General features: G+C 35.0%; 1 long non-coding RNA gene across 3 annotated transcripts; it reads left to right on the top strand.

The window, feature by feature from the left end:
* Positions 1–24794: 24794 nt before the first annotated feature.
* Positions 24795–135580, top strand: LOC131383410 (uncharacterized). Of its 3 annotated transcripts, none has more exons than XR_009213410.1 (5): positions 24795–24887; positions 25666–25839; positions 107864–107975; positions 128322–128378; positions 135498–135580. It is a non-coding gene; the product is annotated as an uncharacterized LOC131383410 (long non-coding RNA). The 3 variants fall into 3 exon arrangements; XR_009213412.1 differs by lacking the exons at positions 107864–107975; positions 128322–128378; positions 135498–135580 and adding exons at positions 45048–45151; positions 48685–48805; positions 52828–52953; XR_009213411.1 differs by lacking the exons at positions 128322–128378; positions 135498–135580 and adding an exon at positions 108518–108658.
* Positions 135581–144179: the final 8599 nt, after the last annotated feature.

The raw sequence follows: 144179 nt of genomic DNA, 5'->3' as shown, positions 1-144179 counted from the left end.
AAGAGACTAGGTGAAGGAAACTGCTTCAATGAAGCCAGAGGGGACAATGAGAGGCATTGCAAAGAACGAAGTATGCACCAGTGTCTTAGAAACAGAATAATAATGGAATGCATTCACAAGAACTCAGATAAGATGCTGCTCAAAAGCAAATTGAGTGGAAAAGAGTGGAGGCTGATCACTTTCAGACCAGAAACATTTGATACAAAATAAAAAGAAAATTCCCAAGTAGAAACAAAAGTAAGCATATTGAAACATTGTAAATACATCTAAACCGGTTATAATGGGCTGAGACAGGAAAGGTTAATGAGAAAATTATAGGCAAACCAAGCACGGATAATTATACATTTTATGGGTTCTTTAGCAGTATTTGGAAATCCATGTGGTTTACTTGTATTAAAAATGAATTTTTTCTTTTTTTTAAAAAAAATATAAATCCAGACTTTTACTAATTTTTTTTCCTGGATTAAATAAATATAACTATTAAAATTATACTTAATCATACTGAGTCTGATGAATTAGTTCTATTAGTCAACAAACAAAAATGAAAACAATTGCCTGATTTAAAATCCTGTCTGCTTTGCTACTCAAGAGAGAAGAACTACAGTTAATAACCATGAGGCTATGAGTATAGTTAAGTCATGTTTTAGAGGAAAAAATAAATAACCATCTCAAGGTGGATTGTAAATATTCATTTCCCTTAATAGTGATAGAAACAGAATTGCGTCAATCAACTAAGTAGCATTTCAACTGAGGAATGAGTGGAAAAAAATGTATTTAAAAACAATGGGTAATGTCAGAGCCAGAAGTTGTTTTGAAGCGCTCCATTGGTAGGATGAATGTCAGATGTAAGATACTCTTGGACACTCAGTCCTCTTACTTTACAAATAAAGTGATTCTATAGATTATGCCTAAAATTTCTAATTGTTCCAAAATTCTGAGGCATGACATATTTCTTTCTTTCTGGCAAGTCATTAAACTTTTTACTTTGGTCCTAAGAAAAAAAAACAAACAAAAAAGAAACACAAAACAATAAAAATAGAAACTATTTTTTAAGAGTTTTTGTATTTTCACTTCCCATAATCACAATTTGGGTAACACTGAATATGTTTCAGAGCAGAGCCATCTTGTTTCTCTGTTAAAGTTCCCCTCAGTTTCTAACACCAATCAAATCATCAGAGAGTGCCCAAAATATTTCCCAGTCAGTTGTAAGTATGTTGTTGCTTTAGGAATTCAGTGGGGCCGGGCACGTTGGCTTAAGCCTGTAATCCCAGCAATTTGGGAGGCCAAGGCAGGCGGATCACAAGATCAGGAGATCGAGACTATCCTGGCTAACACGGTGAAAACCCATCTCTACTAAAAATACAAAAAATTAGCAGGGTATGGTGGTGGGCTCCTGTAGTCCCAGCTACTTGGGAGGCTGAGGCAGGAGAATGGTGTGAACGCAGGAGGCAGAGCTTGCAGTGAGCTGAGATAGCGCCACTGAACTCCAGGCTGGGTGACAGAGGGAGACTCAGTCTCAAAAAGGGGGAAAAAAAAAAAAAGGAATTCAATGGAATTGACTCACTGTCCCTAAAATATAAGTTAAAAATCGCTTGTCTTTCCAAATAATTACTAATCAACTAATTAAATTATTTTAAGTAAAAAACCATACTTTCAGTTTAATTCAAAAAAGGAAAAAAAAAGTGAAGCAAGAAATCAAATTAGGTCCCATCAGGCCCTGATAACTAGAACACAGACACACAGAATCAATAAAGAGAGGAGTCATGGAAGAATGCTAGTTTGATCTCTGTCAACTAGCCTCCTATAAAATATCATTATTATAATGATGAGAGGGGAATGCCTTTTCTACATATCAATGAATTACTACAGTATAATAAAACGACAAAAAGAAACAGCATGCAAAAAGAGAATGAAGAAAAAGAAATTAATAAAAATAAAATTGTATTCCCTTTAATAGTGAATGTGACACTAAAAGCTTGTAGTTATTTTGTTTGCAATGCGATTGAAACAGAATAAAAATCATCAAGAAAATACAGACCATTATACACAAATTCCAAAGAAACTTGCTTATACAGACAGTTATTGCTTTTTCAAAACATTTAAATTTTGTGTCAGTTCACTGTTGTAAAGACACTATAATAACTTGAAAATTGATTATATTGTAAAGATTTAAGTAATGTAGTTTTTATCTTTGTATAGAATAATTGCATCTGTACCCATATATTGAATATATACAAACTCATCAAGGTATGTATGTCAATTAAAAATATGCTTATACATAATAGAAAGAAGACAAATGATGCAAATGAGAAATGATCTACAGTTTACTGTCAAGTTACAGTAGTCATAAAGTGATTATTTACATTCTGCATATTTTACATAGATGGCAAATTGTATCTGTTTTACCTTTTCTGAATTTGTATTCTCAAATAGATCTATAGATCTACTTGTTTTTATACTTTTATGCAGCTTTGAAATAGTTTGTAATTACAAAAATTGTGAAAATAAATAGAATCACAATGATGATGCTTCATTTCTGGAGATATGAAAATTCTCATGTTTGTTATGTTACACACACACACACACACACAAACATACATAAGCGTATTAATGCATATATAAGTAAATAAACATATAAATGACTGTTTAAATAAATGGCTCATTTCCTTCTTGAAGACATGTATACTATGATCTGACAATTGTGTTTCAATTATACATCAGAATAATATGAGTAGCAAGGGGTCATTTATACCCAAATATTTTTAGCATCCTCCAGATATCTGCTATGTGATATCAGAGGCTTCCTTCCTGGCCTTGCAACCTAAGACTCAAGAGTATGCAGGGATACAAGAGGAATGATGGTAGACTCCATATAGTCTTAATTAGCTCAAACATTTCATATGATTTGTTTTATTTATTGAGCTTAAAATACATGGAATGCTATAAAATGAAAATGTAAAGCTCAAACTAACTTAGGTTAATGTTACTAATATGGATAGATTTTAGGGATAGTAAATGTAACAGTAGTTTTCTGAGTTTTATTCAGGATTGTGGAAACACATTCATGTTCAATTACAAAAGAGATACTGTATTATCTAAGACGATTTCATTACCAAATTTAAAATACCTTTGGGCAACGTGAACAGCCTTAGAATCTCAATGTTTTCTTCCATTTCCATAACATGCTTTCTTCTCCTTAATGAGAGGGGCTATACCAGGTAATTGTGGTGCCTACGGATACTACAGTTTAACAACTCATGTGTACATGTTTTTCAGTATAAACTGACATGATCAAACATTTGACAGGTGGTAACAAGAGATTATAATTTCTGATATGTACGCAGATGACTCTGTGAAAGCTGACCAGGAATCCAAAATCAGCTAATTATTTTAGAGCCTTTACTTTACATTTCTTTCATGTGAGATGAGACAGCTCCTTATTTTCTTAAGCAAGATAATTGTGTGTGTGTGTGTGTGTGTGTGTGTGTGTGTGTTTTCCCAAGGCAAACTTAAGGATATGCCTTCCAAAATTTGCTTCTTAGATAGAAAATGATCATTTTTAGCATCCATAAGTGTGAGTGTTCTTGCACTTTATTTAGGTCTAAATAATAAAATGTTAATTTTAACATTTTGAAATAATGTTATAATGATATGAATAAAGTGTTAGCATTGACTAGACATGAATTTCTATGTCCTTTCAGAAATTCTGGACTTTGTAGTAAAATGTTGAAATCCAAATCCAGTGTGTTTGACAGTGCAGGCAAAGCTATTAACCACTATGTCATCTACTTCCAATTGTATAATTCACAAGACCTTTCCCAGCCAATGCAGTTATCTCATCATTATTTGTCTTTTAATGGGTCATCTTATTTCTGTGAAAATATTTCCTGTGACAAAGTAAATACTGGTTCACAAGAAAGATTTTTCTGCTGTTCGGTAGTTTTAATTCTGAAAAGAAACAGGAGAAAGGAGAATAGGCAGTTCTTTCTTATGTTGAACTCAAATTTAATTCTTGATTTTTTTTTATTATTTACAAGAGACAAAACACAAGTGCACCTTTAATTCATACAACCTTCAAATATTTGAAACCATTTGTCAGGCCCTCCTGAAACTTCTCTTTTGTTTGTCGATACAATCAAATGCTGAATTTTTATACAATTTTTTCACATTCTAGCTTATTTCAAGAGATTATGTATTCCAGTTTGTCTGGTATAAACCTAGCTTATCCTACTTCTTAAAAGTGACCTGATTTGAACTGTAAATTACATGAACATTCCTCTTTTTGAATCAGTTTTAAAAATAACCAAATACTGATCATAACTGTAAGAGAAAGGGGGCACGCATTAAAAAGGCTTTAAAGATTTTTAATTTGTATTAATATATAGAATAATTAAAGGGATATTCAAAGTTTTGGAGTGCAAAACATTGTAATTTCAGGAACTTCTTTAAGAATAAGAATAATGTATAATCATAAAATTAGGTATAAAAATGATTGTTAGGCTGAGCGTGGTGGCCCACGCCTGTAATCCCAGCGCTCTGGGAGGCCAAGGTGGGCAGATTACTTGAGTTCAGGAGTTCAAGACCAGCTTAGCTAAGATGGTGAAATTCCGTCTCTAATAAGAATACAAAAATTAGCTTGGCATGGTAGCTCATGCCTGTAATCTCAGCTACTCAGGAGGCTGAGGCAGCAGAGTCCCTTGAACCCGGAGGTGGAGGTTGCAGTGAGTCAAGATCAGGCCACTATACTCCAGCCTGACGACAGAGCGAGACTTCATCTCAAAAAAAAAAAAAAAAATTGTTAATTTAGAAGCAGTCTTAATAAGTGAGGGACCCTGTAGCTTAAGACCCACTAACTTCATGGTAAATCTACCTTTGAACATCAGTGTTGTTATCTGAAACAGCAATCAGAAGCTACCAATGCAAAACCACCAATGGTGGTTGATATTTGCTATTTACTTAGGTTTCTGATTGTAACATTGCTAACATTGTTAGAGAGAGCCTAAAATCCAAATGTGATTGTCCCTGAACATATAAAGTATACAAAAATATTAATCCTCCTGAATATATTAGCTAAAATGAAGCCTTAAAAATGAGATATTTATTTTTAATTTAATATATACGCCTTATCTAAATAAAGTATGTTCAAATTTTTCTTAAATTGGTAAAAATAGAGATAAATTTAAATCAAAATAAATTTCTATGTGTCTATTTTATACTTCATGATGATAGGTACACTTTTATTTGCTAGCATTTTGTTTTGTTTGTTTTGTTTTTTGAGATGGAGTCTCACTCTGTTGCCAGGCTGGAATTCAGTGGTGCAATCTCAGCTCACTCCAACCTCCACCTCCTGGGTACAAGTGATTCTTCTGCCTCAGCCTCCTGAGTAGCTGGGATTAACAGGCATGTGCCACGATGCCTGGCTAATTTTTGTATTTGTGGTAGAGATGGGTTTTCTCCATGTTGGTCTCAAGCTCCTGACCTCAAGTGATCTTCTGGCCTCAGCCTCCCAAAGTGCTGGGATTAGAGGTATGAGCCACCTCGCCTAGCCTGCTAGTGTTTAAAGATTAAATTATAAGAAAAAAATAGACATTCCTTTAGAAAGAAATAGAAAAAGAGACAAATGGAAGAATGAAAGGAAGACAGGCAGGCAGACAAGACATTGTAATAAATTGACATTAGAAATTCTCACTTTACACATTTTCAGTTATTTTAACCATATAGGTTATTTTATTTCCCAAGACCTCAGTTTTATTACATTTGAAATGAATAAGTTGAGGAGTATATACTATAATATGAAATAGAGTATGCAAAATAACTAAATCTTGAAAAAAACCTATGTATCATGTACAAAAGGAAAGTGTTCACTGTAACCTTCTTGAGGTAATACAGATGGAAAACACAAAATAGAACAAAGAACTCAAGCTGACTTGCAATCATTTGAGCTAACATGTGGACAACTCAAATCAATATTTCAGCCTCATCAGCTTGGCAGAGTAGCTTTAAAGGTGACTTGTAAAGGGAATTGTCAAAATTCCCTCAACTGGAGCAATAAATGATGAATGTTCATAATAGCTGTCTAAAGGGAGCATAATCAGTACTCTTTAATATAAAACTCACCTTTTTTCTTTGTACTTTAAACTAACAAGGTTTAAAACATCCCTTTTAGCTCCTGTAATAGGAGCATTCAGGACACACTTTGCTACAGTTGAGGCATCTCTGACAATTCTCTTAGTCAGTTACCTTAAAAGATTACCAGGCAGTTGAATTAAAAACTCAAGATTTTAAAGGTTTCTATAATTTCTATTATTTATCTAATAAAAGGATCATTTATTTAAGGAAATTAAGTCACATGACTGCTTATTCCTGCACTGTGGTTAGTACTTTTGGTATCTTAAGACATTTTTTTGAACAGATGGGATATTTTGCTTAGGGAACACTTGCATTTGCTAGCTCTTTTAAAAACATATTTTCAAGATTGTCAAAACATTACAAAATCATTAGGAGACTCCCATGTTAAAGTCCTGTCAGACATTTCACTATAAGCTTATGTTAAGATCCTAGCTATTTTAGATCACAAACAGCCTCAGTCAAGCACAATCTGTTAGTGAAGTTGAAATTTGTTTGGAGAATGTTATAAATGAATTGCTACGGTTGTAGCTCAAAATTGTCAAACTGAGTGTGCTGATAGACTAGCTCTGTGAAATTAGATTGGAATGATAAATCAAGGAGTGCTACTAATGCTCTAGGATTTAGGGATATACTGGGAATAATGTAGTTTGTGGTCACTTCTTTCTTATCACAATGTATCCAAAGTTAAATAGAGCAAAATCACGTATAACTAAATGTGCCATCAAATCAGCAAGGGCATTTTAGCTTTTAATTAGTTGTATTATCTAAAGTAAATGTGTAAATCTCATCTTGCTTTCCAATTGAAGACATTGGAATTTTATTTTATATCAGTAAACTTAGTCAAAAGAATGCAAATATATGCTGTCAAATAAAATAAATTGAATATTTTATAAATCAGCTTGAGTTAAGTCATTATAAAAAATACCAAATTTTAGTGTTTTTTTTTCAACAAAGTTTTAATTTTTGTTGTTCCATGTGTTTTTGTTGTTTGGCAGAAATGGCATGAACTCTTGACTCCAGAACCTAAAGTAAGAAAGAAATTAGTATCTGAAAATTGGATATTTCAAACTATATGATGGCTGTTAAAGTTTATAACCCAGTAGTCAAAGTCACATAGGCAAGCCTGAAGTCAATGCATGGGAAAGACAGCTTTCCCTAATGAAAGGGTTGCACAGAAAGATGTTTTGTAGGGGGTATCAATACATATGTTAAACAAACAATACAAACTACTCCAAAATACAGGGAGGCAGGAAGTCCCTTATCTTCTACTGGATTTTATTTTTTAATTTTTGTTGTTGATTTGAGTTGGCTGAAGAGATTCTAGGATAAAAAACAATTCATATACTCTAAGATGTGTCTAGCTCACTTAACAATTCTTGAAAAACTCTTCAGACAAATGACTTAATCTGAACTGAAGAAAACAACTTGACAATAATTTTTTATAAAAGACATTGTGATCACTAGAACAATATATGGAAAGCTCTCTAGTTTCTAGCTTGATCTGTGTCCTTATTCTAATCTCAAATTTTTAAGATGGGACTTAAAGTATATACAGTTAGATTAATACATAACATTTGCATTTAAAATATAGCAATGTCAATCAGTAACTTAAGTCATTTCTATGTTATAAAAATGATCCTGATTCTGAATTATAAGTTTGAGCTAATTTACAGATATTTAGTTTATGAAGGCTATCTGCCTTTGTTAAAATAAAAGCATAAAGGTCAGGAGAAATATGACAGAAAGTTGATTTGACAGAAAGTTGATTTAACATAAATGTGTTTGAATTAATTTTAATCTTTAAGAAGCTTATAATATGTTTTAAATTCTCTTTCAAGCATTATTTGCAAAATGGAAATAAAAAGGCTTAAGATTGCTTTGCTAGATACATGAAATAACTTCTAGTAGACAATCAATACAAATTTTACCCCCTTTCCCCTCCTTTGAATGTGCCTGAATCACTAAAAGTTACTTTTTTAAAAAATGAGAGTAATCTAGTGGGGATTACTATATGGAAATCTATATGAAGTCTACAGAGTTGCATATCCCAAGGGTGGTAATTTAATTCATGAGTGAGCTCATATATCATACCTTCCAAGGGAAATGCAAAGTAAGGAGCTTATTTTGTCTTTCTCTCATGAGGTAATAACGTTCAACACAAGCGTGAAATGAAGAGCTGGTAATAAATTCTGAACAGGTGTGATAACCAGATTAATGCACACCTCTATTTTTTGCAATTTAAATTAAGTTAAATTAAATTTATTATTTCCATGTAATATGTGTTTTTCAAAATCACAAAATAAAACTAATGTTCAAATTTGCAATTCAAAGTCAAATGACATTGCATTATTCACAAACTTACCTACTTAGCTCAGCACCTGGACTGTACAATACATTAATAGATCTGTATTTTAAGATTTTGTTTACCTTAGATTATAATACAAATTTACAAAGATGGTATATTTCAGCTCTCTATAGTACATGCATCATTGTTATAGTCAAGTCTTAGTCCTTTGAGGATTTTTAAATTGGACCTTTTAATAAATTATTAATACTTCCACAATGGTATGACATTTCTGGAAGAAAGCACAATGAGAAAATACGCAAATGACAGAATGTTATGAATTATCAACAGGGGTGAGTCATTGATAGCAAAGATGCATAAAATTATAATATTCAGTTCATCTCTTCATTTAACTTTTCCAAGTATAATTATCCAGTTATTTAATTTTTTACCTCTAAGACTGAATGTATTGTCTAGGGTCTTCAAAACCTTTCAACATGTATAGAGAATTGAGAAAAAAAATCAACTGAAGCAATAGAAATCCATTAATGTTTCTTCCTCAGAGCTAATTTAAAGAGGACACTTATACTGTTAGTTCCCCACAGCGACTAATTTCACATTATTAATCATTTGCAGTAAAAGTACAGGCATAACAATAGCTGTACAATTGGAGATAGAATTCATATCTCTTAAATCTCTGCAACTTCTCTCCAAGGATCAGGAAATGATTTAATGTTATTTGAAGTATAGGCATATATCTAATATATACTTCACTGGCTTTTCTTCCTTAAATGCCTTTACTCTTAACTAGGTTATCAAAGGTAAACAAAGTCCTGTAACTGTATTTTCTCTAAATCATGAGAATTAAATAGTAAATATTTTAAAACTGAAAAGCTTAATAAATATAGAAAAGCAGCAATACCTGTGCTCTTATGTTCTTATTAATGTGCATTTAGTGTAAGTGTGTTTTAGATATTACTATACTAATTTTTCTGTTTACTGAACAGTATCACGTTAAATTCTGGGTAAAGAAACAAAGGGATATAAAGTCTTTCAACTCCCTCACTGAAATTCAACCTGGAAAAGATTTCTTTTGAAAATGATTCTACATATTATGATATATAAACAGGAAGTATTTGTTCTTTTCTGATTTTCTTCAAAATGATAATAACAAAAATTGGTATTTAATTTTCCAATAAAAATACAGAATAAAGCAAGGGGAAATTGAGAGAGCATTTTCTGAGAAAGAAATTAAATTGGAATTTATCCTTAATCATCTAAGAGTAAAAACATTTTGAAGATATTCTAGAATATTTTATATAACATTTCATGAAAAGAAAGGACAAACAGATGAGACAGAATAGCAAGAATAGAAGACATTAGTTAAGTGAAATAAGCCAGACAAAGACAAATACGGCATCATCTTGGGCTTCTGGGTCGGGTGGGGACTTGGGGAACTTTTATGTCCAGCTAAAGGATTGTAAACACACCAATCAGTGCTCTGTGTCTAGCTGAAGATTTGTAAATGCACCAATCAGCACTCTGTCAAAACGGACCAATCAGCTCTCTGTAAAATGGACCAATCAGCTCTCTGTAAAATGGACCAATCAGCAGGCTGTGGGTGGGGCCAGATAAGGGAATAAAAGCAGGTGACCCTAACCAGCAGCGGCAAACGCGTTGGGTGTCTGTACGTGTTGTGTGTGGTTGGTTGTTTGGTCTTTGCAATAGCTGTTGCTGCTGCTCACTCTTGGGGTCTGCACAACCTTTGTGAGCTGTAACTCGTACCGTGTAGGTATGCAGCTTCACTCCTGAGGCCAGCGAGACCACGAACCCACCAGCCCTAGGAAGAAACTCCGGACGCGTTCGAACATGTGAAGGAACAAACTCCGGACACACCATCTTTAAGAACTGTAACACTCACCGGAGGGTCTGCGGCTTCATTCTTGAAGTCAGTGAGACCAAGAACCCACCAATTCCAGATGCAATCTCACCTATATATGGCATTTAATGAAGCCAGACTCATGGAAGCAGAGGGTAGAGCAGAGGTTGCCAGAAGCTTGGATTGGAGGTAAATGGGGAGATGTTGGTCAAAGGGTTAAAAAAAGGCAAGAGTGACAAATTGTATAAAAAAATTATTTAAAATGTATTTTGACACATTTTTATGATAATGTTTCTTTATACCTTTAACTTAATATTATAATTCAAATTTATACTGGCATATTCCCATCTGCTCCTTCTAAAGGACAAAGTCATCTGACATTGATTTAGAGTTCTCAGGGTATTATTTAATTAGGGCTTTACAATTAATACCAACAAGGAAACATACTTTTGACATTTTTGACAAAAAGTATTTTTTCCCCGTTTAGCCTGGCAGAATCAATTGTGTATCCACATTCATTCTAAATTGTCTTCGTTTCTTAAGATTAGAAACTTAGAAAATAAAAATGTTACTTAGCTCTCAATATGAAATCTAAATTGTTTCAGAAGACAAGTATTATGGTATTTTTTTAAATAATAGCTGTTTTGTTTGAAAAGTTTTTAGTTTGCAGTTATAATTAGTAGTAGATCTTTGTAACTAGCCAAGAAATTAAGAACAGTGTCATAAACAGCTGTTTCATTTAAGGATAATCTAATGCATTTCATTTTTTGACTCAGACTTTAATATACACATGTCAAAGTAAAACTGGATTTTATGTAGAGGTTAATTTGAGAAAGGTTTTTAAATGTGTAATTTAAATTTTCTCAAGTTGTGCCATCCTGTATTTTAAGTGAAAGTTATAACACAAATTTTGTTTTGTCCCATTTCACTTGCTTTTACAGAAAATCAGCCCCGCATTGAGCTGTTTATTTCTGTTAGTCTCCAGGGAATGTTCTGTAGGTCTCCAGGGAATGTTACACGTGTGCTTAAAAAAATTGCCAGCAATAATTACTTTGCTATGGCTATTTCCCTTCTTCCTATTCTGAACCTGTTAATTGCTGAACTCTGATGGAGATGCTACATAAATGTCTTGGCTTCCACCAGTATTTCTGATGCTTCTTGTGAGTATGAAATCAACATCAGAGTGCAATCTTTTTCATGTTTCCAAATCTTATCCAAGTACTAAAGTGACTCCACATGACTAAAATAACTGAAGAGCTCACTCCCTAATTTTTTCTTTTTTGCATATTGTCACCTGAGTCTAAGCACCAACTCTATTGTGAGAGTTTCTTCTTCTTAGAAGAATAAATTCATCCACTCTTCAATAGGTCTCAGCCAGTCCTCCATCGGATAAGAGAGTTCAGTCACCAGGCCCCCTTCTCCATCGTTTCTTCTCCTCCTCTCGTCTTTTGGAAAAACAGAAAACTCTTCTCCTTAGTCCCCTTATCTGTTTCTCAAATCCAATTATATGCAGATTTTAAGCTTAGCTGACACAGAATAATCACATAAAATACAAAGTGAATTGAAAAATAAAACGTTATTTTTTAATTTAAAAATCTGTCTACAACTACTAGTTCCAGTTCCAATGTGAAAATACCATGGATACAGCCACTCGTGTCTTTACATAGAAAAAAAAAAAATGTTGCACAAACTGAAAATCAATAATTTTCTTTGACTCATGAGAGTCGTGATTCCCAGGGTAAACCACCACTCGAAAATCTGGAGACAGGTGAATGTAGACAGTCATATCAAAGATCTGCTTACCTGGAGCTGAAGCCACTGGGGCCATAAACTGGTAGGCTTACACAAGTGCAGTCATATTTCACTTAGTGACTGAGATAAGTGCATCATCTCCTATAATAACAAAAATAACTTTTAGAGCACCTCCTGAAGTACTTGCCTGAGGCTATTGTACAATTAACAATTATTTTAATAGTAGAAGGAGTACACTCTACAATAATGACAAGAACTATATTACAGAAAATACAGAAACACAAGGGTTTATTTTCATTATCCCGTTTTATGTACTGTACATAATTACATGTGTGATATTTTTATACGACTGGCAACCCAGGAGGTTTGCTTACACCACTGTCGTCACAAACACACGAGTAATGCATTGTGCTACCACAGTATGATGGCTACAATGCCACTAGGAATTTTTCAGCCTCATTTTAGTCATAAGGGACCACCGTGTATATACAGTCCACTTTTGATCAAAACATCAATTTTTGACCAAAACATGTGGCAGACCAGGTCTCCATTTCCAAACAGAGGAGTCAGCTTTCACTAACACCTTGCTATAACTCTGATAAATACGTAAGTTAAACATTAAAGAACTGGAGAAACCAGTGCCTTACTACAAAGGCTAGAATGTAAAACCAAGCCCATTAAGACCCTGCCTGGGCTTTCTCAGACCTTAGAGTTTAATTAAAGCGATTGGAAAGGACTCACTTTAAATTAAGTACTTTTTCCAAAGCTCTGCAGTAATTGTTCAGACCCTAGACCCTCGATAAAGAATAGACAGAGGGAAACACTTTGGCTTTCAGCTTGTAGGTGTATTAAATGTATATAAGCACTAGATAACTTGTAACTTTGAGTTGCTCTGGTGAGTTACTCTGAGCTCTTCCTTGTAACAGTTTGCACAAACAAACTCCCTTCCTTCCCAGTCAGTCTGCATCACGCTATTTGTCAGCGAGAACCAGCAGTGGGACACCCACTCGGTCCGGTCAGCGATCGTAACAACAGCTATCGTTAACTATAGCTTTGGTGAATTTATGAGCCTGGATGTGGATTAGCATGAGATGAGCAAGTCCTAAAGGCCTTCCTTTTGGATGGTCCTCCACAATTTTGTGAAATTTACCCATAGGAACTCATAGGTTATGATAGTGAACAGAAAAGAAAAAAATCCTGTGTTCGGGAAGTTCAGGGGAAAAGTAACAATTTTGAAAACACTCAGATCTTTCTGTAAAACAAAGGCCTACTCTGCAGGGAAAAAGACTTTATCATAGCTCTATCTTACCCAGGAGAAGGTCAGTTTTACAATTCTAATACCTAGGAGAAGGGCAATTTTACAACTCTAGCTATATTAGCCCAACTGCCTCAGAAAAGGTGAGGGGGAGATGGGGGCTAAGAAAATGTGTGAAAGTCAAGCCAAGAACAAAGACCTACTAAAACATTGAGATTTAATTACAATATTGTGGATTTCTACCCCTCATCCACACATTCCCACCACATATAGGGCTCCAATGTAATAATAGTGGATTACAGCTCAGCGAGCTACAAGGCACACATATAAGAAGGATTTTTTGTTTTGGTTGGTGATTTTTTTAAGTAAAACCCAAAGACAACAGAGAAAACAAAAAGAAGGACACTAAAAGAATTTGAAACTCTGACACCTATTGCCACAGCAAATATTCAACATAGCACAACTCCTTCCCAAGTGAACATAAAACCTCATACTGACGGTATATTTATTTTAGTTCATATTATGTCTAGTTTTCAACAATAACAAAATAGAAGGTGTCTTAGTCTGGGCTTCCAAAACAAAATACCATAAACCAGGTAGATTATACGCAACAGAAATTTATTTCTCACAGTTCTAGAGGTTGGGAAGTCCAAGATCAAGGCACTAGCAGGTTTAGTGTCTGGTGAGAGTGGCTTTCTGGCTCATAGTTGTCACCTTCCAGCTGTGTCCTTAATATGGTGGAAGGGGCAAATGAGCTCTCTAGGGCTTATTTTATAAGAACTCTAATTCCGCCCATTTCACTTATCCCATTCGTGAGTGTTCGGACCTCACTGACCTAATCACTTCCTCAAATGCCCTGCCTCCTAATATCACCACCTTGAAGGTTAGGACTGCACCATATAAATTGTTGGGAACAAAAACATTCAGACTGCAGCCTAAAGTGGTGTGTTAAGATGCAAATAGATAGATGATTGATAGATAGATAGATAGATAGATAGATAGATAGATAGATAGATGGATGACAGATATGTAGATGATAGATATAGATAGACCCAGCCAACAAACAAAAACATAGTTTGAAAAGACAAAGCAAGCATCAAACTTGACTCAGATATAGCACAGCTTTTGTAATTATCAGGGAAATAGAAATTACTATGAATTATATGATAAGAATTCTAATGTAAAAATGTAAACAGCAAGCAGGACAGATGGCGAAAGTAAGCAGACAGATGAAAACACCAAAAAATAATCAAAAGAAAACACTAGAAATAAAAAATACTACCACAGAGAATTTAAAAATATTTTTGATGGGCTAATTGGTAGGCTTGAAATAGCCATGGGAAAGTCAGCAAGCTTGAAGATGTCAATAGACACGTCTCAAACTGAAATTCATAGAGAAAGGATGAGAAAAGTAGAACAGAATATTGAAGAACTGTGGAACAATTTCTCAGGGTACACATAATACCAGAAGGTGAAGAAAGAGAAAAATTAGAAGGAATATTTGAGATAATAATGTTAGAGAATAGTCCAAAACTAACAGAAGAAGCCAAACCACACATTCGGAAACCTCAAACAAAACAAATACCCCAAAAATCTATACTGAAGAATATCATATTCAAACTTCAGAAAGCAAAGCACAAAAGAAAGCCTTGAAACAGAACAGATTATAAAATCGTCTAAAAAAGTTACTTCACACAGGAAAAAGAAAGAATTGGAATGGACACAGAAAGACAAGTACTACATGATCTCACTTATATGTGGAATCTAAAAAGTTGAACTCATGGGAGCAAAGAATAGATGAATGATTACTAGGGGTAGGAGGATGGGGTAAATGGGGAAATGTCGGTCAGAGGGACAAACTTCCAGTTGTAACATGAATAAATTATGGAAACCTAATGCCCATCATGATGACTATAGTTAAAAATTATATCTTGTATAGTTGAAATTTGCTGAGAAAGTAGATCCTAAGTATTCTCACACATACAAAAATGGTAACTGTGTGAAGTGATTGATATGTTAACTAGCTTGATTGTGGTAATCATTTCACAATGTATACATATCTCAAAATATTCCATTGTACACCTTAAATATATACAATTTTTATTTGTTATGCCTCAGTGAACCTCAGGGAAAAAGAAACTAAGCAATTAAACTTTGTCTTCTTAAGTAAATACATTAGAATGTTTAATCAATAATGTATAACCATGTGAGTATTAAGAAAGTCCTATAAATAATATATAGAACATAATTTATATGTTAAGTTCATCAATATAAAAACAGCCACATGTGATATTAGATGTCCAATAATAATTTGGCCCCTCAAAGTCTCATAATTTTCTGGATCTTTATCTTTTACCTAAGGGGATTTTCAATGTTACACTGATACCTGTCCTACTTTTTTAAAAAGTAAACAAATTCATCATTTTTCTCTTTGTAGGAGAGATTTGTGATCTTACTTAGATGATGTGTGAGACAGTAAATGAAATGAGAAGCATTCACTTAAATGTTCTTGAGCATTTCTCTCTTCTGGACTCCAGTATCTGAGAGTTGATTATGAGTTTCTTCTAATATCATAAGAATGAAAACATACAAACATCTTGAAGTACAATATGAAATTTGTAAGTATTTCTAGTGAGACTGTGGGAGAAAGCCAATAATCATTCCTGGCAATAAATGGAATACTAAAAAAACAAAAAAAAGAAGAAAAAAAAGAACCCTTAATGATGTGTTAACAATCTCAATTCCCAATGTGCTGCCTCACTTGGGTTTGTACTCTTTTTATGGTAAAACTTTTCATAATATGTTTTTTTTGAATATTAAAATTACTTAATTTTTACCTCATTTTTGTAATAAGTCTTAAAAATTAAATTATTTCTATACTTATTCAAATTATGGTTAGTTACTTAAAGAAAAATGGCTATCTTGATTTATCTTTCAGTGGCTATTTCACTTCAAACTATGAACAGTTTTCTCGTATTAGCATTAAGCATTTTCAATATCAAAGGGATTATCATCATTAATCATGTAATTTATTCCTCTTTGCACTGAAATACTCAATTTTTATGTCTTTGGTTATATCTGCTTTCACGTTCTCTTTCACAAAAATGAGCTGTTCTTCTTATTTTCTCATTTATTCTCCCAAGTTTATTTTATATGCTATCCTCTGCATACAATCTGATCTCCGAAAGCCATCCACACATATATAATGTCCATGACATTTGATGTAGACTAAACCCATAGTACTTATATTCATTGACCTTTGTATTATATTGACTGTATATTTATCTTAGCTCTGCTTCAACGATGGATATGAAGAGAGAAAATCTCTCTCTGAGCTGTTATCCTACAAATTTATAGCCCCGAACACTGAAACATTAAATACATTATTGTTCAACAATGTGTTTAACTCAAGCTAATCAATTCTCTTTCTCATATGACAAATAGCTGAGGAAATACAGTTATTATCAATGATGTATTTTTGACCAATAATCCCTAAATATTTTCAATTAAGTTTCACAAGTCTTAACTTTATCTTTTTCTTTAAAATGAGCATAATGAAATCACTAATAACAATTTGATCAAATTATGTGTGTATGTTTATAGTTGTAACACATACAAAATATATATTTAATTTCTCACCTCTTGTTTTTAACTGTATTTTATCCTATGGTAGCATTCACTAGTGAGACCCAGACGCACACAATTATAGATGTTAAGAGAAAATATTAACAAATTATCTAGTTCATTCTCTTCATACCTTTTAAAGAAGGCTTCTAAAATACAGCCAGATTTGAGGTACTTTAATCAGTATTTTTATTTAATAGATACACATATTTATTTTCAGCTAGTATTTTAAGTCAATCTAGACAGGTAGACAATTGTTTGCAATTATTCTACTATAACCATACATTTATTTCTTTTAGTAACCTTTACTTGGTAAGTGAAATAGGAGGTGACTGTGATGAACAATACCATTAATAAAGATGAAATTACTACTGAGTCAGAATAATTTTTGAAATTATCATTTTTAATAACTTTTGCAGATATTGCACATATTTGTTAGGCCATTGTTTAAAGAAAAAGGACCAAAAAACTACAATAAGTGTTCAAAATAAGTGTGAATGGCAAGGTAAGGAATCCTGGTTGCCTGGGCAACTAAGAAACACATTTAAAGCAAGATTACCCTGGGTAAAAATTATAGAAAAGGTAATAACATTTTTATTGTCTGAAGTGAAAATCACAACTCAATAAAGACCGATGTCTGTATCAACTCAGATTGTAAAATTCAGTTATACTGCTTCCATCCAGAAGTCAAGATATTTGTTTGATAATTGTTTTCTTATTATTTTTTCCTGGAGAACCACTTCTCTTTGACGTCTGATAGCATTCAACTTAAACTTTATACAATTGTCATCATATAATTATTTATAAGGCAAGGTTTAAAGGAGTCTTTTTAGACTTGTGACATAGAAATTTTAATAAGGCCGATTCACACCCACACGTATATGTATAAGTCAACTAAACTCTCTATACTTTGATTTTATTACCTCTTAAATGAATATAATTTTGTATTGACCTCTTAACAATATCCAACGAGAAGAGGAAAGACTAGGATAAATTTTCTTGCCATGGCATCAATACGCAATAGGTGAATTTCTATATTCATTCTTACAACTCAGAACAAATTTCTAATACTGATTGCAATTACAGAAATCTTTCCATCAAAACTTTAAAAAGCTAAAATAGAGAGCACTTTATTTTAAATCTATTATTAAAAAAATCTATACAAAGGCACTTTTTCCTGCATTAATAAACAATGGAGCCAGTTGTACTTTAAGTGCAGTAAATATAATGTGAAATTTCTCACAGAGTATGTACAGTTAGATGCTACTGAAGATTGAGAACTGCGTAATTGTTGGGATTATACATTCACAAACTCTGTAATACTATTTATATAAAATTCTGCTAAGTAAAACATTGGCCATGGTTTAAATGAATGGAATCCTTAATGTAGTCTAAGTGAGGTGATGATAGCTCAGTCACATTGAAACAACACCGAATTTAGGCTTATCATGAATGAAGTTCAAATCTGAATTGTCACTTCTTATCTTTTTTACTCTGCCAACTCAGTTAACTTTGTGTTTTACTTAACTCATGTTTGAATTGCAAATAAAAGAGCTTCAGTGTTTCATTAAGGTTCTGTGGTAAGATTAAAACATGTCATGTTATGTTAATATATAACAACATGTATAATACGGTGGCTCAATCCTATAATCCCAGCACTTGGGGAGGCCGAGGCAGACAGATCACCTGAGGTCAGGAGTTGAAGACCAGCCTGGCCAACATGGTGAAACCCCAGGCATGGTGACATGCACCTGTAATCCCAGCTACTTGGGAGGCTGAGAAAGGAGAATTGCTTGGACCTAGGAGGCAGAGGTTGCAGTGAGCCGAGATTGTGCCATTGCACTCCAGCCTGGGCAACAGAGCAAAACTCCATCTCAAAAAAAAATCACACAGATCTCAGATATAATTATGTCTCAAATTATTGGTTTATAGCTAGGTGATATTTTATATTCTTGTCATTTAGTCGTCAAATATGTGTTGTGCCCTGCCGTATGCCAGGTGACCGTTGGTATCTTAAAGTATAGATATGTGAAGACATTTTTTTTCTGCCTTGCAGGATTTCACAGATTTGGTGACATAGGCATGTAATCAGACAAATAAAATAAGAGTAAAGTTTGAGATTCATTCATTCAAACAAAGAATGCCAAATTGTATAAAATTCATACATTTTGGTAGGAAATTTATGTACAAGCAAACTACATCGCTAGTATTCACCATACGTGAGTTGCTAAGTGCCTGATAAAAAAGAGGCAGGGACTCTCCTTCTCTGGTAGCCTCAGCTGAATTAGGGGTCAGAGCTATTTCCATGACAACTTTTCTCATCTCAACATTCTTTTGATTTTCAGTATCTGCTTTGCTTCTTCCCCAAATGATAGCCATTGTCATAGAGCTGGTGGCTTGATGAGAAGGAAAACTGTGCTTCCTAAATAAAGAAACAAGATAATAATAAGTTAGTTGCTAAGGAGTAGAAAACATGAAAAATCAATGTATGATATTGATGATTTACAACGTTTTACTATTTTGTAGAATATTGTATTTGTTTGATGGCTGAACAACACTAGCACAGATTTGCAGTTATTAAGAACATGTATGGGCCCGGCATGGTGGCTCACACCTGTAATCCTAGCAATTTGGGAGACTGAGGTGGGTGGATCACTTGAGCCCAGGAGTTTGAGACTAGGCTAAGCAACATGACGAAACCCCATCTGTACAAAAACTACAACAAATTAACCGAGTGTGGTGTTGCATACTTGTAGTCCCAGCTACTCAGGGGGCTGAGGAGGGAGGATCACCTGAGCCCAGGAGGTAAAGGCTGCAGTGAGCCGGGACCGAGCCACTGCACACCAGCCTGGGCCACAGGACTGAGAGCCTGTCTCAAAAAAAAGAGAACATACAATCTTTCATAAAACCATCTACTTCTTCCTAGCACTTATCACATTTGTAAAGTAGTACTACTTTTGAAATTCTGTTTTTGTTTATCTTGCCTACTATACTATAAATTAAATGGAGAAAAAAAGAAAAAAACTTGTTTGCCCTTCATTTCCACTTTATTTCCAGATCTTAACCTAGAGGAGGGGCACATGGCCCATAATCAGTAGACACTTGTTTAATGAATAAATGATCTTCACTGTGTACAATGGCATGTCTCAATTTCCAAATGAGAAAGGGGTGTGATGTGACAGCTACCATCTCTGCCCCACCAAGATCCCCACATCACACATTTCCGTGCATTTCTGTCCAGATTCCAACTCACAGCACTTAGAACTAACCCTATGTGAGGATCCTCTCTGGCCATAGGTGTCTGCTGCACAAATAAAAAGGAATAAAGTGCTATGGGATAAATGTTCCCTTCTGAGAACAACCCTCAATACCTGTATCATGAGGTTGGTGGGTAGATAGATATCCAAGCTTCTTTGCCGTTTGGTGGTCTAATTCTGATGACTGTTCTTCATATTGGTTGGCAGAGTTTGCAGTAGGATTGAGCTCCAGTTGTCCACAGAGGAAACTTAGTGGGTCACACCTCCTTTATTGGCTTCTGCTTTTTTCTTTTCTCAGGTTCACTTCTTTTATACTGGCATGTTTTGGAATTATATCACAAAGAAACCACGAGTATTGAAATCCCTATCACAGTACTAATTCTGGAGAACTCAAATTCTCAAAATCAGATAAATTCTTAGAATTAACTAACAGAAGAAAATATTTTTTAAGAAAGGGATGTGTTATAATCTTTTACTTGCTGAAGTGTTTGTGGAAAAGCTATGTTCTTAATGATATGAATGAAATTTTAGTAGGACTGTGCAAGTTCTCACTATACACTAATAATAGGAAACAAAAATTGATGTATTCTCAAAAAAAGTCTTCCAGATCCCTAGGCTTTTAAAAAAAACTTTGAGTATTGACTATTTATCTTACTAGTTTTTAAAAATTAAAACCTAACTAGTTACTAGGTCATTCGTTTTTCTTTCTTTCTATATATATATATTTTTTTTGAGACAGAGTCTCGCTCTGTCGCCCAGGCTGGAGTGCAGTGATGCAATCTTGGCTCATTGCAAGCTCCACCTCCTGGGTTCATGCCATTCTCCTGCCTCAGCCTCCCGAATGGCTGGGAGTATAGGCACCCACCACCGTGCCTGGCTAATTTTTTGTATTTTTGATAGAGACAGGCATTCCCCATGTTAGCCAGGATAGTCTCGATCTCTTGACCTTGAGATCCGCCCACCTTGGCCTCCCAAAGTGCTGGGATTACAGGCATGAGCTACTGTGCCCAGCCTGTTACTCGTTTTTCTATTCTCGGCTTAATTTTTCCAGTGATCCATCTAATAACCCGTACATCCATTTGTGTTCCCAGTAATGATTTCTTGAGTAACTAATGTGAATTAATACCTATATTTTTTGACTAGTCCACAGTGGCTTACTACTAATCTAAAACTAGAAATGTGCCAATTATTTCGTAGAGAAGCTACACATACCAATTTTATTTCAGGCCACAAATAAATTATTTATACTTTCATTTAATGTAAATTAGTTCAAAAGTCACCTTATCTGTATTAGCATATTTCATTAGAGTATGTTCCTCTTTAAAACTACTATAGATTTTTAAAAGAATGCTGAAAAAACTATTTCCAAAAAGCATGATAAATCTCAATGTTTAAATCCATCACAAGTCAGAAGTTTCTCATTCCTCTAGTAATTTAAAATAGGCCAGAAAGAACTGTTAAGAAAAGAAATCAACCATTACCTTGTGATTACCTGAACTCTTTCCTAATAGATGTTACTAACTTTGCCCAGCCTTTGCTGGAAGGCAAGTGTCCTTTTGATGGAGTGCAACTTTATGAATCACATTCTTACTCCATTGGGTTCAGAGACATTTTCATGCTGTATATCAAATTTACTAGTGTTACATGTATATAGTATTCATGTAACTCACAAACTTCATTGCTAAAAAATTGATGCATGGGTTAGGATAAATATTGCCTGCAATAAATTTACAAAAGCTATTATTACTGTGTGAAATATATGAACTACCTTCTATTTCAACCTTCTATTTGTCTCCATATCATTCATTTGATCACATAGCAGATTATCTGTTTAAAATGGTTTCATTTGAATTTAAGTGTACTTCATACTTACACAATGTTAAGTTTATCGAGCATTTACAATAGCACCGAGGGCACCTTCCAAATACATAGCACCAAGAGTATCAGACATTCTTTTTGCCTTGTGGTTTGAAATTAGGAAAGTTAATTCATTAAGTGTTTTAAAATGTGATATTTGTGTGCATGTGAATCACTACAGAGCAATAATAATGATTAATCATCTTAGTCCTTAATTTTTTATAAAGATAACTAAAATGCAGAAAGCAGGTGTTAAAAAATGATCGAAATAAGATTGATCTTCCATTAAACCTTAAGGATAAGTTTTTGGTTTTTATCTTTGTTTTACTTTGTTTTTAATAGAAGACTGTTAATCCAAGCTCTCAGAAGAATTAAACACAAATGATCTGGAGTAGTTTAATTATGGAAACATGTTTCTGAAGTTAAATTATGGGAAAAAGTTTCTAAGATGCAGAATATAGTAAACTGTCACCTACCCAAAAGATAGTTTTAAACTAGTTACTAGAAGATATTAACGATGATCTTGTAGCAATTTACATTTACATTTTGAAAAGTTTTTTTATACACACGAAGTTGTTAAGAACTAAAATAAGGTCTGTCCACCAGAACTTTACGCTTTTTGTAAGGTAGGGTAGGGTACAGATCTTCCAAAACATTATTTACCAAGTAATAAAACAGGCAAGTGCAGACACTTTTCATGGCCTGTCTAGATGGTCGTTTTTACTCAAACAAGAGATCAAATATAAGGGTGGAGGGAGGAAATAAACAAATGAAGCATCTGTTACTTACAAGTACATAGATCTGGATTTGTTTTAGAATGTGTGGAAGGAACTAGAAAAGAGACAGATAAGGTCTGGGATTCCCAAATGTCAGTGTTTGGTGTGAGTGAGCTAGAATAAGAAGTTATTTCTCGAGAAGTGAAAGAGGAAATTAAAAATGGAAAAAAAAAAAAAGAAAAAGGGAATTTAAAAAGTTCATACAGGAAAAGAGACAAAAAGAAGAGAAACTTCATCAGAAAAATAAACACTAAGGCAAAAGGCAGCTGAGTAGTTGAACATCCCTTCTGGGTGTTGTAACCTGAATTTTATGCTTAATAATGATTGAAGTAGTGCACCCTACACAGTGCCAAGCAGTCAATCTACTGAAATTACCATGAAAATAATCTAGAGGGTTTGGAAGAAAATATGGACAAACAAGTTCATCTCTCAAAATGGTTCTTCCACTGTGCTTTTTTTTTACATGCATCAACTTATTTAACAACTTTGTGAAAAATAATTATTCTGGATTTATTGATAACAAAATTAAAACTCAGATGGTTTAAATAATTTGCCCAGAGGAGCATTATATTAATGACTTATGTCTAACTGTAAAGTTCTTTCATCTACACTATTTGCCCATCATCCAGTCTTTGGGAACACCAGCTATCAACCATTTACATCTTGTTAAGGAAATGTGTGTGTGTGTGTGTGTGAGTGTGTGTGTGTGTATATATATATTCAAAATTTAAAATATATGTATTTTCAAAATTTAAAAATATTACAGAAATAATATATTAACTAGGCAAAATATTTCACATGATGTAATAAAATCTCAGATCCTAAGGCTCTAGGTGGATTGTCTGCTTCGAAACGTAGCTATTCATAGCATATAGCCACAAACAGATTTTCATATGCTAATCAAAAGCTGTAAACGTGTTTGTTGCTGATTGCAGGATTCAAGGAGAAAGGCTGTAGGATGATGCAGGACTCGGACTAGTGATCAGGCATCACTAGTGAAGCATAGCATGTCACAGAGCTTAAGAATGACTGCATCCTTCTGTGATCCACAGAGGCAAGTAGAGAGGATTGGCGAGGCTGCTCATGGCCTCTGCGTGGATAGCTGAGATCCTTTTCTAATGACCTTCTTGGGAGAAAGCTAGGATGACCACCACCAGGAGTAAAATGCAATACTCCTGTAGCACACTGCTCCTCAACCACACCATTTCAGAAAGAATCTTGAGAGACAACTGCTAGATGAGAGGATCTCACTATAGTCTCTCTCAAAAGGGTAAAGCAAGAGTAGACTCTTACTCATAAAAAGGCAAATACTTCACTCTGGGTGAAAGAAAACAGAAAATTGGAGCCCAGTAGACAACAATCAGGAGAAGGCAGCTTGCCAAATCCTTGAGACAATAGCAAACCCAGGACATACTCCAAACCCAGAGACCAGGTTCTTAAGAATTATAGATGAAACTTTATTGCAATGCAAAAAATGAATTTCGAAATGTCAGAGTGCAGATTGATTTTCAGAAATACATTGAAGGCAACCTCAAAGCCTGTCTTTAGTGTAAAATTGCTTCATTCACTCCTGTGTACATATAAAATATGTAGTTTAGAAATAATTTGGTGGTCACATTTCTAACATAAATTGAGTGGCACCTCTCCCAAACCAATTATAATATTTTGAATGTCTATCATTAGAAGACAAAATTTTTTATAAAAATATTTTCTTAATATCACTACCAAAGTATGTTTGCAGTGGCAAATCCATACAGGTCTGCAGCAACTTAATTCCTGCCTCCTCAAAGGAAAGAATTTGTTCAAGGGGCATAAGGCAGAGTGAGAGACCAAGGCAAACTTTAGTGAGCAAGAGTGGGTTGTCAGGCTGTCCGCAAGCTCAGTGGCCTCCAGCACTTGGGAGGGGCTGCATGTGTACTGTGTTTACTGAAGTTTTGCGCATGCTCATTTGAGGTGATTTTCCCTTGCCAGTGAGTGTTCCTAGTGGAAGGGCATATACCAGTCAAACTCGCCATTTTGCCTCGTAACGCACATGCTTTAGCCCACTCGCCCAACTCCTGATATATCGTGAAATGTAAGTATTCTCACGAAGCAGCACCTATTAAAAGTTAATGTAGAGATGTTTTTGACATTTTATCCTGACAGAAGACCAAAGAATATTTCTTAAGATTATCTAAGAATAGGAGTAAGTAAAGTCTGAAAGCTTTGTCTGTGCTGTGGGGAGGAAGGCTGGCAGAAATTATTTCATCAGAATATACGTAAACACCGAAAACAAACTGCCAGAGAATTCTGAAGGCTGGCTTTTAAGGTCCTATTCATAGAGAATGTGGAGGCTGGAAAATGGTCTTAACTAACCAAGATTTGATTTATAGCTATGACAAATAGACTTACATGACCCAGCCAGATACGAAGATAATAGAAAACTCAAGGGTAAAAGTAAATGCACATTTTAAGGGAGAAAAAAGATCTTGGTGTTTAAAGGGTATGACTGAAAAGACTTCAGGTTATCCAGAGTTTTCATAAACACTGAAAACAAACTGCCAGAGAATTCTGAAGGCTAGATTTGTTGGTTTGGATTCATAACGGAAACCCCAGCTTCTTCAAAGGTGCCTGTGCGGTAGATGGTTTTTTTTTTCTCTCAACAACCGTGTCTTTTTTTTTTTTTTTTCTTGAGACAAAGTCTCGCTCTGTCGCCCAGGCTGGAGTGCAGTGGCGCGATCTCGGCTCACTGCAAGCTCCGCCTCCCGGGTTCACGCCGCCATTCTCCTGCCTCAGCCTCCTGAGTAGCTGGGACTACAGGCGCCCGCCACTACGCCCAGCTAACTTTTTTTTTTTTTTTTTTGTATTTTTAGTAGATACGGGGTTTCACCGTGTTAGCCAGGATGGTCTCCATCTCCTGACCTCGAGATCCACCCGCCTAGGCCTTCCAAAGTGCTGGGATTATAGGAGTCAGCCACCACGCACGGCCACCAATTTTATCTTTTAATCTAAACTGAGTGACGTCCAGCTGCCATGGGTATTGATAGGTAAGTCAATAAAAGCGCAAATATGACATGTACAGAAAGAAAGCTTAGTCATCCCCAAGTTTTTCATATTTCAGAGAACATTGGCAATATTTTGTTTGTTCTTGAATTGGTTTTCTTATGCTGTTTTGAAATTTTACAAAGAATGAGTCACATTGATTACTCCTCTTAGAATATATTGAGTTCACTGAACATAAATTAGAAACTCATAACTCATATAACATCTTGAAGCATTGATGGTCCTGAAGGTCAGTAGGGGAGAAGAAAAGATGAATGGCTGGGCAATGAGTGTAGGAAGCAAATAATTTAGTGTTTATGCCATACCCTTAAGTTAGCCTAAGGACAAGGTGCAGGGTCTTCAAGATGTCTTCCTCCCCAGATGAAAGGGTAGAATATATGTGATAAAAAAGATATGCTCCCAGGTTAAGCAATATGAACATTACTGAAAATCGTTTCCTGACAACAAACGTATTATAGATGACGATTTTATAGTAAAATCTCATTATATTTTCTATTATGATTTTATGCTAGTTCTAAACAAATTTATAGTATTTAAACCAAAGAAAAAAATGCCTATGCCAAAATAATTGCATTCAGATACCAAAAAATCCCCAGTGTTGTCAATATTTGTTAAAATTCTATTCAGTTAATATTGATAAATAAATGTAAAACGACATTTACTTTGGCCTTAGTAAAGATATTCAAACATCTTTTAAGAGACTACTCATGTCTCTGTGAATGCAGACAGATAAAGGGCTACCAAAGACGAAAACCACCTAATTCACCACAGCTCATTTGCACAGAAAATAACAGAACTTGGAGATTCTGGGCACAGAGCAAATACCAATTAACAAAATCATGTAAGAGACAGAGACCAAACATTTTAGGGCAGAGATAATTTGGCTATGGTATTATTTCCTAGATTTGAGTGTATGCTCTTATAACATAATGAGTATAATAATACTTTTAAAAAATATTTGTTCTCCTGATTCTAAATGCATCAACATTCATTTAAATAGTTGGAAGCTGTCTAATGGTTCAGAAAAAATATTTATTTAGCCAGTTTTATGTTCAAATCGTCATTCATAATCAGGCTATAGCCCCAAATTTTCCACAGAATAAATAACAATTTAACTATAGGAAAATCAGAAAAACCTAAATGTGACTTCATTTTATTATATGGAAAAAAAGCTTATAATAATTCTTTTACATGAAGAGTTGCATTGAGATAAATTGAAGTATTAGAAGATCCATGCTAAGAAACTCCATTGGGCAACCCTTTGGTAAATCACTCAGCAAAGTTTGGCAACATCTCTTATGTGAAATTTGCGATGGCATTTGTTAAAAATGTTTATAATTATTTATAGTCTCCAGGAGCTGTGTTTCAATGGTTAATTAGCAAAGGATAAACAATTTTTAAACCTAAAAATAACAATGCAGATAAGGCCATTATTTTGCCATTGAGTCTGTATGGGAACATATCATAGAATACCAGATATACAAATATGTCAGAGGTAGGTTTTTGCTCTTCCTTTAAAGATGGCGTAGTCAAATTGAACCATGACTTCACAATCCACACATTTCACTTCACAACTTTTGTAAATGTCAAATATTTTGAGCACTTATATTCTTTTCACTTATGTTTTCCTAACTCCAGATAGCAAGAATTTGTTCTCACAAGATAGCAAGAATTTGTAGTTGAGAAAGTGCTGTGTCTGGAGGTTAAATAATATCATATTATATTTTAAAATATGCACCTTTCTTGCTTTAATTTTATTTTATTATTTGTGGTGTTGCATTATATTCACAAGAGCTGACCAATAGTTATGTGTAGGCACCTCTATGACTACCTTCAATGATCCTTGCCTCGTAATCCTTTCTCCTTGAGTATGGGCTGGATTTATTAACTCACTTCTAATGAATGGAATGTGCCAGAAGTTTGGGATGCTCCTAATGAGATTAGGTTACACAGAGACTATACTTCTTAGTGCCTTTTTTATTTCTCACACACACTTTCTTCAGGGGAAGCCAACTGCCATATTCTGAGCTGTCCTATAGACAGGCCCTTGTGCCAAGGACTGTAAGAGGCCTTTATCCAATAGCCAGAGAGAAAAAAAGGCCCTGTCTAACAGTTCACAAGAACTCAATATTAAAAAATCATATAAGTAAGTCCTGGAGATGGATCCTGTCCTAGCCAAGTGTTCAGGAGAGACTGTAGCCCTGGCTGCAGGCTTAACCACAACCCTGTATGAGAACTTGAGACACAGATATTCAGTCAGCTAAGGTTCCTGATGCACAGAAACTATGATATTATAAATGTCTTTTACTTTAAGCTGCAAAATGTTAGGGTAATATGTCATGCAGAAAGAGATAAATGATACAAATTACTTGCATAATGCTAGTTTTCGTCTTTCCCAACGATGACACATAAACTTGCATACCTCCTGAGACCTGACACCACCTTCATAGCCTGAGTTCTCAAAAACTTTAAAATATATTTAACATATATGAACACAGATTTAAAAAAAAAAAAAACAGAAGAAATATCAAACTAATAGTTTATAATTTTAATAAGAATCAAAATTCCTGATAGAAATGGATCTGTCAGTATTTTGGCAATACAGTGTTTCCATATAAATAATGAAAGCTTAAAATCATATTGATTTCCAATTTTCAATCTCAAAAAAAGACACTTTACTTTTTGATTCCTTCAATTTCAAAATTTAAATAATAAATACTTAGAGCAAATCCTGGAGACTAATAATGCATTCTGTCTCAAAAGGAGAAAAACAAAACAAAACAAAAATACCTATTTCAAAACAATGAATTAAAATAAAATGTATCAACTAAAATAGTTTTTTGTATTATCTTGAATGAAACCTCGTAAATGCTGGTAAGTTAAAAGCATTCTCTGTGTCCACATTAGCCATCTGGTTTTATATGCTTTAAGAAGTAATTATACTGGTACTGAAAAATAAGAGACTAGAAAGTTAAATAACCAATAAAGAGAAGTGATTGGAAAAGGAAAAATAATTAAAAAAAAAACTACATGATTACTTTTGACTGGCTTTTAAGGTCCTATTCATAGGGAATGTGGAGGCTGGAAAATGGTCTTAACTAATCAAGGTTTGATTTATAGCTATGACAAATAGACTTACATGACCCAGCCAGATACGAAGATAACAGAAAACTCAAGGGTAAAAGTAAATGCACATTTCAAGGCAGAAAGAAGATCTTGATGTTTAAAGGGTATGACTGAAAAGACTTCATGTTATCCGGAGCCTAGGAGCAAACAAATACTTAGCTAATGCTGCTAAAGAGGATAGCCCACAGGGAGGAAAAAAAAAAAAAAAAAAGGCAGGAGAATGACTATTTACTCAGATATCTGTGATGTATGACCAATTCAATTCATTGCTTATTTTGAGTCTGATGGCCATGAATCCTAGTCCACAAGCTAGGGGATAAAAGAAATTTTAAATTATAATTTTTTATTTAATCTAATAAAACTTCACTTTGAACTGCAGTTTTGTATGCTTGCTGGAAAACTTAATATTACTCATTATTCGATCTCCTTTGCCCCCCCGAGGCCTGTGTAATAATTCAGAAGGTACTGCTTCGGTGAGGCAATTAAAGCACAAAATTTTTGATGGATTACATTATCCCTGAAGCTTAATGTCCAGTATTCCTGGATGCATTATGTAACCATTCCCTCTCTGAGACCTTACTGCCCTCTGAGGATGCAAATACCCAGCAGGGCATGAGTCAATTATAGCAGCAAAACCATCTGATCTCAATAATCTTTCGAGAAAAAACATTTAAGGCAGAAAACCATCCTGTCAGCTGCTATTCTAAAAGGTGTACCTAATGTTAAATGACGAGTTACTGGGTGCAGCACACCAACATAGCACATGTATACATATGTAACTAACCTGCACGTTGTGCACATGTACCCTAAAACTTAAAGTATAATAAAAAAAGGTGTTCCAAAAAAAAGCCTCATTTTTTTTGTGACTAATATCCCAGAAAATGAGAATTTAAGAAGAAAAATGTACAAAGGTAGTTTGTACAAAAGCTTTAAACCTTGAAACATTAACACTTGTGAGGTATGAGAGAATCAGAGTCCTGGCTGCTTATTATAAGAAGGTGTAGAGAGAGGGAAAAAAAAACTACCACAGAGAAGAAAACATAAATTACCATCAAAGTAAACATTTATACTACATTTTTAAAAGACTGTAATAGGTGTGATGAGTACTAGAAAGATGAAATAGACACAATCTTTGGCATGAATAAACTTAAAATATAGATAGAAAGGTAGAGTATTAACACAATTTATAAAATTTAAAAAATACACCTTGAAAAACCTTATAAAATAGTAATACAAGCAATTAGAACAGGAATCTTTTAGAGCCTTAGAGAATAGATGGAATTTTTACAAATAAGATAGCTAGGGTTGTAGTTACATTAAGTAACTTAGAAAGAGGAAACGGAGGCAGAGAGTAAGGGTATCCAAAGTGTGTCTAAAAATGTATGTAAGATAGATATTTACTCAATAAGAGAACTGGTCCACTTATTTACATTTGTCTTGGCATGGGTGTCCTAGGAAATATAATATGAGAAAAATATCATATGTTAATATTTGATGAAGAGGTGCAAACCCAAGAATGCAGTATTGGTTTAAAAAGGTAATGAGACTGAGAAAGGAGAAAAATTTTGGAGGTGCATATTGAATTAGCTACCATTTTTTATCTTGTATAATTTACTACTCGGCTTCTCAGAAATCTTATCTGGGAAACTATATTAATTTCTGGAAATTCCTCCACATGAAGAAAGAAGAAATAATTTATCACTTGCTTCCAGTATTACATTGATCAAAGGCTTTTCCCTATAAGGTATTAACCTGCACTTCTGGTTGCACACACATGAGCACAATGCAAATTTGATGGCATCTTAGGACTCTGTGCCGAAGACAAAACCTAGCATTGCAGCTGAATGGTATAGAGCACGGGCAAGAGACAAAATGTGATGGTTGTGCACACGGGAGCCCATTCTCTATGGTAGCAAGGATGACACAATATGCTGTGTCCCAGTGCAAGAGAACTTGAAGTGGTATCTAAGAGTAAGTGATGTAGTCTACACTGACAAGACCAAATTATTCTTACCCTCTTCCAATATCCAGTTCTACAACATGGGCCTCTGCTTTTGTGAAAACCCAGTCTACACCACTTTTCTGAAACCCTAAATGCAAATACATTTAATCTCAGAGTCTCTTTCCATAAGTTATAGTTCCCACTGCTGTAGCCAATTTTATTAGTTTGTTCTCATACTGCTAATAATACAGTCATACACTAGACTGGGTAATTTATAAACGAACAAGGTTTAATTGACTCACAGTTCAGCATGGCCGGGGAGGCCTTAGGAAACTTACAATTATGGCAGAAGGGGAAGCAAACACGTCCTTCTTCACATGGCAGCAGGAGGGAGAAAAATGAGAGCTGAGCAAGGGGGAAAACCTCTTATAAAACCATCAGCTTTCGTGAGAACTTACTATCATGAGAGTAGCATGGGATAAACCGCCTACATGATTCAATTACCTCCCACTGGGTCCCTCCCACCACATGTGTGATTATGGGAACTATAATTCAGGGTGAGATTTAGGTGGTGACACAGCCAAACCATATTATTCTGCCTCTGACCCCTCCCAAATTTCATGTTCTTATATTTTAAAACACAAGTATGCCTTTCCAACAGTCCCCCAAAGTTTCAACTCATTCCAGCATTAACCCAAATGTCCAAGTCCAAGGTCTCATCTGAGACAAGGCAAGTCCCTTCAGGCTATGAGCCTGCAAAAGTAAAAGCAAGTTAGTTATATACTTCCTAGATAAAATGAGGGTACAGGCATTGGGCAAATACACCCACTCCAAATGTGAGAAATTGCCCAAAACAAAGGGGCTAGAGTACCCATGCAAGTCTGAAATCCAGTAGGGCAGATATTAAACCTTGAAGTTCCAAAATGATTTCGTTTGACATCATGTCTCACATCCATGTTCCTTAATAGCTATTCCATCATTTTTCTCCTCAACCATCTGTTCTAGAACTCCTTTACCCTCATTCAGCACTTCAGTTGGTCCAGGTTGCTTGCCTGGTAGGGGCAAACCAGGCCTTTTTCCCTTAATTGTTTTGGTTAGTTTAAATTCGGTGCAATTGCCCATTCACAGTCACTACCAGTATTGAAAAAAGAAGATTTGGGGCTAGACATGGTGGCTCATGCCTGTAATCCCAGCACTTTGGGAGGCCGAGATGGGTGGATCATGAGGTCAAGAGATCGAGACCATCCTGGCCAACATGGTGAAACCCCATCTCTACTAAAAATGCAAAAATTAGCCAAGGGTGGTGGCATGTGCCTGTAGTCCCAGCTACTCGGGAGGCTGAAGCAGGAGAATTGCTTGAACCTGGGAGGTGGAGGTTGCAGTGAGCAGAGATCCCACCACTGCACTCCAGCCTGGGCAACAGAGTGAGACACCATCTCAAAAACAACAACAACAAAAAGATTTGCCACAGTGAATGTCACAGGTTTTAGGCATACTCCTCCCTAACTCATTTGTATCAGCATCCCCAGCCTCTGATGGTAATCAGTGTCTGTTGTCACTGATAGTATACTAACTCCTTTCCATGCCTGTTGATCCACAAGAATAACAAGCCAAAGTGGCTGAATGACAGTCACAGATTCCTGTTCATTGTAACACTTCTTGTTTTACTTGACAATGTGAACCCTCCAGCCCCAAACTCAAGAAGAAAAATCTCTAAGAAGACCTAATATTGGATCTCTAAGGGGACCTAATATTGGTGGGGCATGCCTGTAATCCCAGTTACTTAGGAGGCTGAGGCAGAAGAATGGCTTGAACCCAGGAGGCAGAGGTTGCAGTGAGCCAAGATTGTGCCACTGCACTCCAGCCTGGTGACAGCTCTCTTTCTCTCTCTCTCCATATATATATATATATAGAACAAGAAGCATACAATTAGCAAGTAGGCTACTGAGAGTGAGTGACAGGGGCTGACCCTTTGTTTCCAGACATGGATATTCCAGATATTAGAGACAAAGTAACCTATATTAGCATCTGACCAAAGCATATATGCCTCCTAGGGGATAATGGCTCAATCCCACATGAATTGATCCCAAAGCTGGAAACTTAGTTAGGCCTTTCATAGGCCATCCCACCATTATATCTGTGTAGCACTGTCTGTGTGACAGGGTATATGGTATTAGCAAGATGCTCTTTGTGTCAAGATGATCAAGGTTGACAGTGACCTGGACGAACATTGATATAGCTTAGGCAAGAAAGTGATAAAGCATAGCTGTTCTTCTCTCATAAAAGCAAATTGATTTTGATCCTATTTACTAATGGGGTTTGAAAAAAATGCATTCTCTAGATGAAAAGCTGCATAACAGTCTCCAGAGACTGTATGAATCTGTTCCAATAAAGATGCCACATTGGCAAAACAAATGGAATTGATTCTGCCACTTGGTCAAATTTAAGATAATGCAGAATAATCTACTATACTCCATCTTTTCCCCTCAGGAATCACAAACATAAGATAAAAGCAGATACAGTAGGACAATAAACCCTATCTCCTTTATGTATTTGAGGGTGTTGATCATCTCTAATATTTTACCAAGGATATATAGCATGACTTCTGATATACGGTCATAGCTGACAGAGCAACAGGAGAAATTCTCAAGAACTGCCACTTGTTCTTTGCTACCAAAAAAGTTCTTACACTACAAATTAGGGAAACTTGTAAGTGTACTGCCAGCTGTTTGGTGTAACCATCCTAATTTTGTTGTCAAGTACGAGGAATAACCTAAGGGTTTATCTATGACCCTTATGCTATTCTATGACTGTGAGATCAACTTGAATCAAGATTTCATTGATCACTGGTTCTTTATGAAATTACTCTAACTGAAGGATCATGATAACATGTTAGATTATAAGTGTCAGATCACACCCTGTATCCAACAATCCTCATAACTTCTATGTTGGCAAATTACTGAAGGTATTTTTAGGAAAAGGATTTGAGGAATGCTCATTTTATATTCTTTCAGTGACATTGCAGAATCTATGCTCAAGTGACACAACATTCCCTTTAACTGGTGAGCTCAAGGTCTAAAACTAGCTAAGATTAGAATATCAATAGAAAACCATGGTTTTTCATGTTTGCACTTGATTCTGTTTGCATTCTATTAATTTTTTTAATTATACAAAGAATCAATAGGATAATCAAATAAAAGGAATACCATTACCATTTCAATAAAAAAGAAATCACAATAGAATTTGAAGATTCACACTATACCAGATAAAAGTGATTTATGTAAAACATTATCTTACCAAAGGAATCATCAAACATCTGATGAAAATTCTCATGAGTTTTATGTGGAATATATCTTGGATAACTTTGAAATTTAAGGGAAGAAAATAATTAACTGGGGATAATATTTCAATTTTTTTCTAATAGTTGAAGCATTTTGCCCTTGGGCAAAATGGATGATAAAGGAATTGAACAACTACATAATATATTGATATCCAAGAGAAAAATTTTATTGCTTCTTTAGCAAAAATATCTCACCTCATAAGAAAACCAAATCAAACCAAACCATACATGTAATTTATTAAAATCATCAATTAAATCAAATTTGTATTTGAACAAGAGAGAGGCCAATGCTCTATTACAAGTGAAACAGATAATTGGGAAGGTAAGTAAGCAAGCATGTATAAGAAAATGTTTCTCAGAAGTGATATCATGGGGATGTTGACACAGAAGAGCAATCGTGTTTCGTTTGTTTGCCTACGATGATTTGTATAATACTGCTCCTAATTAAAATAACAAAGTATTCTGGAAATTCTGACATAGAGACGCGATTATGATTTAATAGATATCATTGCAATGTTATGAATTGAGAGTAATGATTAAAAGAAAGACATTTTTCAAAATAATGTATATAGTTGAGAAGCGGTAATTTGGCAACGGTGCATGACAGTGAAAGAATGCCTACATGATAACGCATGAACTTTGGTAGGAAAGAAGTGGCTGAAGGTATTCTGGTCAGAAATAAAGGTGGGGTAAACATAAATAATGTTGGTATGTGCCACACATTTTCTTGCTGAAAGAAATTGTACTTTCCAATCTAATGAAAAATAACATATAAAATAAAGTATTTTCTTAAAATACGTCATTTATTTTAGAAATAATTTGTTGAATATTTATAAAGTCCTGCTATGTACCAGGAGTTTCTCCTATAGTGTTGATTAGAGTGCAGTGTTTGCTCTTTGGTTTCTTATTGTAATGGAGGGAAGAAGACCTGTAAACATGTAAGTACTAAAGTATTATGCTAAGATATTACAGAAATACAGAAGACAGACTTTGTAGAAGTGCTGGATTCAGTCATGTATGTCATCTATTCAGAGATACCTTAGCAAATTAGGGTTAAAATATCCACCGAGAAAACTGAAGTTAGGAAAACAATAGTATAGAATAAACGGTTGGAGCAAGTGGGCTTTCTTATGAAGAAACAGAAAAATGATAGTTTCACTGACAAAGTTCGTATGGAGAAACTTTTAGTAAAAGAGTTATTAATCCAAGTTCTTTAGAGAATGTAAAACAGTAGTTAGATATCATTCATTTAGAAACAAATGCCAGACATTTTGAAAAATCTAAAATACCAATTACAATAAATTGCGTACTTATTGTATAACTCATTATCATAGAGTGAGTTTTAAGTAGGCTTCCAAAAAGATAAAAAACTTCATGTTAAGTATTCAAGATTACTTTTAGTAATTATCTCTGATTAGTTTGTAAACTTAAGACTATAGTTTTTTTAAGGTTTATTTCTAAAATATTTTCTCAGAAACTGTATTGGTTAACATTAACTCAGTCTATGAGAACTATTCATTCCTCTTAGTTTTTAAAAAATATTATTTGAATACATTCCTTCGTGCAAAAGTTTTATGCAAGTATAAACATAAAACATGACTTTAACATATTAAATTTCAAAAGAAAATTCAACAGAATTTTAACTTTATATATACTTATTTTTAAAAAATAGAATATAGAGATAAACAATACATACCTCATGTATGCATAAAGTGAATATATTTATAAATAATACATATGTACATTGTATGAATCTATTGTTACGGTAAAATAAGTGTATAAATCATAGTTTTATCATCTGTTTTTATACTTAGTAATTTATTGTAAAATATTTCTATTTTTGTGAATATAAAACCAGGTTATTGTCGATGCTAAGACCATGAATCACAAAGGTAGATGACTTTGAAATTTAACACAGGAAAACAATTATTTGAATAGAGTATTTCAATTTTTTTCTAATAGCTCATGCATTTTGCCTTCGGACAAAGATAGACAACACAGAAATTAAACAAATAGATAATCAATTAAGGAGAATTTCATTGTTGCATCCTGGCTCACCTATTCACAAGTTATTACCATAGTATACATTACTTAACCTTTATTCACCTATGGTTACATGATTCTATATTTTAAATATAACTTAATTTATCCATTTTTAATATATAAAGATAGGTAGCCTGGTTTCCATGTTTGCTATTATAAACTATTAATTTTTCAATAAGCAACTTTGCACATATGTTTATGTGCACATTGGTGAGGATAATTCTCTTAAATGTTTTCAAGGGGAAGATTTATAGCTAAAATTATGTATGCGATACAGATAAATAGGTGTTCATCAGCAATAGTAGGAATCCTGACTATACTAATTTTAGATATGGTTTGCTATTTTCAGATAGAAGGAGGTTCCATACCTCAGCATGCTGGAACTTAAATCTCTGATTATTAACTTTTCATGATGAAAACATGCAAGCTCTTCCAACTTATGCTTTTATGCTTGTGTTTAAGAGAAGAATAAACAGAAAAGCCAGGGTTAAATGAAACAGGTGAAGCAACGATATTCCTAGGAACGTTCTAAAATAATTTTTCTTACTTCTCACTGGCTAAGTAAAACCAGGTCTTTTGGCAGTAGTTACATGCAAAACAGTGTAGGATGGGAGGAGCAACGCAGTCGTGAGAGAGAAGAGACAGTCTATGTTCAACTCACAGTGTCTGCCAATGCTTATTTATTACTTCCTAAGTAAATATTAATAGAAGCTACTTATATATCTTTGAACCATTGTACTATTCCAAATCAATATCTTCTTTAAAGAAAAAAAAAACTGAATTTGGGGACTATTCTATAGCTCAGCCTAGCTAAGTTGATATATTCCAGCTGTGATAGTTTTTTAATATGGCATCTTGCCTAGGCTGAACTATAGTCCCCAGAATGTTCTTTCAAGTATGATTCCTGTTAGGATGGGCTATAAGAGAAATTCTTTTTTTTTTTTGAGATGGAGTCTCACTCTGTGGCCCAGGCTGGAGTGCAGTGGAACCATCTTGGCTCACTGCAAGTTCCGCCTCCCGGGTTCACGCCATTCTTCTGCCTCAGCCTCCCGAGTAGCTGGGACTACAGGTGCCAGCCACCACGCCCGGCTAATTTTTTGTCTTTTTAGTAGACATGGGGTTTCACTGTGTTAGCCAAGTTGGTCTCGATCTCCTGACCTCGTTGATCCGCCTGCCTCGGCCTCTAAAAGTGCTGGGATTACCGCGTGGCCTATAAGAGACATTCTTTAAGGAGAGATGAAGGACAAGAAAGAGTAGTGGCCATTTTGTAGCACACACACTCCTTCTCCCAATTATTCATCAAACACAAATCTAGGTGCTGTTGTGAAGCAATTTTACAGATGTTTGTATAGTCCCTAATTAGTGATTTCAAGTTAGTCAAAAGGAGGATTATGCTGGAGGCAGGGGGAAGAGGGAACTGACCTAAGCAGTTGGAAGTTCAATTCAAAAGGTCTTAGGCCTTGCCTGGGGGAAAGACTCTGAATAGCCCCTGGCATTGTAATTGCCTCACCCCCTGGGCCCCAGCCCTGAATCTTCTCTTCTGACTGTTGCCCATGGTCAACTTTCAGAACATGTGGGGGTCTAGCCTGCTCACCTTCCCTCCTGACTGCCTAAGCTGAAGACTGGAATTGCTTAGTCAACCCCACAGTTATATAAGGCAATTATTTGCTGTATGTTACATATATCCCTAATGTTGCTGTGATTCTGCTTCTCAGATGGGATCCTGATTGAAGCACTACACCAAATAATTTTTAAGCCATCAGAGAGTGCATATAACATGGTACAGAAGAAGGAGGTGAAGGAGGAGCAGGGGAAAGTGGGGTGAGGAAGAGGAGAATGAAAGGTAGAGCATTGTGCCATTTTAATTCAGCCAGAGTGGCAATTATTTTTATTTATTTTTTCAAAATAACAAATATAGAGCCAACTTTTAAAAATAAGTAGGGGGAAATAATTCTGTAGCTAACAAATTACTGGCAAAAGGTCAGTAATTTGACTGCTGTATAAAAAGGAAGCAAACTGCCAAATCTTCAAATATGATTATTTAAGACTGGATTTGTATACATTATAAACAGAAAATGATTCGGATTTGCTTTCCCTAAGGAAAAGTAAGCAGAAATTTTTCTGAGAATGTACTGCGAATTATAATATAATAAAATGACTACAAAGAAAATTAAGTATAGACACATAGAAAATAAGAAATTGGAGAATTCTAGATTAGATAAGTACACAGATCAAGATGAGGATCCTCAACAAATTGTTTGCATAGAAAGAATTAAAACATGCACGAGTCCCACTGAGTATCATATGCAAACAATAAAATAATTACCTATATCATAAATTATATGTAATTTCCATTCCATAGGATATTATCAGTCATGGTGGAGTAATCTCCTTTTTAATAATAAATTTCTCAATCAAAATCCCCAAAAAGGAATTATTCTAAGCCAATATATGAACAAGGAAAAGCTTATCTGATTCTTGTACTCGGAGGAAGCAAGCTGGGAAAATATTAACTTTTTATGAACATTTCTTGAAGGAATGATTTATTTCTGGGAGTGAAACACATTAAATTTATGTGTACAGAGCATAATATGAGAAATTGTGGAACAGCACTATATAAATATGGAAGTTATATTTATATTGTTTTAGGGTGTATGTGAATGGTACCAGGAAATAGTAGAATATGATGATCTTTTAAAATCTAGATATTTAAAGTAGATAGACTAGATCTAAATTTCAGCTGTCATTTGCTAGGGATGTAACCTTGGACAAATTGATTCAACTCTAATTATTCATGGCCTTTCTGAAAAACATAAGGATAAAAATATTACTTCAAAATTTATAGGGCTTTTTTACAGTGCCAAGATCATAGTAATAAACCTAATGTTAAGTCCATGTGATTATTTTTTTGCTAGCTTCTATTCAACTTCCCTTTATATGTATACATTTTCTTTTAGTCACATTGCCATCTACAGTTACGAGTATTAGTGTGTGTGTGTGTGTGTGTGTGTGTGTGTGTGTGTGTGTGTGTACTACATTGAAAAAAAATGCAGTGCCATACAGTACATAACATATTCCAAAAGGAAACACTGTGAAGTCTGGGAGTAGTTCATAGTGCTACAAAGACCAATAATTCTTGGGAAGTCTGGGAAAAACCTAGAGACACATGACCAGATAATCATGTCAGCTAACACCATTTCAGAAAATCATGGCAGCAAGGTACCACAGCTGTGAAGAGAGAGACTGCAAAATTAACCCCCAAATCAGCTTGGCTTCAATGTCATTTTTTCTGGTAGAAATTCCCCAGCCCATTATTATTATTACTTTTTTTGTAGATATCCTCACCACCATCTTTATCTTTCCTTTCTTTTTATTCACCCTGCAAGACCCGAAGCTTTTTGAATTCTAACACTCATAGCCTCTTCTTCTGAAATTTGCTGGAGAAAAAGACATAAATGTCTATTGGTTTCATTTATAAATTTATGGTATAAATTGACATCAGTTATTTCACAACAACTATCATATATTTTTCAGTTATATTTGCTTTCCAACTCCCTCAAATACTATCTGCTTACTATTTTATCCTCCATTCTAAAAATTTTCCTATCTATATTCCTCCTCTTTTTTCACTCATGTCTGATAACATCATTGCCTAATTCACTTTGAAAATGGAAGCCAGCAGATGAAGCACCTTCTTACTACTGCCAAATACAAAAGCCTATGCATCCTTTATGCATTTTCCCCTACTCTCCCTTATAATGGAAAAAGGTTCCACAACTCCTATCTTACATCAAAGGTTTAGTCCTCTACTTGTTCTCTAAATCTTAGTGTGCCCCAAACCATTGTGTATAAGAATCAATTTGAGAACTCTTTAAAACTATAGGTTCCTGGGTTATATCACAGAAATTCTACATGTCCCTCCAATCCCAACTTTTGCCATTCCAAGTTGCTGTATGTGCATACATGTACAAATTACACCCAAGCATACACATACGTGTACCTAATCATACATACATACACATACCCAAATATACCTATTTCCTTCCACATACAAACAAACAGCACACACACATAAACACTTATCTACATAATGTGTACATATCCAGTACGTACTGTTTAGGCTAAATTTTGCCCCCCTAAAATGGATACATTGATGTCCCAAACTCTAACACCTCAGAATTTGACTGTATTTGAATATATGAGGTATATTAAAGGTATATTACCTTAAAGAGATAACTAATGTAAAGTGGAGCCATATAGGTAGGCCCTAATGTGATATGGTTGGTGTTATTATAAGAGGAGAGTTGGATGCAGACACACACACAAGGAAGACCATGTGAAAACATAGGAAGAAAACAGCCATCTACAAGCCAAGGAGGATGTCCTTAGAATTAAAATCAACCCTGATAGCATTTTGACTTAGACATCTATCCTCCAGAGCTTTGAGAAAATAAATATTTGTTCAGATACAGTTCCTGGTATTTGTTATTGCAACCCTAGCAAACTAATGTGGATACATACACCAAATGTCTTCCCCTAGGCATTCACACACACACACACAAACACACATACACCCCTGTAAACAATCCCAGTGATATGGTTTGGATCTCTGTCCACACCCAAATCTCACCTCGAATTGTAATAATCCCCACGTCAGGGGTGGGACCCAGTGGAGAGAATTGAATCATGGGGATGGTTCCCCCCATGCTGTTCTCATTATACTGAGTGAGTTCTCACAAGATCTGATGGTTTTATAAGGGGCTTTCCCCTTCACTTGACACTCATACTCTCTCCTGTCACCCTGTGAAGAGGTGCCTTTAGCCAGGATTGTAAGTTTCCTGAGGCCTCCTCAGCCATGCTGAACTGTGAATCAATTAAATATATTTCCTTTATAAATTACTCAGTCATGGCTATTTTCCTCATAGCAGAATGAGAACAGACTAATACAGTAAATTGGTACCGGGTAGTGGGGCACTGCTGTAAAGATCTTGAAAATGTGGAAGTGACTTTGGAACTGGCTAACAGGCAGAGATTGGAACAGTTTGGAGAGCTCAGAAGAAGATGGAAAGATGTGGGAAAGTTTGGAACTTCCTAGAGACTTTGATATGGTTTGGCTGTGTCTTCCTATCCAAATCTCATCTTGAATTGCAGTTCCCATAATCCCCATGTATCATGGAGCGACCCAGTAAGAGGTAATTGAATCATGGGGACAGTTACCCTCCTGCTATTCTTGTGATAGTGAGTGAGTTCCTATGAGATCTGATGGTTTTAGAAGGGGCTTTTCCCTCTTTTCGGCACTTCCCCTTCCTGCCACCATGAGAAGAGGGATGTGTTTGCTTGCCCTTCCACCATAATTGTAAGTTTCCTGAGGACTCCCCAGCTCTGCAGAACTGTGAGTCAATCAAACTTCTTTTCTTTATAAATTACCCAGTTTTTGATATCTTTATTGGCAGCATGAGAATGGACCAATACAGTAAATTGGTACCAGGTAGTGGGGCACTGCTGTAAAGATACCTGAAAATGTGCAAGTGACTTTGGAACTGGGTAACAGGCAGAGGCTGCAACAGTTTGAAAGACTCAGAAGACAGGAAAATGTGGGAAAGTTTGGAACTTCCTAGACACTTGTTGAATGGCTTTGACCAAAATGCTGAGAGTGATATGGACAATGAAATCCAGCCTGAGATGGCCTCAGATGGAGATGAGGAACTTGTTGGGAACTGGACTAAAGGTAACTCTTGCTATGCTTTAGCAAAGAGACTGGCAGCATTTTACCCCTGCACTACACGTCTGTGGAACTTGGAACTTGACGGAGATGATTTAGGGCATCTGGCAGAAGAAATTTCTAAGCACTGAAGCATTCAAAAGGTGACTGGAGTGCTCTTAAAAAACATTAAGTTTTATGTATTCACAAAGATATGGTTTATAATTGGAACTTATGTTGAAAAGGGAAGCAAAGCATAAAACTTTGGAAAATTTGCAGCCTGACAATGCAGTAGAAAAGAAAAACCCATTTTCTGAGGAGAAATTCAAACAGGCTGAAATTTGCATAAGCAATGAGGAGCCAAATATTAATCACTTAGACAGTGGGGAAATTGTCTCCAGGGCATGTCAGAAGTCTTCATGGTAGGCTCTCCATCACAGGCTTAGAGGCCTAGTAGTAAAAAAATGTTTCCTGGGCGAGGCCCAGGGCCACCTTGCTGTGTGCAATCTCAGGATTTGGTGCTCTGCATCCCAACCATGGCTAAAAGGGAATAATGTGTAGCTCAGGCCATGGCTTCAGAGGGTGCAAGCCCAAAGCCTTGGAGGCTTACACATGGTGTTGAGTCTGCAGATGCACAGAAGTCAAGTACTGAGGTTTGGGATATCAGAAGATGTATGGAAATGCCTGGATGTCCAGGCAGAAATTTGCTTCATGGGTGGAACCCTCAGGTAGAACCTCTTCTAGGGCAATGCAGAAGGGAAATGTGGGGTTGAAGCCCCCACAAAATACCCCCACTGGGGCACTGCCTAGTGGAGCTGTGAGAAGGGGTCCACCATCCTCCAGACACCAGAATGGTAGATCCACTGACAGCTTGCACTGTGCACCTGGAAAAGCCACAGACACTCAATGCTAGCCAGTGAAAGCAGCTGGGAGGGGAGCTATACCCTGCAAAACCACAGGGGTGAAGCTGCCCAAGGCCATGAGAGTCGACCTCTTGCATTGGCATAACCTGGATGTGAGACATGAAGTCAAAGGAGATCATTTTAGAATTTTAAGATTTGGCTGTCCCTCTGGATTTCAGTCTTGCATGGGACCTGCAGCCCCTTCATTTTGACCAATTTCTCCCATTTGGAATGGATGTATTTACCCAATGCCTGTAGTCCCACTGTATCCAGGAAATAACTAACTTGCCTTTGCATTTACAGACTCATAGGTGGAAGGGACTTGCCTTGTCTCAGATGAGACTTTGGACTTGGACTTTTGGTGTGATGCTGGAATGAGTTAAGACTTTGGGGGATGATTGGAAGGACATGATTGATTTTGAAATGGAGGACATGAGATTTGAGAGGGGCCAGGAATGGAATGATATGGTTTGGCTCTGTGTCCCCACCCAGATCTCACCTTGAATTGTAATAATCTCCATGTGTCAAGGTGGAGATAGTTGAATAATGGGGCAGTTTCCCCCATACTGTTCTCATGGTAGTGAATAAGTCTCATGAGATCTGACGGTTTTGTAATTGAGAGCTCCCACCATAAGCTCTCTTACCTGCCACCATGTGAGATGTGACTTTGCTTCTCATTCGCTTTCTGCCATGATTTTGAGACCTCCCTAGCCATGTGGAACTGTGAATCAATTTAAACTCTTTTCTTTATAATATAAATTACTCAGTCTCGAGTATGTCTTTATTAGCAGCATGAAAACACACTAATACAGCCAGATACCCTAAATCATCATTCTCAAGTTCAAAGTTTCACAGATCCATAGGGCAGGACCACAATCCAACCAAGCTCTTTGCTAATGCATAACAGAAGTGACTTTTGTTCCAGTTCCCAATATGTTTCTCATCGCCACCTGAGAATTCCTCAGCCTGGACTTCACTTTTCAAATCACTGTCAGAATTTGGTCACAATAATCCAACAAGTCTCTAGGAAATTCCAAACTTTTCCTCATCTTGCTGTCTTTTTGACCCCTCCAAATCATTCCACACTCTGCTAGTTACCCAATTCTAATGCTGTTCCTCATTTTCAGGTATCTTTCTAGCAATGCCCTGCTTCTTGGTACCAATATTTTGTATTAGTTCATTTTTGCACTGCTAAAAAGAAATACCTGAGACCGAGTAATTTATAAAGAAAATAGATTTAATTGTCTCATGGTTTTGCAGACTGTACAGAAAGCATGGTAGCTTCTGCTTTGTGAGAGAGGGGGGAGGTGCCATACACTTTCAAATAACCAGAGCTTATGATAACTCACTTACTATTAAAAGAGCAGTACCAAGGAGATGGTGTTAATCCATTCATGAGAACCCTCCACCATGATTCAACCACCTCCCATGAGGCCCTACCTCCAACCATGGGGACTGCAATTGAACTTGAGACTTGGATAGGGACACAGATCCAAACCATATCACCTAGTTTTATTTCAGCTTATTTATTTATTTATTTATGAACATGACAAGCTCATTCCTATGGTAGGAGCTTTGGACATATTTGCAGTTTTGCATGGAATGATTCTTTCACAGTCTTTGCTTATATTATTTCTTTTTACCTTTCAAGTTTTATCTTAATTGTCACTTCTGAAAAATTGTAAAAGAAACCATCTTCCTTCTATATCATTATCTATCTCTTCCCATGTGTGCTTTATCCAAAGAACACGTTACAACTTGAAAACTATCATTTATTATTTGCCTTTTAAATTTTGTTTTGCCTAGCAGACCATGAAGGAAATAAGCTTCATGATGGTAGAATCACTGTTGTTTTATCAAAAGCTCATATTCCTTGTGTCAGGACAACGCCTGGCATAAGAGAGATACTCATATTTGTTAAATTTATGAATATAAATAAAACATCTCTAGAATAGTTCTCTTTCAGATTGTGAGTTTATGTGCATATGTGAGGGTGGATATGTGTGTGTATGTAGATGTTTATGTGCATGTGATGTGTGTATAAGTGTATTTCTGCTGAGGGAGAAGGTGGGAATGAAAATGGGGAATAGATAGGTTGCCTGAATAACTGCCACCTTGCTTCTGTTAATGTTTTCCAGAACCATTTTATTTCCAGATGCAATTGAGGATTAATGACTCAGTTTGCTACATTCTCCAGCATTCCATATCTTCTGAAAGAAGTTGTCATTTGCATTAAGATAATGTAAGCATGAGCTAATGAATAAGATTTGTGACTATAAGGAGTCACTGTAAGTTTCTATAAGGAGTTTGGGAGAGGACAGGCAGATATTATTCAGATGTTTCCACATTATGCAACAGTAATAAAATATTAGCAACAGCAGGAAAGATAACTCAGAAGGAGAACTACTTGTGAGAATAGATAATATAACTAATGCAGTTTTATGTATGTTACTTTCAATATTGCCTTTGGATATTCAAATGAAATGACCCAGCTGGCTGTGACAAATTTAGGTCTAGAATAGGAAATAGTCAATGCTAGATGCACATGCATGCTATCGTAACACCTTGGTGTTCTCACTAAAGCCATAGAAGAAAACAATATTATTTATATGAGCTAGAGAAAGGAAATAGCTAAAATACCAGAGCCCAATGAAGCCCTTCGATGGCTGTATTAATAATGGATCCAGGCTCACACTTACTCTAGATTTCATTCTAGTATTTTATTTTCTGGAAAGATACGCAATTTCTTAGCTTCTATCATTTTCAACTGTAGTGAAATCTATTTCAGTCCTTAGTTGGTTTTAGTCTTTAGTTGTTTAGCAGGTATTTTTGTGATTTAGTCATTGTTTATTGACTGATATCATTGATGGTGTTGTACACAGACCCAAAATAGAGTCAAAGGAAAATCACTCTGATTTTTATTTCTTCATGAAAAAATCCATTTAACATAGTCAGATCTAGTTTTGATGGGATTGGTTTGATGGGACAGAAAGCAACTACATTCTAATTACCAAGTACCATTGGCAGTTGATGATGACTTGGAAGTAGAGTTCAAATGGCAAGTCCTATAAATTAAAGTACCTTAATTTTTTCTCTAATAATTGATATAATTATTGTGAATAATTATTGATAACAATAAATTAGGTTGCATATATATCCAATGGGTAACTAGCCAAAAATTAGCCAAAAATTCAAATATGAGATAGTATTGAAATAATTACTATGCATAACTCATCCTGCTACTTAGCCTCACATAGATACAGTTATTTTAAAATAGGGCATTATTGTATGAAGAGTTATTAAAAGATATCAATTGTTGTTTGCACTTGTAACTCAAAACCTGTAAGGACAGAGATCATAATTCAACATGCTGTGATTTAAATTATCTGTTTTTAGCAATTGATTTGTTACAAGACATCCCACTGTGTCTACAGATCATCTTGTGACCTCTGATAGTGATACCCTAAGAGTAACTGATATTTGAGAATTATGAAACAAGACTATTTGAAATATTAAACCACAAAATCTTTTAAGTGTTTAACAGAACAATTACCTTTTCATATGCTACACAAAATTTCTTCCAAATAAACCAATTTTTAAAATTGAGTTTTTATATTTAATTTTTAAAAATATCCTTATTTGAGCCATGTCTTTTAATGTAACATCAAACAGAATAGGAAGTCTGAAAATTTCTGATTTGTGTACAACAGGAAGTTACATTACCAAAATATTACCATAGATATTTGACTTTTTAAAAATAGATTTTCAATTTGATAGTGTTACCCTGTGATTGAATTTGTAAGTTCTCCCCTGAAAACAGACATTTCATTTTATTGCTTCTAGCTTTTTGGCAGAAACAGAAAAGTGAATAGCTAACACCTGGTTACTAGCTACCAGCCAAACTTGCAATTTCTATCTCTGTAGAAATGAAGTTTGAATCTTAGAAATCAAAGTAAAATGAAAGTTTTAAAGCTTTAGTCTTGGTTGTGTTCGAGGGAAGAGAAATTACAAGAAAAGATAAAAGAATCTGTTGAAAAATCTTTAATATTTCCATCCTAAATGTAGAATTAAAAATATTGCTAAATGATTATAACTTTACTTGTCATGATACTACTCTTTGTTAATTTAGTTTATTGACATTTGAAGATAAAATTAATTAGAAATGTCAACTGATGCATGTGTTTTTCATATTTAAAATGAAATCTTCTGAATATTCTACAGCAGAAGAACGATCAATAGTTTATTTTGTATTTTCATGGCACAAAATAGATTTGGAAAGGCAATTCTAGGATTTTAACATGACAGTGACACTATGAAGTAATGCAAATTTATACTTGTGCTTAATATAAAATGCCATATGCATAAAGTATGTTAAATAACATGAGACAAGACCTAATATAATTTTTATAATACAAATTACAATATAAATTATAATATACTAATATGGACATATATATCTTTCTTTCATAAAATTATAAAGTTTGACCATAGATTTTATTTTACAGATCCAAGCTTCAAATGAATTAATGAAGCTCTTAAGTTATACATCCTACTCTGCACCCTTATTGAAATGTTTTGAGCAATGGCCCACCTCTCTACAGCCTGACCCCTTACATTTAGTAAAGATTATATTTACATATAACCCAAATAAATTGTAAGCTAAATCTAATTTTCAACAAAGTCATAAATATGAGTCAAATAGCTTTAAATTTATGTAAATTTGGCTGTAATATTTATAGAGGCAGCAACATTATTTCCACATCATGTATCAAAGAAAACAAACCTAAAAACATCTCAATATCTTATACCTACCTCTCAAAGTCTCTCAGATCACAGCATTGGTCCCTAGAATTTATCTTTTTTCTCTTATGCCTAAAAAGTTCAATCTTAAAATGACTCCCCTTTATTTCTACCCTGTATTACAAATTAGCTTTCATTACATACTAGCTATTTTAACCCTGAGAAAGTTACTGAAATTATTACTATGTAAGTTTCCTTATTTATAAAATAGGGACGATAATATCTACCTTATAGGGTCATTGTGAGAATTCCATGACTTACCTTGCAATACACTTAGAATAAAAAAGTCATATATAATATGTGCTAAAATATTAGTAATTATAAACATTCCATTCATGTATCACTATTTCAAAAAATAATTATTTATCAAGCATCAGTTATATGAACTGCACTTTGCTCAGTGCTCAAGATTACCAGTGAACACTAACAAGGGAAATTATATATCCTAATGGAGCTTAAAATTTAGTGCAAGAGAAAGGCAAATAGGAATTTTGGTTAGCAAAATATAGAGTAAATTATATTGCTCTAGATGTTAGAAAATTAAATATGGGAATGGAGTAGTAACAGAGAGGTGAAGATTGCAGTTTTTAGATAGTGTGGCTGGAGAAGGCTTGACCCATAAGGTGGTATTACATTAATGACCTGCAGGAAATAAACAATTTAGTGACTGATGTATCTGAGGAGAATAATTTCAGGTGAAGGGAGCAGTAAATGAAAAGTTTCCAAGGCAGCAGAAGGCCTTCCATTTCTCCAGGAGTGGCAAGGAGACTATTTGTTGTAATGCAGTAGGTGAGAAGAAAAGCAGCAAGAAATGAGGTGAGCGAGATCACTCACAGAGACCAGATCTCTGTAGGTATTTCGAGGCTTTAGACTTTATGTAAGTGAAATTAGAAGCAATTGGTGGATTTGGGGAGAAAAAAAGAATCTTACTAATGAAAATCAATGTAACCTCTTTAAACTTCTTCCATTTCACAGAGGCATTCAACCCACAAATGTGAAAGGCAAACACCCAGGTGCCAAGCAGGACACCCAAAGAACCTTCTTAACATTTGAGTGAAGGAAAGAGCAACATATATATTTTACAGTAACTATACATGTGAATACTTTTATCCATATTTGTGAAATTAATACTTAACTATCTTTCTTGTTCCTCTACACTGCAGCTGAAGATGATTTAATATGTTGCTTCCCCCAAATGAGCATGCTAAACTTCTAGGTGCTCTATTTTATTGACCTCTTCCATTTATGCCACCCACCCACCGCTGTAAGCTGCTTTATGATTTCACTAAGGACCTTTTACAAAGCCATTGGTCCTGTTTATCAGTGACCCTTCCTTACCCCTCACCCATCCAACTCACAAGATCATCCTTTGGAGTGTTCCAATTTTGCATGTTATATGTGGCTATTAGAAGTGGGCTATTCCGGCCGGGCGCGGTGGCTCACACTTGTAATCCCAGCACTTTGGGAGGCCGAGGCGGGCGGATCACGAGGTCAGGAGATCGAGACCACGGTGAAACCCCGTCTCTACTAAAAAAATACAAAAAATTAGCCGGGCGCGGTGGCGGGCACCTGTAATCCCAGCTAGTTGGGAGGCTGAGGCAGGAGAATCACTTGAACCTGGGAAGTGGAGGTCGCAATGAGCCGAGATCAAGCCATTGCACTCCAGCCTGGGTGACAGAGTGAGACTCTATCTTAAAAAATGAATAAATAAATAAACAAAGAATTTAAAAATGAAAACCCATGTAACTACCATCAAGATATTTTTGTTATAGATGCTTTATTGCATGTCTATTTACCATATCTCACATCATAAATTAATTCATCTTACTTATCCATTCTTCTACAATGCATAGTTAAAATTTGTGGGGTTTTTTTGTCTTTTTAAAAATAAAGTTGCTTTGAATTTTATTACAAATTCTTTTTATAAAAATATGTTTTCATTTTCATTGGCTAAATGCCAAGGAATAAAATTTCTGGAACGTAGAGTAAATATACAATTAGCTTTAAAGGAAATTGAGCAGAGCTTTTTTTCCCACAGTGGCTATACATTTTACATTTCTATCAATTCTTTGCATTGTACTAGGAACAACAATAATTAGTTTTAAAGAATGTTGGCAGAACTTTTTTCCAAAGGGGCTATGTATTTTACATTCCTGCATTGTTTCACAAAGAGTCCACTAAATAGCAAAAAAAAAAAAGTGCCATGAGTTTTTTTTTTTTTTTTCTTCTGGTGGATGTGGGCTAATATTATTTTGTGACTATAATTTGTATTTTCCTGATGCCTGAAGATATTAAAATTTTTTCATGTGCTTCTTGGCCTTTTGTATCTATGTATCTTATTTGCTTTGTGAAGTTTCTATTCAACTCTTTTTTTTAACATTTGGTAGTTTATCTGTTTATCACTTAGTGAAAATGATTTTTTTACATATTATGGCTATCAGTTATTTCTTAAATGTATGCTTTTAAGCCATACGTGTTTTCTAAAAATTTTCTTCCAGTTTGTATCTTGCCAAATCTTTTTCCTAATTGGATCTTTTAATAAACAATTTTTTTTTTTTGAGATGGAGTCTTACTCTGTTGTCCAGGCTGGACTGCTCACTGCAACCTCTGCCTCCTGGATTCAAGCGATTCTCCTGCCTCAGCCTCCTGAGTAGCTGAGATTACAGGTGCCTGCTAATTTTTGTAGTTTTTAGAAGAGATGGGGTTTCAACATGTTGGCCAGGCTGGTCTTGAACTCAACCTCAGGTGATCCACCCGCCTCAGCCTCCCAAAGTGTTGGGATTACAGGCGTGAGCCACTGTGCCTGGCAATAAACAGATATTTTAATATTAATGAAGCCTAATTTAACTATTTTGTCCTTTTTGAGTGCTGCTTTCCACGACTAATATAAGAAACCTTCACCTATTGCCATGACCAGATATCTTCTGTGCTTTTCTCTGAAGTTTTATAATTTTAGCATTTGCATTTGGATCTATGCTTCATTTTGAATTAAATTTGGTGTATAAAGTGAAATAGAGTATTTTTTTTCATATGGATTTGAGACATTCCAACACCGTTGGTTGAAAAAGCATCCTATCCCCATTGGATTACTTTGTCTCATTTTTTTTTTTTTTTTGAGGTGGAGTCTCGCTCTGTCGCCCAGGCTGGAGTGCAGTGGCGCAATCTCGGCTCACTGCAAGCTCCGCCTCCCGGGTTCACGCCATTCTCCTGCCTCAGCCTCTCCGAGTAGCTGGGACTACAGGCGCCCGCCACCACGCCCGGCTAATTTTTTGTATTTTTAGTAGAGACGGGGTTTCACTGTGGTCTCGATCTCCTGACCTCGGGATCCGCCCGTCTCGGCCTCCCAAAGTGCTGGGATTACAAGCGTGAGCCACCGCACCTGGCCACTTTGTCTCATTTTTAAAGTGTCATATGAATGCATGTATGTGTTAACAGAAAAACCAAACTCTGTAAAATATTTTAAAGAGCTTTATTCTGAGTCAATATGCATGACCAAGACCCAGAGAAAACACAAACTCAAGAAGCTTTGAGTAAGTGGCCCTGAGGTGGTCAGATCATGGTTTGGTTTAACATCTTTTCGGCAGGCAGGAATTACGGACAAAGACAAAAATCAAAAAGAAGGTGTAATTAGTTTGGCCCCAAAAGGAGGAATACCTTGAAATGAGGGCTTATAGGCTATAGGTGGATTCAGAGATTCATTTATTGCAATTGGTTAAAGGAATAAGGCTGTGCCTAAAACTTGGAATCAACAGAAACAAATGTTTTAGTTAAGATAAAGATGCTATTTAGCAAGCTAGATGGCCTGCAGGTGTGACTTAACTTTTGCCTGGCAGGACCTTAGGTCTTCTTTATAATTTGGTATCTTATTGCCCCAAAGAGTCTATTTTGTCAGTATTATAATCTCTAGTTTAACATTATTGCTGGTCAGTTGTTGTGTTTAAACTTCAAAAGGGAGGGGGTATAATGAGGCATGTCCAACTTCCCTTCCCATCATGACTGAGAATTCTGTTTTTAAGCTTTGTAAACCAAGGGGATATGAGGTAAGTCTGAATCAATCTAGAAGTTTATTTTGCCAAGGTTAAGAACATGCCTGTGACACAGCCTCATCCTGATGACATGGGACTTGTGCCCAATGTGGTCAGGCTACAATTTGGTTTTATTCATTTTAGGGAAACATAAGACATCAATGGATACATGTAAGATGTACATTGATTTTATCCAGAAGAGCAAGACAACAGGAAGTGATGGGTGGGGTGGGAGGCTTCCAGGTCATAGTCAGATTCAAAGATTTTCTGATTGGCAATTGGTTGAGTTATTATCTAAAGACCTGGAATCAATAGAAAGGAATGCCTGGGTTATGATAAGGGGTTGTGGAGATCAACGTTTCATCGTGCAGATGAAGCCTCCAGTTAGCAGGCTTCAGAGAGAATAGATTGTAAACGTTTCTTATCAGACTTAAAAGAGGCTGTTCTATCAGTCTTATCAAGGTCTGTCTTGATGTTAACGGTAATGAGGCATGTCCATCCCCCACTTCCCATCATGGCGTGAACTAGATTTTCAGGTTAACTTTGGAATGCTCTTGCCTGAGAGGCATCCATTCAGATGGTTGGGGAGTCTTAGAATTTTAATTTTGGTTTACAAGTTGTTTTGCAATCTCCTTGGCCAAGAAGGGGTCCATTTAGTCAGTTTGGGTGATTGGTTAGAATTTTATTTTTATGTTACACAGGTGGGTCAATTTCTGAGCTGTATATTTACTTTGTTTGATCTATTTGTCAATTTTTAGTCCAGTCTCTTCTTTATTGGCTTCATTTGTATAGTGTCTAATAGGCCAATAAATCAAGTATTGTAATTCCTCCGAAATTGTGCATTATTTTGTAACAGTAAGATTTTCCATTTGCTCCTCTTAAATATGATTAAATTGATATTAGTTCATTATTTGCTTTCTCAAGGTCACATTTGCCCACTTATTACATATTAGCTTTTTTCTAAGCATACTTTTCATCAAAAAATGTATAAATGTGTTTTGTACTCAGATTTGATGATTACAGTATTGAAGTGAATAAAGTGCTATGCTACAGATGTGTTCTTTTATACAACTATAGCCTCTTTTGTTTGTAGAGCCTGCAGTGATTTTATAACTTCAGTAAGAGGAGGAGGAGAAACTGCTGTGGTCATCGTCATAGTAACAGCACCAGCAAATTTTAGATTCTTAGTAAATCTATTACTTTTTAATGTGTGACATAATGTGTGATTTTATTTTTCCTTTCACATGTAATCATTATAACTATGCAAAGTACATATTATTATATACATTTTACAAATTAAAATTTCTAAAAGATGAAGTAATTTACAAAATAATTCATATATGCTGCTATTTAATTCTCGCAGTATATCTCCCAAAAGGTATTAGTGGTAACCCCGAGACTCACAGAGCATTCAAACTGCTTTGCTTGGTATAATGTTGAAGGACACAAAATGACCATAAGGAAGTAGGTAGAACTGCAGCTTTGAATAATTCCAGAAAGTGCCATTCACATTATAATCTATGTGGGGCTGCTCTCCCGAGTTATGCAGTGCATACACCAATTAAGATGTTTTTGTTTGCAAGTAACAGGATTCCTTCTCAAAACTGCATCAGCCTAAATGGCATTTATTGCTTCACAAAACAAGATGGATAAATAGAGGCTCAATGTATATTGACTTGATTTTGCATTTCATCGATATTACTAGGACAATTTTTCTCAATTCTCAGGTTTCCACAGTGGGTGTAATTAATCCCAATGTAAGATTTTTACCAATTACTCCCAGGGCTATATCCAAACACAGGGAGAAAGAAGACTTATGGCCTATAGTATATTCATATTCTATGACTGCCATCACCTATCACAACAAACTGGGTGGTTTAAAATTTCAGAAATGCATTCTCTCACAGAAGCCCAAATCAAGCATCCAGAAGCCCAAATCAAGTTTCTGGCAGTGCCATGCTTCCCATGAAGGCTCTAAGGAAGTATTCTTCCCATGCCTCTTGTAGGTCCTGGCATCCTTAGTTTGTGGCAGCATAAATCCTATCTCTGCCAACACATGGGCTTTGCTCAAGGCAGCCTTAAGGTTTCCCTCAGCTTTAATAAATCTTAGACAGTCTTCTTTCTCTCTAAGACCTCACCTCCCTCCTACCCTGGCCCCTACAGAATCCAGGTGACCTAACCAGGGAGGTTGCTCTTCCTCCCTTTTCTTAGAGCATTTACTTTAGAAAACATGCAATTGCAAATTTGTTCTCTGCCTCTTTGACATATAAATCTTTTTCGAAGTCACTAGACAGTTTTAAAATCCTGAGTTATCTTTCTCAAATACTTGAGAGCCATATTTTGAAATGTAATTATCAAGGAAAATCGGTCTATCTGGGAGAGTAGGAGCCTAACTAAAGTGAGCACCTTGCTCCAAGTAGTAAAACTACCTTCTGTCAAGAAGATTGGTAGGATGAGGAAGTTTATTTTCAAGAAGATAGGATGAGAAAGTTTATTTTCCTTTGGGTAAAGCTAATTAACAAAAACATATGGCCTAGAATCCCCTCACTCCGGCTCTTAAAATATCTGCCATTTTTGTCAGTGGATTTGATCTCAGCCTGAGTTTCAGCCTCTCTACCCTACTGTAATATAATCAAATAAAATCTTTCTCACCCGCTTAACTTTGACCACTGCAATTTTTGCTTTGACACCGTTGCTCTGTATGTCTCTGTGCTATCTCCTATTCTTATAAAGACACAAGTCATTGAATTTAAGGCCCACCCTAAACCCAGGAGGATATTATTACAAACATATTTAACTAATTACATCTGCATAAATTCTACTTCCAATTAAGATTATATTCTGAGTTCCAGACAAGCAATAATTTGGGAATGACACTATTCATTTTGATACATGCTGCTAGAGAAAATATTTTCCATACACACTTTGAAAATCTCTCCTCTTGCCTCATTGTCTGAATTAGGTCACATGCCCATTCTCAACCTAATCCAATTGGCTAGGAGAGTGTCATTAGTCAGCACTGACTGATTTAAACTTGAGCTCCCCAAACCTCGTCTTGGCAAGTTGCTTTTGTTGAATTAAAATACAGTTTAGCAATTTTTTCCTAATCATTGATGTAGTAAATATATCTGGTCTTGAAGGCCTTTCAACCCTGCCATTGTGGGAGACTAGAATATGCTGCCCCCAAATATGAAGGACTGTTGAGCTGAAGAAATTAAGAAGAAGCAGATTCAGGAAAGCTTCTGTCCTTCCCCTATTTACCTAAAAGCAGAACACAGAATTACAAAGAAAAGGTATCCTTCCCCCTTCAACCAAGGAGAGCAAAAATTAACCAGTGATGACACCTGTAGACCCTTATGGACCCGGAGATGGTACCAGAGGAATATACCTCAACAGGCTTTGCTAAGCAGTCTTTATCTGCCATTTATTTACCCTTCCCCAAAGTGACCACCTGTGGAAACTCAAAGTCCTCTTCCTTTGTCTTATTACTTCTGTAAAAATTTACTATTCATTGTTGAAGATGCTATATAAGTTAGAATTCAAAGCCACCTTTTTAAAACTACTCATTGTCTGAGTGTCTCCCATGTGTATATGAAATATATGTGTTACTGTACTTTGTTTGTTTGTTTGTTTTTGAGACGGAGTCTTGCTCTGTCACCCAGGCTGGAGTGCAGTGGCACGATCTTGGCTCACTGCAAGCCCCGCCTCCCAAGTTCACACCATTCTTCTGCCTCAGCCTCCCGAGTAGCTGGGACTATAGGTGCCTGCCACCACGCCCAGCTAATTTTTTGTATTTTAGTAGAGACAGGGTTTCACCATGTTAGCCAGGATGGTCTCATTCTCCTGACCTCGTGATCCACCCACCTCGGCCTCCCAAAATGCTGGGATTACAGGTGTGAGCCACCGTGCCCAGCCACTTGTTTCTTTTTCTCTTGTTAATCTGTCTTCTGTAATAAGAGTCTGTTCCAAATCTGAACTTTCGGGGGTTGAGGAAAAATCCCTACACTGTAGTCACAGGAAATCAACTATACCTGCTATCTAAATTCTGAGTGTGCTTGGAGTCCAATATAGCTTCATTTGCATATATAGGCAGCTAGGCCGATTTGGCCAGAGGGCAGTAGTTCACCAACCCTGAATTGAAATAATCACCATCAACCTCTCCTCCCCTTAGAGATAAGAAAGCACCAACACTCTTTTCCTCTTCAAAATGTGGAAAATACAAACAGATATTAGTACCTGTCAATTCATCTCTGAGGAACTTAACTTCATTTTCAAGGTTTTACCTTCAAAGAAGTCATTCGGCCACCTCTGACCAACAGAGATAACATTATTTCCACTATTTAAACAACAGTTCTTTCTATCTTAGTACATCACAGAAGAGCAGAGCTTATTTTAGGACTAGGAAGAATGTAGAAGCTATTCTTACTAATTCTGTGACTGTGACTTTATCCTATCTTTCTCTGAAAACATCACAGCAAAACATTTTATTTCATGTACTAATGATGTTCTGTGTGTTTGTGCACACACTGGGTGTGTGTGTTGCTCCCTCATTATTACAGTGTTTAACAATGTTCTCTTTCTACAAAGAGAAAGTTTAAGGTAGTGGCTGAAACATGCAGGCTCAGAAAGACGGACGACAGAAGTTTCAAACCTGGCTCTTAGATACTAACTAGTGATCTTGCTTATTTTATTGTGTGTACTTCAGTTTCCTGGTACATAAAGTCGTGATTGTAGTAGTACCTATCTCATTCAGTCATTTCAATTATTAAATGAGCAGGTACATGCAAAACTCAGTACAGCATGCTCATTGTACTATAAGCTTTTGGTAAATGTCAGCTACGTTATTATTATTATATTTCTTAGTGATGAGAAATTGTCAAATCTTCTGAAGCTTTTCAATATCATAGGCTTTGAACCAAGATGGGCTTTTGTTTTTTCTATGACAAAGAGCTGTAGTAGCAAATCATTTTAATTTTCATTTTTAATAAGTCTGAATAAGCACCGATTCAGCCTTTGCTTCTCGTGTTGCTCATGGCAGGGTCTTCTAATTTTAAATAAATTAAGTACTATAATTACTCAAAAACTTGGGTAAATAAGTTGTAATCAATGTGTAAAAATAAATTAAATTTCCAAGAAAAATTTATATGTATTTTTCTGAAGTAAATATATGCTTATTTGTAGGATGACTGATATTTTATTTTATTTTATTTATTTCTGAGACAAAATCTGGCTCTTTCACCCATGTTGGAGTGCAGTGGCATGATCTCAGCTCACTGCAACCTGTGCCTCCCTGGTTTATGCCTCAGCCTCATGAGTAACTGAGACTACAAGCATGTACCACCACTCCTGGCCAATTTTTGTGTTTTTAGTAAAGACGGGGTTTTGTCACGTTGGCCAGGCTGGTCTCGAATTCCTGGCCTCAAGTGATCTACCCCGCTCGGCCTCTCAAAATGCTGGGATTACAGGAGTGAGCCACAGTGCCTGGCCCTGATTTTTTATTTTAACCTCAAGTGCAGAGAATTGAATTAATTATTTTACTCAGTTTACATTATTAATTGGTCTGTGAAAGATTACATGCACACACACACACACACACACACGAGCACACATTTGCCTTCCCACAGAGGCAATCAATTTTATGATTTAATATGCATGTTTTTGTTTTCATATATTCTTTCATAAAGGGCATTTTTTACTTCATGCACTTTTAATTTATGTAAATACTACAGTAGCAGAGATTGCTAATTTTCTACTCAAATTCATCATCCCCTTATTCAATAGTAATAGAATCATAAATTACATTATTCAGAATTTTCTGCAGTTTGGTGTGTCCATGTGGAATGAAAGCAAGGTGATGTGAAACACTTCCAGGTCTGAGCCTCAGAATACTAAATGTGTTGTTTCTCTTACTTCCTACTCTGTGCTACCCAGATGTGGGAGTAATGTGGTTTCAAGTAGGCAAGTAAACAGCAATGCTCCAAGGCACTGGTCCTCAGAGTGTTCTTCCCAGGCACACAGCATCAGTCTCACCTCAGAAACTTAGTTTCAACATTGTGAATTCTCTGGCTGTGTACTTAGTCAGAAATTCAGAGATGGGGCCCGCAATCTGATTTAAACCTTATAGGTGATATTGATGCTTGCTGAAGATTGAGAAACCCTCAGCAGTAAGACAAAGGAGATGGGTCCCTGAATGGCCGTTAATAGCAAAGACCAGCCAAGATTTTTTCTTAGAGTTTCAGATAGTAAATGTCTCAGACTTACAGTCTCTCTCCCCTCCTTCTCTACTTCCTCTTTTCCTTCTTCGTATCCTCCTTTCTACTCCTCCTGCTTCTTTCACTTCCTTTAACAACCATTTACAAAGTTAAAAACCATGCTTAGCTAGCATGCAGATTGTATAAAAATAGATCAATAAAGAATATAGTAACTGTGGTAACCTTGGGCATATCAAACAAATATTTGGGTCTCATTGTTAAAGCAGCTTAATCTGGGACCTGAGTTAGAAGGAAAGTGGAAATGTACATTTTTTTATGATTTTTATTCAATTCTTTTTACTCTGCTCTAAAATTCTAAGATTAATCTACTTTTTGTTTGCATACTTAGTGCATGTCTATCTATGTCTTTATGTAGTTTACTGATTCTACCTATAGCCAAGTGCCTCACGTTGTGCTCTTACCACATTTTGCTATGCCCTACCCAGCCATGAACACATATCACTTCCAACTCCCGAATATTGTGTAATACAATCCTCTATATGTAGACATTCCTTTGGCTCCTACTTCCAGGAGTTGAAGGTTTGGGTCATATATTTATTTGACTAGACTTTTCCAAATTGATCTACAAATGGACTGCACTAGTTCACCCACCCACCCGAAGTGTGGGAGTGATTTCCTGTCTTGCATACAACCAGCTCTCTGCATTACCCAGCTTTCTCAGGCATGCCTATTACAAAGGTGTAAAGAGATATTGCATTGCATTATTTTTTAGGATGCTCACAAGCCAAAGTTCATCAGTGCCTTTCAGTCACTTAAAAAAATTTATGATACGTTATTTGTAATTCCTACTATATGTGATAAAAATAAGCAATTATATTTGAAGTGTGTTTTAAATAGAAGTTTTAAATGTATATACAGAAATTAAATTATAAATTGAAACAAATAGAAGACATATAATTGGCATTATATATGCCCCCAGTATATAAAAAATATATAAGTACTTAAGTACAAACAAGGAATGCTTGTACCTGTCTTTTGGGGGAGATGGTCAAATAATACATAATTTCCATTAGTGAAGAAGAATAAGATCAAGTGATCTATTGTATAAATAACTATAATGACTATCATTAATAACATGTATCATACTCTTGAAAATTGCTAAGAGAGTAGATTTTAAGTTTTCTCACCACGATCAATAGTTATGTGAGGTAATGTATATGTTAATTAGCTCAATTTAGCCATTGCAAAATGTATACATATTTTAAAACTATATTTTTGTGCAATAAATATATACAATATTTTGTCAGTTAAAACAAAGCAAAATTTAAAATTAACTTGGTAAAAATAATAAAAGCTTTTATAATTGAAAAAAGTTTTTGAAAGAACTGACAAAAATGTAAAGGGAACATCTTTGAGCACTAAATATGCTGTGAAAACTTTGAAAAGAATGTGGACATTGAAATGGACAATAGTGACATGCAGCATTATTTTATTTGTTTAGAATAATTATGGCATAATTTATTTTGTGGACATACCCTTATTTATATTATTGTTCCCTAATTGTCAAACGTTTGCTTTAGCCATAATTTCTGTAACATAAATCACAGTACAGGAAGTAAAGCATCCTTATAACTGTGACCTTGCACACACCCATAAGTATATTTTTAGGGGAAATTTCTGGAAGTGGTATGCTGGGGCAAATGGTATACACATTTTGAATTTCTTATATAAATGCTGACAAATTGTTTTTGAAGAGGTTACTCCAATTTTTATTTCCATAAAGGGCAAATGACTACGCACAATCATATTTATTTTTAAAGGAGTTTATGTTACTTATTTTTTTATTTCTATTTTAAAATATTTCTTACATTTCATGCATGCGAAAATATATGTAATATATATGATAGCTAAAATAATTACTAACACAAATTCCAACTTTCAGTAACTACATTAATAATTTGAGAATTTCACTTACCTTTGAAATACACTGGTGTTCCTTGCTTTGCTCTCTAGAGGTCTTAAAAGTTTTGCTGTCGGCCAGGGATGGTGGTTTATGCCTGTAATCCCAGCACTTTGGGAAGCCGAGGCGGGCGGATCACCTGAAGTCGGGAGTTCAAGACCAGCCTGGCCAACATGGTGAAACCCTGTCTCTACTAAAAATAAAAAAAGAAATTAGTCGGGTGTGGTGGCACAGGCCTGTAATCTTGGCTACTAGGGAGGCTGAGGCAGGAGAATTGCTCGAACTTGGGAGGCAGAGGTTGCAGTGAGCCAAGATTGCACCACTGCACTCCGTCTCAAAAAATAAAAAGATTGCTGTAATTTTTTTGCTTTTATTTTCATTTTTACTACATATATTATCTATGTATACACATAAACTCCACATATATGTACATATAAATATATAATCAATATATTTTACAATATATTTTTCATTTTGCTAGTTTTTGAAATGTATATTAAAGGTTAAATGATATATTCTTCTATTATATAATCTTTAGCTAAATATTGTACTTGTTAATTTAAGTTATGCAACTGTGTTCATTTATTTTGATTGCTGCCTAATGTTACATTCTGGTGATAGTCCACAACTTATTTATTCATTAATTTTTAAGCATCATTTTCCAGGTTAATTTTATTATCTACTATTTTACTTGGAACAATTTTGTACATTGGACAAGGATTTTTCTGTGGTATATATATCACAGAATGAAACCACTAAATCAAGTTGTGTGCATTAGCAAACTTCCTTCTCACAAGTAACTAGTAACTCCTTAACCAACTTCAAGCATTGTTTGTACTATTTCAGATCCAGTATTTTTTGGAATCTTTTTCAGATTTATCTTACTATCAGTTACTTCTGAGAGTTATGCATTCTCTATACATTGGCTTATCCATTGGGATGTGGCCATTTCCTTATCATTTTCTAACATTGTAGGGATAGCAGTCAATCTAAAATGCAGTACCCTTTATTTGAAATCTTGTCAATCACCATGAGTACCAGACTTGTGAACAAAATGTACTTATTTTTCTTTACTTCCACTGATTCTTTTCTACTACAAAATAGAAATAAGGAACATTAGACTCTTCACGTGAGATTTTTACTTTTCTAAGGTGTACATATGCCATAGAGATAAGTTCTATGTCTGTATATGTACATATACATGGACGTGAGTGTGTGTGTGTGTGTGTGCGTAAGGTGGCCAAGGGGTTAATTTTGCATTTGAACAAGCCAGTGTTGAGATGACTTCTGTTTTTCTCTAACCTTCTCTTGAACTAATGAATGCAAAATAAAAGACAAAAATCAAAGAAATTAAGCAATAGAGAAAAGAAAGGGATTTAAAAAAAAGAGGAAAGTCAAGCACATTAACATTTCAAACATTTATGCTGCCAGATAAACTGTTCGGAATTTTAAGGCAGTTAATATCCTACATTTGTCTAGCAATTTAAACCCCCTTTAATACCTGTTTTGACTCAATTTAATTCTTATTTTGAAGAGTTCCACCTGCCACCCATGAATTAAAAGAACAAATTATATTCACAAAGAATCAGCAAATTTCCAAATCTAAACAAAGAGCTAATGCAATAAGGGAGAGAAAGAAAGAGAAAAAGCAGAAATGGAGGAGAAAGAAGATATAGGAAAAAGAAAACTGTAAATTATGTAATTAATATAAATTAGATTAGGGTTTTTGTTTGTAATCTTTTCCTAATTTAAATGCTTGTTTTGGAGGAAACTGTTTACTTCCCCCCCTTTTTCACCCTCTTTTTTCCAATTATGTAGCCATCTTGTGTAATTCATTCATTTAGGATTAAGCTTTCAAACTAAGATGCACTATTTTGAGGCATTTTTTTTTTAAAAGAGCTAGTCTAAAATCCTATGATTTTAAAGACAACTATTGTTACCAAGTATATACTTTCTCTTCTTGTTTTATCCCCTGTTATACAGAAAATATAGCCTAATATTTAAAATGGATTTGTACTTAGGATTCCAAACACTTAAAAAATGTTTAGCAGACACACTAGTTGAGAAAAAAATAGTATTGTTACTAACCATATATGTTTTACCAAGAAGTAATTGTTAGTTGCATCACTATCACCAATATTAAAAATATTAGAAGAACCTAATCCCAGTATATTAGACATAGATTTCTTGAATTTGAAAATTTATTTAGAATTACATAAAGGATTGCTTCTACTTAAAATTAAGAAAGTAGATAAGTCATTTATCACAGAGGTGCTTATTTTATCCATGTATAAACTAAAATCACCCTGACATGCTCTCTGCATTCAAGAGGTTAATTGTTTTGGAGATATGGGCTTAAGTGAGACATAAGCAGGAGTTGAAATGAACTTTAGAAGTTCACGTTGCAAGTACTCCAACAAGTGTATAATTCAATCTGCCTTATCTCAACTTCAAAGAAATGTTTATACCTGAACACCCTATTCAACCCATAGACCTTCGTAATGTGAAGACACTGACTGGCAATGTGAAGTATTTTCAAATTTAGGTTACCTTTTAGCCATTAAGTCCCAAATTAAATAAGTCCTTCTTCTCATTTTAAGTCTGTTACAGTGAGTACATAATGTTAAATTGCTTGACCATGGGAGTCAATAACAATTCAGTATTACGATAATGAGAATCTATTTTGTCAATTGCTTAAGACACAACTAGTGGTCATGTGCCCTTAGGAAACACAGTCACTGCTTAATATTATTTTATAATATATTATCAATAATGTATTAAATGATAATTGTCTGATTGACTTATGAGCTCTGGAAATACTATAATCAATAACTTTATGTACATAGGGAAAATAAACTGACAAATTAAAGAAATATCCTTCCTTTAAATGTCCCCTTACCTTCTCTTAAAGAGTAATTTAAAAGAAGAAAGGAAATTTTTGGATATTAGCTCACATTAATTCCATGAAACAGCTCATTTCCATTTGTGGAAATACAGAAAAATTCCTTCTTATAACAATTCATTATTCACAACCTTTGCAGTGATTACACTAGAAAAATGATGAAAGACTGTGATTAATGATAAATGAACTTCTATTATCTGCCAGTTACTTTATATATGCATCAGAGTCAATGCTTAACACAACTGCTGAAAGTAAGAACTGCTAAATTTGTTTTTCTGTGATTAAATGGAAATTCATAAGGATTATAATATTTCATTGAATTGAAAACCAATCCTATTCATTGAAAGACGCGTATCACCTTACTGCCAGGAGAAACAGAAAATGCTGCCAAACATGACTATAAGACTTATCTGTAGACTGGTACTGACTCAAAAATGTTATTCTGGTAGGATTTAGGTGGGTAAAGGATCCTGGTAGGATGGGTTGGGTGCCCCATGGAGTAATGCCAGGTAGTAAAGCACCTGTTTAAGGCAAATAAGTTGGTGAGCTGAATCTATTCCCAGGCCTCTCCGACTCCAAAGCCCCTGATTCTTCCATTGAACCTCACAGCCTCAGCTATCTTCACAAAACAGGATGCATTTGACATTTTCCTATATGAGAACTCATCTTTTCCTCGATGGCACCAGCAGTCTTTGTAACCTTCATGTGGAGGAAATCAAAGTGCATGGCAGTGTATTAATCAGAAGAATGGATTGTGCTTGCCTCCTCCTGCCAATCACTTGATAAAGAAAAACAAATAGCAAAGATTAAATCACAGCTTGCTCAAATGCTCCACACTTGAAATGAATACATTTCAGCTTTCACGAAAGTCCATTATGCACTGTTTGGCTTTGATTAGCAGGGGGCATTTCATAAAGCATGAAAGAAAGAAAGAAAGCTAGGAGAAGAAAGAAGAAATGTGTGAGCATGTATAGTCACTGTTTAGTTAAACAGCTGATTCACCCCTAGTATCAAAGAAAACAGCAAAGGCTCTGACAATTACGAATGTCCTTGGCAAAAGGATGAATTTATCTGCCTGTAAACGAGACATCGCTTGAAAAGGCAGTGTCTGCAGCAAACAGAACACCAGCAGAGCATGACTTTAAAGAACAATCCGTATTTGCTCTTACACAGGAGAGATCCACAATTGCAACTTGATTGTAATCCTCACCTGGGAAATCTGAAATCACCACCTGTTTTCTTTGGATGTTTGTGTGACACACTCCAGTTGCTTTCTACAGAATTTAGAACATTCATTTACTCCAGTGGATACACTTGAGCTTTACTCAATTCGATTCATTTTCATTAAGCAACTGACTCATCAGACTTACTAGACCTATGCAATTCACTATGTTTCATAGTCACATCTTTACTTCTAAGTATATAGTACAAACATTGCTTCTAGCTAATGGTATATTTTCATACAAATGCTGTAATTGTTTGCCCTTCGTTAAAAAAGACAAGATATTAAATGTAAGAAATAGTCTAATAGTTTGTTACTACGCAGTCAGTTGTCTTAAGAATACTGGAGAAACAGAACAAGTGAAATAACATCAACCACTCCGAATTCTAATTTACTTCATATGAGCTCTTCTACATTAAATTCCAAACATGTTAGTAGAAACTTTATTTTTTCTATTCAATATTCTAAAATATTATATTGTAAGAATTAAAGTAATTTTAATAGACAAAACCTAATAATGTAGACTTATGATTATCTGCAATGTAAAATAGCCTATGCTACTTTTTGCATTTCATCTTTTGAAATTATATGAATCATCATCTGCTACTTCACCCAGTAAGATAAATGATAGTATGAACTGCATTGCAGTGCCAGTAAAGACATGCAGATCCACAAGACTAGGTATGTTGTTAGTTATCTGAGCAAACAAGTTAGGTAGAAAGAAAAAAAAAAAGCCTAGTAACTTACTTCAGTAATATAGGCAAAGTCTATTAGAGCCTTCATGCTTCTGAGGGTTTAATATAGCAGTATGCAGCACTTATAATCATATAAAATAGCTAAACTACACTTTTTCTAAATTGAGAACTCTATTTTCAGAATTGTAATTTAAATTATGAAATTCAATGTTTAAAAAATGTGTAAAGTGTCTCTAGAATTATATATTTGTAAAGTGAACACAAAACATAGTAATAAGCCAAAGGTACAAATGTTCAACCTATTAAAAAAAAAACCAAAGTTTTATCCTGAGTTTGATACAATCAAGTATATTTAACAATTTTAATCTACCAGAGAATAAAGATTGATTATGGTTAAGTAAAACCTTTGTCAGCTCATACTATTGGGGAAGTTTGAGGATCGTACGATTATTGTACAAAGGCCTAAAAAACAACTTTAAATTTTGCTGAGTGATACTGCCATCTACTGGTTTAATTTGTTGCAATATTGTAATGGCTGACATCTGAAGTATTGGGTTTTCCAGGTACCCCTGACAGATGTAGATATTCCTGAAGGTAGATTAGGTCATTTAAGCTAAGAAACAGATAGAATTCGACGCTGTTATGAATTATGATTTTTAAAGATTATACAGAATAAAGGGAAATGCTTTAAGTAGGCAAAATCATTTTAGAGCTTTCACTAAATTGCTTAAATTATGCTGTATATCACAGATCTCAATGTTTAATCAATGTTCTGCACATTTGGTTTATTGAATGTAATTTGTGCTGCAAAATTCAACAAAACTTCAACAAAAACTTGGTATTTAAGACAGACAATAGAAAAAATAGAAAATGGTTCTTGGCTTGAAGTTTGCAAATTTAACAAATATGTACACTAAAGAAAATTTAGCTAAAGGTGTTTCTTCAGGTGCATATTTTAAGTGAAAAATGAAGGTGTGGCTTTGGAGTAGAAGGGGATTTGAAAGAAGGCTTGCATTTGAAAAAGAACAGACAAATAAAATGTGAGGAAACCACAGCTTAAGGAAGGATTTTAAAAAGTGAAAATAACAGGAGAAGGAGGAGATATTTCTGTTTTAGCTTTTGCACAGTAACCACAAATGTATCCTTAATTCTGAGAAATGCAATTCTTAATTCCTACAGTACTCAAAGTTAACATGCATACTGAGTACGGGAAAATTTGTGTTCATTCTCAACATTCTTAACATAGTAAAATGTCTAGTTTGGTCAGTGACAGTGACAAAGCTTGACTTGCATAGATCCGACTCTGCGAAACTACCCAAATAAAACACATTCTGTTAGTAAAAGGGGAAAAGAGATTGTTTGCTATACAATCATTGAGTTTTGGTGAGTTTGTGAAACTCTGCTTCCTTGTACTCCTTGTTAAATTTGATGCTTTGAGATGTAAATTATACTGGAATATCTATTAAAGAGTAATATATATTATTATTCCTTCCAACTTGTGCAAATCTATCTCAAAGATTTAAGAGTTTTTTAACCTGATGCTACTGCTCTAGGAACTTCCCAGGATGCCCCTAAGGGGAGGGAGTAGCAGGCAGTAGTGGAACAGCTCCCAACCCAACTCAATGAAAGTAGAAGTCTTTGATTTGACATATGTGTGAGTGTACACATATATATGCATACTCACGTGCACTCACATACGTGCACACATAATTTGCTCTATACATCTGATTTTCTTTGAAGAAGTGCTCTGCTGCTAAAGATAATTTTGAAAAAAGATCAATTTAAAAATTGGAAATATGAAAACCAGGATATGAATAAAGAGAGGAAAAAATTGGGAAGAACAGCTTGAGTAGAAGTAGGAAAAGGGAAAAGTAGAGTGAGGGCATGGGATATTGTTTTACCTTTTTTGCAAGCAATGTATTAAGTTATTCAATGGCTCAATTTATATAGATAAATTTATAAATTATATTTATAAATATAATTTATGCTATGCTATGCCCTTGCAATTCTTTTACTGGGTATATATACCAAAGCCATGATCAATATGACCACTAAGGAGCATATACAAGGGTAGGCAGTGTATACTTGTTTATTTGCTAGGGAGTTGAGGCAACCTGTTTGTCTATCCTTGAATGAGCTTATAGAAAGCGGTGGATGGATATCATAGAATACTATGCAGAAGATACAGAAATGCTGATGGTTTTGGAAAATGTATTTGAAATGACAATGTAATCTATAAAATAGTATTATGTATTCAAACTTAAAATACACGTGCACAATAATACATTTTCTACAGAAATATGTAAATATAAGGATTTGCACAAAATGGTGAAAATAGAGATAAAAGGAAAAAATCTAACAAGCATATAAAAAAATTGATAAATAATAAAAAGCCTTAGGCTGATGGAAATAATACGTATGTTTGAGGAGTATGATTAACTTAAGCTTAACTAGGAACAGAAGAAAGACTAGAATTTTAGCCTTCAATAGGGCGAATGAAATAGAACTTGAGCAGCTGTGGAACTTGAAATAAACCTTAGGTTGCTGTTTTTCTTTCTAGAATGGGAAATATTTGGGTCTCAAATTTCCTCAGGATTTTCTATATGAATTGACCTTTTCTATTCACACATAAAACCAGATCTTTTCTAATTCCAATTTTCTTTTCATTTTAATTATATACCTCCTGTTTCATTGCACATATCATGAAAGAACAATTTGCACACACACAAAAAATTACTTTGAACTGGGAAAAGTGACAAAAGCAGTTTCCTGAATGAGGCAGCATCACATTTGGGAACTCAATGTAGTCTTGTTTCTTCTAGTGTCACACATTTATCATGAGCATAAAGAAAATATTTCATCCACTCATCTATTGTTTTTATAATTTCACACAGAAAAAAAGGGTTAAGCAGAAAAGTATTCCAACTACACTTGCATTCAGGACATGAAAATATTTTGTTTTTATGTATACTATACTAGCAACAAATAAAATAAACAGGACTTCAGGAATATGGTATATTTGTTTCTGCCCCTGTAACTGGCAAACCACAAATTTTCAGACATAGAAAATCAAGTCTTCAGTTTTACCTTCTCATTATTAAAAGTGAGACTATTGGCCAGGCATGGTGGCTCATGCCTGTAATCCCAACACTTTGGGAGGTCGAGGCCCACAGACCACTTGATGCCAGGAATCCAAGACCAGCCTGGCCAGCATAATGAAACCTCAGCTCTACTAAAAATACAAAAAGTTAGCTATAACCACTACTTAGGAGGCTGAGGATGAGAACCCTGAACCAGGAGGCAGAGGTTGCAGGAACAAACATCCACTGATCCACCTGGATTAAGAGTTTTTTAACCTGATGCTACTGCTCTAGGAACTTCCCAGGATGCCCCTAAGGGGAGGGAGTAGCAGGCAATAGTGGAACAGCTCCCAACCCAACTCAAAGAAAGAAAGAAAGAAAGAAGAAAGAAAGAAAGAAAGAAAGAAAGAAAAAAAGTGAGGCTATCATTCTCAGCATAGCTCTTATTCAGTGAAAGGGGAAAAAACCAAATTTAAAACAAAAATATGACCACATTAAACTAACCAGTTACTGGCTCAACATAATAGCTTCTTGGAGGTAGAATTTTGGAATAAGCAATTGTAAGATAATTTTTTTCAGAGTTAGAGATATAGCTGTGCTCTATAAATAAATTAGTTAACCAGTATGGGAAATTTTCAACATTGAGATATTATTGTTAAAAATTGCCAGCCAAGAAGATCAGTATTCCTATATTTTATATTTTAGAGACAACACTCTGCTTATCTAAGGAGAAAATAATAAACATATTTATAGCACAATTTTATTTTAGGAGTAGCTGTTTTCCTGAACTTAGTCATCTTTTGTGCTGGCTTTATGAAGGCCAGACTGTGGTTGTAGTTAATAATCAGGAATAAAAATAATGCTGCTTCTCCACTGACCTGAGGAGTATTCACATGAAGCCAATTTTTTACACTCATTCCTCTCTTCAATAAAGTTACACAGCATAATGAGAAAGAAGAATCACAAAGGACTGAGCTATACCTATCTTAAAAACATTTGGTAGAAAGTACTACATTTGCTGTTCTGTCATGAGTAAGGTATGATGGCACTGTATGCAAACTAGTATCAACTCTTATTTTCAATGTGTTTAACATGTAGTACCTCATTGTGACTTCACAAAAACTATAGGAGATAGAAAGGAGACATTTTAAATTTTCATTGTATAGATATGGAAACTAATTTCAATAATTTGTGACTTTCTCAGTATTTCAACAAATAAATCCTAAAATTAGAATTCCGTTTTATTTCTTCTGTCTCAAGAGACAAAGCAGATTCTTTACATATAGTGCATGTCTTGCTATGCATAGTCAGTGTAGTATGACTCTGTGTCTCCACCCAAATCTCATCTCCAGTTGTAATCCCCATAACCTCCACCTATTGAGGGCAGGACAAGGTGGGAGGTGATGAAATCATGGGAGCAGTTTTCCCCATGCTGTTCTCATGATAGTCAGTGAGTTCTCATGAGATCTGATGGTCTTATAAGGCAGTTTTCCCTGTTCTTGCTCACTTTCTCTGTCAGCTGCCACCATGTAAGACGTGCCTCTTCCCTTTTCACCATGACTGTAAGTTTCCTGAAGCTTCCCTAGCCATGCGGAACTGTTAGTCAATTGAACCTCTTTTCTTTATAAATTTATAATTTTTAATTAAAAAATTTAATTGATTAAAAATTAATTTTAAAAAAATAATTAAAAATATTATTTTATAAATTTATAATAACCAGTTTCAGTTATGGTATATCTTTATAATAGTGTGAAAATGAACTAATACAATAGTCTTATGTTTAAATTAGTCATCGTGAAATGGCAACAAATAATGAAAAAGTATAAAAAGATATAGGTAAGAACAGTAATTTGCTAAAATACATGAGATAACACACAATTAAAATTAGACTTGATCATGAGGGCATGGAGGATCACAGCAGAATTTAAAGCATAAGAAATATGTAAAAGCTATATTTTAGGAAGCATAATCTGGCAGAAACATATCAAACGGGTTGAAATGTAAGGGCCTTAAAATCAGAGAGAACAAGAAACTAACACAATCATCCCGGTGTGAGATAAGAGTCTACCTTAGGGTTAAGGCAGATCAACTAATGAGAAAGAAAATCCAGACATATTTTAATTAAAAGCATGATGAAATCGGGGACTTGATGTAAGTAGCGTAAAAAAATGAGGCAGGGATAAAATTATATGTGAAACTATTATATTCAATTATCTTTAATGATAGGGCAATATTCTTAAAATAATGCTTTAGTTATATTTAAAAATTTTCATTTTTAAACTTTTCATCCAAAGGAGAGATGGGCTAATAATAAGTGGTTCCATTCAAAAGGCATTTTTCCTAATCAAAGATATGAGCATGTGAAATAACTATAGGTGGAATTTCATTAAAATGAAACTGAGCAAAAAAAGAAGAGCCTTTTGGCAAATAAGGCATGCTCACTAGTGAGCATAGCAGTAGCCCACTAGTCAGCCATTGCTTTTGTAAACAAGTTTTTTTATTTAAGAAAGAGAAAATAAAATCATACGTTTAATAAACAAATAATGCCACTTAATAGTTGGAGAAGGTTAATTTTCCTTGAATTAATCTGTGAATTAGTTTCCTGCATGTTGATATTCAGTATGTGTAGTTATTTTTTTAATTGTCTAAAACATGTAAAATAAATTGCCATTTTAACCACTTCAGAGTGTAAAATTCAGTTATATAACCATCATTACCATCTAATTCAAGAAACTTTTGATATGGTTTGGCTGTATCCCAACCCAAATCTCATATTGAATTCCCATGTGTTGTGGGAGGCACCCAGTAGGGAGTAATTGAATCATGGGGGCAGGCCTTTCCCCTGCTGTTCTCCTGACAGTTAATAAGTCTCATGAGATCTGATAATTTTATAAGGGGGAGTTCCCCTGCATAATCTCTGTCTTTACTTGTCACCATCTATGTAAGATATGACTTGTTCCTCCTTGTCTTCCACCATGATTGTGAGGCTTACCCAGCCATGTGGAACTGTAAGTTCATTAAACCACTTTTTTCCCCCAGTCTTGGGTATGTCTTTATCAGCAGTGTGAAAATGGACTAATACAGTAAATTGGTATAGGTGGGTGTTGCTGAAAAGATACCCGAAAATGTGGAAGCAGCTTAGGAACTGGATAACAGACAGAGGTTGGAACAAATTGGAGGGCTCAGAAGAAGACAGGAACATGTGGGAAAGTTTGGAATTTCCTAGAGGCTTGTTGAATGACTTTGCCCAAAATACTGATGGTGACATGAACAATGACGTCCAGGCTGAAGTGGTCTCAGATGGAGATGAGGAACTTGTTGGGAACTGGAGTGAAGGAGACTCCTGTTAGGTTTTAGCAAAGAGACTGGAGTCATTTTGCCCCTTTCCTAGAGATGTGTGGAACTTTGAACTTGAGAGAGATTATTTGGGATACCTGGCAGAGGAAATTTCAAAGCAGCAAAGCATTCAAGAGGTGACTTGTGTGCTGTTAAAGGCATTCAGTTTTATGAGGGAAAGAGAGCATAAAAGCCTGGAAAATTTGCAGCCTGACAATTTAATAGAAAAGAAAATCCCATTTTCTGAATAGAAATTCAAGCCAGCTGCAGAACTTTTCATAAGTAACGAGGAGCCCAATGTTAATCACCAAGACAATGAGGAAAATATCTCCAGGACATGTCAGAGGTCTTCAAGGCATCTCCTCCCATCACAGGCCCAGAGGCCTAGGAGGAAAACATGGTTTCATGGGCCAGGCCCAGGGTCCCTCAGCTGTGTGCAGCCTAGGGACTGGGTGCCCTGCATCCCAGCTGCTCTAGCCATGGTTGAAAGAGGCCAATGTAGAGCTTTGGCTGTGGCTTCAGAGAGTGCAAGCCACAAGCCTTGACAGCTTCCACATAGTGTAGAGCCTGGGAGTGCACAGAAGTCAATATTTGGGGTTTGGGAACTTCTGCCTAGATTTCAGAAGATGTATGGAACTGCCTGGATACTCAGGCAGAAATTTGCTGCAAGGGTGAGGCCCTCATTGAAAACCTCTGCTAGGGCAGTGCAGAAGGGAAATGTGGGATCATTGCCCCTACACAGAGTTCCTACTGGGGCACCACCTAGTAAAGCTGTGAGAAGAATGCCACCCTCCTTCAGACCCCAGAATGGTAGATCTACTGACAGCTGGTACCATTCACCTGGAAAAGTTGCAGACACTAAATGTCAGCCTGTGAAAACAGCCGGGAGGGAGGCTGTACCCTGCAATGCCACAGGGAGGGGCTGCCTAAGACCATAGGAACCCACTTCTTGCATTGGTGGACCTTGATGTGAGACATAGAGTCAAAGGAGATCATTTTGGAGATTTAAGATTTGACTGCCCTGCTGGATTTCAGACTTCCATGGGGCCTGTAGTCCTTTTGTTTTGGCCAATTTCTCCCTTTTGGAATGGCTGTATTTACCCAATGCCTGTACCCTCATTTTATCTAGGAAGTAACTAACTTGCTGTTGATTTTACCAGCTCATAGGCAAAAGGGACTTGCCTCGTCTCAGATGAGACTTTGGACTTTGGACTTTTGAGTTAATGCTGAAATGAGTTAAGACTTTGGGGGACTGTTGGGAAGGTTTGATTGGTTTTGAAATGTGAGGACATGAGGTTTGGGAGGGGCCGGGGTAGAATGATAGGGTTTGGCTGTGTCCCCATCCAAATCTCATCTTTGCAAACATCACTCACTCCCAGGCAAACATTTACCTGCTTGCAGTCCCTATGGATTTGCTAATTCTGGATATTTGACATAAAATAAATTGTACAATATGTGGTCTTTTGTGTCTGGCTTTTTTCACTTAGGATAATGTTCTCAAGGTTCACCCATGTTGTAACTTGTATTAGTACTTTATTCTCTTTGTGAATAAATAATATTCCATTGTATAGATATGGCATAATTTCTTTATCCATTTATCAACTGATCAACATTCAGCGTGTTTCCACCTTTTAGCTATGATGATAGCACTGCTATGAACATTTGTAAGGCGTTTATGTTTGAACCCTTATTTTCAATTTGGAGGGTATATATTTAGAAGTGGAGTTGCTGGGACACGGTAATTCTATGTTTAACTTATTGTGGAGCCAGTGAACTCTTTTTCACAGTAGCTTCACCATTGTATAGTCCCAAAAACAATGTATGAGGGTTTCAATTTTTCCACGTCTTTGCCAACACTTGGTATTTTTCATTTTTTGTTTGTTATAGCCATTTTACTGCATATACAGTGGTATATTTCTGTGGTTTTGATTTGTGTTTCCCCAATAATGACATTAAGAATCCTCTGTTGGCCATTTGTATATGTTCTTTGGAGAAATGACTATTCAAGATTTGCTCATTTTTATTAGATTATTTGTTTTGAGTTATATGAATATTTATATACTCTGGTTACAAAACTTGTATTAGATGCATGATATACAAATTTTTTTCTATTTTGTACAGTGGTCTTTTCATTTTCTTTTCTTTTCTGTCTCTCTTTTTTTTTTTTTAGTGACAGGGTCTTGCTCTGTCACACAGATTGGAGTGCAGTGATGCAATCATGGCTCACTGAAGCCTCCAACTCCTGTGCTTAAGCAATCCTCCTGCCTCAGCTTCCCGAGTAGCTGGGACTACAGTCATGTATCCCCATACCTGGCTAATTTTCTTTTCTTTCTTTTTTTTTTTTTGGTAGAAACGGGGTCTTGCTATGTTCCCCAGGCTGATCTCCAATTCCTGGGCTTAAGTGATCCTCCCACCTCAGCCTCACAAAGTGCTAATTACAAGAGTGAGCTACTGTGCCCAGCCTTTTCATTCTCTTCATGTGTCCTTCAATGCACAATTTTTTAAAGTTTTGATGAAGTCCAATTTTCTCTCTTTTGTTGTGTATGGGTTTGTTATCACATTTAAGAAATCATTACCAAATTCAAGATCATGAAGATCCACTCTATCTTTTCTCTAAAAGTTGTGTTGTTTTAACTCTTCTATTTAGTTTGTCTATCCTTTTTGAATTAATTTTTGTATGTGGTGTGAAATAAGGGTCCAACTTCCATTTTTTTTGCCTGTACATATCCAGTTTTCCCTGCACCACTTGTTAGTCTATTCTTTCCTTGGTGAGTACTCATAGCATCTTATTGAAAATCAATTGACCATAGATGTGTTTATAATAATAATACTTCTAAAAACAAAATAATAGATGTATTTTTCTGAACTCTGAATTGTATTACACTGATCTGTATGTCTATCCTTATGCCAGTACCACCTTGTTTTGATCAATGTGGCTTTATAGGTTTTGAAATTGAGAAGTGTGAGTCCTTCAACTGTATTCTTTTTGGAGATCATTTTGACTGTTCAAAGTCCCTATAAATTTAAGAATTAGTTTTTCCATTTCTGCAAATTGACATTGAAATTCAAACAGGATTTGTATTCCATCTGTAGATCATTTGAGGGAATATTATCATATCAAATATACAAAGTATTCTAAAACATGAACATAGAATGTCTTCCCACTTATTTGGCTATTTTTAAATTTCTTTAACCAGTGTTTTGTAGTTTTCAGTGTCTAAGTCTGACAGCTTTTAACATTTATTCCTATTTTATTCTTTTGGATGCAGTTGTAAATGAAATTATTTCCCTAATGCCTTTTTTGCTTGTTCATTGCTGGTATATAGAAATAAACCTCATTTCTGGTGTTGTACTTGTATTCTGTAACTTTGCTGAATGTATTAGTGCCCATGGCTTCTTATGAATTCTTTAGGATTTTCTGTATATAAAGTCATGTTATTATTAATACAGTCTTACTTTTTATTTTTCAATTTGAATGCTTTTTTTTTTTTTTTTTTTTTTTTTCTGACACAGAGCTCCCTCTGGCACCCAGGCTGGAGTGCAGTGGTGCGATCTCTCACTGCAGCCTCGAACTCCTGGGCTCAAGCAATCCCCCAACCTATGCCTTCAGAGTAACTGGGAACATAGGCGTGCACCACCATACCTGGGTAATTTTTGGATATTTGATAATTACAGGGTTTCACCATGTTGCCCAAACTGATCTCGAACTCCTGAGCTTAAGTAATCTGCCCACCTCAGCCTTCCAAAATGCTGGGATTGCAGGCATGAGGCACAGGGCCCAGCCATGATTGCTTTTTACATGTTGAATCTCTCTTGCATTCCTGAGATAAATGCTATTTGTTCGTGGTGTATAATCTTTTAAAATATGCTGCTGGATTTGTTTGCTAGTGTTTTATTGAGGATTTTAAAAGATTCAACTTTTGTTTAGATTCAGAGGGTATATGTGCAGGTTTGTTACATGGGTATATTGTGTGATGCTAGGGTTTGGGATATGGATAATCCCATCACCCACGTAGTGGGCATAGTACCCAACAGGTAGTTTTTCAGCCCACTCCCCACCTCTTTCCTTCCCCTTTCTAGTAGCCCTAAGTTTCTATTATTACAATCTGTACGTCCTTGTGTACTCAAAGTTTAGCTCCCACTTGTGTGAGAACATGTGGTATTTGGTTTTCTGTTCCTGTGTTAATTCACTTAGGATAATGGCCCCCAGCTGCATCCACATTGCCACAAAGTACATGATTTCATTATTTTTTAATGGCTGCATAGTGTCCCATAGGGTATCTATGTCACATTTTCTTTATTCTATCCACCATTGATGGGCACCTAGGTTAATCCCATGTCTTTATTATTGTGAATAGGACTGCAATTAATATATGAGTGCATTCATCTTTTTTGTTGAATAATGTATTTTCCTTTGGGTATATACCAAGTAATGGGATTGCTGGATTAAATGGTAAAGAATTTTTGTTTCTATATTCATAAGGAAAACTGGTCTGTAATTTTGTTTTACAGTACTATAGTATTATGTCTGGGTTTCTTAACAGAGTAATGCTAAACTGAGGGAATGAGCTTGAAATGTTCTCTTATATTTTTTGGAATAGTTTAAGAATGATCGGTATGCGTGCCTTTGTAAATTGCTTGGTAGAATTAATCAACAAAGCATATGGTCCTCAGAACTTCTTTGTTATGAGGTCAGGAACAGATGTTAAGTTGGTTCGTTTTAATGATGGAGGTAGGGGCTACCAGCCTAGGAATGCAGGGAGACATTGGAAGCTTAAAATTCATGGAAGTGGATTCCTGCCTGGTGTCCCCAAAAGGAACATAGCCTTGTGGATCCATTTTAGATTCTGACTTCCGGAGCTACTTGAGAATAAATTTGTGTTGTTTTAAGCCACTATGTCTGTAGTAGAATGTTATAACATCATTAAGGAACGAGTACAGCAGATATTCAATTATATTTCAAAATCATGAATTTCACTGCATAATTAACCCAATAATTTCCAGTACAATCATGCATCACCTAATGACAGGGAAATGCTCTGAGAAATAAGTCATTAGGTTATTTTGTTGTTGTGTGGACATCATAGAGTGTACTTACAGAAACCTAGATGGTATTGCTTACTCCACGCCCAGGCTATATGGTATAGCCTATTGCTCCTGGGCTACAAACCTGTACAGCATGTTTCTGTACTGAATACTATACACAGTTGTATCACAATGGTAAGATTTGTATATCTAAACATAGAAAAGGTACAGTAAAAATAAAGTATTATGTTATCTTATGGGATCACCATCGTATATGCATTTCACTGTTGATCTAAATGTCATTCTCAGTGCATGACTCTATATTTTCATTAGGATTTTGGACCTAGGCATATCCCTATCATCTGTGAGCTATGAAACTACTTTTCTCTTCAATATTGTTTATGACTCTTTTCAAGGTTTATATCCTGAGTTGTCCCTTTTTCACAGTTATATATGCAAAGTATTAGCAGGTTATATTAGTCTGTTCTCACACTGCTGTAAAGAAATACCTCACACTGGGTAATTTATTTAAAAAAGGGGTTTAATTGGCTCAAGGTTCTGCAGACTGTATAGGAATCATAGCGGCTTCTGCTTCTGGGGAGGCCTCAGGAAATTCACAATCATGGTGGAAGGTGAAGTGGAAGCAGGCAGGGAAGGGAGAGAGGAGGGAAGTGCCACACACTTTTAAACAACCATGTATCATGAGAAACTCTATCATGAGAATATCACCAAAGGAGTAAATTTGCCCTCGTGATTTAATCACCTCCCACCAGGCCTCACTTCCAACACTAAGGATTACATTCTGACATAAAATTTGAGTAGGGACATAGATCCAAACAATATCACAGATATATGTATAAATATCATACTATGTTCTCTGAAAAGCTATATTTATTTGAGATAAAGCAGCGTAGATACTGCCACATAGAATCTATTTACATAATGTTGCATTGCGTTCTGTATCTATCAATGTTAAATTGAAATTATATATATTATAAATTTGTTCATTTTCTATTTGCATTGGGAAATTTAGTTTATAATCAGAAAAATGTTTCGTTAGAATTTAAAGAAGAAGGCAATTGGTTTTGTCTGATTTGTTTACAGATATATTCTCACTAATTAAAGTAGTTCATGGAATATAGTAGACACTTCAAGGTGTATATTAAAATGAGTATTGCATATATATGTACACATGGTGTATTACTCATAATATATAAATTTATACTTCTGAGCTTTTATAATTATAACCTTTTGCATAATAGAGTAATTATCATAAGCAACTTAAATATCTTAAATTGTATCATGGTTTTTAACCAAAACTCGTGTAATTTTATATGAATTTATTATAATTACTATCTATGTTGTTGCATTAAATTATAATTTATTTAAACTGAAGTAGAACATTGTTTTTTAAAGTAATATAAGTGGCAAAGTTAGATCCATAGTTCGATCTTACAATTATATTTTAATGGTAATTGCTTTTAAAAGCTGATATTAATCTATAGGAACAATATAATTCCAATAGGTTGACCTTTTAGAGAAATTTTTCAATTGAATAAATTCATCTGGGAGTATATATTTATTATAAAATATTTCATATGATTTGCAAAACTAACATCATTTATATAGCAAGTTTATTAGGAAATACTTATAGAAAAAGGATTAATCAAAACGACATGTTATTTATACTTGATGAGTATGAACTCAATATTGTGGTTTATTCTTTAGAGAATTGATTGTATATCATCAGTCAAAATGATTTTGAATATAATTCTCTGCATGCAAAGTAAAAGCAATGAAATATGATGACTAATAGGCAAGTGTTTGGAGTGTATAAATATAATAGGAAAAATTGGAGTTTGCACAAAACAAATTTCAAGGATGAGATTAGAAAAATTTGATAAACAAAAGACCATATTTAATGGGAAATTTATAAAGGAGACAAATGACAGATTTACCTTCTGACTTTTTTTTAACATTTTTACAACAATGAAAGTGATCATATAAAGAGGTTCTAAGAAAATGACTGAATTCAACATTTGGTAAAGAAAGTTTTTTAATTATAAAAACACAAACCAAGTTTGTTAACAATTGCTGACCAGTTTCTTGAAACTCCCTGCTTCATTATTTTTTGTAATGCCCTGCTTCGTTTGCTTTCCCCCTGTGTATTTCATAAGACAGGTTTTTAAAGCAAGGCTTCTGCCATCCAGCTTCTGGATGTTTAGTAATCTGCCCCCACCCCTACTCCCAACCTATGCCAGTATCAGTGCTAGGTGCAAAAAGACAAAAGAATGTAAGAACAGAAAGAAATTCTGCCCTAAGAAACCAAGATATTTACTTAGAACTATTAATGACACTTATCTAATGATCAGTTATCAAGATAATCTCAGTGTTGCCAATGATAGTAACTTCTGAATTGTTTTTATAAGGAATGACTTCAAAAAAGTTTAAATATTAAGTTATTTCCATAACTCCAAAAATAATAAAACAAAATATATTTAGATGAATTTTATGGTCTACTCAAATCAATACAAATACTTGAAAGTTTTTTCTCATTATCTCTTTTTTTATGGTTTCTGTACTGTTTTGCCTTTTACTTTGTATAAATTTTAAGTGTTCTTATTCTTCTTTGGATAAATGTGAGTATACATATATATGTACATGTATATATAAATGCATATAAAATAAGTAATGCACATAAATGTATATAAATAATACATATATTATTACATAAAATAATAATATATTATTTTAATAATATTTGTATATATGTGCATGTACTTGTGTGTGTATATATGTATGTATGAGTGTATATAGACACATACATTATCTACATGTGTACATGCATTTTTATGTATATTATGTATATATATGTATGTATTTTATGTATATGTATATTTTATGTATATGTATTTTTATGTTTGCATACATGTTTACATGCTCATTAGTTCATTTTACTATAGGGAGATTCAAAAGAAAGGTTGTAGAAACCATATAATTATAATGTAAAAAGCAATTCAAACTTTTAAAATAGTAATAATATAATAAGATAAATTGGTCAATTTTCAGGAGATAAAAAATTAACCTAAATAATGATAATGTTTGAATGTTGTGATTGTAATTTAGAAATAAACAAGTTAGTTACCATTTTGGTCAAATCAATACATTTTATCATTGCAACATAATTGGTTAATTATAATCTGTGTTTTTTCAGTACTTTAAAAAGGACTGCTAATTAAAAAATAAATAATTTTTTAGTGTCTATTAAAAGTATAACATGTAAGCAGAAAGTTATAAACATTGAATAATTCTAAGAAAAATAAATCATTTAACAAGGTTAATCAAATAAAACAAGTAAATCTAACTTTGAAGTGTTGTCTTTTCCCTGAGTTTACTCCTAAAAAAAAGAATATATTTTAATAATTACTAACAGATTAGTAAGACATTTAAATTTGCCCAATTCTAATCCTGAGGGAAGCCTAATGATAAAAGAGGAATTATGCATTATTTTGCCTTCTTAAATCCTATATTAATCACATTGTCTAAAAGTAGAAAGATTACTAATAAGATTAAATATGCATAAAATTTGTTTTTATGTTTTTAAAGTTGACAAGATTGTCATGTTTATTTAAACATAGACTGTATTAATTATGGAGTGCATGCTTCGGACTGATTTTTCTAGTCAAGAATGACTTTGCCTATTAATAGGATGGCAATCGGCTTTTACTTCTTTTGAGTCACTAAACCAAGTTGAATGAATTAATTAACAAAGCACAGACAATACAAAATATTTAAAAGTCTATACATCTGTTCTTTAAAAATAGATCTCATTTATCTGAAAAGGGAATTAGGATAATTGAAATGTCCCTACTGAAAAACTGACACTGATAATAGAATACACATATTTAGAGTTGACAGAATATTGTTAAAGGAAAATCATTCCAAATATAAAACATTGTTATGATTTTGTAGGATAGTTTGTTCTATGAGAAAACTCATGAAATATGTCCGCCCTGATTTTTAAAAAGCCTTGAACACTTTTATTTCCTCCAGAAGGAAGGAGGATGAAGACTGACTCTCTCCAGCAACTTGGGGCCATTTCATTAACTGATGCCTCAAAGAATGTACCCAGCCCTGTGAAATGATAGACAAAAGCTTCAGAATAGTATCACATATTTCTGAATGTTATTAGAGTGAAAATTATATTCTCAAATCATTATATGTTAAGCTTGTTTCCTTGTGTGTGCATGTCTTGAATATAATTAAAAACAAATACTATCTTATTCTCTAAATAATACACTATTCTCTAAACAGTTCATTTTATTCTCCTCCTTATTTCATCTTACCTGCCAATATAGTAAGACCAGTTTCTCTAACCTGCCTCCAAAAACTATTGATTCCAAAATTGTTTATTTGGAAATCATAGTGGAAGCCTATTTTCTGAGTCATAATATTCTGAGTTTTTTCTGTGTTTTTCTGAGTTTTGACATTCTATCATTTCTTTTCCAGGAAGTAATGATACCCCTGTTTTACCCTAATTAGTCTTTCTTATCAGCCAGTCTAGTCATCAAGGAATAATTTCAGAGCCAATACTTTCTCAAGGCAAACTGTTCCTCTAAAAGATTAATAGATTCAGTCAATCTCTGGCATTTTGAGTTATTGGAAAACCTATCCAAACTCTTGATTTATTGACATAAACATGATTGGGCAAATGAGTGTGATAAGATATAGTGTTTTCATGGTGCTTTTTTTTATATTTGAAGCAAAAGGTCACCACAGGATATGAATGATGTGGTCTTATTACCAGTTGTGTCAATCATTGCTAATATTTGTGTGAGGAAAATATTTTAGGACTACTCTGCCATATCTTTGGTAAAGATTAAAGTATCCCATTTACAAATTAATCCATGTGTTTCTTAAAAAACGTAAGATCAAAATAACATTTCTGTTGCCTCTGGCCCTTGATCTCTCAAAGAAAGCACCCTTCTTGGTAACCATTTTCTTGCTAAATCTATTAATTTTTGTTCATTTTAAGGTATTGGGTGGTAATTCCATTCTAATACATGAACAACTTGATTTTAAAATTCTTAGGACACATTTTAAAAGTCAAATTGGTATCATTGTGTGCCGAAGGAAATGAAGTTGATATAACAGCATAACTTAAACATTAATGTTAGATTCAATGACCCCATGCTGACTTCCGATTAGTGTAATTATAAAAACTTTTCAAGCAAATTAAATCTTTATTTTAATTGAATGGAATGAATCCTTGGCGGCATGAACTTTTTCACTAAGATTTATTTCTTTAGTCTGTCCATCAATCTTAATTGTGATTGGAGGAGTTATTTTATAACCGAGAAGTTTTGTTTAATGATACATAATTCGAATAAGAGTTTTGTTGTTGCTATTGTTGTTTTGTTTTGTTTTATTTTTGCTTTATGGTTTGGAGGAGATTTTCATTAATAAAATTGAGTTCTCATTGTCATTTTTCTTATAGTAGTGGTTTATGAATGTTTTCTTCTATTGTCTATTTATTTTGTAACATTATTTTTGTGAATCAGCAATAACATTTCAATGCAGATAGGATGAAGGTTTAAGGTATCTTACTGGCTTGCTTAGTTCAAGATGCCCATTTTAGTAGATATACAATGAAATGTAATTTTTTTAGGTAGTGTTTTTTGCGGGGAGAATGGGGAAGGTGATGATATGTTTTCTAATTTTGTGCGTCTTTTTTATGTCTGCAAGAACATTACCCTCCATGTCTTCCTTCCCTTCACTACCAAGCCTGTGAAGGGGAATCTTGCCTCTTCAAGTCACACAGTCACCCCATAAATTACATTCATAGAATAGCATCTCCTAAGAATCCCACCTTAGTTCAACACACTTTCATTTCCAATCTTTTGATTACCTAGTAGCCAATTCTCAGATTAGTGATTTTATTCCTATTCTTATCGTGTCACCATTCATTATATACATGTGGAAACAATTTTTATGGAATGCTTCAAGAAATATCTCAGGTTTATTTCATCTAAATAGTTTTTTATTGGTGGGAATGTTCTTCTTTACAAGCTGTAGTAAACAAATAGTATTTTTATATAAATAAAATGATTTAAATACTACATATTTATCTAAAAAATAAATGATAAAGCATAATATTTGTACCACAATACTTACTATAATAAAAATCAAATAATTGAAAAACATAACACAAATGAATAATTTCAAGTAAATAATTGAAAACCACAATGCATACACTATAATTATTATGCCAACCTATCTCTTATATTTGTACCAAAATAGAGCAACTATAAACACAGTTGATATTATGAAACAGAGTATTTTGTGTTTGTTTAGATCCAGTGTAGTTAATAACACCATCACACGGTTCTGTAATATTTTTGTTAATCCCCCCATTAATTAGAAATTAATTCACATCTTCAAGAATAACATAAAGGATAAACCTCCTTACTTAATGTCAAACAACATTAGAATCTCAAGTTTCTCCTAGTGTTGTACCTATCTGACATGTACTTAAGAAAGGAAGAATCTGAGTCAGCATTAACCTATTCATTAATACCTAAGCATTTATTTTATTTTATTTATTTATGTATTTATGTATTTATGTATTTATTTATTTATTTATTTATTTATTTATTTTTGAGATGGAGATTCACTCTTGTTGCCCAGGCTGGGGTGCAATGGTGTGATCTCGGCTCATCACAACCTCCATCTCCTGGGTTCAATTAATTCTCCTGACTCAGCCTCCCGAGTAGCTGGGATTACAGGCATGCACCACCATGCCCGCTAATTTTGTATTTTTAGTAGAGGCAGGGTTTCTTTTTTTTTTTTTTTTTTTTTTTTTGAGACAGAGTCTTGCTCTGTCGCCCAGGCTGGAGTGCAGTGGCGCGATCTCGGCTCACTGCAACCTCCGCCTCCCGGGTTCACGCCATTCTCCTGCCTCAGCCTCTCCGAGTAGCTGGGACTACAGGCGCCCGCCACCACGCCCGGCTAATTTTTTTTTGTATTTTTGGTAGAGACGGGGTTTCACCGTGGTCTCGATCTCCTGACCTCGTGATCCGCCCGCCTCGGCCTCCCAAAGTGCTGGGATTACAAGCGTGAGCCACCGCGCCCGGCCGAGGCAGGGTTTCTTCATGTTGGTCAGGCTGGTCTTGAACTCCCAACCTCAGGTGATCAGCCTGCCTTGGCCTCCCAAAGTGCTGGGATTACACGCATGAGCCACCGTGCCTGGCCTGCTCCTACGCATTTATTTTTAACCAAGTGTTCCATACTTGGTGAAGGCAACATAGGGCTGATTAAATCATGAAGCTTGCTAAATGAGCTAATATTTTTCTTTTAGAGAAAAAATTGTGAAATGTTTCTAGATTCAATAAAAAGTTAAATTTGAATATGTATTAAAGATAATTAAAATACATTATAGTAGAATAGGAAATAACACAAGTAAAGAGGTTATGAACTTTACTAAGCAGCTTGGAAGACCTTAAGTCACATTTTTTGGATATCAAGTCAAGGTTAACCATGACTTTTAAAAAAAAGATATATAATTATTATACATATTTTGGGGGTGCATGGGGTATTTTGATACCTGTATACAATGTGTAATAATCAAATCAGAGTAATTTGGATATGAATTTCCTCATGCAACTTTTCTTTGCATTGGGAATATTACAATTCTTCTCTTCTAGCTATTTTGAAACATACAATAAATTAACAATTGTTAATTATAATTTTCTCACTGTACTATCGAATACTAGAACTTATTCATTCTATCTAACTGTATTTTTGTACCCCTTAACCAAACCTCTATTGATGCCTTCACTAATGCCAGGATATTATCAGGCCTCTAATGTTTATCCATTCTTTCAGCCATTCATGCATTTATTTAGGGAAAAAATACTATGTAGCAGGTAAACTACTGTTTAGTTAGGAATCTAATAGTAATATCGTAGTATGGTAAAAGTTATGAGAGATAAATGTATAGCCCAATGTTCTGCTAAGGGCTGGCACACTTAATTCAGATGGAGGTTCAGCAAAGCCAAGTCTTGGGCTAAGTCATAAACAAAAAAATAGAAACTAGCCCTGGCAGGAGAGGTGGTAAGAAAAGATATGAAATTGCAAACAGAGGAAAAAGGTCAAGAGGCAGAAGTGAGAAGGAATATGATAGATCCAGGGAACTAACAATTATTTTGGCATGCCTTAAGAGCAGTGTACATATGATTAAGAAGATGGTAATACTTTTATTTCTAAAGAAGACATTTGAATCATTTCCCACATATTTTTGAAATGAATAGAAATATTTAATCTATAACCTAATTTGCATTTTGCATATATGACTTTGTTAACAGCATGAAGCTTTTGTTGGAGTACAAGTCAAGCACAGAGCTTTAAGCATCAATAGATACTGCCTGAAAAGCAGATCTTTTTCAAGGATGCTTAGCTCTGGTTATTTTAAGGCAGGCCACCAGTGCTTTGTGCTCCACCTTTCCTAGGTAATTTTACTTCAGAAGATTCATTCTCATTGTCAGAAATTGTATCTTGATTTGAGCCCTTTGCCCAATTCCCAAATTTTCCCTGACTTTGCCACTCAGGATGACTGTTTGGATAATCAGTTTGTTTTCTCTTAATGACAAAATATGCAGGGATCTTAGAAAACAATAGCCTTAATTAGTCACAGCTAATTTTTGGAAATCATAATCCTAGAACAATAAATCCCTTCTTAACATGTCTAAGCCTATTTGAAGATAGTGATTCATTTGTCTTTGTCAGACCAAAATGTTCAAATTCTCTTAAAAATGCAAAACAATCGGAAGTATTCAATTACGATGCGTTCACGTTACTTTGATACACCAACTTTCTTTTTCTTCTTCCTTTTAAAAAATTACTTAACTTCTTTAAATGAATATGAAAGGTGAGCCATGGGCTAGTCAAAATGATAATATACTTACTGTTACTATGTCTCAATCTTCACAGCCGACTTATAGATGGATAATAGCTAATGGAGGAAGAAATCGAGGCTCCAAAAGAACAAGTGACTTTAATAATGCTCAGCTATTAAATTACAGAGCCAAGAACAAAACTCAGTTCTCTCTGATGACAACGGCAATTTCATTTCTATTACTATTACACATCTCTTACTGTTTCTCTAAGAACTCTACAGCAAAGCTTCTCTCGAAAATAGAAATTTAGATTTCTTCTTTATTTGACTGAATTATTTTTTCTTTTTACTCTAAGAATACCTAATTATTTCTTTTCTAAATCTAATCTAAAAAATGAGAAGGATATTCTAGAAACTATAATTATATTAAATTCTTGGCAGTAAATTTCAAGAGCCATGTTTCTGAGAAGTCTAGATATTAGTTTAATTTATAGTCTGACCTTTGCGGGTTAAAACATAATGCTTTTTTCTACTTACTTCAGCTATGCTCTGCTGAGTATTCAGTTCCTTTTCTTTAATAATGTACCAGAAATGTTCTTGTCTCTCCAAATCCACTTCCCACCCTTTCCCCACACTGATCTCTTCCCTAGGGAGTTGACCTGTATGGAATAAATAGAGATATCTCTTAACCTCTGGCTTCCAGTCTGACTGGCTAATGCAAAGCCAGGCAGGAGATCAGAGAAGGAGAATTAGGTCAGCAGATTTATTTTCCAGCTCACCTGTGACTGAAGGTCACAGGTCCTCTTATTATGGTTTGGCCATATGAATCTCCTTTGAGATCCAGTAACCATTCTCTCCTTCAGGTTTAAGGAAGCTGCAGTCCTGCTGTTGTTAACTCTGGCTACTGCACTATCCTGTGTCTTTTTTGATGACCTATTCACACCCTTGTTAATAGCCCATTTATTTAATTCTCCGGAAATCATACTAAATTGCATATAACATCAATTTTCTTTTAGGCTTCTGAGTGATAAAATGACATGGCAGAAGATCTTACAACTTTCTGACTAGTTGCCTATATTAAAATATTCTCTGTTATTCAGTTTCACTCCAAATCTGTTTTTTGTTTTTGTTTTTGTTTTTGTTTTTGTCATGTTAGGTAGGAAAGAGAGAAAAGAAATGTGACAGGTACTCTTCTGAGGGAATATCATTAATTACTCTTGGTTCACTATGTTTCCTGATTTCACAGCAACCAGCTGCTATGAATGGCATCTGAACACTGGCACTCTGGTGGTGCTAAGGTGTAAGTATTTCAGGGGTCCTGTGGTGAGATGGAGGAGTTTGCTAAGGAAGGATATTTTCCCTGATTACACCTCTGACAACCTGTAGAAAGTGGTCACTCCAAACCCTCTTGTTTCTGAGATTGTCTGCCCCAGCAAAGTCCTCAATTTCTAAAATGTTTGCTTGATGCTCCTCCTACCCTGACTCTTCATTCGATTTGCAAGATGTGTGTGTGGAGAGAAACACTCAGACCCTCTGTTGGTGGTTCATGGTCACTGATTCCTTCTCTTGCCTCAGTCTTTTGTTGATAAAGACTACAGGAATGGGTATTCGCTAGTTAAGAAGAATTTAATATTTAATAAATCCCAGCAAGGTATCTTTCCACAATAATTGTAAGTTTTTTCTGAATGTGAGATATTTAAAATCACCTTGTTTTCTTTATTTTTAACTTATTTAAGTTCAGTTGTTCAAACACAGGTTTGTTACATAGGTAAACTTGTGTCATGGGGGGTTGTTGTACAGATTATTTCATCACCCAGGTTTAAGCCTAGTACCCATTAATTATTTTTCCTGATCCTCTCCCTCCTCCCACCCTCCCGCCTTTGAAAGGCACCAGTGTGTGTTGTCCCCCTCCGTGTGTCCATGTGCTCTCATCATTTAGCTCCTCCTCCTAAGTGAGAACATATAAGACTCATAATAAAAACAAAGTGACTGTTTTGCTGCAGTAATGACTTAAGAGGCAAGAACCTGTCACTCCATCTCTGCATGATCCAATCAGATCACACCTCATCATATCTTCCTATCTTCCCAATAGCTATCCTCTGCCTATCCAAACTGCCCCCCAGACCCCAGTGCAGGGAGACAGATTTTCCTCCTATTTCCTTGCCAGTTGACTTGCAATAAAACCTTTCTTTTCTCAAAAGCCAGTGCCATTGTGTTGACCTCGGTGTGTGGCATGGCAGCGAGTCCGTTGTTTGCTCAGTGACATTCCCCTTATACAGTTACCTCTACAAAAAATGAATATATCATTTATTGCAGTCTCTCAAGAGGTATGTGTTAGAGGAAAGACATATATACTTCTTTCTAACAATTAGGTATATAAAAATGGCATGTGATAGCCCTTTGAGTGTGGAGATAAATCACTTGAAGGGGCAAGAACACTTATAAAAACATTAGTAGTGTAGTCTCAGTGACAGATGTATGAGGGCTTATTATACTTCCCTCTTTAACATATAGTTGCATTTGTTTATAATAAATGGTTTTATAAGTTCACAACAGATATATATTTCATTACAAATTATGGAACTGAAAGCCACATTAATAGTCTGTTTCCCACTGCACTTAGAACAATATATAAACTTCTTAACTGACCTAGCTGCCAAAGTCCAACGGTCACAATATCCTACCACTATACTGGTAATTCTTTGATTGTTGACAAACCAGTTGATTTCTACCTAAGGTGATTTGACCTGCTTGGAATCCCATGTCTCGAATGCTCTTCTGCTCATTCCTTACATGGCTGGCCATTTGTCACCTTTCAGCTCTCATTTTTAAGTAGCAACTTTTCAGAGTGGCTTTCTGTGACCAATGTGTCCAAGAGAAGCTCCCGCCACTCAAATGATTTCATTTCAGAGCATCATGTTGCTTTGTTTATAATCCTCATCATGGCTTTTAATACCACCTTGCCAGATCTTCAAATATATTAACCGCCCCTGCTGTTGTATTCAACTTTGTATCCCTACAGTGCCTGGTAAATAGAAAGTGCTCAAAATGCTTGATGGGTGATGAAATCTAGTTTGAATAAATTGGAATGAAAAACCTGGCTCTTTGCTTTCAAATAAAGAGTAGGGTGGTGGACTCTAAATTCCACTGTAAGATTATTTTCACCATCAAGTGCTAGTGAAATGTTCTCTAAGCTTTGTCATTTTAATGTTGAGAAAGTCTTATGCCTTTGAAATACTTTGTATTTGGTTAGATCCAGTATAGTTGTTAATAAACCAATCACTGCTGTTTCATAATGTCTTTATTAATCCTATTAATTAAAAGTTAATTCACATCTTCAGGAAGCAAACCACAAACAAAAGAATTCCCAACAGAATGTTCAATTGCAGTGTTAGCAAATACCAAAGAAATCAATCAAGACCGCAGTTTACTCAAAGCTTCATTTATAAAGGCATAATCAACCACATTTCTTAATCCCTTTGTCAGGAAGAATAAATGTTCAATTTGTTTTCTAACCACTTGCTTAAGTACCAAACACCTGTACTGAGTAGATACAGCATTAATCATTCTACCATCCATCTATGTCCTCTCAGTTTCTTTGTTTATCTTGCCATTATAGTTCTCAGCTTAAGACTTTTTCTATGACATAAGAAAGTCTGCACTTGATGCAAAGTACTTTATATAACCCTACTGAAACTGATGAGATCATATTCTTTTTCCTTAAGGAAGTGTTCAAACTCAGTTGTATGTGTATTGGATGCTTACATAATTAGGAATAATTTGGTTAATCTTCTACTAGTAAAAGAATGTGTTTAATTATTGGAAAATCTCACATCACACTCAAATTTACATGAATTTCTGCTAAAAATAAAAGCAAAAATTCAATAGAGAAAATTATGAGAGACTGAGGCCTATGACCTTGAAATAGAGGAGGAAAACAATCAGCTACAAAGCAGAAAACAAACGAGCTATAAAAAACAATGAGGAAAACAGTGAAATATAGCATGTAAGCAGAAAGTGCATAATGGAAGGTGAGAGTGAAAAACAAAATGAAATGAATTGGGAGCACAAAATGTGGTGTGAGAGAAGGAGAGAGGAGAAGAGAGAATATTTCAATGAAAAGGTAATGCAGGGGATTGGAAACAAAAAAACGTGTTATTAAATGTATCTGATCACAACCAAAAAGCAGAATGTGGAGAAGAGAAAAAGTAGAGAAAGGAGATAGAAGCAAAAAAACAAACAAACAAACAAAAAAGGCAATAAAAAGAAAAAAATCTGGGAAAAACAGGGAAATTAAGCAAAGTGTAAAGAGAGACTGAAAAAAATGGAGAAACTGTTTGCCTTAAAGAATGGCTTATTCATTAAATAGAGCCATTTTATGCTCTAAGATAAATAGTCAAGTCCTTTCTTACTACAGAGATATGGTTTGGCTGTTTCCCCATCCAAATCTTTCATCTTGAATTGTAATCCCCATAATGCCTGCATGTCTAGGGAGAGACTTGATGGGAGGTGATTGGATCATAGGGTTGGTTTTTCCCATGCTCTCCTGATGATAGTAAGTGAGTTCTCACGAGATCTGATGGTTTTATAAGCATCTGGCACTTCCCCGCTTTGCACTTCTCTCTCTTGCTGCCATGTGAAGAAGGTCGTTGCTTCACCTTCTACCATGATTGTAAGTTTCCTGAGGCCTCTCCAGCCATGTGGAACTGTGAGTCAATTAAACTTCTTTTCTTTATTAATTACCCAGTCTTGGGTATTTCTTTATAGCACTGTGAAAACAGACTAATACATACAGAAATAAGGGGATTGGCTCCCCACTGTCTGGTAAGTGAGGAGCGCCTCTGCCCGGCTGCCAAACTGACTGGGAAGTGAGGAGCACCTCTGCCCAGCCGCTGTGCAACCTTCCAAGTGTGAAGAGACAGCCTTGTGTGATCTTTTCTGTCTTCCCCAAGTTTGCATTTTCAACATTAAAGTTTACTTTTTAGTTAAAAGTTAAAAAAAAAAAACGAAATACGGGGATCATAATGAGAAATTCATAAAGGAGACTCACAAGCAATATAATTAGTGGGATTATCTGTGGAAAGAATATGCTTCCAACTACAGCCAATTGATGCCATGTAGAAACGGGGTCCTATGTTTCCAGTTCTTATCTTTGCATGTGGTACATACAAAGTATGTATGTGGGTATGTTTGACATTGTGTGCTACCTACTCCAAATCTGTTCTCTTGTTCTTTGTGAGTTAAAAAAATATACTCTGGAAAGACAGCAAATACTTAACTCTGGTGATTATTTCTGGTCCTCCTTTCAGCTAAGAATGTCTATGTGAATCAATTGTGGACCAAAAAAGTAAATCAGCTGTAATGGATTTTAGGACTATGACAATGCTTTTGTTCTCTTCATAAAAGATGACCAATGTGGCTAGCATCTTCTTTGCTCCTCTTCCTTACTTAAAGAATATGTGATATTTGGAGCTTCAATATCTATCTTGGGACATTGGAATCAATACTGTTGAGTAGCTAAGCCAATAGCAACAATATCTTCACTATGAACCTTTTCATGGGAGAAAATTAACTCTTATTTGGGTAACTGATTGCTAGTCAATTACTCTATAAATTGAAGGTAAACTTATTGTAAATAAAGTAGTGGAAACGTAGATTACTTTGTAATTTACTTTAACATTTTCAGTGATACTCATATTTTAATACTATTTTTGACACACTAAAGGCACCTGCAGACCAGATCCTGACCACGGGCAAGAAAACTGACTTCTACATGTTGATTCGTTTTGGCAAATGAGCCAGAAGTTACCATTCTAAGTTAATGTGTTACATTCAAAGTACCTGTTTGTGAGGAACTAAATTTATTCTAAAGGAATTTTATTTGGAAGCTTTTGTCTTGATCAATCATACAATTCCTTTATAATTAATATTTTTCACATCTATAGAAACATGTTCTTCAAGTTTTCCCTTTGCCCTTGATGTTGTCCATGCTGCCCCCTTTTTCTCTGTCTCCTTCATGCTTATTTTCTCTGTGTCCTCTATGAAATTGAGGTTCAGATCTTATTTTAATCAGATTGTGACTTCCCAATAGAAAAGCCCAGGTGCTCCCCATCTGCAACTCTGGAGACAGCAGAGATACACCTAGAGGACAGCAGAGTCATACTAGGCAGAAGCAGGTTGCAGAAGCAAAGGCAACAACTGGTCCTATATGCAGACTATCCTGAAGGGAAACAAGGCTTTTTAAGAAAGGACGGTTGATAAAACAATGTATTTAGGTGGAACATAAGTGCACGTTTAAGAATAGTGATCGTTAACAGGGCCAAGAAACAGAAAATGCCATCACAATAAAAAAGGATGTGGTAAAATAAGACTTTGGGACACTGAGAAGAATCCAAAGACGTTACATGATGCACAAATAAAAAAGGAGTCAGGAATAGAAGTAAAACTAATTTCTAATTCAAACTGGCAATGAAATTTCATATCATTAAGACATTTAAAATTTTAACTCTAGATATGTTATTATGCACAGTACACCGTATATTTATCATTTAATTAGGTCTATAATAAAATGCATATAGTTTTCATTTATTAATATGAGTTCAATACTTGTCTGTATAATTGTTTCATGAATCCATGTTGAAAAACATATATCTCAAATTTAAAATATAAATGCATGAATTGACAAAACTTACTGTATGTTTATAATCAATATTTTGGAACATAAATAGAGAGAGATAGGCAAATAACATTCTTGCCAAAATACTACATTCACAATGTTTATTTCTTTTGAGTGTTCTACTAGTAAAATAATTCTTGATTATCTTAATTATATTTACATTTATTATATATAATTCGGTTTCTGTTGGTAATAAATAAGCCTTTTTAAAATTTCTACACGTTGCTCTGTCTCTTAAATTGCATGTTATCCATTCTGGTTTGTTTTTGATATTGTTAGTATTACTTTTAATTGACAAAATTTTTGGATGTTATTTTCTAATTATACTGAACATATTACAGCATATAATTTTATAGATACTATAAATTTGTGGACAGTTTTCTCAACATAGATAAATTTTTATTTCCTTTTTGAACATTGGTTGGGTCATTTTAGTTACACTGTGATGTTGGATAACAAAGTGAGTTGTGTTACTCTACAAGACTTATTTTGGTATTTTCTCAAGCATAATGACATTTAATAGAAAATCTCTTTAATATGCCCGCTCTAAGCTGATAAGTACAGAAACCATTCCCATGCCTTTACACTTGGCAATGTTTTCCTACTTGTTCACGGAACACCATCACAGCTGAAAGCCAGACTGAACATTGTTCCTTCTTTGTGCTTTGTCAAGCTACAAAAACAAACATATTTAGTATTTGTCCTCTACAGTTCTACTCTGTCCCCTGGAAATTATGCATACCCAGAATGTAATCAAGAGGTATATTTTCTCTAGTTCCAGAAAACTTGCATTTACATAAACATTTGAAATTGAATTAAAATATCTAAAAGAGCAATTCATTATATTTCCTGCTTATTCTTTTATCAATATTCTATTGGCCTTAAGGCCTTTCTTTTAGAGGCTTTCTGTGTTTCTGGGGCTGAATTTGCAACGCATTGCCAGCTGCCTTCTTCTATGAATCTGGCAGTTGAAAACATTTCAGTTTGGGGAAGAGAAAAATCTTCCCTTCTCTAGTCTAAGTCGGTATTATACCAGTTGTAGAGCACAGATTTCAGCTTCCTTTATCGTTGCTAGCAACAGCCATTCCATGTCCCACAGGGGTACTTACACCAGCCAACCACATTGTTTTGTAGTTCTGAGTACCAGAACTTAGGTCTAAGCACCAATGGTGCTGTGGTTTTCCAGAGGTCTGAGCCCTAGCTATGTGGTATGTCCCTCAGACATCTAATCACATAGCGTAATGATCAGTTCCTGTAATCAATCATGCTATGGTCTGAATGCTTGTGTCCCCTCATAATTCATATGTTGAAACCTAATCCCTAATGTGATGGTGTTAGGAAGTGGGGGCTTTGGGAGGTGATTAGATCATGAGAGTAGAGAAACTTTATGAGTGGGATTAGTGCACTTATAAAAGAGGCCTGAAGAGCTGCCTTGGCAATTCTGCCAAGTGAGGAGGCAGCAACATGACAACTTCCAGTGTCCTTCACCAAACACCAAATCTGCCAGCACCTTAATCTTTCACTTCCCAGCCACCAGAATTGTGAGAAATCAATTTCTATCTTTTACAAGCTGTCCAGTTAATCATATTTGTTATAGCAGCCCAAATCGATGAAGACAGGGTCTATGTTACTGTAAACCACATTTTTATATTCCCCTCAGCCTAGATATGGGAACTGCTTCCTGCAAGCAATATCTGTGTTATCTCAGTATCACCTATTTTTACTTCCAGTTTTGTTACATGTGTAACTAATTCCCTGTTTGAAATTCTTTTTGTTTAAATAGTTAGCGTGGGTTCAATAGTCTTCAATGGACCCTGACTGCTAAAGTACTTGGTAGAGGGAACGGGTTTTATTCCTCACTCTTTAACACACTAAAGGGTCTCAGGCAGTTGCAATCTTCGCACATTAGATCCAATTAATATGATGTCAGAAATGTAATGGGTCAGTTATTCCATGGGATGCCAAGATGATCAAGATCTAGACTGACTAAAATGTGGTAGAAGGCAGAACAGTTGGCATGACCCTGAGGCAAAACTATGAAGATACACATTTGTTGCTGCAAGGTGAGAACAAACATGTGGCTGGCACTGCACTGCCAATTGGTCTAAAATAAGGATCTGCAAACCAGAGCAACCAGAGGGACCACATTCAGCCCACTGTCTTTTTGCTTATGTGTTTGCTTTTAAATTTTATTGGAATCCTGTCATATTCATTTCTTTACATATTGCCTATGGCTGATTTTATTAATGGTGGAGAGTGTCCAGGTTCTTGGCGCCTTGAACAAAGAACTGGACAAAACTTACAGACAAAGCAAGGAAGGGACTAAGGGATTTATTGAAAATAAAGTACACTCCACAGTGTGAGAGCAGGCAGAGCATAGGGGCTCCAAGGCCCCATTACAGAATTTTTCTGAGTCTTTAAATACCCCCTAGAGGATTCCATTGGTTACTTCAGGTACACCCTGTGTAAATGGAGAGAATGAAGTAAAGTTACAAAGTCATTTACGGCCCATGACCTATGGAGAGGATATTTCCTGCTATAGCTGAAGTGTAAACTGGCTTTATGTTCCCACCCTCTGGACTCAATTTTCCTGCCACAGTTTTGTGCTATACAAACCTAAGTATTTGTGTTAGAGATGAAATGTCCTAGAAAGCCTAAAATATTTACTAGATGTCCCTTTATAGAAAAACAAAAACAGCAACAAAATAAAACATTTCTGACCCCTTGTGTTAGTTTTCCATAGAACTCCGAGATTAAGGTGTGTTGGTAGGGCCATGCTCCCCTTGAAAGCACTAGGAAAATACCTGTTTCAGGCTTCTAATAGTTCCTTGGTTCATGGCAGCATATCTCCAGTGTTCACATGGTGTTCTCCCTGTGTGTGTATCTGTGTACAAATTTCCCCTTTTATAAAGGATTTCAATTATATTCCACCAAACTCCTGTATGAGCTCATATTAACTAATTACATCTTCAATGATCCCATTTACAAAGAAGATCACATTCTGAGGTATTGTGGGTTAGTACTTCAACACAGGAATTTCACGGGAACACATTTCATCCCATGGCACTCCTGGTATAGAAAAAACCATCTGCTAAATCAATAACCGAATGTCATGTGTCAGAGAATATAAGGACTTGTTTCCTTAATTTACCACAGCTGGAAAAGCAGCTGCAATTTATGTCTTCCCCAATGACGTTTATGTTAATTCACAATAATTTCTCAAGATCTTTTCACGTATAGCATGGACAAAGGAGTTATTTATATAACATTGTGATAGGAACTACTGCATCTTTGAAGTCTTTTATAGTGACGCTAATCTCTGCAGTACTCACAGGGAAGTAGTATTGCTCATGGATTACAAACAAATAGGGAGAGACATTTTCATAGACTTCCATGTGGTTATTCTTACAATAATAATTCACCTCGCTAGTTAGAGAACTGAATGTGGGTATTCTGTCAGTTACTGAGTATAATTATATTAGAAACCAAGTCCACAGTATATTTATGTAGATAAACTTGATTGAAGAAGAACTTGAATCAAGACTACCTATTTGGACTGACTCTCATAATCCCCAGTTTGACCAATGACCCTTAATGCCATTTTTGGTTACTGATGCTCTCATGGCCCAATAATGAGATGCAGATGAACTGGGGAGGAAGAGAGTTTTTATTTCTGTAATCGGTTGGTTACACGTAAAAGACCTGGAACATATCACCAGACTTACTCAAAATTACAAAGTCTTCCAGAGTTTATCTACCTTCTAAGCTATATGTCTATGTGTAAGTGTGCATTCCTCTAAAGACATAAGTGATTAACTTCTTTTAATCTATAACTAAGATCTGAGTCCTCAAGACCGTCCTCTGGAGCCTCAGTAAATTTACTTAATCTAAATGGGTCCAGGTGCTGAGGTGATTACCTTTATCTTGTCTCCTGCTAAATCAGGGAGGTTTGGGGAATTCCTCCACTTGTTTGTGGAGGCCTGGGGATTTTCTTCAGATCCCTAATAAAAGTTGTTTAATCCCAAATGGGTTCTGTTAATAATTCCTTCCTTATTTTGTCATGTTTTAAGGCCCAGGAAAGGCCTAGGCAAAACTCTTGGTGGGCTTTTGATACATTCCAGCCTTTGTATAAGAACACTGGCTCTTTCAGTCTTCAATATTTCACTTAACCACTCAGTACTGAAACAGTTGTTATGGAAGCCTGCGTTAGTGAGACCTGGCCTGCCCAAAACCAGAATCATTGACTGGAAATCTACCAAATTTTCCCTTTCCGTGATGCACAGTGAACATAGAAAAGACTGAAAGTCTTTTTAGAGACAGACTGGAGGACAATCTAATTTATATTTTTGAAAGGACACTGACAATTGCTTCAATAAATAAGGTTTCTGTCCACCAAATCCAGAGTTTGTGCACAAACATCAAGTAATACTTTAATTGACTGCCATTCTACTCAAACTGATGATTCTGTTATTAATTAGCATCTGTCAAAGATCCATGGGAGTCACAGAACTCCTGTTATGTCTTCGTTTCTGCTGTTTATTATAGAATGTATTCCCCTTCTTTCTGCTTTAACATGTAAATATTTTGTTGGGCTTGCGCCCTTCCTGGACCCTTCATCATCACTGTAAAAACAAAGCCCATCTCAGCGAATGATTCATTTCCACCATCTTCCCCAGCCTACTGCTGCCGCAGTGCATTTTAATGATGTGTCTCTCTCCATTCTGGTCATGTATTATCACTGCCATAGGGAAGGGGATATCCTCTCAGGCCTCTTATACTATATAATGGGGAAGCAGATGGCATATGATACGTCCATTCCAACATTCCTATTTTCCTAAGCTTTTGGATTTTTTCCCCTCTACATTATGTTAGAGAATTTCTGATATTTCAGCCTCACTGAATGTTGGCAACCACTAAGCCCAGATTTCAGTCAGCAAAGCTAACAAAATATTAGAGCAGATTTAACATATTAAATGCAGAGTCTCTGAGAAGTGCGGCTATATCGACACATTTGGCCCTGTCCAATGGTACATTCTGTACTCTTTCAAACCACATCCTTAGAATTGATTCCCACAAATATTCTGCAGGCTGGAATAATATAAATCAACAAAATCTGAGCCCTTTTGTTCTAGTAACACCATCTCTTTCTTTTATTCTAGTAACATCATCCATTCCTTTATTGTTTCCTCAGCTATGTAAATGGTAGTTGCTTCCTACAGTTATTATTCTTTGAATTATTTCATCACCCCTTTCTTGCTATTTTAGATTTTTCAATATTATCTGCATAACTCTCTTATGTATTAAATTCCCTCTTTAACATACTTGCTATTTATGTTTACTGTCAAGACACAGACTGAGTTACAGAAGAATGGATTCAGATAGAAAACACTGAAATGAAAATATTTTTGAATATGCTAAAATAGTTTTGATCTTATTGTTTTTAATTTTTACCTCCGGAATTCTCTGTTTGATAAGCAAATTAACTCAGCAATAGTTACCTATGGAAATGAAAATTGGTATCATCTAATTCAACTTTCCATCAAGTTTAGAAAGTTTCATACAATTCTAATTGAAAAAGTTTATTTTTCATTGTTAAAAGATTTTTAAAAATGTTAGAAGCCTTTAAAAATTCTCAAATTCTGCTTATTTATATTTCTTTGACATTTCTAATCTCCACTTTTTAATCTATCCTTTGGATTTGAATAAATAAATGATAACTAAATGACAGATACTTCTTTAAATGCTTGAACACCACTATAGTCTAAGACCTTAATTCACTCCCATTCATAGCTCTCAATATTTTAGTGTCCCTTAATGAAAACTTTTAAAAAATTCAATCCACTTAATTGAAAATGAATGTGTGTTATATAATGCTAGAAGTTTCTGATGACCACCCCTCCACCTGCTGAGAAATATTTATTCCATTGTCATCTCTCTTTTGGGTGATGAAAATGTTCTGGAACTAGACAATGTGATGGTTGCACAATATTGTGAATGTACCAATATCAGGAGCTCAGGTGCAGGTGAGACAGAGTAGAGACAAGACTCACCCCCACCACCTCACACCCCACTGAGGGCATCTACTACATTTGGTGGGGAACAGGGGTCCTGTGGCCAGCAGGGTCCCCAGCCAGACCATCTGAAGCCGCACCTTAAATCTTGCCTAAGGTGACATACCTACTGACTGCTAGACTTTGAGGAAGCTAAAATAAACAGCTTCCACCATAAAACTTACTTAAGGGAGTTAACTCTATCTTCCCCATATGTACAAGACCAGAATGATCAACCTTTACCTTAGCTTCATTATACTACCAACGATCACACCTAGGGGTGGAGATTTCACATGCAATGCATGAAGAAGCATGTCACCAAAGTGGGTAGGTACCAGGCACTCTCTGCCTCTGTGTGCTTAAACGTCACTCCTTTCTTGCTTTAACCTCTTTAAAATTACTCTCCTCACTGTCTTTGGGGAGCCAGCCAGAGAATTCTGTCTCTTTTGTGCTGCCTCCATTTTGCCCAGGCATCAACCCCAATAAAGCCTTGTTGGGAAAAACTCTTTTTGCCTCACATTTATTTCTACTACATTGAGGGCCTGAGAACCTGTGGTCAGTACCTGAGAGACCTGACATGTCATATGTCAAAGTTGTCCATTTAGATAACTCAAAATGAAATTAACAGCCAGGCCTGTTAATCCTTTCCTGAAATCGTGCAAGAAAGAGGCTAACCCAGGGAAAGTTCCAGCTCCCACACTGTTCCATTTTTCCACATGTAACGGTGTCATAAAGGGGTTAGGTGGATCAGCACAGGCTTGGGGGTCATTTTACTGCCAAGGGAATTTAAACAAAAAGCCCCGGCTGCTTTATGGACTAGCGGCCAGAGGAAGTGGGAGGGGGAAGGGCTAAGAACGATAAAGTGCTGAGTCCCCAGTCAGAGTGGGGAACACTGTCTTCAAATCTCCCGTGCCCCATAGTGAGATCTTAGTAGAGACATCTGAGAAAGGCTTTTGTCCAATAAAGACCATAAAGAGGCCTCTGAATGGTGGCACCTGGGCTAGAATTGCAGCTATGCCTGAGTACATGGCTGGCCTGGGGAGCCTGAGTCCTCCAGTACAGTTTTCTTCAGAGACTGCAGTGTGTTTGTTGTGCATGCACCAAGTCTGATGTGGAGAAGGCAGCCTTTCTCCTTGAGGCCTGCCAGGTAAACCTTTGTACTTGCCTGTACTTGTGCTTAAAAAAATCACAGGCAGGGGTTTAGCCAGGAGTAAGCTTCTTCGCTGCCACTGAATTGTGCACTTTAAATAGTACATTTTCTGATGTGTGCATTTTACCACAATCAAAAAAGCTTTAAAACATGGGTTGCATTGATAATTTTTTTTTAAATATGGAGTTAGGTATAGAAAGGCAAGATGCCCTTCTTTCCCTTGATAATTCTATTTTATAATAATAGAGAATTATAATACACTTGTATCATAATATATTTTTTCTGCATTATGTTACAGAATTATCTAGATTTTCTGTAATCTAAGGTATTATATCTTATTTTATGATTATTTATTTATTTTTAATTTTTTTTCTTTTGAGATGGAGTTTTGCTCTCGTTGCCCAGGCTGGAGTGCAATGGCACGATCTCGGCTCACTGCAACCTCTGCCTCCCAGGTTCAAGCTATTCTTCTGCCTCAGCCTCCCAAGTAGCTGGGATTACAGGCATGTGCCACCACGCCCGGATGATTTTGTATTTTTAGTAGACGGGGTTTCTCCATGTTGGTCAGGCTGGTCTCAAACTCCCGACCTCAAGTGATCCGCCTGCCTTGGCCTCCCAAAGTGCTGGGATTACAGGCGTGAGCCGTATAAAATACATTTCCCTTGATTAATCATGACGTTATCAGTGATCCAAATTGAGTACAAAGTTAACAGTTCTGTTTGCTCATTTTACTTGTTATCAACAAAGCCACTATTGGCATTTTGGTTACATGATTCATCTTTGCTGTGAAGAAATTTTCTGGGTCATAGAAAACAGTTTGCTTTCTTGACCTCTGGGGTTGAAATTCTATTCCCTCTTTGTAGTCATTATTATAAACTCCAAAATTCATACATTTCCAAAAAATTCCTTTCACCCCTCATCTGCAGAGGAGGGGGAGGTATTGCCTTCTTTCACTTGAGTAGCATTTATCTGCTAAAAGAAATCAGCAAGTAAATCCAATGTTTTGATGTGATTTTATAAAAGTATAGCCATTTGACAGAATACTTTTATTATAGCTATTTATTTTCTTGACACAACTTTTTAATAGTGTAAGGAAAATATCACCTCTCTGACTAGTTTGCTTACTAACAATGCTCATGTTATTAACATGTAGACTTCTGTCGAGTCATTTGCATTTTTGACAAATAGCATTACTACATTTACATTTGTTTAAAAATAATTCTAAATTAAAATAAAATTAATTATAGCTTTTTAAAATATGAAAAAATTTTACACTTTTCTACATGATTTTAAAGATGACTGGTTTTAAATGGGGATTTATCTAATATTGTGTTACATCTATTAAATCCAACCTATGCATTTCAAATAAATGTTGTATTTGTATGCATATTGTATACATTGTGTAAATTCATTTGAATATTGCAACTACTCTCCATGTTTATATATCAGTCTTGTTTGTGCATATCCCCAAAGTATTTTTAACTAATACTTCCTTGTGAGAACCACTCTGTATCTACATCATTTTTATTTTTCTATATTAAAACTACATTTTATACTCCATTGTATTTTATGGACCTGTTTCATCTCAGCATTATTTTTTCTTTCTCCTCATATTTTACATTAAGTTCTTTTTAAACTGTAGAGTTTATATTGCCAATCGATAACTTAAGGTTTTCATAAAAGACACTCTCTTAATAACCAGGGGCTCATTGCTCTGGTATCATACAACATTCCACAAAAACAAAACAAAACAAAACAAAAAAAAACCACACACACACACAAAAATCCACTCACTGAGGCAGTGTAACTAGTCATTTCCTATATTATCCTTTATTTTTCAGTCATCACTATAAGTTTCTGACAGTACTTTAAAACTGTTTTAAAAGTTCAATTAGAAGAAAAAATTTATAAAACGTAATATTAATATATATAAAAATTGGACTTTGAACATTTTGTTGTTTTACTGCTTTTAGAAAATAATCACATTATATAAATACATCATTACATATCTATTATATTACAAAGTTTTGTAAAAATGCATTTATTAGTGTGGGATATACTAGGAACATGCATATCTCATTTCTTTCAATATTTTAATAATATTTAACATTTAAAAAAATACTATATAACTTTCCCTAAATATGGAATGCAGCTGCCCAAAATGACTAGATCTTCAGTATTTTTTTTATATCGAAAGGAGAAAATTCATCTAGTATCTATTCGGTTCTTGTTTAAAAGCTTATGACTACACAATTGTCAAGATTTTCTTTATTTGATATTGTCTTTGTCTTATAAGAGTAATATAGGAAGTGTATGATACATGAAATGTGTTTAAGACTCAGGTTAGTTTCCCTCTTCTTAAAAACATAAAAACATAAGAAGATTTCTTATATTTAGGAAAGAAATAGCTAATTGTATACCATATGTAAGTTTAATCAATACTTAATATTATATAATAAAGTGCATCAGCAAAACCTAGACAAATAATAATAATTTATACTTAGAATATTGATGCCGCTTTTTGTTTTCAAGAGATGGTGAACTCCCTCTGTTTCCCAGGCTGCAGTGTAGTGGCAGGATCATAGCTCACTGCAGTCTGGAACTACTGGACTCAAGGGATGCTCCCATCTAGACAGCCTGAATAGCTAGGATTATAGGTATAAGCCACAGTGCCTGGCTATGGCTCTTTTTAAATTAATGATTTTTCTACAAGTTATATGTCTATGGAATACAATTTACCATTTTCTTAGCTGAAATGTAAGCATGTAATATTGAGAAAAGCCTGAATAGCATTTATTATACATAATAAAAAATATAACAAATTACATACAGTAGATGTTAGCAATGCTATAGATATTTCACTTTTTCTCTCTCGTTTTGGTAATGTAATTATTATTCGAAAAGACCACAAAGCTAATGCAAAATGGTAACAATTTTTTCTTCTGAGCAAAGACATGCCCAAACTAGCTTCGTTTCTTCTGACTCTTAACAAAAGCTTCCCGAGATAACCACTTATTGAACTGATTCCAAGAGGTTAGATGGTTCTCATGAAGAACTTTCCCCTTAGCTGAAGCAAGCTAATAATCCTAATTTAGGTGTGCTCTTGCTGGTCTTTGACTGGTGACCTTCCACAGGATGTTCAGTGATACAGAACTTGAGCACTGGACCCTGATTTCGTGTTTTTGAATACTGCACTCATTCATACTGAACCATGAGAAACAGAATTCCTTCTCCTTTTAAGCCACTACATTATAGTTTTCTATTAGTAAAGGTGGATTAATCTAACTTAGTTGTGTGCATGTGTATTTCAAATATATACATATATTTTAAAAATCCAATGTGAGAGCAACTTGTTACTCCACAGAATTTCTAAAAAAAAAAAAAAAAAAGTAAAATAAATTACTTCAAAGTCTTTCTAATTCCTGATAACCTAACATTTCAGTGTCAAAACAAAATGACATAGAGACAGCAACGTTGAAAAAAATTTTAGAAAGGAAAATGTTCTTATTTTGGAAAATGTGTGTGAGATAGAAAAATATAAAGAAAAGGATCACCTAAAGACAAATAATTTTAAATATTGTTATTTATTAACATTCACTTTTTTCTCAGCGTATTTTACACGAATAAGGTTATATTATTATACAATTTTTAATTTTGTTTTCTTATAAGTATCATTTATTTTGAGTCATTTATTATATTTTGGTAGATATTACATAAGCATCTTTTTGGTATTTCATAATGTAGTTTACACAGATTTGGCATAATCTACTTTGTAGTTCCTTCACTGTATCTTTTGATTATTTCTAATTCTTCATTATAAGTAAGCATACAAAAATTTTGCAAATAATTTCTAATATAAAGTTTCTCAAGATGGAGGCTCAAGTGGTGAAATTGTTGAATATGCACATGTTACAGCTATTGTTGTATCCTAGCAAACTACTTTTCAAAATTGTTGCATCAATGTATATATGAAGTTTTATGTGATAGAACCTATTTTACCATACTTTAGATTTTATTGTTTTTCAATGTTTAAAAATACAATCAAATACTTAAAGACAGTTACTTTATATTTTTTATTCACTTCCATATAGTCTCATCCCCCATATAATAACAAATACTTGAGCGAATACAATATTATTCTTATTTTATTTTTATTTACTTCATTATCAGTAAATGTGTAGTTTAGCTAAATTTGTATGTCATTGGTATTTAACGTTTTCTTGAAACAATACTGGTTTTTGCTCATTTAGATTGCAATATAAAGATAGAAACACTTTCCTCTTGCCAGACAAGGGGACATGTAACAGTGAAGAAATTCACTGACCAGATTGCTAGGAAAAAAGTTAAAGGGCTTGCATATGCTAAAAAGAAAGGCAGTGACTCATTAAGAATAAAAAGAAAATATTCTAACTACATAAGAATGAGTCCATAGGCCTGCACCCACCTGGTTAAAACAAGTACCATTGTAAATTGGTCAAGATTATGTCTACAGTTAGGTCCAGAAAGAGTTTGGCACACTGAGGTCACAAAAATTCATGGTTCTTTATCAGTTATGTCTGGTAAGAACCAGTTGTGGTAAAATAAATGCTCTAGTTTAGAATCTTTTAAGCTAGTGCTAATGTAATTGGAAGAGTTCTTCTACACAAAATAGAGACTTAGCTTTTTTTTTTGAAATTGACTTAAGATAGCTATACATTAACTAAAGATCTTAATCTCTTATTTATTCATTAAACTTTATTGAAAGACTTTGTTTTTTGTTTCTATTGATATAGAAAAATTTTGTCTGTGTGTTTGTGTGTGTATGTCATTTTATGAGAAGGCAAAGCTATTTGTATTCTCCTATCATTTAAGTCTACCTCTTAAAGGCTGTCAATGAAGTTCTTTCCCACTCACAAATTAAAAGAGACTAAAATCTCAGAGTTCAACCCTGTATTAGACCATTTCATGCTGCTGACAAAGACATACCTGAGACTGGGCAATTTACAAAAGGAAGAGGTGTAATGGACTTGCAGTTGCATATGGTTGGGAAGGCTTCACAATCATGGTGGAAGGTGAAAGTCATGTCTCACGTGGCTGCAGACAGAGAATAGAGCTTGTGCAGGAAAACTCCAGTTTATAAAACCATCAGAACTCATGAGAATCATTCACTATCATGATAACAGCACAGGAAAGACCCACCACCATGATTCAATTATCTCCCACTGGGTGCCTCCCACAACACTTGGGAATTATGGGAGTACAATTCAAGATGAGATTTGGGTGGAGACACAGCCAAACCATATTATTCTGCTCATGGCTCCTGACAAATCTCATGTCCTCAGATTTCAAAACCAATCATGCCTTCTCAATCATCCCCCAAAGTCTTAACTCATTGCAGCATTAACTCAAAAGTCCACAATCCAAAGTCTCATCTGAGACAAGGTAAGTCCCTTCCAACTATGAGCCTGTAAAATCAAAAAAGAGTCAGTTACTTTCTAGATATGCTGGGGATACAGGCAGTGGATAAACACAACCATTCCAAATGGGAGAAATTGGCCGTAACAAAGGGGCTACATAGGCCTCATGCAAGTCCAAAATCTAGTGCAGCAGTCAAATCTTAAAGCTCCAAAATGATCTCCTTTAACTCCATGTTTCAACACCAGGTCAAGCTGATTCAAGAGGTAGTGTCCCATGGTCTTTGGCAGCTCTGCCTCTGTGGCTTTGAAAGGTACTGCCTCCCTCCCAGCTGCTTTCATGGGCTGCTGTTGAGTGTCTGCAGCTTTTCCAGATGTGCAGTTCAAGCTGTCAGTAGATGTATCATTCTAGGGTCTGGAGGAGGGTGGCCCTCTTCTCAGAGCTCCACTAGGTAGTGCCCCAGAAGGGACTCTGTGTGGGGGCACCAACCCCGCATTTTCCTTCTGCACTGCCCTAGCAGAGGTTCTAAATGAGGGCCCCACCCCTGCAGCAAACTTCTGCCTGGGCATCCAGTTGGTTCCATACATCTTCTGAAATCTAGGCAGAAGTTCCCAAACTCCAATTCCTGATTTCTATGCACTCTCAGGCTCGACACCATGTGGAAGCTGCCAAGGCTTGGGGCTTGCACTCTCTGAAGCCACACCCAAAGCTCTACATTCATCCCTTTTAGCCACATCTGGAGTGGCTGGGAGGCAGGGAACCAAGCCCCAAGGCTGCATACTGCATGGGGACCCTGGGCCTGGACCACAAAACCATTATTTCCTCCTATGCCTCTGGGCCTGTGATGAGACAGGCTGATGTTAAGACCTCTGACATATCTTCCCTGGAGATATTTTCTGATTGTCTGGGGGATTAACATTCAGCTCCTCATTACATATGTAAATTTCTGCAGCTAGCTTGAATTTCTCCCCAGAAAATGGGATTTTCTTTTCTATCAAATTATCAGGCTGCAAATTTTCTGAATTTTTGTGTTCTTCTTCCCATATAAAACTGAATGCCTTTAGCAGCAACCAAGTCACCCCTTGAATGCTTTGCCTCTTCGAAATTTTTTCTGCCAGATACCCTAAATCATCTCTCTCAAGTTCAAAGTTCCACAAATCCCTAGGGCAGGTGCAAAATGCCACCAGTCTTTTTGCTCAAACATAACAAGAGTCACCTTTGCTCCTGCTCCCAACAAGTTCCTCATCTCCATCTGAGACCACCTCAGCCTGGAATTCATTGTCCATATCATTATCAGCATTTTAGCCAAACCCATTCAACAAGTCTCTAGGGAGTTCCAAACTCTCGCACATCTTTCTGTCTTCTTCTGTGTTCTCCAGACTGTTCCAACCCCTTCCTGTTACCCAGTTCCAAAGTCACTTACACATTTTTGGGTATCTTTAGAGTAGCCCCTCACTCTACTGGTACCAATTTACTGTTTTAGCCCATTTTCATGCTGCTGATAAAGACATCCATGAGACTGGGCAATTTACAAAATAAAGAGGTTAAATGGACTTACAGTTCCACATGGCTGGGGAGGCCTCACAATCATGGTGGAAGATGAAAGGCACAATTCACATGGCAGTAGACAAGAGAAGAGAGCTTGTGCCAATAAACTCCCCTTTATAAAACCATCAGATCTCATGAAACTCATTCACTATCATGAGAACAGCATGGGAAAGACCCCTATAATTCAATTATCTCCCACTTGGTCCTTCCTACAACGTGTGGGAATTATTGTAGTACAATTCAAGATGAGATTTGGGTGCAAATACAGAGCCAAACTATATCAAATCCCAAAAAAACTCTGTTGCTTATCAGGATTGAGGTGGACACACACATACACATATATACATAATTGTTTGAATTGGGCAAGATTGAAATGAGGGTGGCAAAGACTGACCTGGTTACTGGAAAAATAATTTTTTCCAATAATGGGGAGACAGCTAAATTGGATTTGTTTGTGTATCTAACTCCCATGACTATAAACTGTGAGTAGACAATTGGGATGAGGTTTTGATGAAAGTCAGGCCTTCCTTCAAATAACAGGCCTACTGGTTTATTCACCAGTAATATGGAGTTTTTTTTTTCATGAAAAAATTAAATGAAACTAATAAATAAAGTATATAAAAATTATATGCAAGTTCTCAAAATAGTGCCTATATGTAATTGCTCACTTTAGTGTTGTACTTTTATTATTATTCTAGTTCAAAATTGATGCTTGACTAGATCTTGAATTTTTTTTTTTTTGCATTCAATTCCCCTGAGTGTTTCAGTTAGTTGAAATTTCTGTCTCTGATATACAGGTCATTTACATCATTGATCTATATTGTCAGAAATTTTTGTATTCTTTAGTGACTTCTTAAAGCTTTATTTGCAAGTTTGGTTAGAGTACATGAGAGTTCATAAACTCCTATCATTTTACCAGGAAGTTAAATTTTATTAATTTAGTTTTTTATTATAAAGTTATACATGGAAATGTAAGAATTCTGAGACAGTGAAGAAGTTAAAAATTAAATGAATAATTCACACCTTCACCACTAGAAAGTAACCCTATGAACAATTCAATTCACTTTTTAAAATTCTCTATTACAGATATAATTTATATAATGAAGTAACATGTATTTTGTAAAATACTTTTTCCACTCAACTTTATGCTGAACATTTATTTTTGTTATGAAGAAAAGTTCAGGTTTCTATTAAATGTTAAGATGCTTTAATTTCTCAGGAGGTTGAGATCACAATGGATCTTATGGATACATCAATAAAGAAATAAGAAACTTCATTCTTCTTTCTGCTCTTGCCTGTCCATCTTCCAGATCTTCTTTACCTTGTTTAATTTTTCCTTAAGGTTGATCAACTGCTAACACATGATATAATATACATACTATGTTTGCTGTTTATGGTTTATCTCTCTCTTTTAAAACATAAGCTTACATTGGAATATTTGATTTTTTTATTGATATATCTTGACTGACAGAAACAATGCTGACACTGAATAGACATTCAATAAACTTTGTTGAATAATTGAACGAATGGGTGATTTCAAGCAATACTAACCATACCATATTTCAGTTACTTAAGCAAGAAACTGGAAATCTATTGAGATGTTGGAATAGATGGGATACCAGCTAACCAAGTGTGAGAAAAGACAGAAAGCAAGGAATTTTCTGCAGGCAAGAGGGACAATGCAGAAAATACAGTATCTCAAAGTGAAGATAGTCTGCTTTGGACTCTGCAGCCACTAACCTTGTTGCCCCAAAGTTGTGATGGTTTATTTTCAACCTCAAAGTAGCTCTTGCATTGTTGGCTAAAGATGAGAATTCTGTTAAAGATTGTTAGGTTGGTGTCTTAGTTTGTTTAGTTTTGCTGTATAAAAGTTATGTTGATAATTTTTATTTGAAGCTGGGTAATTTATAACTTATGATATAATATATGTACTGTATGTATTTACTAAGAAAAGAGGTTTATTTAGCTCACTGTTCTGCTGCCTAGAAGTTTCAAGATTTGGCATAGGTGTGGGCCTCAGGCTGTTTCCGCTCATGGTGGAAAGCAAAGTGATCCGTCATGTGAAGAGAATACATGGTGAAGGAGAGACTGGAAAGAGGTACTAAGCTATTTTTCAAAAACAGCTCTCAAGGAAACTAACAGTAATAACTCATTCACACTCCCTGTCCCCCATCCCAGGGCTGGCATCAATCTGTTTACGAGAAATCCACTCTCATGACTCAAACACCTTCTATTAGGCCCTACCACCAACACTGGGGATCAAATTTCAACATGATGTTTGGGGGGCAAACATCCAGTTACTCAAATTGGATACACTCAATTCCATTGCCTAAAATCTGATTATATAAGTGGAAAGGAGAGGTAAAAACTTGATTTCCTTGGCTTCCAATGTGAGGGGCAGTCACCACAAATTGCCCTTAAGAATAAAAATCTGCAGGAGTATGTGTCATTCCACTAAAAAATGTAACATTAAAAGGGGACCAAATCCTGGGAAAAGCAAAATAATATAAAATCCAAAGTAATATCTACATGTTCATTATAACTATTCACCATTGAAATGTAAGATTTAAAAGCTGTTTTTGAATATACATTTTAAGAGACTTAATCTTTTCAACAGTAATTTCATTTCTTCCTTTCCAGTTTGAATGCTTTTTTGCCTAATTGCTCTGGCAAGGACATGCAGTACTTGCTGAGTAAATGTGCAAGAGTGGGCAACCTTGTCATCTTTCTGGTCTTAGATGAAGAGTGTTTATTTTTTCATTGTTGTGCATGATGTTACTGGTGGGCTTGTCATACATGACATTTATTACCTGGAGGTTAATTCTATACCTTGTTTGTTTTTATTATGAAATAGTACTAAATTTTGTCAATTGCTTTTTGTACATCAATTGAGATGATTACGTGATTTTTATGCTTCATTCTGTTAATGTGGTGTATCATATTAATTGGCTTGTGTATGCTGAATGATCCTTACATCCCAGGAATAACACCCACTTAGTTATGGTAGATGGTCCTTTTAATTTGATGTTAAATTTGTTTAGTTAGTGTTTTGTTGAGGGTTTTTGCATCTGTGTTTATCAGGGATATTGGCCTGTAGTTTTCTTTTCTTTGGCTTTGGTATCAGCATAATGCTGGTCACATAAAATAACTTTGGAAATATTCCTTCCTCTTCAATTTTTTGGAAGCATTAATTGACATTAATTCTTTCTTAAATATTTGGTAGAATTTACCAGTGATACCATCTGATTCTGGACTTTACATTGTTAGGACATTGTAATAAATGTAAATTAATCATATATTTATTGTTTCCAATTAAATCTTTTTACTGATTGTGTGTTTGTTCAAATTTTCTATTTCTTCATGATTCTGTCATTGTAGATTACATTTCAAGAAATGAGTCTATGTCTTCTAGGTTTTTCAATTTGTTGGTGTATAGTCATTCACAGTAGTTTCTATAATACTTTTTATTTATGTATATTAGTTTTAAAGTCTACTCTTTTGTTTCTAAGTATATTTATTTAAGCATTTTCTTCATAGTATAGTTAATGTTCGTTAATTTTGTTTATCATTTTAAAAAACCAACCTTAGTTTTGTCAATTTTTAAAATTGTTTTTCTACTCTCTATTTTTTTTCTGCTCCAATCTTTATTATTTCCTTTCTTCTGCTAACTTTGGGCTGAATTGGTTTTTCTTTTCCTAGTTTCTTGGGGTATAAAAGTAGATTTTAAAATGACATGACATTATATGTAGAAATTCCTGAAGACTCCACAAGAAAATTCTTAGAATTAGTAAGTCAATTCAGTAAAGCTGTAGAATAAATTATCAACATATATCTGACATTTGAATAAATACCCATCAGGAATAAGAACTACCCAGTAGTATTACAGCTCATGTCTATAATCTCAGCGCTTTGGGAGGCCAGGGTAGAAGGACTGCTTGAAGCCAGGAGTTCAAAACCAACTGGAGCAACATAGTGGGACCCTGTCTCTACTAAAAATAAAAATAAAAATAAAAATAAATCAACTGGTGCATACCTATAATCCCAGCTTCTTGGGAGGCTGAGACTGGAAGATTGCTTCAGCTCAGGAGTTCGAGGCTGGAGTGAGCTAGGATCATGCCACTCCACTCCAACCTGGATGTCAGACAGACACCTTGTATCAAAAAAGAAAAATTATCAACATAAATCACAACTTGAAATAATATTGTTAAAATTATCATACTTCTCAAAGTGATCTACAGTTGTAATGTAATTCCTATCACTATAACAATGACATATTTACAGAAATAGAAAAAACATCCTAAAACTTTTTATTGAACCACAAAATAACCCAAATAGCCAAAGCAATCCTGAGCAAAATGTGGAGGCATTGCATTACCTGACTTCAGATTATACTATAAATCTATAGTAACCAAAACGGGAGAGTACTGACATAATAACAGACACATATAACAATGCAACAGAATAAAAAATCCCAAAGTAAATGCAGACATTTATAGTCAACTAATTTTAATAAAGGTCCCAAGAATATAAATTGGGAAAATGATAGCCTTTTCAATAAATGACGCTGGAAAAACTAGATATCCGTAGGCAGAAAAATGAAACCAGAACCTCTTCTAGTACCATATACAAAAATCAAATCACAATGGATTAAAGATTTAAATCTAAGACCTAACACTATGATACTACTAGAAGAAAACTCTGGGGAAACTCTCCAGGACATTTTGTCTGTGCAAAGATTTATTGAGTAAGATCACAAAAGAAAGCATAGGCAACCAAAGCAAAAATGGATAGGTGGGATCACATCAAGCTAAAAAGCTTCTACACACCAAAGAAAACAACTGAAAAAGTGAAGAGATAACCTACGGAATGGGAGGAAATATTTGCAAACTATTTATTCAACAGGGATTTTAATATCCTGACTAGTCAAGGAACCCAACAGAAAAAAAAAATGCAATTAAAAAATGGGCAAATGCTCTAAATAGACATTTCTCAAAAGAAGGTACAAAATGGCGAAATATATGAAAAAAATGCTCAGCACCACTAATCATCAGAGAAATGCAGATCAAAAGCACAGTGAGACATCATTTCACTGCAGTTAGAATGACTTTCACCAAGAACAAAACAAAACAAAATCAAACAAAAACAAGTGCTGGTGAGTATGCAGAGAAAAAAAGAATTCTTATTTATGATCAGTATGAAAATTAAATTGGTACTGCTATTATAGAAAACAGTTTAGAAGTTTATCAAAGAACCTAAAATAGAACTATGATATGATCCAGCAATCTCACTACTGGGTATTTATTCAAAGGAAAGGAAGTCAGTATATCAAAAGATACCTGCACCCCCATAATTATTGCAGCACTATTCACAATAGCCAGGATATTAACCTAAATATTCATCACTAGATGAATGGATTTTTAAAATGTGGCATATATATACAATGGCATACTAGCCAGCCATAAAAATAATGCAATTCTGTCATTCACAGCAACATAGACGAACCTGGAGGACATTATGTTAACTGAAATAAGTCAAGCACAGAAACATAAATAGCAGAATGTCTCACCCATATGTGGGAGCTAAAAAAAATTGAGCTCATAGAATTAGAGAGTAGAATTGTAATTGTTAGAGTCTGGGAAGGGAAGAGGGATGGAGGAATAGGGAGAGGTTGGTTAATGCATAGGAGGAATAAGTTCTAGTGTTCTATAGCACTGTTAGGTGACTACAATTGACAATAATTTATGATATATTTTCAAATGGCTAGAAGAGAGGGTTTTTAGTGTTCCCAACAGTAATAAATAATATAAATATTTGAGATGATGGATATGCTCATTACCCTGATTTGATCATTACACATTATATACATTTATGAAAATATAATTATTACATGTCAATTAAAAAATTAAATTTTAAAAATCAACACACAGAAATCAGATCTGTTTGTGTACACTAACAATGAAGTGTCCAAAAAAGAAATAAAACAATTTTATCTTCCATAAAAATGATTTAAATACTTAGGAACAAACTTCACCAAGGAAGTGAAGGACTTCATCACTGAAAACTTAAAAAAAATCAGTGAAAGAAATTAAAGACACAAATTAATGGAAAGACATTTTGTATTCATAGTTGGAAGACCTAATATTGATGAGATGTACACACTACCTAAAATTATCTATAGATTCAATGCTATTCCCATCAACATCCCAAATGACATTTTTTTTAACAGAAAGAACAATTTTAAAATTTATAAGGGACCACAAAAAAAAATCAAAATAGCTAGAACAATCTTGATAAACAAGAGCAGAGTTGGAGAAATTACAGTTCTTTACTCAAAATATATTACAAGGCTATAGGAACTAAAACAGCATGGTACTGGCATAAACCTAGACACATATAACAATGAAACAGAACAGAAAGCCTAGAAATAAACTCACACATATATGGTCAATTGATCTTTGACAAGAGTGTCAATAGTATACATTTAGGAAAGGACAGTTTTTATTTAAATATTGGGAAACTGGATGTCTACATGCAAAAGAATGAAATTGGACTCTGTCTTACATCATACAAAAATCCTAGCTGAAAATGGATTAAAGTCTTAAAAAAGTAATACTTCAAATTAAGACTATTAGAAGAAAACATAAAAGCCTCTGGACATTTGGCAATAACGTGTTGGATATGACACCAAAAACACAGGTAGCAAAAACAAAAATAGATGTCAGACCATATAAAACTAAAGCCTTCTGCACAACAAAGAAACATTCAACAGGATGAAAATGCAACCCACATAATGAGAGAAAGTATTTGCAAATCATATATTTGATAAGGGGTATTCAAAATATGTAAGGAGCTCCTACAACTCAATAGCAAAAATTAAAAATACAAACTAAAAATACCAATAACCCAATCTTAAAAATGGGGAAAGGACTTCAAAAGACATTTGTCCAAAGAATATTTACAAATAGCCAACTGGTATACAAAAAAACTGCTTAATGTCACTAATCATTAGGGAAATGTGAATCAAAACCACAAAAGGATATTGCCTTACTCCTGTTAGGAGGGCCATTAGAAAAAAAAAAAAACAAACAAGATAACAAGTGTTGGTGAGGCTGTGAAGAAATTGTAACACTTGTACGCTATTGGCAGGAATGTAAAATGATGCAGCTGCTATGGAAAACAATATGGAGGTTCCCCAAAAATTGAAAATAGAACTACCATATGAACCATCAGTCCCACCTGTACCTACGTAATATAAGTGAAATGAGAAATCTTGAAGAAAGAGCTTCACTCTATGTTAATTGCAGATTTATTCACAATAACTAAAATATGGAAACAACCTAAATGTTTATCAATGGATGAATAAAATAATTGTGATATATCATACAATGGAATATTATTCAGCCTTAAAATGTAATGTTTTATTTATTGTATTGATCATTGCTCTCCCTAATATGTTAATCTACTCTAAGAAGGAAGTTCACATTGCTATTATATGTAGTCAATTCAATGAAATTCAAGTATTTCTGATGATATCTATTTGAATATCAAACATATAACTTTGTAACATCATTACTTATAGTTTTTAATGAAGGTGATCTTGGAGTCTAGGACACTATATGTAGTATGACCAATTAAATTAGATTTTACGTGTGTGTGTGTGTGTGTGTATTTTTAATGTGTGAGGTTCCTTTTTTTAAAAAAAAATATAGACTTTGTTCTTTGGCTTTTTTGATCACTTTTTTCAAATTGTTTTTGAAATATAATCTAATCCTATTTTGGTATCATAAATTTATAATTTTTTATATCTATGAATATATTACATAGATATATACAAATATATACATATATTGTTTCCTTGGCACACGTCAAAATATATGTTTTTCTCTCCCAATTGTGTATATATACACATTTTGGAAATAAGTGTATTTATAACTACAAATAATACATAATATATATGAAAAGTTTTATTTAAAAAAAATATTTATTTCTAAAGATCAGTAGGGTAGGTCCAGCACCATTTTAATGTTATTCCCTTTGAAAAATTATTTAAAGAGCCCTGAAAATAATCCTTTCAGCTCTCTTAAAAAAAAACTCATTTCATTATCTTATTTTGTAACCAAAATGCATATTTGTAAAAATTTAATGCAGATAATGAAGCATAGCGTTATACCCTGTCAATGAGGACACCAATCATGTGCAAAAATATAAAATGAAAGGACTGCAGTTTAACGGACTACACAAAAATAACAGTCTTGTCATTGCACTTAGCCTGGTTTCCCAGGAAAACAAGAACTATAAAACTATCTAGTGCTCTCATACTTTCGATAGAAAATAAAAGTTAAATGATAATTATAACCATTAGGCTATCAGTCATACTGTCAGTCTCTATAATGTTAATAAATTTGTCCTTTGCAGCCAATTTCAGCAAAGTTTACAATGATCTGAGTCTTGATGCTGGGTAAGAATAAAAAACATCAAGAAAATAGAAGCAAATTTAATACTGAGATGTATAAAGTGCAAATGACAAGAAAATGTCAGGAACTTAGCATTTATTCTTATTTTATTTTAAATATAGATGTCAAATTTTGTAACAAATTTTATGCATGCCCTTGTTTTGAAGGGTATGTGGGCCTTTATAAGATGCATATGGAAAAGAACTTTAATAAAACACATTACCCTTCAACATATCATTTGTTTCCCTATTGAAATATGCCCAGCAGTTCATAGAAACTGCTTGAGCAATAAATGTTTTCCAATATCTCTACTGGAGATCCCTATGTCTTCTTGCCTCATCAGAAATTCTCCTGAAATTATTGGCTATAGACATCATTCTTTCTTCTATTCATTTATTGTTTACTTGGCCCACATCAAAACTATTCCCTGTCATGAATTTTCAACTAAGTACATGCCATCAAATAATACCTTTTCATATCTTTATTGTGAAAAACCACATTCATTACCAATTTTTAGCATAAGTAGATTAATTTTAAAACTGGCTTGGCTTTTTCATCTTCAGAAACTTCTGGTAAGACATCTCCTATCATCTTGTTAGTATGATAACAATTACCATGATGAAAATCTAAAACTATCAGCTTTAAAGTTTTTCATTCTCATCATTCTCTATGCTTTTAATATAATTATATGTATATCTGTAAGAGTGAACCTACAAATTGCATTTTCATGACAGTATAAGAAAGACTTGTCCAAAAACCTTGAATTCAGAAAGTGTGGTCTTGCCTAACAGAAGCATATATATTCTTCTTATCTCTAAGAGTTTGTATCACAAGTGCAGGACTAGTGTATACTGAGATTTTGCTTGTGAAAATTACTTGTGAAAAGTAATTATTTTAACCTTGGAAATTATTTCAATTCTTATTAAAATAGCCAAATGACAATTTTTAAAATGAAACATTATATTCTGAGATATGTCTCCATTCTGCAATAAGGTAATATTTATCTTATCTCTATTTTGGAAATAATAGTTAATGTGCTTTTACTTTATGTATTTTTATTTTTTTAAGCTATTTAAAGCAATATTCAAGAGTTGAGCCTGGAGAATGTGGCATTTGCGTGACATAGTTCTCTCTGTTATTTTGGGACCTTTATATTTGCCCTAACCACTCCAATTGACTGTTCTCGTGATATTTACCTTTCATTTTTATTTCTCTGATTAAATTCCACCTCCCTAGAGAGTCTTCCTCTGAATGCTTCTGCTTAATTATTATCTATCACAGCACAGTTCATGTCATTCGTCATGCTATTACAGTTAGCCTGCGATTTAATAAGTCTGCATTACCCATTAGAATGTGCAGATACGTGAAAAAGATCTGGCCTCTTGGAACCTAGATCGATACTGTCAAAGCACTGTATCAATATGTTGAGGGTCATTGCAGATCAGTGATACCTTCCAGCACATGAAGAACATTCATTCACACATTTACTTAATAATATTTATACAGGTCTCACTTTGCCCAAAAACCAACTGCTCTGTGGTCATGGCACACAATGTAGACAGGGTAACACATGGTTTATGCGGGGTAAAAATGAGAAGCCAACAGGCAATTTCACTAGAGTGTGACATGTGCTGTGAGAGGGCAGGTATAAGATAAAGTGCAATGGGAGCACATATGGAGGGCCAGGAAAAGCTTCCTGGAGGAAGAGACCTGCAAGCTGAGGTGAGAAATATGGTAGCATTTATCTAGGTAATAAGCAAGAAGAGAGCTTTCTAAGTAGAGGGAAGTACATTTCCATAAACCTAGATGAAACTGACATTAAGTTGTATTTAGGAAATTCACAGTCAAGTATAACTGTGGCCCTAGTCTCAGTTATACTTGAATATGAGGTTGAATTTGAGGTTGCAAGACAAAAGATAAATTGTAAAGGCACCCCAACATCCAATCATGAAAGGTCCCATTAATCAAGTGGCATATCACATAAGGAGTGGAGTTGTTGTGTCTTTTATTGTCACCTACAACATTGTATGGGAATATTACAAAATGGATAAAGAAAATATGGTACATACACACTATGGAATACAATGCAGCCATAAAAAAGACAAGATTGTGTCCTTCGCAGGGACAATGGATGGAGCTGGAGGCCATTATCCTTAGCAAACTAACACAGGAACAGAAAACCAAATACCACTTGCTCTCACTTATAGATGAAGCTAAATGATGAGAACATATGGACATGTAGAGGGGAATAACACACACTGGGGCCTATTGGAGGGTGGGGGGTGGGAGGTTGGAGAGGATCAGGAAAAATAACTAATTGGTACTAGGCTTAATACCTGGGTGGTGAAATATCTGTACAATGAACCCCTGTGACACAATTTTACCTATGGAACAAACCTGCACTTGTGCCCCTGAACTTAAAAGTTAAAAAAAGAAAATGAAAGGTGACTTAGGTGTTTTAGACCAAATCATTCAATTTAAAGACTATATCCTGAGAGAGAAAGTTGGATTTCTCATTCTATTTCTCAGATACATACATTTTACTGCTAGCTTTACAAAGAAAAGCTGAGAGCATCTCCAGATCTTAAGACCTAACACGTGAGAAGAGCAAGAAGGAGTTTCGGTATATTTCTTCAGGATTATGTAAAATGAGCTTTCTAAATTTTCTGTAACCTCCTATACATGATGAATAAAGGTCATTCCGACAGGATGTTTCCTGATGTAGTTTAATGCAGGTTCACACACTAGCTGCTATATTTTTTCACAATCCTAACCCATTCATTTCTATCCTTTCTCATGTGTAGTTCTTGGCACAGAAGTTCATTAACATTTGACTAGCATCTAGGTGTAAGCCATTTTACAACTTATATATAGTTTGAAAATGCTACTAGCTTCTGAAACCACCTTCTGATTTGTAAAATGAATATGCTCTTTGGTCGACATCCACATCTAGTACAGGGATTGAGCTAGCATCAGAAGCCAGCTAGCATCCTGAAGCTCAGTACAGTGTTCCTTCCTTATGCTATAATATCTTTCTCAGCTGGATAATGTATGGGGGATGAGATAATAACTGTTACATTTATTTTTCTTTATGTAAAAAGGAGATAGATAGGGAAATTAAAGTAAGTTTTATAAGCTTTAGTACAATTATCATTTTGGTTGTGATGACAGTAAATTGAGATTAAAATATTGTTTCATCTATCCTGGGATATATACAATTGTCTCTGAAAAATATGACAATCCATGGATTTGGTTAGCATACTTTTGTGATATTCAAAGAGTTACATGATAAAACTACATCTGAAATGAAGCAATTTAATGTAGAAATAAGATCAATGTGTTTATTTTCAATAAACATCCTTGCTATCTAAAATTGTTCACACAGTAAAAGCAGAGCAGATTTGTTCAGAATATAGATTCTAATGAACTGATATAAAAACCATTAGTTTAGTTTGACATGTTTAGCCTTGGTATTAGAGCAAAAAAAGAAAAAAGGCTTGCTTGCTTTCTTTGCTTTAGTATGATTTATTTTCAACTCCTCTTTATTTATTTCAATTTTATATAACAGTAACCATGTTCACTCTTTTTGCTATTTTTTTTCAGAAACAATGGTTTTGCTAATTTAATGTTTAAAATAAAAGGACTAACAGATATATAGTTATCTACTATATAAATGATAAAAGAATACTTTAAATAACAGATATGCAGGCACAGAGAATACAAGGTGATCTTTTTAATCTGTGCATAAATCAAATAGGAAAACAGCCCACTGAAGCACATTGGGATTTTTTTGAGGAAAATGTAGCCACCAGGTAAATGATGTTAGAGAAGCGGGGATCATGACTGGGCTTTCTTAATTGGTTAATATGAAACTTTGAATCATCTCCAGGTCTTGTTACCTTTCTTTGGTGTTGCTTTTTATTAATTATGTAGGAATCCCTAGGGAATTAAATTACTCTTTCATGTGCTGTTTGACTGTTTACAACAAAACATCTTCAACTTAATTATTATGTTAATTCTCAATTTTTAAAAATTAAAAAAATTAATAGCCTTATGTATAAGCAATATTGCATAATTTTTTGAGACAGGGTCTTATTCTGTCACCCAGGCTGGAGTGCAGTGGCACGATCATAGCTCACTGTAACCTAAACGTCTAGGCTCAAGGGATGCTCCCACCCCAGCCTCCCAAGTAGCCAAGAGTACAAGCACATACCACTGTGCCTGGCTACATTTTTTTTTTAGTTTTTGTAGAGATAAGGTCTTGCTTTGTTGCCCAGATTTTAAACTCCTGGGCTCAAGAAATCCTCCTGACTCAGCCTCCAAAGTGCTGGGATTATAGGCATGAGCCACCCTGCCCAGCCCGATGTTTTAACTTAATATATAACATCATTGGTTTTTAAGGCACAACATGATTTTATGTATCACCAAGAAAGAGTATAATTATAAGACCTACTGATTGTTACATGCGTCTCAATTTTACATATGTTAAAATGTGAAAAAGGTGTTTTTAGGATTGATGACATAGGATATCTGTTTGGTTAATTCAAATAAATAACAAAAGAGACATTTCTTCAGACTGTTTTGCAATGATAATTTTGGAATGCTGAAAATAGTCTCCAGTAAGTATATAAGATTGCAGCCAAGAGGCATGTCATCATTTGTTTGGTGGGATAGAAGGAGCAAAACATACGCAATGCACTGCATTTTCTATTCTTTAGAGTACTAAACTTTTAAAGGCTGAAATAATGTTCCTTTGATAGTCACATCAGCCTTGTACTATTTCACAAAGCCTTTTCTTATTGCACACTAAGGAAAAAAGAATTTATAATCATTCATAAATATGGCAAAAGGAATTGCATTATAGCTGTCAGTAATACAGGCACACTTTAGAAAAAAAGAATGTGAACTCTACAATCTCCGCATTAGTCAGATTAGACAATTTTTATTTTTATTTTTTTGCTGTGATAACATCTCACCAAAGCTCAATGGCTTAGCACATCAAAACTTAGTTCCTTGATTACCTAAAGTCCCATGAAACTTTTGGGGCTCTACAGGGTAGTTCTTATCAACATAAAATGATTAAACATATAGGTTTTCTTCATATTTTGTACTGCACGTTCAATCTGTGTCCTCTGGGATTACAGAAATGACAAAGAGCTGACAAGCCACATTGGGGCATCAATCCTCTCCAACTACTGTAGCTATGTGACTCTTGACTAACTACAAGGGCAACTGGGAAATGTTGTGTAGCTCATGGATATTTAGTAATCACTAAATTTTCAGAATATTTCTGTAAAACTCTTTCCTCTAGCATATGCCTATTAGGAATATTTTTATAAAACATTGCTTTAATTCTAACAATAATGAAGTTGAAAGTGAGATGTTCTCTGTAATCATGAAACAAAATATTCTTGTGGGTCTCTGGTAAAGTGAACCATTTGCTCCCACCATCTTGCTCAATTTAAACCGAGGTCACACTTCTATTGTAAGTATTAGGCAGAATAACATATATTTATTTACATTTTGGTTTTCTCCTGTAAAGACTATGTTCAATTTGAGACCAGGGTAGCTAGCTATAGTGTTGCCACAGCATTCGTGTTGCCTCCAGGAACAGTGTGTGCTGCAGTGGACTCAGTATCATATGATAATGTATTTAATACATGTCTATTCATAACTCTGGTCACATGTCTAGCTTTCTTTTTTTTGTTTTACTTTTTTAGAAAGATTAGATTTCAGTTCTCTTCATTCTTTGAATTTATATAAATGTATCCCAAATTGATATAATTTTATTAAAGGGATTAGACATTAAAAATTATTATTTATATGTACCTGAACAAAATATGAGAAAATAATTGGTTGGCCAAATTCATCATAAAAGCAAGTAGCTATAATTAAGAAAATTGCAATTGTGTGGAAATACAGAGATTTGAGAGTTCAGTATTGATAAAGTTGTGTGAACTTGAAAGGCTAGCATACATTTTCTGGTTCTCAGTTTTTAATCACTTTTCAGTTCAAATATCACAAGATTTTTCAGGTCTTCTATTATAGATAATACAGGTGTTTTGTCTGTGAGACCCATTGGTATTTAATGTGATTAATATCAATAAATAAATTGAGCACAATTATAATATATACTCAGGTGAAATAAATGTAATCCTAATCTTCCATATAACAAAATAAATTGACTGTTGTTTTGTATCATTTATTATAGACTTTGTATTGTCTATTGTGGACACATAAAAAATTCTGTTTAAGAATGAAGATAGATGTTTCAATGTTTTATAGATATATTTTATAGAAATATATCAAATATCTTATATACATGTGTTTAATGTTGTATGATTTATCACCAATTTGATACTTAAGAACATTAAGCGATTTGTCTTTGAATTGTTGACTGAATCAGAGTTTCTACTGCTGAATCAGTACAATAGCGGTAGCCAAATCTAAGAAATGGCATGTCCTTTGAATTCAAAACAAAACAATACCCTCAAAATTTTAAGCTGCATTTTTAAAGTTTTGCTTTCTTTAATTGTACATATAGTATAACATTATTCATGAATAACAATCAAAACAAATATTTCTAAAGCACTCGTATGAGTCAGGCACCATCCATTTATCTGCCAATATTAGCTCAATCTTCACAGCAACTTGGTAGTATAGCTGGGTTTTATTATCCCTGTTTCACAGTTGAGGAAACTAAGGCTGGGAAAATATTGAGAATATTGCTCAACATCTGGGTCTTCATAATGTGAGCTTTTAAAAATTGTTTGCATAAGATCTTTAGAGTGAAAATAGGTTGGTGTTTGGGTTTTCAGCCTCTTTCTGGACTATAGAGTTCTTTCCAGGCTACCTTGTAAATTTGAGAGTTCAGCATTACTTTCCAATGAGGCCCAAAGATTCAGGAGCTTAGAGTTGTGACTAGACCATTGATGGAGCCATCACAAATGTTTAACCCAACCTGGATCCCAGAGTCTTCACAAATGCTCACTGAAAAAAATTCCCAGGACAGTTTAGACCTCTCATAACTTCTGCTTTGAAACGTAAATAAAGAACCTTCTCAACTTGACTCTCAACTCTGGTACCAAATCCCATACCCCTCTACCAGAAAGTTTACCCAAACAACAGGAGGGAAGAGAAAAGATATTTCAGAACGTCAGAGATCACTTGCTTTACAAGAGGACAGGAGTAATGACATTGTTATCTGTAGGGAAACAAAGGATGGTACCTGAGATATCTGTTACTCAAGAGATCTTCTTGATTTGAAAGAAAACTAACACACACTGAGCTTAAGGGTGTTAAGAATGAATGAAGAAGTAGACCATTTAAATGTGGCTGAAGTTTCTGTCTTTATCACCATGAGATCCTTTTGAGAATCCTAGAATAGGGAATTACGGCAAGTCAATTTAACCATAAATCCTATTCTTGTACATTTCTTTCTTGCTGGTAATTTTATTCAGCAGATCGAGAAAGCAGCTTTATGATAGGAGAGGCTGTATACTCATAATTTTAACAACCTATGATGAGTGATGTCTTTTTCTTATAGCATCTTTTCCTTCTTAATACCGGTAACTTATATGGGATCTGTGTAGTTTGAATGCATTTTACTAACTTCAATACGCTTTAGCTCAACTTTTTGATTTGACCCAAAGGAGTACAAATAGGTCTCATGTATTCCCATGTGCTTTAGAAGGCGGGCCCGACACCAAGAATTTGAAGCAGGCTGGGCATGGTGGATCAGGCCTTTAATTGCAGCACTTTGGGAGACCAAGTTGGGAGAATTTTTTGAGCTCAGGAGTTCAAGACCAGCCTGGGCAAATAGTGAGACCTTGTCTCTACTAAAAAGAATTACAAAAAATATCAGCTAGGCATGGTGGCATGTTCCTGTAGTCCCAGCTACTTGGGATGCTGAGGCAGGATCGTTTGGGCCCGGGAGGTTGAGGTTGCAGTGAGCTGTGATCACACCACTTCAGTCCAGCCTGGGCGACAGAGTGAGACCTGTCTCAAAAAAACAAGAAAACAGACCAGGCGTGGTGGTTCGTGCCTGTAATCCCAGCACTTTGGGAGGGGTGGGTGGATCACTTGAGGCCAGGAGTGGGAGAGCAGCCTGGCCAACATGGTGAAACCCCGTCTCTACTAAAAATGAAAGAATTAGCCAGGCGTGGTGTCATGTGCCTGTAGTCCCAGCTACTCAGGAAACTGAGGTGTGAAAATAACTTAAACCCGGGAGGCAGAGGTTACAGTGAGCTGAGATCTCACCACTGCACTCTAGCCTGGGTGACAGAACGAGACTCCTCAAAAACACAAACAGAAACAAAAACAAAACAAAACAAAACAAAACAAAAATGAAGGAAAGTAACCTGTGTGGAAATAATATAAATAAAACATTGGGTAGTTTGACAAGAGCATAATAATTAATTATATTTTCTGATTTTCAAAAATTTGAATTGCAATAAAAGAAAATTCTGATGTGCTATGTTTTAAATTTTCAGTCACAAATGTGCAAAATAGTAAAATTGACATATTTATTTACCTTTAAAAACAGTGAAGACAAAAGAGTTCTGATAAAACATTCAGGTAATAAAACCTGCTTATAATTTTGACCATATAATTCAATAGTAATCAATTTAATACATCACACATAATAGTAGAAGGAAATAAGAAGTATAGGCAAAAAAGAAAAGGCAGGAAGAAAAACAATATCAGAATGAAAAGGAGAAACAAGCCACATGAACGCAAGGGACCATCACAGATATACTGCAGAGTAAATTGTGCCTACTTATATACTTTTATATAAATTTATCTTAAAATTATACATCAATTATTGATAACAATTATATTAGAAAACACCATGTGACTATATGTTCAATGACAGAAGTTACCCTTTCCTTACGAAATAGGTTAAAAATAGAAAATAAACATAGTTTAAAATAAGGATGGAATACAACTATCATAAAACACTAATCAAAGTAGCTGGAAGACATTATTGATGTTAGGAACAGGACAGTTCAGACAAGAAATATTTCCATGGAAAAATAGAATATTACATAACCATAGAGGTTGATACACCATAAAGACATACTAATCCTTAATATGTATGTACTCTACAACCGAGACTCAACATACGTAAAGCAAAAGTAACTGAAAGAAGATATGTACAAATTTATAATAATGCTGGGAAAACTTAACATTTTTCTTACAGTAATCAAAACACAAATAGACAGGATATCATTAGGTCATGAAGACCAGAACATCACTATCAAATGTCAGTTTGTCTGAATTGACATTTATAGAACACTTCACCCAATAAGATAAAAATATTCATATTTTTCAAGTGACATAAAATATTAATCACCAAAAATTATTTTCTAGTACATAAAACAAACCTCAGATGTTGAAAATATTGAAAATATACAACTTATAGTCTCTAATCACATTATTATCCCTGAAATCAGTCATAAAAAGTATCTGAAAAATCTACAAATATTTGGAAACTAAACAACAGACCTTACTAAGATATTTCTACATAAATTTATGGATCTATGAGGAGGAAAAGCTTAAAAGTATTTTTAATTGAGTGAAATGAAAACAGAATTGTATCACTCAATGTCCAGTCAGCCATGGCAACATATCAAAATGTGTAGGATGCAGTTAAAGCAGTGTTTTTGGAGAGAAACATATAGCATCAAATGCTTATATTGGAGAAGATGAAAGGTTTTATATCAATGATCTAAAATTTGACTTAAAGTGGAAAAGCAAAGTAAATCCAAATAAAAAATAAATAAAAACAGAGACAATTTAAAAATTTGAAACCGAAAGACAAAAGAAATATTTTAAAAGAAATATCTTTTTGATACAACCAATAATATTGATAAATGTATAGCCAGAGTGATAACAAACTGAGAAACAGAAGACACAAATTGTCAAGTTAAAAATCCTATCAGTATACCACCACATAGCTGAGATATGTAAAAGGGTAAGAAGTGTACATTATAAACAACATTATGCCAAAAAATTGTAACTGAGATGAAATTGATGTATTCCTTGAAAGATACAAATTGCCAAAATTTACTCAAAAAGGAAGAGACAACCAGAATAGTACTATACCTACTAGAGAAATTAAACTCATTGTTAAAAAAATTAAACTCCAGCGGTGGAAACTACAGGCCAAGATATGTTAACCAACTATTAAAAATTTAAGGAAAACATACCAATTGTACCATAAAAACAATTTCAGAAAGTAGGAAAGGAGTGAATGCTTTCCAACCCACATTGTGATACGTGGCATATCCTGAAATCAAAACTAGTAAAGACCTTACAGGGAAAGAAAACTGTAAACTAACATCCCTGACGAGCACAGATGCAAAATTTCTCAAAATATATGGGGAATTAAATATAACAGTATACAAGAAAGATCATAAAGCGAGATTTACCCAATGCAAGCAAGACTGCATCAACATTTGAATAATGAAAATCAATCGAGGTAACTAACAATATCAAAAACAAAAACATAATTTGATTCTCTTCATAAATACAGAAAAAGCAATTGGGAAAACTCAACTTCCATTCATTATAAAAACCCAGAATAAAACAAATCTTCCATAACCTGATTAATAGCATCTACAAAATATGTATAGCTAACAATATAACATAACTGTGAAAGACAGTATTTTCACTAGGACCAGAAACATGGCAAAGATGTTCACATTCACCACTCCTATTAAGCATCATATTGGAGATCAATGAAGAAAAAATAATCTTTTCATGAAACATCGAAGGGCGTGTTGGGCAGGTGAATCAGCACAGCTGTAGGGAATCATCTCATTGCTGAGGGAGCTCTCAACAAAAGGCTCCTGCAGTTTTTTGGCCCTAAGATCCTGGACTAGGAGAAGGGGAAGTTCTAGGAGTTGAAAAGTACTGAGAACTGAGTCAGAGTGGAGAAAAGGGTCTTCAAGCTACCTCCCTTTCTTCTGATAAGTCCAAAGGTACCTGAGAGAGGGCCTCAATGGAACCCCAATTCCCCATAAAGAGACTTCCAGATAGAAGCACCTAAGCTGGGAATGCAGAGGTGCCTGAGTCCTTGACTGCCCTTTCCTGAAGAGACCGAAATCGGTGGGCTATGCCCCAAGCCTGGTGTGGGGAGGGCAGCTTTCCCCATGAGGCCTGCCTGATGAAGCCTTTGCTATTGCCTGTGGTTGGGCCTGAAAAATAACCCTGGGTTTTTAGCCAGAAGTCAGAATACTTACATGTCATTTAAAAAGTGTTATTTTTCCTATTGTTATTGGAATTTATTGTATTTATAAAAGAAATGAACATCTTCTCATTATTTCATAGACCTGAATCCAGTAATCTATACGAGCATTGTCTGTACTGAAGAAACCCATCAGAAAAATTGTCAGGGCATGCAACATCACTTAAGGATCATTTTTAGATAACTGTGTTCAACTGACTCCTTGGTTATAATCTATTCAGGTTTTAATTGTCTTCTTAAAACAATTTAGAAATTGATATTTGATTAGAGTTTAATGAAGAAAAAAAGAGTCACTTCTTTATATATCTCAAATGTCAGATGTTTTAATGTGGAGAATTAGAGGCATGTGAAATATTTGAAAGAAAAGGCTAGGGGAGTCAGGTACCTGGATCTGGCACTGACAACCTCAGCTTCTATATCACCAGCACAGATTTCCAAAGCTCACCTAGAAGCCACTGAAAACCACCTGTCTGCTATCCTTGCACGCATCTGACTGCAACTGTCTTCAACAAATATGATTTTAACTGCTTTTCCATTTCCTATATTTCATACAAGAGCCTCTTCTAGGACATAGATTGGCATAAAGGCAAAGAGTATATGAAAATTTACAACAGACACTGAGGTACACAGAAAAGGATTATCCAATGATAAAAGGAAACATGAAAGAAAGGCATGAGGCTTCATCAAAGAACTGGATAGTGGAGACAGTATAATGGGGCTGCCCATAATTTTATGATTTTTCATTCTTTACCCTTGGGTAGATTCTATGCCTGTGGGACTAATAAGCTTTGATTTAGGCATGCCCTGAATGGTAAGAGGTCCAGGAAAAGCTTAAGCAGGAAAGGGAATGAATTCACTCAGTTAACTACTACAATGAGAAAAAAAAAAAAAAACCAACACTCAAAGCAACATTTTAACAGATGGTTAATCAACAATGTCATCTTCCATTAATATCAGGGTTAATAAATTCATAAATACATGAAAAATTGGTAGAGAAATTCAACCAAAACCACTGTCACTTTTTTTAAAAAAAGAGCTACTTTAGATACTATTTTGAAGATTAATATGGTACTTTGACTAAAATTTTCATCCAGAATATAATTTTCAAAGGCATTTTCGTATTAAAAATCACATTGTTCAGTAGAAGAAAAAAAGGAATGCAAAACAGTATATTTAATTTACTGTAAATATTTAGATGACTCACAATAAAGAATGGATTTCTTTTTCCTCTCTTGTATTAAAGCAATTATGCAGAGTTTTGGTCATTGTTTTATATTTTTAGTAGATTTTTGCCTTTCATCTAATTCCTCTAAAAATCTATGCCATGACCTAGCTCTTTGTTTGTCAGGTCTATCGGGGTAATGCAAGTCAATTAAATTTCAGCAGAACATGTAATTACTGTTGGGAGTCCCTCTGCAAGATTTTCAATTTCTCTTTAGGGATTTAGAACTGAACAATGAATAATTTTGGTTTAATTAAAATTCAAGTACCAAATCCCTCAAGGCTCATTTTACAGATATCTGCCAATCAGTCAATTGACAGACTCATAAAACTCTTGCTCACTCTGTGAGTATCTTTTCCCTAATGTTATAACCCCCCAATGAAGGTCCTTTGTTTGCTGATATTTCATCCCACATATCTTGTAATTTGGCAATCTCATAATGAAAGAAGTGACATCCTATTCCAAATTAATGACTTACGTGCAGCATGTGCTACAGTCCCAATCTGCACTAGTCTCTCTTGCATGATGTAAGACAACAATGTGGCGATTTTCTTTCCTCTCTTAGTGTTACTATCACATCATTTACAGCAATACTTGAAAACTAAGTGACCTTCTCGCTGAAACCAACATTACACGTTGAAGAGCCTATTTATTCACTTAATTATTTGTTAAATATTTATTGATAAGCTACTATGTCACAGTCAACCTCTATCTGCTGACAGTACAAAAGAGAGACAAATATATTGACTGGGTAAGTGAAAGGTATGACAAAATCCAATCAAAAACATCAAAGAAAGTTTAAGTGATTCTGATCTGACACTTGAGTGAGTAGGAGGTAGCAAGGTAAGGAGTTTGTAGATGTGGGATGATATCCCTTAGGCATGTGTAATCAGGCGCTGGGTAAAATGTGGGAAGAAAATTGTGGAGACATTTGCCAGGTGTAAAAATTATGGGTATGGGGGGGTTGAGAAAATTATCCAGGTGAAGTAAATAGTGTGTGAGGTAGTGATTAGAAGAAGCACAACACTTTATAGAATTAAGATAAATTTCTTAGAGATTATTCACTACAAGGGGACTAGATTATTACAAATCAATAACTAAAAAAATTTTTAAAGTAGATTTTGTTTTAAAGAAAGGAAAAGGAATTCATGATTTTTATAGAGAGAAGTGATAAAAGTTAATCTGTAAGTCTTAATGATAATTTTTTCATACTCATAGGAAGTGTATTAAATTTCACTTGTGGAGTGACTAGCGAAATTCAGAACTCGAATATTGGCTGGATTGCTTCATCTGTAATTTTTACACTTGGAAAATAGCTTCACAATTTTCCTCCCACATTTGACCCAACTCATGATTACACACACTACAAATTTAGACACATTAACAAATATCACTGTATCCCAGATGAGGAATATAGTCCACTTAAGTACCAATTGACATAAACACAAAGAAATGCATAGTTATAAAATCCATTGAATATTCAAGCTGGTAAATAATTTAACAATATTTCATTTTTAGAGGAATATTCTAGGCCTTCAAGTTGGAGGACCCACTAGAGTGCTGCCATCCAAATGGGTAAGTGAAGGGCTTGTTCAAGAGAGTAAAGAATTGTCTATAGAGATTATAAAAATGACAAAAAAGTTACATGAATATCATCTGTCGTCAAGTTGTAAAGAACATGAATATCACACTTGATGAGTCAGAATGACCTTCAATATCAGCTAAAATTAATCAGGACCACAGTATATTGTCTTTTATATATAAGGAATAACTCCAATCTTTCTATAGAAATGTTTGGTTTAAGTATTAGAATAATATCCAACAACATCGAAAGAAAAGCTGTAGAGATAAGATTTGACATAATCATGAGTAGTATCACCAAAGTAAAAAAATCTACACTCTTACAATAATGCCATATGTATGAACAGAACCAGAAAAGAGCATTGTAGTTTCTAATGTGTCCAAGATATATGGCTTCAATAGAATAATAGCAGAAGAGCATAATGATTATAATAACTGAGAGGCACAAAGACATTCTTCTAAGTATATTCCTTATGTTGCTAAAAGCTATTTCTTGATTTCTTTGATATCCATAGCACTGTGGTGAAGATTTTACATGGATTATCTAATTTATCTTCACAGCACCCTGAAGAAAGTTTGTTATGACCCACATTATGTAAATGAGGTTTCTAAGGTATAAAGTGGCTAAGAATCTTTCCCAAATTCTTACCAGTGTTGGAGGCAGGATTCTGAGCATGGTTTGAGCTAACTTACTCCCAGTATTTTATATATAAAACATTCTAAATATTTTACTTTTTAGTAAAATGAGAAAGCCAGCTTATACTGGTTATTGAGAGTACGTTATTAAATTTCCAAGAATTTTCTAAGTGAATGGCATCATGTTGACAGTTTGAAAGAATCCATAGTGGGGATATTTAGATGACAGAAATCTAAAAATATTATAAATCAGGGTCATTTTAAAAAGTTGGTTGTCAAACATTTAACAGTGCACGTATAGATATATTAAGCCAAGTAGATGAGAAGAGAAGCAAACCATGGTAAGGTCACAGAGTGTGTTAGGATATACGTGTGAGGCAGTGCTCCTTTCACAGGGGCACTAGCTGCGGGGTATCTGTTCCTGTAGACCCTTGATTTGGCGGTGGATGAATAAAGTACACTGACACACAGATACTCTGCTCTGCCAGTCCAGCTGAGGGTCCTAGCCATTTACAGGCTCCCTGTTGAGTCCTGTAAACAGTTAAGACCTGGCCCTGATCAGCTAGTGAGACTCACATTTATTCAGTAAGACTAATTAACAAAAGTTGTGAGTAAACACCACTAGAGGGTAAAGACTAAAGGCCAGGTTCTGAGGCCTAAAGCAAACACTATTCGCGGGTAATAAACTTCCGGGGACCCCTGAGTAGGAGGCAGTAAAGTATCCGCGGTAGGACAAAGGTCAGTCTTAAGCCCATATAAGTAAACAGGCTGGTAAGATAAATTTCCCATATTCCTTTGTCCTTGGACCCTAATCTTTCTGGCTCCTGCAAAGAGACCCTGGCTGTCTTCAGTCAAGCAATCTGAAGCTATGCAAACTCTTAGGCCTTCCAAGAGAGTTTTTGGCTATTAATATAACTATCTTTAATATTTTTTCCACCAGTCTGATTGAACCACAACATATGTGTATATTCTGCAGTATGTTGAGAGATTATGTTGTGCTGTAATAAATACAGCTTGAAAGATGAATTATGTAAACCATATAAAAAGAAAATAATTTAAGATGCAGATGTTTCAATAAGTACATGGTCAGTGTGTGTGTGTGTGTGTGTGCACATGCATGTGAGCCCACGTATGTTGGGGAAGCAACGTTAGTTAACTGGAGGCAGAAAAATTTGGTTTGGTAATAAAAATCATAAAACAAATACATGCATCAGAGTTTATCAGAGTAAGGTTGTGATTGTGTTACTGGAGTGTCCTGAATATCACCAGAATATTTTTTCCCTGCAAAATGTGCACAGAAGTAAAGAGAAAGGGTCAAGAACCAAGGAAGGTGCTAAAAACAGAGGTATTGTACTCTTTGAGGTGGTAGCTGACCAGTAGGAAAGCTCTGGTCTGAGGAGCAGTTCAAGTATAGGCTTCCAGAAATTCGGAAAAGACTTCTGGCACAAAATCTGAATAGCGCTGGTCCTAAAGTCTGTTTACTGCTCCTTTTATTTTTTCTAACCTTTGGATTGTAGAAATTAAGAGTAAACATTTCATACAAAGTCTCCCTTGTCTCTTCTAACCCTGTAGTATCTTACTCGCTTTACCTGTGAAAGAATGCACCACAAAGTTGTAAGGGAATGAAAAATATTTACTATTATAAGAATAATCTATTTAAAGTAAAGTTTATAAAGCTAAAAATTTAAAATAATCACTAGAGTTACTTGGTATCCAGATATATTTAGATTCAAAATTTACATGATGATTATTAGAAAACTTTCAATCATTTGATTAGAGATAATTAGTTTTAATCTATTAGACTCTCCTATGACAAAACTGAACATAATTTGATTGTTCATACATAAGAGTAATTTCTTCATGCAATAATTATTGACTCTTGATAATTGTCAATTATTAAAATAAATATTCCTCTTAAAAGACCCTACTGATCCAACAACTGATTACTATGGCATCCCTCATCAGAGGAAGAGTTATTTAACAAATTACTATTTCTCAATGACTCTGCATCTAGATATACAACAAAAAAGTATAATAAGTTTTTATTTCAAATTCATGGAGAATATACATAGCATTAAGAGCAGGAATGGCTGTCAAAATAGAGAGTATTTATTTGCCTTTTCTGCTAAGATTTAGAACACTATTTTTTAAAAAATCTGGCACTATATTTGAATAGAATTTTAGAACCTATTAGAAGTTTCCACATTCAGCAACTTGCTTGGTAATCATACCTCCCCTATGAGATAGTAATGTAGATATCATAACAGTATATTTACAAATGAAGAAATCAAAAAATGAAAATATTAAGAAACTATTCGCCCAAAATCATTGCTATGGGACTATAAGTAAATACATCCACTTTTATGTAGTCATATTTTCCCTATTGTGTACAATGAAGACTGGTGGCTTATGTCTGTACTTCCATATCATGTACTATTTTTTAACATTTAGATATTATAGTTATAAAGAAAAAAAGGATAACAGAAGGAAACGAGAAAAGAAAGGAAGACAATTAACAACTGAAAAAAGGGAAAGAATTAAAATCGGTTTTATAGTATAGATATTTCTGTAACTAAATATGCTGTTCATCAATAGTTAAACGTCATGTTGGAAAATTTTCTATATATGTTTCTTGGAACAGTTTCTGCATGAGTTTAATCATAACGAGTTTTTAAAAAGTTGTAGCAAGGCTAACATTTTGTGAAACAAAATTTGCTGAGTAGCACTTTTATTTTTTATGAGAGCATTTCCCCAAGAACTGAGTAAATGAGAATTTACTCCACAACAATAGATACACTTTGATCCAGAGGCAGTAGAAGATATACTACATTATCCCCATATGCTCTTTGGAAATGATATTATTCATTTCAGTATTCAAACAAAGGGTAATTTGTAAAGGTTGCAGGCTCTGCAGAGTCATTTCGTCAAATTGTTAAAGCTCTCTGATTTCTTTAGGGACTGTTTCAACTGTCACGCCATTCAGGACACATCCAGAGGCCAGCTCATTTGACAGTAGTTTGGGGAAACATATTTGTCTGACTATCAATTTCCTGTCACTTTCCATGCCATCTTTATAAATTATTGAAGCAATTGTAATAACGGAGAACACAGTGATTTTCAATGTGCCCTATTTGACTATAATAAGAGACTCTACAAAAGCAGTGATGCATTAAAGCTTGTATTATTTGATCAGTACTTCTTGAGCCATTTTCTTATAAATATCCATCAGTCTGATAGACTTTTCCTGTAAAAGTTAAACATAATATCCGAAATATTTTTAGTGGTTTAATGCTTCATAAAAATAAAAAAGAACGATTATTTTGCGATAGTTTCATATTACAGAGTAGAAAAATAAACCACCAAGAAGTTAAATGACTCTCCAAAATATCCTAGAAAATTAGTGGCAAAGACATAGCCATAACTGGAATTCCTGATTCTTAATGTAAGGCTGCTTTTCGTCAGAACCTGGTAAATCCATTTTCAACTCAATGTTATTCAAAACACTTTAATTCTGATATGTAATGGTTGAGACTAAGGGCTCTGGAGCGCATTTGCCTGGCGCCACTACTTGGAAGCTCGGACCTGGAGCAGGTGACAGAACCCGTCTGCACCTCAATTTCCTCATTTTCAAAACTGAGTTTTGAATGGAGCGTAACTCAGAGTTAAATAAATTAATATGAATTCTAATTTTAAGTGCATAAACAATGTCTTGCACGATTCTCAAAATGTTAATCATTATTATAACGTTTTGATTAGTGATTATTTATGGAACATAACAAACCACTCCAGAATTCAGTGGCTTAAAGCAATAATTTTTGTTAATGAATCTGCAATTTAAAGAGGTATTGGGGGTTTTTACTTGTCACTGCCTCTCATTGTGTCATCTGAGGAGTCTTGGATAGTGTAATTGTTATGGATTGTATTGCATGGTGCTCAGAAAACTTAGATTCTAATTTATTGATACTTTGTACTTCTTGATATTCATTTTGTGGTTTAACACATAGTCAATGATTTTTGTTTGACTGTTTTTGTCTCAAGCGTGGTTTAAAAAATGTGTTCTTTAATTTTTTTGCAGAATTCTCTGGATGTCTATTACATTAAGTGTTTATTGTGTTAAATCTCTGTATCTTAACTACGGTTTTATCTAGAGATTTTGAGAGAGTAAATTTAGAATACTGCACTTTTATACTTTTTTGGCATTTTTTTCAGTTTAGATGTTTTCACGTACAGAAAGATTCAGATTATTTTTTTCCTAAATGTAAAATTTTCCTACATTTTATCATTAAGGAAAAAATAATTTTATTTGTACATCTTATAATTAGCAACATTCTTTGTTAGTGTTTTCCTGATATACATTCCATATTTTTACTTTATTTTTTCTGTTTAATTACATGCTTTATATATAAATATATACTTAAAATTTATGTCACAGCTTTTTTATCACCATCATAATCTCTGCTTTGAAGAGGTAATTTTAATGTTTCAGTTTATTTTAGTTATAAATACAATGGAAAATTTTTCTCATTTTATTTTGTGTTTTCTACTTGGTATGCTTTCCTTTTATTTTCCTCCTCATCAATTCTTCTATAAAATTTACCAAATTCTGTTAGTTACCTAATTTTCTTCTACAATTTTGAAATGTATCCATCTTTATATTACTTTTACAGCAAACCCTTTGAAATTTTAATTGATTTGTCACAGTGTAATGTTGTTATCTCCTTTCTACCAAATAATAAATGCACAAAATAACATTATTCTATTTTTTTCTATCCTCAATATTTCTTTGTTGTTTTAGTTTTAGCTTGTTTTTGGTAATCCAGCAACAAACAATTTCTGTAAATGTATAATCAAAGTTCGTAGAATTTTACTTTGACAGATATTTATGAAAATCTACAATCACATACCAAAGTAAAAAAATAGTAAACTGAATCCACGCTCAGCAACCATCAGATTTTTATCAGTATTTTTTTGTTTATTCTTCACCCAACCTTTTTCGCTGCAGTATTTTAAAGCAATTTCTACCAATCACATCATTTTACCACAGACACTCAATTTTGCATAGCAAAGAGATGAAAATATTAGTATCCTTTAAAGTTAATATTCAGAGTTTTTTAAATGAAGAATTTCATTTAATTTCCCCCTGTAATATCTGATTACACATGGTAAGTCTGTTTTTACATTGTGCTACTTCCTTATTTTTTAATACATGCAATGTGCGCTTAATATTCTACTTCTAGATGGACCAAATGTATATATGATACATATATGCTCCTTGATCTTGATTTTTTTTAAATTTTTTTGTCTGTGGTTCTCAGGTCTTCCTTTAATAACTGCAAATTTACAGTCATTATCCTCGCAAATATTATCTTATTCTATCACTCTGTTCATGATATTTTATCAGACCCTTTAAATCTGTTACCCTTCTTTCTTAAACTGCTTCATTGCTTTTATCTCTATTTTCATTAATTTTATCACAAAATTCTCAGCTGCATTCTATGTTATTCTTTTGGCTCTTTTTTTCATTTCTGTAAAAATCTCCTAAAGTTTATAAATTCAACACTTCTTTATAAACCTTTACTTATTTTTTTCAGTGCGTATTGCATCTTATGGCAACATATATTCATAACAAGAAGTTTTCATTATTTTTTATCCAAATTTGTTTTTTTATTCATTCTCTTTTTGCTATTTCATGGTTTCTATTCTTTTATCTTTTCATTCGTTTAAATACATTTGTGTACCTTCCAAATTGTTGTGTTATCTCCTTACTCATAGGTGCTATTCTTTCGCATGCTAAATCTTTCGCCTGCTAAATCTTTCTTGTGGTGGTTTGTTTCAGTGTATGTTTTATAACTTTTGATACTGAGCTCACCATCTGTAAGCATTTACTTTCCTGTGGAGTCCAATGTGTGCTCTATAATTGAGCATTCAACAAATTTTTGACTTTTCCAAGGCTCCAGAGTTTTCACTATTATGGGATCAGCTTTCATGATCAGTCTTCATAATTTAGAATTTCATTAAGACATGAGCATTTTAAAATTTCTTAAAGAATAGACAAGATTTTAAGCAACTATTTCTTTTCTCAGTCACAAATTTCTTGCCATATCACAGGTCAAAAGAGGAAGTTGATCTAACCCCACTTTCATGACTAGCCATCTCATTGATGTTTCCACTTTACGCAAAAGGCTCAGTAGAAGTTTTTCCTACATTAAAACCTGAATCTCATCCCATAGGACCAATATACTGTCTGCTATTCTCATTAGCTCCCAAATTGTTAGCTCCCACTCTGTGCACCAGTTTGAAGTTACTTCTTTTTCTCTGATGCCCAGGGACTCTAGTGTATTTCATTCATGTCTGAACATGTATTTTAAACATCATAATGTTAATTTCAGTGTATTACTGTGTATATGTAGCAAGGGTAGGAAATTTGCAGCCCAATATTTTGTCTAAAATAGCTATAATTGTATAATTTATTAACAGTTCTCTTTTCAGGCCGGGTGTGGTGGCTCACGCGTGTAATCCCAGCACTTTGAGAGGCCAAGGCAGGCAGATCATGAGGTCAGGAGATAAAGACCATCCTGGCTAACACAGTGAAACCCCATCTCTACTAAAAAATACAAAAAATTAGCCTGGCGTGGAGGCGGGCACCTGTAGTCCCAGCTACTCGGGAGGCTGAGGCAGGAGAATGGCGTGAAGCTGGGAGGTGGAGCTTGCAGTGAGCCAAGGTCACCCCACTGCACTCCAGCCTGGGAGACAGAGCTAGACTCCATCTCAAAAAAAAAAAAAAAAAAAAAAAAAATTATCTTTTCAAAATTAAGTGATTCAACAAAATGTCATCTAAGGTGTTTTAAAAATAAAACATGTTTATGCAGTTACCTTATTAATCCAAAACAACTCTGTCAGCATTACACATATTACATGGAAATTATTTGTGTTGAATGGTAGAAACAATATATATTATTAAGTGATTAATGTGGGGGGGTGGAGCCAAGATGGCCGAATAGGAACAGCTCTGGTCTCCAGCTCCCAGCCTGAGCGACACAGAAGACGGGTGATTTCTGCATTTCTGCTTGAGGTACCGGTTTCATCTCACTAGGGAGTGCCAAACAGTGGGTGCAGGACAGTCAGTGAAGCGCACTGTGCGCGAGCTGAAGCAGGGCAAGGCATTGCCTCACTTGGAAAGCACAAGGGGTCAGGGAGTTCCCTTTCCTAGTCAAAGAAAGGGGTAACAGATGGCACCTGGAATATCGGGTCAGTCCCACCCTAATACTGCGCTTTTCCAATGGGCCTGGAAAACGGCACACTAGGAGATTGTGTCCCGCACCTGGCTCGGAGGGTCCTATGCCCACGGAGTCTTGCTGATTGCTGGCCCAGCAGTCTGAGATCAAGCTGCAAGGCGGCAGCGAGGCTGGGGGAGGGGCGCCCGCCATTGCCCAGGCTTGCTTAGGTAAACAAAGTAGCCGGGAAGCTCAAACTGGGTGGAGCCCACCACAGCTCAAGGAGGCCTGCCTGCCTCTGTAGGCTCCACCTCTGGGGGCAGGGCACAGACAAACAAAAAGTCAGCAGGAACCCCCACAGACTTAAATGTCCCTGTCTGACTGACAGCTTTGAAGAGAGTAGTGGTTCTCCCAGCACGCAGCTGGAGATCTGAGAACGGACAGACTGCCTCCTAAAGTGGGTCCCTCACCCCTGAGCAGCCTAACTGGGAGGCAACCCCCAGTAGGGACAGACTGACACCTCACTCAGCCGGGTACTCCTCTGAGACAAAACTTCCAGAGGAACTATCAGACAGCTGAATTTGTGATCTCACAAAAATCCGCTGTTCTGCAGCCACCACTGCTGACACCCAGCCAAACAGGGTCTGGAATGGACCTCTAGTAAACTCCAACAGACCTGCAGCTGAGGGTCCTGTCTGGTAGAAGGAAAACTATCAAACAGAAAGGACATCCACACCAAAAACCCATCTGTACATCACCATGATCAAAGACCAAAAGTAGATAAAACCACAAAGATGGGGAAAAAACAGAGCAGAAAAACTGGAAACTCTAAAAAGCAGAGCACCTCTCCTCCTCCAAAGGAACGCAGTTCCTCACCAGCAATGGAACAAAGCTGGATGGAGGATGACTTTGACGAGTTGAGAGAAGAAGGCTTCAGATGATCAAACTACTCTGAGCTATGGGAGGAAATTCAAAACAATAGCAAAGAAGTTAAAAACTTTGAAAAAAAATTAGAAGAATGGATAACTAGAATAACCAATGGAGAGAAGGGCTTAAAGGAGCTGATGGAGCTGAAAGCCAAGTTTCGAGAACTACGCGAAGATTGCAGAAGCCTCAGTAGCAGATGCGATCAACTGGAAGAAAGGGTATCGCTGATGGAAGATGAAATGAATGAAATGAAGAGAGAAGGGAAGTTTAGAGAAAAAAGAATAAAAAGAAATGAACAAAGCCTCCAAGAAATTTGGGACTATGTGAAAAGACCAAACCTACGTCTGATTGGTGTACCTGAAAATGATGGGGAGAATGGAACCAAGTTGGAAAACACTCTGCAAGATATTATCCAGGAGAACTTCCCCAATATAGCAAGGCAGGCCAGCATTCAGATTCAGGAAATACAGAGAACGCCACAAAGATACTCCTCGAGAAGGGCAACTCCAAGACACATAATTGTCAGATTCACCAAAGTTGAAATGAAGGAAAAAATGTTAAGGGCAGCCAGAGAGAAAGGTCGGGTTACCCACAAAGGGAAGCCCATCAGACTAACAGCTGATCTCTTGGCAGAAACTCTACAAGCCAGAAGAGAGTGGGGGCCGATATTCAACATTCTTAAAGAAAAGAATTTTCAACCCAGAATTTCCTATCCAGCCAAACTAAGCTTCATAAGTGAAGGAGAAATAAAATACTTTACAGAAAAGCAAACGCTGAGTGATTTTGTCACCACCAGGCCTGCCCTAAAACAGCTCCTGAAGGAAGCCCTAAACATGGAAAGGAACAACCGGTACCAGCCCCTGCAAAAACATGCCAAATTGTAAAGACCATCAAGGCTAGGAAGAAACTGCATCAACAAACGAGCAAAATAACCAACTAACATCATAATGACAGGATCAGATTCACACATAACAATATTAACATTAAATGTAAATGGGCTAAATGCTCCAATTAAAAGACACAGACTGGCAAACTGGATAAGGAGTCAGGACCCATCAGTGTGCTGTATTCAGGAAACCCATCTCACGTGCAGAGACACACATAGACTCAAAATAAAGGGATGGAGGAAGATCTATCAAGCAAATGGAAAACAAAAAAAGGCAGGGGTTGCAATCCTAGTCTCTGATAAAATAGACTTTAAACCAACAAAGATCAAAAGAGACAAAGAAGGCCATTACATAATGGTAAAGGGATCAATTCAACAAGAAGAGCTAACTATCCTAAATATATATGCACCCAACACAGGAGCACCCAGATTCATAAAGCAAGTCCTCAGTGACCTACAAAGGGACTTAAACTCCCACACAATAATAATGGGAGATTTTAACACCCCACTGTCAACATTAGACAGATCAACGAGACAGAAAGTTAACAAGGATATCCAGGAATTGAACTCAGCTCTACACAAAGTGGACCTAATAGACATCTACAGAACTCTCCACTCCAAATCAACAGAATATACATTTTTTTCAGCACCACACCACACCTATTCCAAAATTAACTACATAGTTGGAAGTAAAGCTCTCCTCAGCAAATGTAAAAGAACAGAAATTATAACAAACTGTCTCTCAGACCACAGTGTAATCAAACTAGAACTCAGGATTAAGAAACTCACTCAAAACCACTCAACTACATGGAAACTGAACAACCTGCTCCTGAATGACTATTGGGTACATAATGAAATGAAGGCAGAAATAAAGATGTTCTTTGAAACCAACGAGAACAAAGACACAACATACCAGAATCTCTGGGACACATTCAAAGCAGTGTGTAGAGGGAAATTTATAGCACTAAATGCCCACAAGAGAAAGCAGGAAAGATGCAAAATTGACACCCTAACATCACAATTAAAAGAACTAGAAAAGCAAGAGCAAACACATTCAAAAGCTAGCAGAAGGCTAGAAATAACTAAAATCAGGGCAGAACTGAAGGAAATACACAAAAAACCCTTCAAAAAATTAATGAATCCAGGAGCTGGTTTTTTGAAAAGATCAACAAAATTGATAGACTGTTAGCAAGACTAATAAAGAAGAAAAGAGAGAAGAATCAAATAGAGGCAATAAAAAATGAAAAAGGGGATATCACCACCGATCCCACAGAAATACAATCTACCATCAGAGAATACTAAAAACACCTCTATGCAAATAAACTAGAAAATCTAGAAGAAATGGATAAATTCCTCAACAAATACACCCTCCCAAGACTAAACCAGGAAGAAGTTGAATCTCTGAATAGACCAATAACAGGTTCTGAAATTGTGGCAATAATCAATAGCTTACCAACCAAAAAGAGTCCAGGACCTGATGGATTCACAGCTGAATTCTACCAGAGGTACAAGGAGGAACTGGTATCATTCTTTCTGAAACTATTCCAATCAATAGAAAAAGAGGGAATCCTCCCTAACACATTTTATGAAGCCAGCACCGTCCTGATACCAAAACCTGGCAGAGACATAACCAAAAAAGAGAATTTCAGACCAATATCCTTGATGAACATTGATGCAAAAATCCTCAATAAAATACTGGCAAACCAAATCCAGCAGCACATCAAAAAGCTTATCCACCATAATCAAGTGGGCTTCATCCCTGGGATGCAAGGCTGGTTCAACATATGCAAATCAATAAATGTAATCCAGCATATAAACAGAACCAAAGACAAAAACCACATGATTATCTCAATAGATGTAGAAAAGGCCTTTGACAAAATTCAACAACCCTTCATGCTAAAAACTCTCAATAAATTAGGTATTGATGGGACGTATCTCAAAATAATAAGAGCTATCTATGACAAACCCACAGCCAATATCATACTGAATGGGCAAAAACTGGAAGCATTCCCTCTGAAAACTGGCACAAGACAGGGATGCCCTCTCTCACCGCTCCTATTCAACATAGTGCTGGAAGTTCTGGCCAGAGCAATCAGGCAGGAGAAGGAAATAAAGGGTATTCAATTAGGAAAAGAGGAAGTCAAACTGTCCCTGTTTGCAGATGACATGATTGTATATCTAGAAAACCCCATTGTCTCAGCCCAAAGTCTCCTTAAGCTGATTAGCAACTTCAGCAAAGTCTCAGGATACAAAATCAATGTACAAAAATCACAAGCATTCTTGTACAACAATCACAGACAAACAGCCAAATCATGAGTGAACTCCCATTCACAATTGCTTTAAAGAGAATAAAATACCTAGCAATCCAACTTACAAGGGATGTGAAGGACCTCTTCAAGGAGAACTACAAACCACTGCTCAGTGAAATAAAAGAGGATACAAACAAATGGAAGAACATTCCATGCTCATGGGTTGGAAGAATCAATATCGTGAAAATGGCCATACTGCCCAAGGTAATTTATAGATTCAATGCCATCCCCATCAAGCTACCAATGACTTTCTTCACAGAATTGGAAAAAACTACTTTAAAGTTCATATGGAACCAAAAAAGAGCCCGCATCACCAAGTCAATCCTAAGCCAAAAGAACAAAGCTGGAGGCATCACGCTACCTGACTTCAAACTATACTACAAGGCTACAGTAACCAAAACAGCATGGTACTGGTACCACAACAGAGACATAGATCAATGGAACAGAACAGAGCCCTCAGAAATGATGCCGCATATCTACAACTATCTGATCTTTGACAAACCTGACAAAAACAAGAAATGGGGAAAGGATTCCCTATTTAATAAATGGTGCTGGGAAAACTGGCTAGCCATATGTAGAAAGCTGAAACTGGATCCCTTCCTTACACCTTATACAAAAATTAATTCAAGATGGATTAAAGACTTAAATGTTAGACCTAAAACCATTAAAATCCTACAAGAAAACCTAGGCAATACCATTCAGGACATAGGCGTGGGCAAGGACTTCATGTCTAAAACACGAGAAGCAATGGCAACAAAAGCCAAAATTGACAAATGGGATCTAATTAAACTAAAGAGCTTCTGCACAGCAAAAGAAACTACCATCAGAGTGAACAGGCAACCTACAGAATGGGAGAAAATTTTTGCAACCTACTCATCTGACAAAGGGCTAATATCCAGAATCTACAATGAACTCAAACAAATTTACAAGAAAAAAACAACCCCATCAAACAGTGGTCAAAGGACATGAACAGACACTTCTCAAAAGAAGACATTTATGCAGCCAAAAAACACATGAAGAAATGCTCGTCATCACTGGCCATCAGAGAAATGCAAATCAAAACCACAGTGAGATACCATCTCACACCAGTTAGAATGGCCATCATTAAAAAAGCAGGAAACAACAGGTGCTGGAGAGGATGTGGAGAAATAGGAACACTTTTACACTGTTGGTGGGACTGTAAACTAGTTCAACCATTGTGGAAGTCAGTGTGGCGATTCCTCAGGGATCTAGAACTAGAAATACCACTTGACCCAGCCATCCCATTACTGGGTATATACCCAAAGGATTATAAATCATGCTGCTATAAAGATTTAACATATTTTTTAATAAATAAATGTTATTGTATATATTTGGGCTTTATAGCATAATGTTATGGGATACCTATAGATAGTCAAATGGTTATTATTGTGAAACAAATTAACATAGCTGTCACGTTATAGTTACTTTTTTCTGACAAGAGCAGCCAAATCTACTTATTTAACAAAAATCTCTAACATAATACAATTGTATTAATCATAGTTACAATGTTGTACATTAGATCTGTAGACTTATTTATGCTACATATCTACTATTTTGACCTCCATCTCCTCATTTTCCCACCCTTCCTCCCGCCTTCCACTCCTGGTAACCATGGTTTTATTCTCTATCTCTGTATATTTGAATTTTTTTGTTTCCCAGATTCCACATATACGTGAGATAATGCATTATCTTTGAGCTTCTGGCTTATTTCACTTATAATCTCCTCCAGATTATCCACGTTGTGGCAAAAGGCGGTATCTCCTTCATTTTTAAGGCTGAATAATATTTATTGATTATATATAGCACATTTCCTTCATCCATTGGTCCATCTGTGAACATTTAGGTTGTTTCCATATCTTGGCTATCATGATTAATGCTGCAATGAACATAAAAGTGCAGGTATCTTTACCACAGTGATTTCATTTCCTTTGCATATATAAGCATAAGAAGGATTGCTGTGTCATATGGTAATTCTATTTTAAATTTCTTTAGGAATCTCCATAGTCTCTTTCATAAGGGCAGTACCAGTCTACCTTCCCACCAACAGCATATGATGGTTCCCTTTTCTCCACAACCTTGCCAACATTTGTCTTCTCTTGTCTTTTTGATAATAGCCATCGTAATGGTGTGAGGTAATAGCTTATATTGGTTTTAATCTCCGTGTGCCTTAACGATTCATGACATTAAATGCCTTCCATATACCTTCTGGCCATTTTTGTGTCTTCTTTGCAGAAATGTCAGTTCATATCCTTCGCCCATTTTTTAACTAGGTTATTTGTTCTCCTGCTATTGAGTTTTAAGAGTTCTTTATAAATTTGTGGTATTAGCCTCTTATTGTATATGTGGTTTGCAAATATTTTTTCTAAGTCCATAAGATGCCTTTTCATTTTGTGGATGGTTTTCTTTGCTGTGGAGAAGGTTTTTCGTTTTATGTAGTCCTATTAATTTAGTTTTGCTTTTGTAGTCTGAGTTTTTTGTGTGATATCAAAAAAATCATTACCAAGGCCAACGTCAAAGAACTTTTCACCAATGTTCTCTTCTGGGAGTTTTATAATCACAGGTCTTAAATTTAGGTATTTTATCCATTAAATTCTATCTTCTTTATTCTACTACTCTTATCTATTAAAAAAAAAAAGGAAGAAACAATTTCTGCACATAGAGTGCATGCAAGCCTGTCATCAATTGATTTTTATGCCATGCTCTTACTTATACAAATAGTAGCTAAAGTAAGACCATTTTGAATAAAGTATTTTAAAATGCATCACATTGTTTTAAGTGAAATAATCTAGTGATTCAAACACAAGAGTTCAAAATAGCCATGTTGTTTGCATTTCCATGTCTGCAAAACAGCCATGATTTCAGGTAATATGTTTAGCTTTTTAATTTACTGAAGTGTTCAAATAAGAAAACAATGTTAGATCACCTTACAGTGTATAAGTAGATGAGCCAATTAGTGGTTTCAAAGCATGATTACTAAAATAAGAACATTTTAAGAAGATGCTATCAATTTTGTATACCACTAGATCAAAATCATATCTCCATAAATTACTTTGTTTGATCCTGTAACTTTTAGAAGTGCTTATTTGTGGTATTAATTTTTACTTTTTCATAGCTTTTCAAACTAGTAAATTACAATAAAAATACTATTCTCAGTTACCTGCTGTCACGCTTTCTATGACCTTCCCTTTTTCTTTTATGATTAATGCCAAAACTTCTTAGCATGGTATATTAAATAACAATTTTTTCACACTATACTGATTCTTCAAACTCATTTTATATTATCGCTCTATTTTACCATATACTGTAGCCAAAATAATGATTGTTTGCTATACCCAGTATACTTTTTTCATTTGCAATATCACTATCTCTATGTCTGCCTTGAATAGTTTTATTCACTCTTTAAGAAATAGTTTGAATGCCAGCTTCTACATAACACCATTTTTAATTTAATCAAGGATATAAATAATTGCTTTTATTTTTCTGAAAGAACACTTTACTTATAAAAATTATTTTACTTTTCTTTACAGTTCTCTGCCCATGCTGTTTGCTCCAACTAGATTATAAGTTATTCTTTTTTGCAGGCCATATCCTTATCATTTTGTTCCCAATGCAAAGTAAAGATTGTTCCAAACAGTAATACGTAATTATCAGTAGTATTTTAACTGACTTTTGGGAGAAATTGAGTGTAATGGCCTGACTATCTACAGAAATAAGATTTGGAGAATATATCAAAGAGTAATTCCATTTCAGGATAGTTATTGTTTTATTTGCCAAATCCTAGAGATGAAAATAATACAGTCTA

Source organism: Hylobates moloch, unplaced genomic scaffold, assembly GCF_009828535.3.
Source record: "Hylobates moloch isolate HMO894 unplaced genomic scaffold, HMol_V3 SCAFFOLD_4, whole genome shotgun sequence".
NCBI classification, from domain to species: Eukaryota; Metazoa; Chordata; class Mammalia; order Primates; family Hylobatidae; genus Hylobates; species Hylobates moloch.
The sequence above is the reverse complement of the archived record's forward strand: the minus strand, read 5'-3'. Positions and strand labels throughout refer to the sequence as shown.